The sequence below is a fragment of the Macaca thibetana genome, chromosome 20 (assembly GCF_024542745.1).
Source record: "Macaca thibetana thibetana isolate TM-01 chromosome 20, ASM2454274v1, whole genome shotgun sequence".
NCBI lineage: Eukaryota > Metazoa > Chordata > Mammalia > Primates > Cercopithecidae > Macaca > Macaca thibetana.
The window spans coordinates 31598418-31731511 of record NC_065597.1 but is presented as its reverse complement, the minus strand read 5'-3'; the positions used below and the strand labels follow the sequence as shown (position 1 = coordinate 31731511).

General features: G+C 54.4%; 4 protein-coding genes and 1 long non-coding RNA gene across 10 annotated transcripts; 3 read left to right on the top strand and 2 right to left on the bottom strand.

The window, feature by feature from the left end:
• Positions 1-14953: 14953 nt before the first annotated feature.
• Positions 14954-26493, top strand: MVD (mevalonate diphosphate decarboxylase). Of its 2 annotated transcripts, XM_050773726.1 has the most exons (10): positions 14954-15103; positions 19534-19604; positions 20237-20351; positions 20683-20829; positions 21968-22167; positions 22536-22610; positions 22849-23067; positions 23461-23576; positions 25070-25181; positions 25871-26493. In XM_050773726.1, exons 1-10 carry the CDS (start codon positions 15034-15036, stop codon positions 25949-25951), a joined length of 1206 nt encoding a protein of 401 aa, XP_050629683.1. In that variant the 5' UTR covers positions 14954-15033; the 3' UTR covers positions 25952-26493. The 2 variants fall into 2 exon arrangements, with proteins under 2 accessions (XP_050629683.1, XP_050629684.1); XM_050773727.1 differs by lacking the exon at positions 22536-22610.
• Positions 26494-27248: 755 nt separating this feature from the next.
• On the top strand, positions 27249-34900 carry LOC126944340 (cytochrome b-245 light chain). 2 transcript variants are annotated; one of them, XM_050773788.1, is made up of 6 exons: positions 27249-27402; positions 30234-30303; positions 31188-31262; positions 31533-31616; positions 32232-32313; positions 34618-34900. In XM_050773788.1, the coding sequence occupies exons 1-6, from the start codon at positions 27345-27347 to the stop codon at positions 34834-34836; spliced, it is 588 nt and encodes a 195-aa protein (XP_050629745.1). In that variant the 5' UTR covers positions 27249-27344; the 3' UTR covers positions 34837-34900. The 2 variants fall into 2 exon arrangements, with proteins under 2 accessions (XP_050629745.1, XP_050629744.1); XM_050773787.1 differs by having other exon boundaries at positions 31182-31262.
• A 2896-nt stretch (positions 34901-37796) lies between these two features.
• Positions 37797-39564, bottom strand: IL17C (interleukin 17C). The gene is made up of 3 exons (XM_050773789.1): positions 39521-39564; positions 38851-39179; positions 37797-38352 (listed from the first exon to the last, which is right to left on the bottom strand). Exons 1-3 carry the CDS (start codon positions 39524-39526, stop codon positions 38094-38096), a joined length of 594 nt encoding a protein of 197 aa, XP_050629746.1. The 5' UTR covers positions 39527-39564; the 3' UTR covers positions 37797-38093.
• An 8225-nt stretch (positions 39565-47789) lies between these two features.
• On the bottom strand, positions 47790-116850 carry ZC3H18 (zinc finger CCCH-type containing 18). Of its 2 annotated transcripts, XM_050773610.1 has the most exons (19): positions 116651-116850; positions 108312-108925; positions 97943-98027; positions 96712-96783; positions 85852-86000; positions 85466-85558; positions 83892-84049; positions 74775-74892; positions 72274-72542; positions 58824-59015; positions 57581-57706; positions 56857-56961; positions 56174-56317; positions 55641-55706; positions 52735-52895; positions 52399-52598; positions 51663-51759; positions 49165-49261; positions 47790-48651 (listed from the first exon to the last, which is right to left on the bottom strand). In XM_050773610.1, exons 2-19 carry the CDS (start codon positions 108909-108911, stop codon positions 48453-48455), a joined length of 2931 nt encoding a protein of 976 aa, XP_050629567.1. In that variant the 5' UTR covers positions 108912-108925; positions 116651-116850; the 3' UTR covers positions 47790-48452. The 2 variants fall into 2 exon arrangements, with proteins under 2 accessions (XP_050629567.1, XP_050629568.1); XM_050773611.1 differs by lacking the exon at positions 96712-96783.
• Positions 116851-126438: 9588 nt separating this feature from the next.
• LOC126944361 (uncharacterized) lies at positions 126439-130154 on the top strand. 3 transcript variants are annotated; one of them, XR_007722021.1, is made up of 6 exons: positions 126439-127857; positions 128680-129039; positions 129130-129309; positions 129490-129566; positions 129878-130006; positions 130084-130154. It is a non-coding gene; the product is annotated as an uncharacterized LOC126944361 (long non-coding RNA). The 3 variants fall into 3 exon arrangements; XR_007722023.1 differs by lacking the exon at positions 129490-129566 and having other exon boundaries at positions 129130-129270; positions 129929-130006; XR_007722022.1 differs by lacking the exon at positions 129490-129566 and having other exon boundaries at positions 129130-129270.
• Positions 130155-133094: the final 2940 nt, after the last annotated feature.

The following is a 133094-nucleotide window of genomic DNA, read 5'->3' as shown; positions in this document are numbered from 1 at the left end:
ATGTTGCCCTGCTCCAGGAGGCCCCCATCTCAACTCATGACATCTGCAAAGCCTCTATTTCCAAATATAGTCACATTCGGAGGGCCTGAGAATTAAGACTTCAACATATGGAAGTGGGGGACACCATTCCACCTAAACAGCCAATGGGAACAGAGGGCTTTGCCAAGAGTTGCCTCGAGAGTCCTTGCACTCAGTGCTGAGGAGAGGGGGGCCTCACCTTCTTCTTTCCCTCAGTCTACAAAAGATCATGAGGGCAGGGCATGGGGGTTCACACCTGTAATCCCAGCCCTGTGGGAGGCCAAGGCAGGTGGATCACTTGAGCCCAGGAGTTTGAGACCAGCCTGGGCAACATGGCAAAACTCTGTCTCTACTAAAAATACAAAAAAAATGAGCTGGGTGTGGTGGCGCACCCCTGTAGTCTGAGCTATTCAGGAGGCTGAGGCAGGAGGACTGCTTGTGCCCAAGAGGCGGAGGTTGCAGTGAGCCAAGATCATACCACTGCACTCAGCCTGGACGACAGACCGAGACCCTGTGCAAAACCAAAAACACACAAAAAGGATCATGGGGGACAGCTGATCTTAACTGATGGGGTTTACTAGAAGCATCTCCTTCAAAGGTTGTATCCAAGTCACCTTCCCCAATGGTCACGGCTGTTTCCTGACCCATCTCCTCTCCCTCATCCCCATCAGGGCAAAGGCAGGGGACAGGCCAGCACCAGGGTCTTGAGGAGGAGTAGGGTTAGAAGCCTGTCCTCCAGGGCCCCCTCCCTCCCGACTGTCTCCCGGAGCTCTTGCCTCCTCTGCTTCACGGTCAGGCTGCCAGGGGTGAGGGTCTCCACCGGCCTGGAAAAAGGCAAGAGCTCCAACCACGATTTCTGTCAAGCTGTTAAGTCTCGGCATCTCATAGGAGGGCTTTTTTTTTTTTTTTTTTTTTTTTTTTTTTTAGCATCCAGATCCCTAAAGGAAGCTATATTGTAAATTGTGTTCTATTTCTGGGTCCCAATATCTAAATGAGGCGACTGCACCTGTTGGGAATGAAGGACAGGAATTTCACAAGCCGAAAATAAAGCTGAATGTTTTCCCTTCTGTCTCAGCCCATGGAAAATGCTCTTATATTTATATCTGGGCAGGCAGGGGCTGGGAGGGAGAGAACGGGCTGGCAGAGAGAGGGGCAGAGGAAAGGCAGGGCACCTGCCGGGGGCCTGGGGTGTAAAGAATGGAGGAGCCACTCCACTTAGGGCAGGTCCGGCCCAAGTCAGAGGCAGCAAGGGCGGCCAGCCCCACCAGGACACCCCCAGCCACTGCCCACCAGCCCCGCCCTTCACTGCTGGCCTCTCCTCCTTGTTCTGCCTGACTATGCCCAGGTTAACCTGGGGTGGTCACTTAAAATCCGGGCTTCTAGAGCCCTCTCCAACACCTGCAGCTTGAGCACCAGGAAGGGGGCGTCTCGGCCTTGCTCATAGTCTCCGGGGGCTCGGAGCCTGGCAAGTTATTCCTCCCAGGACTCAGGCCTTCCTTTCCCCTCCCAAATCTTCACTTGTCACATCCACTCTCCTCCCTCTTCCAGGGGTACTGTCAGAGTCTTTCTCCTGGGCGGGAGGCGGGGCAAGGATGGACAGGAGGCTGCAGGACCTGAGCACACAGGAAGCAGGTGTTTCAGTTATGGCCCAGTGATGTCTGGGTGAGAGTGCAAGCCTAGGAAATCCCTGAGGATCCTGGACAAGAGGAAGAGGGTGTCCCAGGCTTTGAAAGGTGGGGGCTGCACCCTCCTCACAGCAGGAAAAGTCCCCTGATGACGTCTCCCCTGACAGCACAACGGCAGGCCTCAGACAGGACCCACACCAGGGTGTGCAGGAAGGAAAATTAGTGGCCCTGCGTGCCTCTCGCTGTTCTCTGACTCATAGTGTAAAAGCAAAGCGGACGCCTGGCCTCCTAGAAACAGGTGTTGAGGGACAGCGGGCCTCTGGGTGACCGGGTCCCTCTCCCCACTCCCTGTTGAAAGAAACTTATCCCGAACGCCAAAAGGCGCTAAGGTTATTGCCTTCGTGTCCAAGAGCCCAGAGCATCCTATAAATATCATTTTGGCCCAAAATAATCGGGGGGGTTCTCTAGGTGTTTGAAAATAGCCTGCTTGTTACTATGTATATTCAGAGAACCCACTCCCGGCCTCCACTCGCGTGGCTAAGTATAGCTCCCTGGCAGAGTTCAATGGAACAAAAGCTTCCAGGCCTACCCGACCTCGTGGATGGTAGAACATTCCCGGAGGAGCACCTCAGCTGCCACGACTCGGAGGCGCTCAGAGAGAGGTTGGCACTGACCTGGTCACGTCCCATCTCCCACTCTTGAGCCAGATCAATCTGTGGGCCTCTCAGCAAGCAAGAGGCATTCTTGCCAGACCCAGGAGCAAGGTGCTCTGATGCCAGTTTGGTCCTCCTTGCAGGGTTGAGTTAGTCACAAAGCCTTGGTTTCTTCATCTATGAAAGCGGGATCGTTGGCCGGGCGCGGTGGCTCAAGCCTGTAATCCCAGCACTTTGGGAGGCCGAGACGGGCGGATCATGAAGTCAGGAGATCGAGACCATCCTGGCTAACACAGTGAAACCCCATCTCTACTAAAAAAATACAAAAAAAAAACTAGCCGGGCGAGGTGGCGGGCGTCTGTAGTCCCAGCTACTCGGGAGGCTGAGGCAGGAGAATGGTGTGAACCCAGGAGGCAGAGCTTGCAGTGAGCTGAGATCCGGCCACTGCACTCCAGCCGGGGCGACAGAGCGAGACTCCGTCTCAAAAAAAAAAAAAAAAGAAAGAGGGATGGTGCGAACTTCTATGTCAGAATTAAAGAGAACTCCAAGTAAACCATAAAAAACCAAAGGCTGGCCAGGTGTGGTGGCTCATATCTGTAATCCCAGCATTTTGGGAGGCTGAGGTGGGCGGGTCATCTGAGGCCAGGAGTTTGAGACCAGCCTGGCCAACATGGTAAAACCCTGTCTCTACTACAAATACAGAAATTAGCCAGGCGTGGTGGGCGCCTACAATCCCAGCTACTCAGGAGGCTGAGGCAGGAGGATCACTTGAACCTGGGAGGCGGAGGTTGCAGTGAGCTGAGATCGCCCCACTGCATACCAGCCTGGGTGACAGAGCGAGACCCTGCCTAAAAAAAAAAAAAAAAAAAGGCCGGGCGCGGTGGCTCAAGCCTGTAATCCCAGCACTTTGGGAGGCCGAGACGGGCGGATCACGAGGTCGGGAGATCGAGACCATCCTGGCTAACACGGTGAAACCCCGTCTCTACTAAAAAGTACAAAAAACTAGCCGGGCGAGGTGGCGGGCGCCTGTAGTCCCAGCTACTCGGGAGGCTGAGCCAGGAGAATGGCGTAAACCCGGGAGGCGGAGCTTGCAGTGAGCAGAGATCCGGCCACCGCACTCCAGCCTGGGTGACAGAGCGAGACTCTGTCTCAAAAAAAAAAAAAAAAAAAGGGAAGAAAAACCAAAGACATTTAGGACATCCAAAATAAAACTGCCAACCTAAGGAACACCCTCAGCTTTGACTCCTCTCAGGATCTCTATTTCTGGATGCCAGGTTCTGGCTGCAGTGAGTCTGTCTTCGCAGCCATCCCTGGCCCAGCCCACGGCACTGCCTGAGAGCTGCTCAGCACCTGCCCCGGGGTTGGGTAGAGCTGTATCACGCGAATGGGCAAAGGTGGCAGAGTTTCAGACCCAGGGCCCAGCCTAACAGGGTAGATAGACGCTCCCATCTTGCCAGGAGTCATGTGCCATCTCTGGGAATCCCAAGGAAATGCGGGGCCACCTTCCCACAGGATGTCAATCAGCACTGCCACCCCCAGCTCCTTCCCAGAAACCCTGCCCTCAAGGCCAAATCTGGGAATCTTAAAGCAGGCCCCTTCTCTTCAGCAGCTCCCCTGCTTCTCCCTCCCTCCCTTTCCCTCCCGTTCTCTGCGCTTGTTCTCTGCGTGAGGGTGAGCCTGTGAGACATCCGTAGGAAGATGCAGATCACTGCAGTGTTGCTTACCCAGCCCCAAATACCAGCTCCTTTTCCCTTCCCCTGGGAACAGGCAGCAGGGAGGTCCAGGAAACTTCAGAAACGAAGCTGAAAGGCGAGAGAAGGTGGGCAGTGAGGTCACAGGGACTTCTCATCTGCACAAGGCCCTTGTGAAACTCAGCTGTTTTGCATTGGTCAAAAGAGGGGCTGGAATGGAGACACAGCCCAGCCAGCGGGTCCTGGTCCTGCTGCCGTCCCGTCCACCGAGCATCATTTCTGCGCTGTCGTGGACATGGTGCCCCCTCCACCCACCGCACCCCAGCTGGGCTCTGCTCAGCACGGTGGGGTCTCCTCGTCGCAGAACAAGTTGTTCTGACAGGCGGTCTGCAGACCCCTTGAGACCCTCTAGGTGGCTTCTGCTGGGCAGAGCTGCTCTCCTGTTTGGCACAGGCACCAATGGTGCAGAAGCAGCCATAGCCATGTGAGTGCTGGCACATCCCCCACACCTCAGGAAACAATCACAGTTCTGGGATGGCCCTGGGTCCACGGCGGCTTGTGTGGAGGGACCCAATGGCAGCGCACACAGCCCCACACACGCCGAGGTCCACTCTCCACAGAGCACACAGAGGAAAGATGGCAGCACTGTGAGAACATGGCCCTGGGTCTTGGCAGGAATGAGGTGAGCCCGCCACTTCAAAGGGAACAACGGACAGAACTTACCGCCAATGGTAAAACTTACACAGTCTAATGAAAAAGAAAATTTGGAAACTTTCATCTTCCACTAAAAGCCTGACAGCTTCCCATGCTTACTTTCTCAGGGGAAAGTGATTTTCTGATATTGTCAAATGAACCAAGTCAACATCTGGAAGCCCCGTGTAAGGCAGTGAACCAAAACCAAAGCCGTCCGAACGACCAATGTGGATGTCAGGATCCCCTGCCTGGGTCAAAGGCCAAAGTGAGACAGACCAGTAGATTCTATGGATACCAGGAGGAAACCCACTAATGGGTGGGCCTCAGATTCCACCTTGCAGCTCACCTTGAAGAAAGACCAGTGCTGGAGTTTCGGCGCAGCACCCAAGAAAAGCCACCCTGATCTGAAGAGGCCAGGAAAGCACATTGCCCCTGCAGGTCTGGAGAGCAGATTCTCTCCAAATGCATCAACAAAACGACATCACGCAGAGGCACCCAGGAGGGCCCAGCTATCCACACCTGCCACACCAGATGTGAAAAAGATTCAGACAAACTTTTTTGTTTTTGCTTTTTTGAGACGGGGTCTTTCTCTGTCACCCCGGCTGGAGTGCAGTGGCACAACCTTGACTCACTGTAACCTCGATCTCCCTGGCTCAAGGGATCCTCCCACAGCCTCCCGAGTAGCTGGGACTACAGGTACACGCCACCAGGCCCAGTTAATATTTTGTATTTTTTGTAGATACTGGGTCTCATCTTGTTGCCCAGGCTGGTCTCAAACTCCTGAGCTCAAGGATTCTGCTGGCCTCGGCCTCCCAAAGTGCAAGGATTATAGGTGTGAGCAACACCATGCCCCTAGTCTAATTTCATTTCTTGTATTTTCTTCTCTTCTTTTGAAACAGGATTATGCTCTGTTGCCCAGGCTGCAGAGCAGTGGTGCAATCAGGGCTCACTGAAGCCTCAACCTCCTGGGCTCAAGCAATCCTCCTGCCTTAGCCTCATGAGTAGCTGGGTGCATGCCACACGCCTAGATAATTTTTTATAGAGACAAGGTCTCACTATGTTGTCCAGGCTGGTCTTGAACTCCTGAGTTCAAGCAATCCTTCTGCCTTGGCCTTCCCAAGTGCTGGGATCACAGATGTGTGCCCCTGCCCCTGGCTGATACTATTTTTTAATTTTTTTTTTTTTTTTTGAGACAGAGTCTCTCTCTGTCGCCCAGGCTGGAGGGCAGTGGTGCGATCCCAGCTCAATGCAATCTCCGACTCCTGGGTTAAAGCGATTCTCCTGCCTCAGCTTCCCGAGTAGCTGGGACTACAGGCACCCACCACCATGCCCAGCTAATTTTTGTATTTTTAGTAGAGACAGGGTTTCACCATGTTGGCCAGGCTGGTCTCGAACTCCTGACCTCGTGATCTGCCCGCCTCGGCCTCCCAAGTACTGGGACTGGGATTACAGGCATGAGCACCCAGCCAATACTAATTTCTATTTCTTTCTTTTTTTTTTTTTTTTTTTTGAGACGGAGTCTCGCTCTGCCGCCCAGGCTGGAGTGCAGTGGCCGGATCTCAGCTCACTGCAAGCTCCGCCTCCCGGGTTTACGCCATTCTCCTGCCTCAGCCTCCCGAGTAGCTGGGACTACAGGCGCCCGCCACCTCGCCCAGCTAGTTTTTTGTATTTTTTAGTAGAGACAGGGTTTCACCATGTTAGCCAGGATGGTCTCGATCTCCCGACCTCGTGATCCGCCCGTCTCGGCCTCCCAAAGTGCTGGGATTACAGGCTTGAGCCACCGCGCCCGGCCTATTTATTTCTTTATATATGTTTTCTGAGATGGAGTCTTGCTCTGTTGCCCAGGCTGGAGTGCAGTGGCATGATCTCGGCTCACTGCAAGCTCCGCCTCCCGGGTTCATGCCATTCTCCTGCCTCAGCCTCCCGAGTAGCTGGGACCACAGGTGCCTGCCACCTCGCCTGGCTGATTTTTGGCCAATACTAATTTCCAAGGAGGGTCAATACTGATCTGTTCCCCTGCCCTGGAAATGGATCTGCTTGTTCTTTGGCAACTAATTTAATCCCATTATCAGCCTCGGGAGGCTTGGGTGATGCTGCCTCTCTGTCCACCCAGACAGCACAAATCAAGCCCCAGATACTCCCACCCAGGATCACCATGGTGCGGGAAAGCAAGCTGGAAAACGGGTGAGCTGGATGTGTGTGTCCCTGAAGGGAAATACTTTCCGAGGTGAGTGGCTCGGGCACAAGGATGGCAGGGCCATTTGAGCCGCCAGCCCAGTTGGCCAGGTTTCTGGCCACGTGCATACAGTAAACGAGGGTGTATGTGCAGCTCCTGGTTTGGAAAACTGGAAGCTACAGAAGAATCTGTATTTACTCACTGATTTAACCAAATACACATTCTGTTTCTTCTGAAAGATGACCACACTCACCCAACAGCTTCTCTGGGGGGTCAGTAACACTACTCCCTGCAGATAAACACAGGTGGGCTCCTTCAAAGGGCTTTATCATCTACAAGAAACCATCCTTATCCCCACAGGTAAGGAAACGGGCACAGAGAGGTTAAGTAGCTTGCCTGAACTCACACAGTGAATCCGTAGCAGAGCTGTTCTTTTTTTTTTTTTTTTTGAGACTGAGTCTGGCTCTGTCGCCCAGGCTGGAGTGCAGTGGCCGGATCTCAGCTCACTGCAAGCTCTGCCTCCCGGGTTTACGCCATTCTCCTGCCTCAGCCTCCCGAGTAGCAGGGACCACAGGCGCCCACCACCTCGCCCGGCTAGTTTTTTGTATTTTTTAGTAGAGATGGGGTTTCACCGTGTTAGCCAGGATGGTTTCGATCTCCTGACCTCGTGATCCGCCCGTCTCGGCCTCCCAAAGTGCTGGGATTACAGGCTTCAGCCACCGCGCCCGGCCAGCAGAGCTGTTCTTTAAACTCAGGCAATTTAGACCCAGAGTCTGTAATTTTATTATTTATTTATTTAAAGATGGAGTCTCATTCTGTTGCCCAGGTTGGAGTGCAGTAGTGTGATCTCGGCTCACCGCAACCTCCACCTTCCAGGTTCAACCGACTATCCTGCCTCAGTCTCCCAAGTAGCTGAGACTACAGGCATGTACCACCATACGTGGCTAATTTTCGCATTTTTAGTAGAGATGGGGTTTTGCCATGTTGGCCAGGCTGGTCTCGAACTCCTGACCTCAAGTGATCTGTGCTCCTCGGCCTCCCAAAGTGCTGGGATTACAGACATGAGCCACCGCACCCAGCCAGAGTCTGTCGTTTTTGTCTCTACATTGTCACTCAGTAAGATATTCTGAGATTTCCTTTCACTTTTTTTTTGTTTTATGAGACAGAGTCTTGCTCTGTTGCCCCGGCTGGAGTGCGGTGGTGCGATCTCGGCTCACTGCAACCTCCACCTCTGGGTTCAAGCGATTCTCCTGCCTCAGCCTCCCAAGTAGCTGGGATTACAGATGCGTGCCACCACACCCAGCTAATTTTTGTATTTTTTAGTAGAGATGGGGTTTTGCCATGTTGGCCAGGCTGGTCTTGAACTCCTGACCTCAGGTGATTTGCACGCTTCAGCCTCCCAAAGTGCTGGGATTATAAGTGTGAGCCACCGCAATTGGCTTTTTTTTTTTTTTTTTTTTTTTTTGAGATGGAGTCTCCCTCTGTCACCCAGGCTGGAGTACAGTGGAGCAATCTCAGCTCATTGCAGCCTCTGTCTCCCAGGTTCAGGCCATTCTCCTGCCTCAGCCTCCCGAGTAGCTGGGACTACAGGCGCCCGCCACCTCGCCCGGCTAGTTTTTTTTTTGTATTTTTTAGTAGAGATGGGGTTTCACCGTGTTAGCCAGGATGGTCTTGATCTCCTGACCTCGTGATCCGCCCGTCTCGGCCTCCCAAAGTGCTGGGATTACAGGCTTGAGCCACCGCGCCCGGCCCCACCCAGCTAATTTTTGTACTTTTAGTTGAGACAGGGTTTCATCATGTTGGCCAGGCTGGTTTTGAACTCCTGACCTCAACTGATTCGCCCGCCTCAGCCTCCCAAAGTGCTGAGATTACAGGCGTGAGCCAACGCGACCAGCCCCTTTGACTTTGAAGTCAGAGTAGGGTATCTGATCAGGACAGCAAACATGGTGCTGCTTTTTATATTGGGGCCCGTGTGTGGGGTGATATGGCGGGAGGAGCTGCAGGAAGATAGTGGACTGAGATCTGGACTCAAGCAGTCCTGTGGGGAAGCCAGGTTTCTCTAATGACTCCTGTTTAGAGGAGAAGAGAAGGCTCGGCGTGGTGGCTCATGCCTGAAATCCCAGCACTTTGGGAGGCTGAGGTGGGAGGATGACTTGAGCCCAGGAGTTTAAGACAAGCCTGGGCCACATGGCAAGACCCTGTTTCTACAAAAAACAAAAAATTAAACAATTAGTTGGGTGTGGTGGCTAAGTCTATAGTCCCAGTACTTTAGTAGGCAAAGGCAGGAGGATGGCTTGAGCGCAGGAGGTCAAGTTTGCAGTGAGCCGTGATCTTGCCACTGCATTCTAGTCTGGGCAACAGAGTGAGACCCTGTCTCAAAACAAATAAATGAGAAATAAAAATAAGTATCTAACACAGGAATAGAAAATCAAATACTGCATCTTCTCACTTGTAAGTGGGAGCTAAATGATAAGAACTTATGAACACAAGGAAACAACAGACACAGGGGTCCACTTGAGGGGCGAGGGCAGGGGAGGGAGAGGAGCAGAAAAGACAACTATTGGGTACTGGGCTTTGTACCTGCGTGATGAAATAATCTTTACAACCATCCCCTGTGACATGTGTTTGTTTATGTAGCAAACCTTCAAATGTAACCCAAACCTAAAATAAAAGTTAAAAAAAAAAAAGTATCGTATTGTAAACCCCTCTGGAATAAACATTTCCTTATTTTTTTAATTAAAATTTTTATTTTTAAAATGCCCTTATTCCCTGAGTCCTCACTTCTTTTTACCTCTCCAATTGCCTGGCTTGATGGTGTTTCACATTTGCTGACTGCTTCCAGAAAAACGTTTCCACTGAAGACCTCCCAAATGCAAGGCAGATATAGAGCAAGCTAGACACACGCCTTCCTTTCCAGTCACTTTCTGACTTTTTAAAGTCCCAGATGCCTGGGCTCAGGGAAAGGACACGAAGCGCCAGGAAGCAGGAAGCCCCGGGGATCAGCAGTAGGACGCTGTGCAGGCTGCGCTCGGGGCCCCTCTGCTGGCCTGTCTAGGCCAAACCCCCAGGGCTGCAGGCCTGGAGACAGGCAGGACATGCTCAGGCTTGGCTGGGCTTCCCCTCCAGCTGCGTGGCTTCTCATTCATCTCCCAGACCCTCTCTCCTTATGAATCAGGGTCACACACAGCCTACTCATACCATACTTAGCAGAGCACCCATGCCTGTGGCTGAAATGCAGTGGTGTGATCAGAGCTCACTGAAGCTTTGAACTCCTGGGCTCAAGTGATCATCCTGCTTTAGCCTCTCTAGTAGCTGGGACTACAGGTGTGCACCACTACGGCCAGCTAATTTTCAAAAAAATTTTTTGTAGGCCAGGCCGGGCATAGTGGCTCACATCTGTAATCCCGGCACTTTGGGAGGCCGAGGCGGGTGGATCATGAGGTCAGGAGATCGAGACCATGACCATCCTGGCTAACACGGTGAAACCCCATCTCTACTAAAAATACAAAAAAAATTAGCCGGGCGTGGTGGTACACACCTGTAGTCCCAGCTACCTGGGAGGCTGAGGCAGGAGAATCACTTGAGCCCGGGAGGCAGAGGTTGCAGTGAGCTGAGATCGTGCCACTGCACTCCAGCCTGGGCAATGGAATGAGAATCTGTCTCAAAAAAAAATTCCTTTTTGTAGAGATGGTGGAGTCTCGCTGTCGCCCAGACTGGGCTTGAGCTCCTGGCCTCAAGCAGTCCTCCCAAATCCCAAAGTGCTGCTGGGCTTACAGGCATGAACCATCATGCCTGGCCTATTTTTGACACACATATAGGTTGAGGTTCAAGAGAGCCTGGATCTCCTGATCCAGGAGTCAGTGTGGGATCTATGTCTGACATCTTTCAGTAAGGTCATTCATCCTAGGTTCTCAACTAAATAAGGGAGTCTGCCCACAAGCACACTGTCGGCACCCATTGCTACATGGCTCAACTGTGAGTATGACTTAGATAATTTTAATAATGAAAACAAGGAATGCTAAGGGAGCGATAGAATAAGAAGGTAATCCCAGCACTTTGGGAGACCAAGGCAGGTGGATCACAAGGTCAGATCGAGACCATCCTGGCTAACATGGTGAAACCCTTCTCTACTAAAAATACAAAAAAAAAAAGTAGCCGGTCGTGGTGGTGGTAGTCCCAGCTACTCGGGAGGCTAAGGCAGGAGAATGGCGTGAACCCTGTAGGTGGAGGTTGCAGTAAGCTGAGATTGCGCTACTGCGCTCCAGCCTGGGTGACTGACAGAGCAAGATTCCGTCTCAAAAAATAAAAAATAATTAAAAAAAAAAAAAACCGCCAGGTGTGGAGGCTGACGCCTGTAATCCCAGTGCTTTGGGAGGCCAAGGCAGGCATATCACTTGAGGCCAGGAGTTTGAGACCAGCCTGAAAAACATGGCAAACACCCGTCTCTACTAAAAATACATAAATTTGCCGGGTCTGCTGGTGCACACTTGTAATCCCAGCTACTCGGGAGGCTGAGGCACAAGAATCACTTGAAATCAGGAGGCAGAAGGAGGAGGGAGCTGTGATTGCCCCACTGCACTCCAGCCTGGGTGACACTGCAAGCTTCTGTCTCAAAAAAAAAAAAAAAAACAAGAGCAGCCTGGGCAATATAGTAAGACCTCCATCTCTACAAAATAAAAAATAAAAATTAGTCAGGAGTAGTGGCATGTGCCTGTATCACAGCTACTCGGGAGGTTCAAGTGGGAGGATCACCTGAGCCCAGGAGGCTGAGGCTGCTGTAAGCTGATGGTGCCACCGCACTCCAGCCTGGACAACAGAGTGAGACCCTGTCTCTAAACAAAAATAAATTGTTTTTTTCTACTAGACTTAAGCAATCTTCCCTCCTTGGCCTCCCAAAGCACCAGGCCTGTGTCTTCTTTTTCATCATAGCTGTGGCAGAAGGAAGGAGGTGACCGGAAGCCCCACTCTCTCTGAGTAGCTGAGTGAGTACACCCTGACCATAGGCCCAGACAGTCCACATCAGCTCTTCAACAGGAAATTTTTTTTTTTTTTTTTTTTTTTTTTTTGAGACGGAGTCTCGCTCTGTTGCGGCCCAGGCTGGAGCACAGTGGCCGGATCTCAGCTCACTGCAAGCTCTGCCTCCCGTGTTTACGCCATTCTCCTGCCTCAGCCTCCTGAGCAGCTGGGACTACAGGCGCCCGCCACCTCGCCCGGCTAGTTTTTTGTATTTTTTTTAGTAGAGACGGGGTTTCACTGTGTTAGCCAGGATGGTCTCGATCTCTTGACCTCGTGATCCGCCCGTCTTGGCCTCCCAAAGTGCTGGGATTACAGGCTTGAGCCACCGCGCCCGGCTCTTCAACAGGATTTAGTGGCTTTGCATAAAACAGAAAAGTGGCTGTGATTGCAAGAGAAATTAAAAATAACCACCATCTGAAATGCAAATTGAAAACAGTGAGACACCATGTCTCACTCTGACAGATGACCCACTGTGCCGGTGAAGGCGTGCAGGCACTCTCAGACTTCCAGAGAGACCTGAGTAATCGATTGACTTCCACAAAGGGCGACTTGCCAACAGCTATCAAAAGTACTCAGGCACATCCTACTTGGCCCAGCAATTCCACTTCCAGGAATTTCTCCTGCAGAAATACATGTGCGCAAACAATGTGGAAAAGCACCGTTTACAGTAACAACCCAACTGTCCATCAGGACAGACCAGGTATATTTATTTATTTATTTATTTATTTTTTTTTTTTTGAGACGGAGTCTCGCTGTGTCACCCAGGCTGGAGTGCAGTGGCGCGATCTCGGCTCAGATCTCGGCTCACTGCAAGCTCCGCCTCCCGGGTTTACGCCATTCTCCTGCCTCAGCCTCCGAGTAGCTGGGACTACAGGCGCCCGCCACCACGCCCGGCTAGTTTTTTGTATTTTTAGTAGAGACGGGGTTTCACCATGTTAGCCAGGATGGTCTCGATCTCCTGACTTCGTGATCCACCCGCCTCGGCCTCCCAAAGTACTGGGATTACAGGCTTGAGCCACCGCGCCCGGCCAGACCAGGTATATTTAGACAACAAACAAGGAAGCTTTTTACTAAATTGGGATGATCTCTAAGAAGCACGTAAGTAGAAAAAGCAAGGTGGGAGAACACGCTATGTGCTTGTACTATGCACGTCAAGGAAAAAATACACCAAGAATTGACAGGCCAGGTGGAGTGGCTCAAACCTAAGCCCAGTACTTTGGGAGACTGAGATGGGAGGATCCCCTGAGGCCAGGAGTTCAAATCAGTCTTGGCCACATAGCAAGACCCCTCCAACATCTCTACAAAAAATTAAGAAAAAAATTAGCCAGGCATGGTGGTGTGTACCCATAGTCCCAACTACTGAGGAAGCTGAGGTGGGAGGATCCCTTACACCAGAAGGTCGAGGCTACATGGAGCTTTGATCGTACCACTGCCCTCCAGCCTGGGCAACAGAGTGAGACCCTATTTCTAGAAAAAAATAAAGAATAAATAAAGAAATAAAGAAGTATGATGGTTCTGGTAATGGAATTAGGTGGCCGGGCAAAGTGGACATTTCACACTGCATAGTCCTGTATTTTCTGAAATCTGTCACCCTGGCTGGAGTACATACAGTAGCACCATCTCGGCTCACTGCAACTTCCACCTCCTGGGTTCAAGCAATTGTCCTGCCTCAGCCTCCCCACTAGCTGGGATTACAGGCCTGCACCACCACGCCCACCTAATTACTGTATTTTTAGTAGAGACGGGGTTTCACCATGTTGGCCAGGCTGGTCTCAAACTCCTGACCTCGTGATCCGCCCAACTCGGCCTCCCAAAGTGCTGGAATTACAGGTGTGAGCCCCCGCGCCTGGCCAATCTGGGCTATTTAAAAACTGAAAGTAAAATTTTAAAAGGGGAAGGGGAAAATGGGAAGTTACTGTTTAAAGGGGACAGAGTTTCAGTTTGCGATGAGAAAATTCTAGAAATAGTGGGGGTGTGGCACATGACTGGACTGAATGGCAGGGAAAACGCACGCTTAAATGTTTCACGTATGTTTTACAAGAGCAGTCAATGCACACACAAGCGCCACAACCCAGTCCAAGGCTTTGCTCCTGCAGGGCCTTAGACGGGGTACTTGAGACGCCCACCTCAATGCAGGCTGGATCCAGCTCTGGGCTGCCGGGCTTTCCCGCCCCGGGGTCTTTCGTGCGAGTCCCATGGGGGGACCCTGGCCCAGGCTACGGCCGCGGAAAAGGCTGTGGGCGGCGGGACAGGGTGCCCTTGGCTGCCGGGTTCAGAGTGGATCTCGGGACACATCTTCCAGCGCCTGACCTCCGGCCTGTGTGCACCCCCATACCCAGCGGGGCCATACGAGAGCTTCATGGAGGGCACAGCGCGACCCGCCCTCCCCTCAGCCCCGCACACCGCCCCACGGCCCCGCACAGCCTCCCACACAGCGCCCCACGGCCCCCGCAGAGCCTCCCACACAGCGCCACGCACAGCGCCCCACGGCCCCCGCACAGCCTCCCGCACAGCGCCCCACGGCCCCCGCAGAGCCTCCCACACAGCGCCGCGCACAGCGCCCCACGGCCCCCGCACAGCCTCCCGCACAGCGCCCCACGGCCCCCGCAGAGCCTCCCACACAGCGCCACGCACAGCGCCCCACGGCCCCCGCACAGCCTCCCACACAGCGCCGCGCACAGCGCCCCACGGCCCCTTGATGGACCCCGCAGAGCCTCTCACACGGCGCCCCAAACAGAGCCTCACGGCCCCCCCACAGCGCCTCACGGCCCCCGCACAGCTGCCGCACACCCCGCATAGCACCAGCAGACAGTCGCGGAGCCCCCAAAGGCAACAGCGCCCACCTCGCAGCGCCCAGACCCTGGAGCCCCGACGCCGACGCCACGCACCTGCGCACACCGCGCCTGCGCAGACACCACCCCCTCAGGCCTGGCGAGCACCCTCAGGAGGTGGGGCGGACCCACGTCAGCGGCCCATCGTCCGATCCCGTCCATTGGCTGAGAGGAAATGCGTGCGTCAGACTCGCCGCTGATTGGTCGGCGCGCGAGCTGCCGGGCTCTCACGGGCCAATCCTGTGGCAGCGCGTGAGGCGGCAGAGCCCTCTGGGGTGGGATCGCCGGCCGTAAGTGGCTGTGGAGCTGGGGGCGCCGCGCGGTGGGACCATGGCCTCGGAGCAGCCGCTGGCGGCAGTCACCTGTACCGCGCCGGTCAACATCGCGGTCATCAAGTACTGTGAGTGTCGCGGGCCGGCCTGGGACGGGGATGGCCGGGAGCGAGGCCGGGTCCATGGGGGTCGCGCGCTGACTCGGCGGCGCGCTCCGTCCTGCTCTCCCAGGGCCTCGACAGACGGGGAAACTGAGGCTCAGGGAGGGGAGCGGCGGTGGTCGGGCGGGGCCGCGCGCTCCTTCTCCGCGTGACGGGCTCGGCGCCACCTGTTCCCCCGCCACGGCTGCCGCCCCTGCAGGGTCGCCCCGCGCCTGCCCATTAGCGATTACCGAACTTTATCGAAATCATCAATCATCGATTCCCACGAGTCGTAAGAATCCGCCGTGGTGGTGCGCGTCTATGGCTCCGGCTACCGGGGCGGCTGGGGCGGGAGGATGGCCTGAGCCCGGGAGGTCGAGGCTGCGGTGAGCCGAGATCGCGCCACTGCCCCCCAGCCCGAGGCCCTGTGCCCCTCCCTCGCCCCGTTTCTGCCAATGGTAACCTCCAAGGAGCGGGAACGGGGGTCCTCAGCCCACATCCCTGCGGGGGAGGCCGGTCCGCACCTGCGCGTTCATAGCCACGCCCCTCCCCTCCCGCCGGGGTTACCTGGCCGCCGCTGACCACTGATTTTTGTAACGTCGTTTCAAAATGTTCCGAAACTGGAATCACAGTATGTGGCCCACCCAGTATCTTTTGAGTTTGGCTTATTTCATTCAGCATAGAATGTGGACGTGCCCCCGATCGTATCAGTGCTTTGCCCCTCTGTTGCTGAGCCAGTCCGTGGACTCCATGGACCACCCTCTTAGCCAAGGCCTCACCCCGTTAAGAGCATCTGAGGTTTTCTTTCTTTGTTTCTTTTCTTTTCTTTTTTTTTTTTTTACAGGCACCGCCACCATGCCTGGCTAATTTTTTTGTATTTCCCTTACCAATAAAGCTGCCATAAAATGTGTACAGGTTTTTGTGTGAACATACATTTTCATTCTTCTGGGATAAATGCCCAGGAGTGCGGTTGCTGGGTCAGATGGTAGATATATATATGCATATACGTATATGCATGTGTGTGTATATATATACTTTAAAAAAAAAAAAACTGTCCAATTGTTTTTCAGAGTAGCTGGGCCATTTTGCATCCCTACCATGACGCAGTTTTTCCAGATCCTCACCAGCATTTGGTGGAGTTGCTGTTTTTCATTTTAGCCGCGTCCTGGTAGGGATGTGCTGACAGGGTGCTGTGCTCCTCATTCGCATTTCCCTGTTGGCCAGTGATGTGGAGCATCTTTCTTTGTGGTTATTTGCCATCTGTGGGTTTTCTCAGTGAAATGTCTGTTCATGTCCTGTGTCCATGCACTCACTGGATCGTTTGCTTTTTTACTATGAGTTTTGAGAATTCATTATACATTATAGGCTGGGTGCGCAGGCTCAAGCCTGTAATCACAGCACTTGGGGAGGCTGAGGTGGGTGGATCACCTGGGGTCAGAAGTTTGAGACCAGCTTGGCCAACATGGTGAAACCCCGTCTCTACTGAAAAAAAATAAAATAGGTGTTCTAGATATTAGTCTCCTGTTGGACACGTGGTTTGCAGATACTGTCTCCCAAACTAGCTAATCTTTTCATCCTCTTAACAAAGAGCCAGTTTTTCATTTTAAAGAAGTTCAGCGTATCAGTTTTGATGTCAAGTCTAAGACCTCTTTGCGTAGCCCTACGTCCTGAAGATTTTCTGCTTTTCTCTGAGTTGTATAGGATTGCCTTTTATATTTGTCTGTGATCCAAGGTTGTCCATTTAGCACAGAAAGGCTACCCTTCCTCCATTGAATTGCTTTTGCACTTTTGTAAAAAAAAAAAAAAAAAAAATCAGCTGGGCTTGTTTGGGTCTGTTTCTGGGTTTTCTCCTTTTTTTTTTTTTTGAGACAGAGTCTTGCTCTGTCACCCAGGCTGGAGTGCAGTGGCACAATCTTGGCTCACTGTAACCTCCGCCTCCCAGGTTCAAGCAATCCTCCTGCCTTAGCCTTCTGAGTAGTTGGGGCTACATGCACGCATCACCACACCCGGCTAATTTTTGTATTTTTAGTAAAGACGGGGTTTCACCATGTTGGCCAGGCTGGTCTCGAGCTCCTGATCTCGTGATCTGCCCACCTTGACCTCCCAAAGTGCTGGGATTACAGGCGTGAGCCACTGCACCTGGCCTTTTATTTATTTTTGTTTTTTTTTTTTTTTTTTTTTGAGACGGAGTCTCGCTCTGTCGCCCAGGCTGGAGTGCAGTGGCCGGATCTCAGCTCACTGCAAGCTCCGCCTCCCGGGTTCACGCCATTCTCCTGCCTCAGCCTCCCGAGTAGCTGGGACTACAGGCGCCCACCACCTCGCCCGGCTATTTTTTTGTATTTTTTTAGTAGAGACGGGGTTTCACCGTGTTCGCCAGGATGGTCTCGATCTCCTGACCTCGTGATCCACCCGTCTCGGCCTCCCAAAGTGCTGGGATTACAGGCGTGAGCCACCGCGCTCGGCCCTTTTATTTATTTTTTTGAGATGGACTCCCACTGCGACACCCAGGCTGGAGTGCAATGGCACGATCTTGGCTCACCACAACGTCCGCTTCCTGGGTTCAACCGATTCTCCTGCCTCAGCCTCCCGAGTAGCTGGGACTATAGGTGTGCACCGCCACACCCAGCTAATTTTTGTATTTTTAGTAGAGACAGGGTTTTGCCATATTGCCAGGCTGGTCTCAAACTCCTGACCTCAAGTGATCGCCGGTTTCAGCCTCCCAAAGTGCTGGGATCATAGGTGTGAGCCACTGCGGCTGGCCGACAGTGATTTTTATGGAAACTTGTCCATTTTCTTGTAACGTTCAGAGACTCTGGTCTTCTTTAAACCTTACATTTGAGCTGGTTTTTGATAGCACGCCGGTGGAGAAGGAGGTGCTGGCTCATGATAAGGAGGCAGAAGTCCAGGTTCCCTCCCCACCACCGCTGCCCCATCCCCACCAGGCCCTCAGGAATTCCTGAGTGTCTACTTGGCCTCTGATAAGAGACTGCAGGTCAGGGGGGTCCAGGCCCCTGTGTGCTCTCCACTGACTCCTGGGGAGGTGAAAGTCCCCACTGCTTCAGGGAGGGAAAGGGGGGGCACCGTTCCAGCCTGGAGTGTGGGAGGAATCCGTTTCTTCTTTAGACAGGGTCTGCCTCTGTCACCAGGCTGGAGTAAGTAAGGCTGGAGTGCAGTGGTGCCACCTCGACTCAGTGCAACCTCCGCCTCCCAGGTTCAAGCGATTTTCCCACCTCAGCCTCCTGAGTTGCTGGGATAACAGGCACGCATCACCACAGCCTGGCTAATTTTTCTATTTTTCGTAGAGACGGGGTTTCACCATATTGGTCAGGTTAGTCTCAAACTCCTGACCTCAGGTGATCCGCCCACCTCGACCTCCCAAAGTGCTGGGATTACAGGTGTGAGCCACCACGCCCGGCCTCCCAGAGTGCTGGGATTACCGGCGCAAGCCACTGCACTGTGCCGGGCCGGGACTCTGTTTCTGTGTTGCTAGGCTGTCCTTCCCGGTCCTGCTAGGGAAGGCTGGCTTTGGTTGGCAGTTCCAGCTTCTGCAGGGCTAGGTCTAGGGCAGGCAGGACAGAAAAGCAAGCCCGGGGGCTCCTCCTGCCCTGTCCCACAGCTGTCCTCTGTCACCCGTGAGAATCTCACCTGTGATGTCCAGGGTCTTAGTTGTCCTCAGTGGGAGACAGACGGAGAAGTCCGCCGGCCCACCTTCCTGAAAGCAGAGGTTTGCCGGCCTCTCAGGGCAGCCGCGTCTGCCTACAAGGGCCACTCAGTGCTGTGTGAGAAAGAGCCTTGCGAACTGCAGAGCGTGGTTCTTTCCCAGGAGTCCGCATTTATCACCCCTGGAGCTGTCCGCCATCCCCAGAGACCTCCCCTCTCACAAAACCGAGCAGATTGTGTGCTTAGCAAAGACGCGGTGAAATAAGACTTCAGCTGAAGCACTGCGCAGCGCTCGCCAGGCAAACGTTTCATTTCAGACTTTCCGGAAGGTTGATTTATCTTGCTGTCCCATGGCCGTGCTGGGCAGAAAGGGGTTTATCCCGGATGTTCCCGGGGAATATGAGCAGTGAGATTTGAGGAGTTCTCAGAGCTGGGCTCCTCTTGTTTGGGAAGGTGGAGGGGAGGCAGGCCGCGGTCAGAGCGCTCTGCACCTGGGCACTCACAGATGATGATGAAGGAGCATGGAGTGGGGAGGGAGGCTGGCTGGCCTCCAGCTCTGTGGTGGGAGCCTGAGCTCAGTGGGGCGGGGAGCAGTTCTTGCAGGCAGGGGTCTAGCAAGAGGATGGCCACACATGTGTGGTGAGAGACAGGACCGAGGCGGGTGGGGGCTGTGGGTGGGGGGTGGGGGCACCTGTGGGGAATACTGGGGGAGGGTGGGCCGGGAAGCCCACCGGCCTGGCCCTGGCTGTTCATTACAGGGGGCAAGCGCGATGAAGAGCTGGTTCTGCCCATCAACTCCTCCCTGAGCGTCACTCTGCACCAGGACCAGGTACGTGTGGACTGACGACAAAACACCACAGTGCCATTTCCAGAACGTTTGTAGAACAGTTGGTACCAGCTGGGTGCAGTGGCTCACATCTGCAATCCCAGCACTTTGGGAGGCTGACGTGGGAGGATCTCTTGAGCCCAGGAGTTGGAGACCACAGTGAACCATGATCACACCACTGCACTCCAGCCTGGGTGACAGTGAGACCCTGTCTCTGAAACCAAAAAAAAATTGGTGCTTTTTTACCTCAAGGCTAGGATGAGATGGCTCAGCGACGACTCCCGGCAGCGCGCAGTGTCTGTTCCATCTCCCAGTGTCAGGAGAGCTCAGCACAGCACACACGTGCCCCCAGGTCTCATCACACATGTGCACACTGTGCCCCAGGGGCTCCCTTGGGAGTCCCTGTCTCTTTATTCAGGACAAGGCCTGGTTGCTCCACAAGGTGTGGCCCACGCTTTCCTCCGCCACAGGCTTCCCCACTGCCCAGCTAAGGCTGGCCTTTTCCCCCCGCCCGCCCTCAGCAGGGGGGCCTCGCTCGAGTGGGCAGCCACGAAGCTCTCTCAGTAGAAGGGGATACCTGGCTGGCATCGGTCCTCAATGCTGGCCTCTGAGGTGGCCCTGGGTTTCCTTTTCAGTTAAAAACCACCACAACAGCTGTCATCAGCAAGGACTTCACCGAGGACCGGATTTGGCTGAATGGCCGGGAGGAGGACGTGGGGCAGCCGCGGCTCCAGGCCTGCCTGCGGGAGAGTGAGTTGGGGTCCCCGCAAGCCCATCCCTCCCTGTTGTCAGCAGGGTCCGAGCATCCAGAAAGCGCTTCTGCCTCTGGGCCCCTCCTGAGGCAGCAGGCGACGTGGCTGGGAACCAGACATGCCCACTGGACCCCCAGCTCCAGGGCAGTGGCCCCACTTCAATTCCCGCTGGGCTTGGGTCAGTCTAGGGTTTTCCTGGGGAAGAAACTCTCCATGAGGAGTCTGGCAGGCAGAGGCCTGGTGTTCAGCTGTGACCCGGGCAGGTGGGCAGGAGCAGGGCGGGCAGGGTGCTGACGGCTGGGCCACACACTGTCTCATCGTGTCTGCAGTCCGCCGCCTGGCCCGGAAGCGGAGGAACGCGTGGGATGGGGACCCACTGTCCTCCAGCCTCAGCTGCAAAGTGCACGTGGCATCGGTGAACAACTTCCCCACGGCTGCAGGCCTGGCCTCCTCGGCGGCGGGCTATGCCTGCCTAGGTGGGTGCCGACAGAGACACGCAGGGGTTCTGGGCTGCGGGCATAGGAGCCGCTTCACGCTCTTCCCGGGTCAGGGGGCCCACTGCCGGGCGTGGCTGAACGAGCATCCCACACCCCAGGCCTCCCTGGCCTCTCTGGAGTTGTTCAGTCTCTTCCCAGAGCATATCTGAACATTTTCATCTTCCAGTTGCAGCTGGCGCGGGGCTCTCGCCTGTGATCCCAGTACTTAGAGGCTTATGGGGGAGAATCACTTTAGTCCAGGAGTTCAAGACCAGCCTTGGCAACATAGTGAGACCCCCCCATCTCTACATAAAATAGAAACATCTTCCAGTTGCTCCTTGTGGAGCCCCTCTAGGTCGTCAGTGATAGAAACCACTTCAGACTGGCTCAGACCTAAAATAGCGATGGTTTGTGGCTCACATAACTGAGGATTCCAATGGGCACAGCTGGTTACAGGCCCCACCAGACCCAGCTCTCTGCTGGCCCCAGGCCACTTTCTGGCGGCTTCTCACCCAGTGGCAGAGCCCGTTCCCATGGTGGTGGCCTCACAGTATCTTCACCCCTCAACTCCAGGGATGATGCTTCCTGGCCCACCTGGGCTCCAGTGCCTTCCCTGAACCACCCTCAGTGACCAGGGCCATGGGTGACCAGACCTGGAGGTGGGGTCGCCCTGCTGGAGCCCTGTGGACCGAGGGGAGAAGGTGGCTCCTGTGCTGGGTGGGCAGGGGCACGTCTTATGGAGCCCAGCTATGTCCTGGCATCAGTCCCTGCCCCACACAACCTTAAAATTCCTTCCCACCCTCCAAGCTCAGCTTCGGTGTCCCCCAGGGGACCCTCTCTCCACATCCCCCAGGGGGCTTCCCGCTCTGCCGCAGGTACCTTTTGTCACCTTTGTCTCAGGCCACAAGCTCTGCAGGCTGTGAACAGAGTGTCCAAGAGCGGAGGGCGCTCTTAGTGGAGGGCGGGGACAGATGGCTGGGTTGGTGAATGCTGCCCTCGAAGGCTGATGGCCCAGAAGCCCTGTCATCTGGAAATCCCCGTTTGCCGTGGGGTGTGTGACAGTCCCGGGGCAGTGAGCTGTCAGGGAGCACAGCCCAGGCAGCTCTGAGGACCCTCCCCGGAATCCCCATGCCTGCAGCCTACACCTTGGCCCGTGTCTACGGCGTGGAGAGTGACCTCTCAGAAGTGGCTCGCCGGGGCTCAGGCAGCGCCTGCCGGAGCCTGTATGGGGGCTTTGTGGAGTGGCAGATGGGAGAGCAGACTGATGGGAAGGACAGCGTCGCCCGGCAAGTGGCCCCCGAGTCACACTGGCCTGAACTCCGCGTCCTCATCCTTGTGGTGAGTGGGGCGGGTGGAGCAGCAGCCGGGTGGCCTCTGTCCCTAGTCAGGGCTGCTGCTGGGAGCAGGGGTGAAGGCACCCCATCCAGGCTTTGCTTGGCTCCTGGGGTCAGTGGATGCTAAAGAAACAGATGTGTGGTCGAGTGCTCAGGAAGTGCTCCCACGTGGCGGGCGCCACCACCCACTGGGATCTAGAAGTTGCCCCATGTCGCCCCTGCTGTGGCCGGGAGGCCTCCGTGGCCAGGCAGGTGGCACTGACTCCCACCCCCGCTGCCCGCATTGGCTGAGGGAGGGCTGAGTGTTTGGGGCTGAGGTCCTGGGGGTGGCCTCCTGCAGGCTGTGGCCCAGGCTGTCTCTCCCCCGTGCAGGTGAGCGCTGAGAAGAAGCTGACGGGCAGTACTGTGGGCATGCGGGCCAGCGTGGAGACCAGCGCCCTGCTGCGGGTGAGGCCAGGAGCAGGTGGCCCCGGGGCCCTGGGAGTCATGCTTGTGCCCGACTCTGCCCTCAGCCTCTGTCTGGGCCCAAACGTTCTCACACCTGCGGCAGCCCCGCCAAGACCAGGTGGAGGAGCCACATGCAGAGATGGGGCTTGAGCCGGGTTTCCAACCCCGGAGACCCTCCTGGAACCCTCTGCCGTCGAGACCCCCGGCGGCTCCATGGGAAACACCCCGTGCCTTGCAGTTCCGGGCCGAGGCTGTGGTGCCGGCGCGCATGGCGGAGATGACCCGCTGCATCCGGGAGCGAGACTTCCCCGGCTTCGCCCAGCTGACCATGAAGGACAGCAACCAGTTCCACGCCACCTGCCTCGACACCTTCCCGCCCATCTCGTACCTCAATGCCGTCTCCTGGCGCATCATCCACCTGGTGCACCGCTTCAACGCCCACCACGGGGACACCAAGGTGACGCGGGCTGGGAGGGCAGAGGCTGCGCTCTCGCACTGTGTCGCGTGTCTAGGCTTATGCTGCCGTGGAGACGGTCCTGGGAGCCGCGTGCAGGGTGATCTGTGTCTGAAAGCTCGGCCCTGCTGTGTGCGGAGCTCACTGACCATCCGGGTTCTTCTGTTTTGTTTTGTTTCTTGACTTGCTCGGGTCACAGCCCCACCACCTTTTTCCTGGGTTCACAGGCAGAGGTGTCAAGTACCAGGCACTTGGGGTCACAGCTCCACTCCAGTGTGGCCCTGAGGGCCTAGACTGAGCTCTTGGAGAGCCTAGGGCCCCCTGGCAGACCAGAGGGTTGAGGGGACAAGGGCCAGGCACCACGTGAACAGCCGGGGTGACTGCTGTGGGTTCCAGGTGGCGTACACCTTTGACGCGGGCCCCAATGCCGTGATCTTCACCCTGGACGACACTGTGGCTGAGTTTGTGGCTGCTGTGAGGCACAGCTTTCCCCCGGGCTCGAATGGAGACACGTGAGTGTGGACCCTTCCCCGCCTCCTCTTTGGGAGACGGTGCCAGGAACCCTGGTCGGAAGAGACGGAGGCACCTGAAGGCTGTGACACTGAGACGGGGAGTCCCAGGGCAGGTGGCAATTCCCCGAGTGTGGGAGCCACGGATAGGGTGTTCCCACAGAGCCATCCCACAGCCCACGTCCACAGGGAAAAAAGAGTGGCCGTGCAGGCGTGTGTGAGACGCACCCACCTCCTGAGAGACGGCATCCCCTGCAGCTCAGAAGCCCACAGGCCCTTATCCTATAGAACAGTGGCTTCTGAGGAAACACATGTGCATTCCCAGGAGCGCGTACAAGTGTGTGACATTTTGAAGGAAAGGAGTCAAAGCCCCCGACTGCCTTCTTACCGAAGTGAGTTAGAGGCGGTCAGGGCGGCTGGGTGTTGACCCCGCCCCTGCAGTTGGGTGTCTTTTCTGGGGTGGGGTCGTCTGGCAGCTGCATCCTGGCGCCACAGAGCCCCCACGTACACCCTCCTTGGTGCACAGCGTGGCCCAGCCTCCTTTCGCTCCTGGGCTGTTGATTTCTTCCCTCCCGTTGTTTTAATGGAGCCTGATTCTCAATGTGAGGGGCGCCTCCTGTTTAAGGGTGTGTGGAAGCGTGTGGGGATGGGCATCTGTCCTGGGTGGGAGCAGTAATACCTTCTACTGGTCAGGGGCCTGCCCTGTGGGATGGACTCGGACCCACACCCCAGGACTGCCCTCCTGGGAAGCACCAGGCTCGTGGCTTCTGCTCCGGGTGGGGCTTGCAGGCTTCCGTTGTTCTGCAGAACACAGTGACGAACGCACCAGCTTGAACTGGGCACTTCCCTAAGCTGTTACCCCATGGGGCGTGGCAGCAGCCTTGGCCAGACGTGGGTCCAGCCTGGGCATAGCTATTTACCGCATAACCTAAAATTCACTGTCTCAGCCATTCCAGAGCATACAATCCTGTCGTGTTGAGGACACTCACAGGGTTGTGCAGCCACCACCTCGAGCCACCTCCTTAACTTTTTCATCACCCCTAAAAGAAACCTGTCACCACAGCGGCCACCTGCCATCTCCCACTCCCTGAGCCCTGACAGCCAGCAATGCATTTCCCATCTCTGGACTTGCCTGTTCTAGACGCTTAGAGAAATGGAGGTTGGCTGGGCGCGGTGGCTCACGCCTGTAATCCCAGCACTTTGGGAGTCTGAGGCAGGAGGATCACGAGGTCAGGAGATCTAGACCATCCTGGCTAACACGGTGAAACCCCGTCTCTACTAAAAATACAAAAAAATTAGCTGGGCGAGGTGGCAGGTGTCTGTAGTCCCAGCTACTCAGGAGGCTGAGGCAGGAGAATGGCGTGAACCCAGGAGGCGGAGCTTGCAGTGAGCCGAGATCGCGCCACTGCACTCCAGCCTGGGCAACAGAACGAGACTCCATCTCAAAAAAAAAAAAAAATGGATGTGTTCACCATGCCCCTGCCCTGCTTTTCCAGGTTTCTGAAGGGGCTGCAGGTGAGGCCGGCCCCTCTCTCAGCTGAGCTTCAGGCTGCGCTGGCCATGGAGCCGACGACCCCCGGTGGGGTCAAGTACATCATTGCCACTCAGGTGAGGCCTGGGGCTCGGCTGGTACTCTCGGGGTTTCCTTTCTTGCCAGAGGGGCCTGCCCAGCCCCCAGGGCCCTTGCAGGCTCAGCCCGGCTCCCTGTCCCTATCCCTACTGTGTCTCAGGCAGGAAGCCAGAAAGCCTTTGTTCATTCATTTGCTCTCAAAGTGGACATTACAGGCCACTGGCGATACTCAGAGCAGCAGGGCTGGGCTGGGGGTGGAAGGGCGAGTCTGACACAAGCTCCCAGGGAGACAGGTGGGGAGCATCAGGCCCCTGAATAGGGAGCGCTTGGGGTGGGTGCTTCTGGGGTCCCTGGGCCCTGCACCCCAACAGACCAGGGTTCCTGCTCTCCGACCTGCCCCGAGAGCCAAGCCTGCATCCAGCGATCACGGCCGCCCGAGCTGTTGCCTCCACCTTCCTCTCAGGGGCCACATGCACAGGCTGCCTGTTTCCAGGCTCTGTGGTTCTCTGTCCACCCTATGACGGAGGCAGTGCCCTGGGCGGGGGCTGGCAGCTGGCGGGGCGGCTGTGCCTGAGGGAGCTGCGTGTGGGTGGTTTAGCTTCTGACCAGGACCCACCAGAAGGGCGGGGGCACACCGCTCCCCTCCTGTGTCCGGCCCCCTACAGATGCTGGGCACAGGATGAGGTGCTGCCATTCCTGGTGACCTGACATGGATCTCTACCCCCAGGTGGGGCCAGGACCCCAAATCCTGGACGACCCCAGCGCCCACCTCCTGGGTCCTGATGGCCTGCCGAAGCCAGCTGCCTGACCGCCTCAGCAGGACCGCACGCCACGTGGAGAAGGGGTGGCCTCGCCAGAGCTAGGGAGCGGGTGTGGTGGGCTCCGGACTACTGGGACATGTGGGTGGTGGCTTGTCCCAGGGCCCATGGACAGCTTGCTGTGGGGCCGTGCAGGGAGCCCTGCAGCTGCCCAGGTGTCAGGAGAGCTCCCTGCCGAGTGCTTCAGCTGCCCCAGGGCTTTGCCAAGATGGGATGGGGTGGGTATGAGAGCTGGCAGAGCCTCGGTGCAGCAGGGCTGCAGGGCTCTCTCACCCCAGCTCCAGCTGCTCCCAGTTCTCTGAGACGGGAGCTCAGCGGGGAGGTGGTGTCCCTCCATCGGACTAGGGAAGGGGTCACTGTGCTGGGAGCAGCCTCCTCGGGCCTCAGGAAACCACCAAGTGCCTTAGATGGTGGCTGCCCACAGCACTTCTGCTGAGACCCTGCCCCAGGCCTAGGTGTGGCTGGAATGGTGGTAGGAGTGGGCACCAGTGTGGCCCTGGTGGCCGTGGGGGAATAAACCAGCATTGCTGCCTCCTGCCTTCCGCTGTTTTTGTTTCATAAACCAGCATTCCGGTGTTCCTGCTCTGAGTGACCCTGGGACCTGCCAGGGAGTCCCGGTGTGCCCCATGAGGGCCTAGGAGAGGGGCAGGCTAGACAGAGCCAGAGGGGCTCCCCTCACACCCCACATTGGCTCAGGTGGGACCCTCAGAGCAGCCCCCGGTCTAAAGTCTTCCCATGGGCGCTGGGCTCACCACCCCCACGCCAACCCCTGCTTCCTGTCTCCAGGCCAGAAATGATGGGGCCGTCCCTGCATTCTGTGCTTTCCCAGTTGTGCACATCCTGTCCCCTCCCTCGAGTATCAGTCACAGTCCAGTGGCATGGTGTGGGGAGGCCCCCCGCAGTGTCTGACCCAGGCCACGCCTGTGCCAGCCCGGAGCCGGGGGAGGAAATGGGGGCTGGGCCTTTGGTCCCCATGGGGAGGCCACCCTCGTCCTTGGTAGCATCAGGGTGCAGAGGTGTTCCCGGGCTGTAGGGGTGACCCCTCTGCTATTAATAGAAGCCTTGTTGACACGGGACCCTTGGGTCCCGGGCGTCGGGCAGGGGAATTTGTCAGTGCTTGAGAGCTGAAGCTGGGAAGCCCTGGGGAAGCGCGCTCCCCGCCTGGGCTGCGGCTGCCGAGCAGGGCCCCTCCTATGCCTCGGCGGGGTAGAGAGGGCGGGGACAGAAGGCTCCGGGGCAGCCCTGCACCCTACAGACGCAGGTCTCCGCCCAGCCGCGGTCACCTGGGGGTTTGGGGGCAGGGCCTGGGCGGAACGGGATTCGGCCGGGACCGCAGGGGCGGCAGTACGCGCCTACCAGTGTCCCGGCAGGGTCCGTGCCGCCATGGGGCAGATCGAGTGGGCCATGTGGGCCAACGAGCAGGCGCTGGCGTCCGGCCTGAGTGAGTGCGCGGCAGGGACGGTGGAGGCTGCAGCCTGGAGGGGTATCCCAAGACCCCAGCCGGGACCTCGGGCCACTTACAGGGCGGGGAAGTGGGGCGCCAGGCGGGCCAGGGTCAGGCCAGGAGGGTGCGGGGAACAGGGGCGGGACCCTCAGGGCGCGGGCTGGAAGGCGTTCTGAGAACCCCAGCAGTCCCCTTGCAGACCCTGCGGAGCGCGGCGCCCCTCCCCCATTCCCTCCCTCGGTCCCCCGACTCCGCGGAGGAGGAAGTTGCAGCGCAGGGGAAGAGGCGGTTCAGCCCTGGTGGTTTCCGGGGTCGCCGCCCCAAGCCCCCAAATGGGGGCTCTGGCCTGGGCGTCGGGAGAAGCTCCCCTGTCCCTCGGTAGCCAGCTGGGCTGCGAGTCGCCCTCCCTGGGCTTGGGGTGGGGAGTGGGATCTTCATGCCCCGGGGCTCAGCCCTCCCCATCTGGAGTCTGCGCTGGAGGCGGCCTGGGATCACACGAGGCGCTGAAACCACCCAGTGACGGCCCTGCCCAGCCCAGCTGCTCAGGCGCTTTGCTCTTGGGGTGGGATGGCACAGACCCCAGTCACCCTGCTGCGCATTTGCTCAGAGGTTCTGGTGAGGGCAGCAGACTCCATTTGGAAATGGACCCTGTCAGGACCAGAGCCGGAGAGTGTCGGGCCCAGGCCGGGTGAGGCTGGGTTCAGGCGGGGTCTGAGGGCAGAGGCACCAGTGCGGCAGCTCCAGGAAGGACCTGCACCCCGTGGGGAGGAGTGCCTGGGAAGGGCCTGGAGGCTGAGGGTGAGGAGGAGGGGCCCGCTGCCACCACTGCCCTGGGGCTCTGAGCGCCCTACTGGTTGTCTGGAGTGCGTGGCAGAGACCTCAGGGTGGGAGGCCTGGAGCGTGGGGCCCTGCAGCCCGTCCCACCGCCTGCTTCGAGTCAGCGGCCAAGAACTCGGTAGGTCAGTTCAGACAGCTCTCCCCAGAGCCGCCCCTTGAGACTGTCACCCTGCCTGCCCTGCACTCCCTACAGGAAATAGAGGGTCTGAGGGCACCCAGCTGGGAGCCAGGAGAGCTGGGCTCTAGTCTGGCCTCCTGCTGAAACCCTCCAGGGGCTCCTGGCCCAAATAATTAGAGCGGGACTGGACGCCCTGCGCTGCCTGCCCTGGCCTCCCAGCTCTCTGGCCCCCTCCTCCAGCTGCCGGTCTTCCTTTCTGTTCCGAGATCTCCTGAGCTTGCCCCAGGGCCTCTGCACAAGCTGCTTCTGCAGCGCCTCATGGCTGTCTCCTTTCTCAATTCAAATGTCACCTGCTCGGGGAGGTCTTCCCAGAGCGTGCAGCCCCGGGAGGCAGCTGACCCAGACAGAGTGGGGCCTTGACAAAGAGTCCCCCCGCCCCCCGTACACAGCAGGTGCTCTGTAACTGTGGCTTAACGTCCTCAGCCCTCCCTGGTGGCACCAGCGGCAGCTTTGCAGCCTCTTTCAGATGGCAGGCTTGGGACCAGGACGGTCCCCCAAAGATGCACGGACAATAGGCTGAGTAGACCCAAGGACACTGCCCTCTCCTCCTCCAACACAGACAGGCAAACCCAGAGAGTTAATGTGTAGCTGGGCTCAAACCAAGGATAGGAAATCTTCAAACAATACCATGTGGAGACAAAAACAGAATGGCTGGCAGGGCAAGGTGGCTTATGCCTGTAATCCCAGCACTTTGGGAGGCCGAGGCAGGCAGATCACGAGGTCAGGAGATCGAGACCATCCTGGTTAACATGGTGAAACCCCGTCTCTACTAAACATAAAAAAAATTAGCCACGTATGGTGGCGTGCACTTGTAGTCCCAGCTACTTGGGAGGCTGAGGCAGGAGAATCGCTTGAACTCGGGAGGCGGAGTTTGTAGTGAGCCGAGATCCCACCACGGAATTCTAGCCTGGGCAACAGGGCAAGACTTCATCTCCAAAAAAAAAAGAAAGAAAGAAAAATAAATAAAATAGTAGTAAGGACCAGGCGCCGTGGCTCACGCCTGCAATCCTAATACTTTGGGAGGCCAAGGCGGGTGCGTTCCCTGAGGTCAGGAGTTCGAGACCAGCCTGGCCAATGTGGTGAAACTCTGTCTCTAATAAAAATATAAAAATCAGCTGGGTGTGGTGGCGAGCGCCAGTAATCCCAGCTACTCGGGAGAATGAGGCAAGAGAATTGCTTGAATCCGGGAGGCAGGGGTTGCAGTGAGTCAAGATTGCGCCACTGCACTCCAGCCTGGGTGACAGAGCGAGACTCCATCTCAAAAACAAGAAAAAAAAAAATAGTAAGGGGGAATATTGGACAATACCCCCCCCCCGAAAAAAAAGGTGCAGAAATAGCCACATCAGACGAAACCGAAATTAAGGCGAAATAGCTGACGGGTTAAGAGGAACTCCGTATCAGGAGGAAGGAGACACCCCCAAGATGCAGAAACCACACTCGGCCTATTGGCTTTCAGTGCATCAAAGACTCATGGTGACAAGGGGTCCATCGGGGGTCCCAGAGCCCAGGGGCACAGGCCCACTGGGGCCTGCAGGTGGGGCCGTCCCTGGCTGCTCCTGGGACCTAGAGCCTGGGCATGTCCAGCACCCCCTCCGCCAGCCCGTGCACCATAGGCTCTGCTCTTCACCAGCGCAGAGGGTGCCTCCTGGGGGTGTCCCTGACCCTGTCACTGTGCTATGGGGATGGGGATGGGGATGGGGATGGGGATGGGGAAGCTCTGGGTGGCCTGATGGCCCACAGGAGGTAGAGAAGGGGAGTGGCCCAGGCCCCCAGGATGGGAGTCCCACAGTACCTGACCCACTTCTCCCCACAGTCCTCATCACCGGGGGCATCGTGGCCACAGCTGGCCGCTTCACCCAGTGGTACTTTGGCGCCTACTCCATGTATCCTTCCACCTGAGGCTGGGGAGGGTGGGGAACGCCCAGGGCAGAGCCAGGGAACCACTTCACAGTGAGCTGTTCGCCTCCGCTCCCCACCACCGCAGCCAGGCTAGGACACTGGGTGGGCTGTCCACGGGTTGGGCAGCCTAGGCCCCAGCAGCCAGGCTCCTCGCCTGGGCCATGTGGTGGTCCGCGGCAGACCCCCAGTCTGAGTCCTGGTGAGGGGTGGGCAGGGGGTGTCACCAGAGGGCCAGGGCCAGCACTGAGGCCTCCCGGTTGGACTGCTGGGATCCTGTCCGCCCCCTCCTGTCAGTCAGCCCCCTTTGCCCGGCCCCTCCACCTCCTTTGCCCCATCTCAGCCCAGCCGTACCTTGCGACAAGCAGCATTGGGCAGGGTGGTGGGAGGGCGGGCGTGGGCAACCCCGAGTGCCTGACCTATTGGAACCTCCCGTGGCTGCCTCCTGGCTCTGTGACCTCAGGCAGTGGCTGCCCCTTTTTTTTTTTTTTTTTTTTTTTTTTGAGACAAGGTCTCGATCTGTCCCCCAGGCTGGAGTGCAGTGATGCAGTCATGACTCATGGCAGCCTCCACCTGGGCTCAGGCCACCCTCTTACCTCAGCCTCTGGAGTAGCTGGGACCACACACGCACACACCACCACACCTGGCTGACTCTTAAATTTTTTGTAGAGATGAGGGTGTCACTGTGTTGCCCTGGCTGGTCTCAAACTCCTGGGGGCTCCAGTGATCCTCCTGCCTCAGCCTCCCAAAGTGCTGGGATTCCAGACGTGAGCCACTGTGCTCGGGCCCCTCTCTGTGTTGTCTTCAGTAAAGAGGGTTCCCTGTGGCCCCCCAGGCTGAGCTGGGCTGTTCCTTAACCACATGGCTTCAGCGTGGCGGGCGTGTTTGTCTGCCTGCTGGAGTATCCCCGGGGGAAGAGGAAGAAGGGCTCCACCATGGAGCGCTGGTGAGTCTCCCCCTCCTGCTCTGGGGTCTCTCCCGGGGCTGCGGGGCCAGGCAGGGCTCACAGGGTCGGTACGTGGAGCCTAGTTCCTCACTCAGAGGCTCCGGAACCAATTCTTTGGTGCTTGTGGGCAAACCAAGGCCAGTGCCTGCCCTGTGTGTTTTCTGGGAGGGAAGAGGCCTGGGTGCCCTGGGGTCGTCGGCAGGGCAGCAGGGGAGTCCCGAGTGCTCGGAGAGGCCCAGCCGCGCTGTCTCCCCTTCCTCCCTCCCCCAGGGGACAGAAGTACATGACCTCCGTGGTGAAGCTGTTCGGGCCCCTCACCAGGAATTACTACGTTCGGGCCGTCCTGCACCTCCTGTGAGTCCCCACCCTTCACCCCCTCTCGGGCTCAGGGGGGCTTGGAGCCGACCCTCCCCCACTGTCCCACTGGCCGGGCTGCCTGGACAGAAGCCACCCCCCACTTACCTCGATGTTTTTCCAAACAAAAATTTGGGTTCCCGGCTCTGGCGGGGTCCCCGGAGCCCATGTCCGCTGTCTAGTGTGCAGGATTTGTAAGGATCCTCCCCAAACCTGAGTAGCTGCGATCCTGTCTGGAGTCAGCAGGCCCTGCTGGGGGGTCTTGCCTGGGCTTCCTGGTAGGGTGGAGGATTCCGCACTGTGTGTCTGGTGGCTGCTGCCGGCCGAGGCCAGGACACCAGCACGGGGCTGCCCTGCAGCTGCTGGGGGTTCCTCTGAGCAAGTGCCCCCGAGTCGCTCGCATCCACATCAAGGCCAAGAATACCCAGGACCGAAACAAGCCCTGGGCCGCACACATCCCCTGGGTCTGTGGTCTGCCTTGTCCTGAGACTTTGCAGCCCTGGGCCGTGCACGCCTTGTCCTGAGACTTTGTGGCCTTGGCCCCCAGACCTGGGGCTCCATTCCCCTTTCTGAGTGCCCATCTGTGTCCCTGCCTCCCACCCCCTACTCCCCCAGGCTCTCGGTGCCCGCCGGCTTCCTGCTGGCCACCATCCTCGGGACTGCCTGCCTGGCCATCGCGAGCGGCATCTACCTGTTGGTGAGTGGCGCCCTCTGAGGTTAGCCCCAGCCACCCCCACCCCCTGCCCTGACACCCTCGGACATACGTGGCCCTTGAAGCCAGTATGTAGGCTGAGGCTGAGCCGAGGCTGGGAGCAAGAGCGAGCCCGGGCGTGTGCTCACAACACCGCGGGGACGCAGCAGTTGCCGCTGCCGTTTTTGGCGCGTCTCGTGTGTTGGGTCATTTCCCTGCATTTCTTCATCAGCCCGCACCACGGCCCTGGGAGGGGTACTGGTGTCCCCACTTTGCAGACAAAGAGGCGGAAGCGAGGCGCAGGGAGGTGCTGTGGCTGGCCTGGGGTCATGCAGCCGGCGGAAGGCTGTGCCTGGGCTTGGGTCCATTTATCAGGCTTTTCTCACCTAAACCCTATTTGCGCTGATTCGTGGGCGGTGCTAGGATGCACGCAGTCACGCAGATATTTTCTTAAACTGCCGACACCTGGGTTTGGTTTAGGACCACAGCACCCTGTTAGAGGGCTGCCCATCCCATGGGATACAGTGATCGTTCTGAGAGGCCAGGGATGGGTGGGGGGACAGGGCGTAGCCTGGCCGGGCCTTGGGTGAGATGCCCTCTGCCTACCCTGGGCTCCGGAACAGACGGCTGCAGGCCACCTTGTACTGCAGGGGTCTCTGAGTGGACAGAGCCCTCAGACTTTGTTTATTTAAATCCTTTTGTCCCTAGAGGCGAGTCCCTCCTGCCCACAGAGGCAAACGCACACTAAACCAAACCCAGGTGCCGGCAGTTTAAGAAAATGTCTGCGTGACTGCGTGCATCCTGGCACCGCCCACGAATCAGCGCAAAGTGTGTGTGCGGTGTTAAATGTGCATTACGTTCTGTGTGTGCCTTCCATGTATGTAAGTGGAGTTCTGTTTCAAGGCTCATTGACCTGCCACCGGCCTCTCAGGGCTCTCCTTTAGAATCCCTTCCTCTTGCCAAGCGCTCATCTGGGCTGTTGCTTTGTTCTCCAGGGGCCACCCACATGCCCCCTGGCTCCTGCTACCACATACAGCTAGCGCGCTCCTGGAGACCTCAGTAGGAATTCCTTGTGCTAAACCCAGAGAGGAATTGCTGGGTCAGGCATCAGCCTCTGTACCGTTGACCCTGCTGGGCTCAGCTGCTCCCCAGCAGACAACCTACCACCAGCCGTGCCGGCCCCATCGCCCCCACCTGGCGCACAGGGCTTTCTCCCACGCTTGGCAGTTCCACAGTACGAGGCTGGCCGTGTGGAGCTTGGACTCGCTCTTCTCTGACTGTGGATTTGCGCTGCTGGAGTTTCTTCTCCCTTGAGTTGCCTGTTCATATCCTTTGTCCATTTTTCTATTGTGGTTTTTGTCTTTTTCTTAAGTTGCAGGAATTTCACGTGTTATTTTAGCTACTGAGCCTTTGTAACCTTTAGACACTGTGAATGCCTTCCTGCTTTCTGGTAAGGGTCTGTTAACTCGGCCCGTGAAGTCCTTCGCTGCACTGAAGAACAGAAGTTTCCCTGTTTACTTGCTCTATGGTCTGTGCTTTGTAAAAACACCTTTCCCTGGCCCTGGGTGCTGTGTTCACGCTCCTGCATTTTCCTCTATCAGCCTTAGAGTTTTGCCCTTCAGGACGGAATATTTCCGTTTTGGGGTTAGGTAGGATCACAGATGTCCCGTTTCTCTTTCTGCCTCATGACGTATATGATGTGACATATTTTTCTACCGGATATTGTGGAATAGAAGATGAAAAGCACACACTCCCGGGTCCACTTGGCCTGTTGCAGTGGAACCTCTGGGCATGGGCCCAGGCGTCTGTATTTTTAGTAAGCCAGTGGACTCCTGCGTTCTTCAAGCTCTGCCCCTGACCCCCATGTGCAGAAATGCCTGGGCACCCTTGGAGGGCTGCCGGCCAGGGTGGGTGAATGGCACCCACCAGACGGAGCCGGGCCTGCGACTCTCCTGGGCCACCCCTCCTGCCGGACCTCAGGCGTGCCTCCCTGCCCTTGGCTCCCTGCCTTGGCGCCTTGGGAGGAGAATTTAGGTGCTGGAATTTGCATCTGGGAGTGTCCACCAGGGGATCTTCCAGAAGCCCAGGGGTTCCTGCCCTACTCCTGGCATGAAGAAATAGCTTGGGTTGGTGTCAGGCTGACCCAGGTCCTGGCTGTGTGGCCTCCTGCCATCACTTCTCTGAGCGACAGTCACGCCATCCCGCATGGGATTCAGACTTGAGCCCATGTCCCGGGGCCCCTGGCGGGGTGGGCCTCCAGGGAGGGAGGGCCGGCTTTGGGGCGCAGCCCAACCCCTCAGTGCCCCGCAGGCGGCCGTGCGCGGTGAGCAGTGGACACCCATCGAGCCCAAGCCCCGGGAGCGGCCGCAGATCGGAGGCACCATCAAGCAGCCGCCCAGCAACCCCCCACCGCGGCCCCCGGCCGAGGCCCGCAAGAAGCCCAGTGAGGAGGAGGCGGCGACGGCGGCGGGGGGATCCCCAGGAGGTCCCCAGGCCAACCCCATTCCGGTGACCGATGAGGTCGTGTGACTTCACCCCAGACCTGCCCTCCCGCCAGGGGCGCCCGCCCGCAATAAACGCAGCAAAGCCCGGAGCGTTTGCCTGAGCCTCTGCCTGGGGCCGGTGGGCGGGGCTGGGGTAGCGAGGGTTCCCGAGGCCCGGGCAGGCACCCCGTTTCCTGCCGGCCGGGCCGCATTCCAGTTTCATTAGCATCAGCATCGCCTGCCTTGTCAGCAGCACATGAAATCCCGGGTACTGTATATTCCACGAAATATAGTGGAATATGGGAATTCCAGGTGTGTGCCTCCCTAGAAAGGTCCTCCCCGGCCTGGAGGAGGTAATGGAGTCCTCCCTTGCTAGCTCTCCCAGGCCCTGCAGGCCCTCCACACCTAGTGCCTCCCTAAGGGGCTTGGATTCCAGAGGAGACCGCTGGCATTAAGTGAAAAGGGAACAGGGCGGGAGCCACGTGGTGAGCCTCTACCCAGCGCCTCTTTTCTGTAGAAACGGGTGAGGCTGGTGGCGGATGCACCCTTGTTTTCCCCCCACACTGATGCTGGAGGGCTCTCCAGCTGCCCAGGACACTCAGGCCAAGTTGTAGGGGGCTTCTGGCCACCCCTGCTCCTCACTTGTGCGGAGGCTGTGGCTGGTTGCACATGCACCTGCCCACAGGTCCTCACCGCCACCCCAGCCAGGTGCCCTCAAAGCTTTGCCGTGCATCAGCCACATCCCCCACCGCTGGGCTCTCCCCAAGGCACCCACTCTCCTGAGGCTGGAGAAGCCCTTGCCTGCCGCTTGCCCACCTGCTCTCCCAGCAACTCACACTGCAGAGCCAGGGCCTCTGTTCCCGGGGCTTTCAGAAGCCGCCCCCCACCAGCCAACACTCAGCACCATGCAGATATCTCAGTCCAGCCTCGTCTCAGCTGTCCGCCCAGATCACCAAGCTTCAGGTCACCCTTGAAACCCCCACATCCCCACGTCCAATCCTGGCCCAAATCCAGACCCCAGCTATGTGGGCCATCCCCACCCAGGCCACCTGCCATCTCCCGCTCTTCCCTCACCCGCTGAAACCATCCAGACACTGCCATTGAAACCCAAAGCCCCACCCCAGTGCCTCCAGCTCAGAGCCCACAGGCTCAGCTCCCTTCCGTGACAGCCACAAGCTTCTGATGGCCCCATGGCAGACCCAATCTGCACCCAGCGCCCTGCCCTGCCCCGCCCCCGCCGTGCCCCTCTCACCTGGCGTCAGCCACGCAGGGCACTCCCTGACCCTCGGACACACCCAGCACGTGTCTTCTCAGGGTCTCTGCATGGGCTCTTCCTGCTGCCTGGAGCTATTCCCCGAATGGCTGCCTGGCCCCTTCCTCCTCCCCTTCAGGTCTTCGAGGCCTCCCTGACCCTCTGCTTAGAACCGCAGCCCCTCCCCCGGAGCCTCTGTCCTGGACCATTCCCAGACTAAACACCACTTGTTCCATCAGTCACCATGAGGGCAGGAGGGATTTTGACCATTTTGTTCTCAGCCTGTTCCCAGTGCCAGGCGCCTAGTAGAAACTCAATATGGCTGGGTGCGGTGGCTCATGCCTATAATCTCAGCAGTCTGGGAGGCCGAGGTGGGAGGATCACTTGAGCTCAGGAGTTCGACATCAACCTGGCCAACATGGCGAAACCCCGCCTCTACTAAAAATACAAATACTAGTTGGGTGTGGTGGCGCACGCCTGTACTGGGAGGCTGAGCTGGGAGAATTGCTTGAACCTAGAAGGTGGGGGTTGCAGTGAGCTCAAGTCACGCCACGGCCCTCCAGCCTGGGCAACAGAGCGAGACCCTTTCTCAAAAAAGAAAAGAAATGTGTTGAATGAAAATTCTACCGCCTGGACAAAGGCCACCACCTCCAGGAAGTCTTCCCTGAGGCCTCCTCCTCTGGGGGTCTGAGTAGAGTCCCCCACCCCCATTTCCAGGCACCTGGACACGGTAGGTGGGTGAGCCAGGGGGCCAGGCAGGGGAGGGGCTAACAACTGCCCAGCAGCCCCACGGCAATGTCGGCCCTCAGGGCTGGGGGCCGAGAGACTGAGACCCTGAGACTGTCACAGGCCTGGGCCCCCTTTCCACGACTGAGGCTGCTCACCCCAGGGTCCTTTAACTAAAATCTCCAGCAGAGCCTGGGCCCCAGAGCCTGGCTAGTTCACCTTTAGGGAGGGCGCCTTGGTCTTGGTTGTTGATCTGACCCACAGAGGCTTGGGGCCCTGCCTTGAGCCGACAGCCCTGCAGTTCATCCTCAGAGACTCTTGCCTGGGGGCCGAGATGGTGCCCCTAGGCGCTCACATCATTACAAAGCATAGGGCTCAAGGCTCTGCCTGGGGAAGGAGGCTCATTCCTGTTCCCAGGGGTATCCTCCGGGGAGACACTGTGGGCAGAGCAGGGACACCTGTGCTCCCCCATGCTAGAGCTCAGTCCCACCTGCATGCACTGCTCGCTGCTGCATAGACCTTTCTGAAAGGATGCCCCAGAACTGGGTCCGTGGCTGGCCTGGGCCAGGGCTGAGCAGGAGAATGTCGCATTGAATGTTGGCCTCTGGGGATGTGTTCATCAGTTTAATAACAAACGTACACTAAAATAGTTGTTTAAGAAACAGGGGTACGGCCGGGCGCGGTGGCTCAAGCCTGTAATCCCAGCACTTTGGGAGGCCGAGACGGGCGGATCACGAGGTCAGGAGATCGAAACCATCCTGGCTAACACGGTGAAACCCCGTCTCTATTAAGAAATACAAAAAACTAGCCGGGCGAGGTGGCGGGCGCCTGTAGTCCCAGCTACTCGGGAGGCTGAGGGCCGGAGATGGCGTGAACCCGGGAGGCGGAGCTTGCAGTGAGCTGAGATCCGGCCACTGCACTCCAGCCTGGGCGACAGAGAGAGACTCCGTCTCAAAAAAAAAAAAAAAAAAAAAAAAGAAACAGGGGTACTTCCAAGGAGGTTGGGAAGAGGGAGCCTGGGGGGCCTGAGGTCAGTGATAGGGTGAGGGAAGCCGGGAGTGGGGCTGGAAGCCAAGGTACAGGTGGCCGTGTGACAACTTTTCTGTGGCTTTAAGGGCTGGAAGAGGGGCTGAGCTCCTTCTACCCCCAACTGCTGAGGCTGGAGATGGGGAGAACAGTGGGGGGCCGTCCTCCAGATACGGGGGATGCCTGGACCCCAAGGGTAGTGTTGGGGTAGGCATATAAATAACAATAAATACACATAAATAGGGGGTGCCCTCTGGGGAGCCCATGTGTCCAGTCTAGGGGCTCCACAGCCTCGGCGGTCACACTGACCGGGGCAGCACGCAGGTACAGCCGACAGGCACGCGAATGAACTCGGTGTGGAAGGCGAAGGCCCCGGGCGTGGGGAGCCCCGAGCCGTCGCGGGAGCAGGGCCGGCGGCGCAACACCAGCAGACTCTGGAGCAGCCGCACGGAGTTGAGCGCAGCTGTCTCGCGGCCGGTCCGTGGGTCGATGCAGCCTCTGCACAGGCACTCGGCGAAGGCCAGCTTTTGTGGATAGCGGTCCTCGTCTGTGTCCACACTGCGGGACGGGGCGCACAGTGAGTCTCTGGCCCTACCCTTGCCTCCCTGAGGCTCCTCTCCCCTCAGGGCCCCTCCCCGAGTGCTCAGGATGGGACCTGAGGCAGTGAGGGCCGAGCCACACAGCCTTGGCGTGCAGTTGGGCTCGTAAGTGGTGGTAATCCACGTCTCCCCAGGGCGCTCCAAGAGCACAGAGCAGGGGCCGGAGGCCTCTAAAGCCTCCCTCCCACTTCACCACCCAACCCCACTTCTGCAGGAGCTCAGGTGAGGGGCCCAGAATTTCCCCAGGGGACCCTGGCCACCAAGGACAGTGGCAGGCAGGGCATGGCCGCAAGAAGCAGCTCAGCCACCCAGGTCAGCAGGGCCGGAGGCACGGAGCTCAGGTGGCCATGCCCACTTGACAGGGGAGAACCACCAAGGCCCAGAGAGCTCTCCAGGCAGTCAAGGCCCTGCCAGGGGAGGGGCAGCCCACGCCACAGCAGGATCCCCAGGTCCTCACCGGTATCTCCAGGGTGAGATGGAGCGCTGGTGGGTATCTGCCTCCAACACCTCCTCTGGCCGCAGCACCGGGCACTGGGTCGCAGCTGAGGGCCTATCATGCCTCCTTCTGTGGCCTGCTGCCTCCAGGCTGGACACCAGGGCTACAGGCAAAGCCTGCCCCCACTTCGCACCTCGAGCCAGCAGGTGTGGGGGGGCCTGGCCGAGGGGCAGTTCCTCAGCTGAGTAGCAGCGTGGGGTCCCATGAGTGTGGGGGTGCCCCCTGAGGAAGGGGTCCTGGTGGGCCAGGCAGGCATGCAACCAGGTCAGAAACAGGAGGCCAGGGAGGAGCTGGTGAAACAGGCAGGTGGGTGGTTAGGGGGTGCCCAGGGCAGGGGGCACCTCACTTCCACCTCAGCTTTCCTTGTTCCCAGGGGAAAGATGGAGTACAGCCCTCCCTCTATAGATGGGGAAACTGAAGCCCAGAGAGGCTAGCCCTTCAGCCCAAGGCACCCAGCATGCCAGGGCTCCGAGGATCTGTAACTGCCTCCCCCTACCCCCAGACTGAGGGGTTTCCCAGAGCCCATCCCAACACCCTCATCCCAGGGTTCAGAGAACCCCACCCCAGCCCTTCCAGGCCAGGCTGTGCCATCCAAGTGGCAACCATCCAAGTGGCATGTGGAGAGGCTCACTGTCATGGTGGTGGCAGCAGGGCAGGCCGGGCTTGGAGCAGCCTGCACACTTGGCGGCAATCCCACAGGTGCACCTGGCCATGCACCTGGCAGCAGCCGCTCTTATACCTGAGGCCACACCTGGGGGAAATTCCGGCACCACTTCCTTCTCGGGAAGTGCCCAGCTGGGGCACTTCCTTCTCTGGTCCCCGCAGCCCCCACCTGCTGTGCATCAGGACACAGACATGCAAGGAGCCCTTGGGGAGCTCCGTCCTGTTACTCCCCTCCTCCGAGAGACTCTGCCCAACCTGAGCACCTGCCCAGGGTGCTGCCTTGTCTGACATTCTCAAACTGTTTTTTTTTTTTGAGACAGGGTCTCGCTGTCACCCAAGCTGGAGTGCAATGGCGCTATCTCAGCTTACTGGAACCTCCACCTTCCAGGTTCAAGCAATTCTCCTGTCTCAGTCTCCCGAGTAGCTGGGACTATAGGCACCCACCACCATGCACGGCTAATTTTTGTACTTTTAGTACAGACGGGGTTTTGCCATATTGGCCAGGCTGGTCTGTGGCTCCTGACCTCAAGTGATCTGCTTGACTTGGCCTCCCAAAGTGCTGGATTATAGGAGTGAGCCACCGTGACCAGCCTTGAACCTCTATAAGAGGGTTTCTGCTTGCATATCCATCCGCACCTTGCTGATTCAACTTGTAGGTTTTCATCTGGACCTGATGGTGGCGTGGCGCTTTGGTACCCTATACAGTTCTCCTCCGTCCCCTGCTGGTGGGCGCTGAGGGTGGTTCAGTGTTTTAGCTGAGATGATCAAGATCAGCTGAGGCTCACGTGCCCCCTTCACCCAGGTGGGAGAGGTCCCGGAGGAGATGGGGAAGCAGGTCTTCAGGTCTCTGTTGGGCTTCTGTGTTGTTGTTGTTGTTGTTGTTTTCTGAGGTAGTGTCTCGCCCTGTTGCCCAGTCTGGAGTTCAGTGGTGTGATCTCGGCTCACTACAAGCTCGGCTTCTCGGGTTCACACCATTCTCCTGCCTCAGCCTCTTGAGTAGCTGGGACTACAGGTGCCCACCTGGCTAATTTTTTGTATTTTTAGTAGAGACAGGGTTTCACCGTATTAGCCGAGATGGTCTCAATCTCCTGACCTCGTGATCTGCCCACCTTGGCCTCCCAAAATGCTGGGATTACAGGCGTGAGTCACTGTGCCTGGCCCAAGCTTCTGTGGTTTTATTGAGAAAAAGTTCAAGCTAAAAAGTCTGAGTTGGAGGTGTGAGGAGGTGTGAGGTGTGAGGAGTGAGGTGTGAGGTCTGAGGACTGAGGTGTGAGGAGATGTGAGGTGTGAGGAGTGAGGCGTGAGGTGTCAGGAGTGAGATATGAGATGTGAGGAGGTGTGAGGAGTGAGGTGTGAGGTCTGAGGAGTGAGGTGTGAGGAGGTGTGAGGAGTGAGGTGTAAGGTCTGAGGTGTGAGGTCTGAGGAGTGAGGTGTGAGGAGGTGGGAGGTGTGAGGAGTGAGGAGTGAGGTGTGAGGAGTGTGGTGTGAGGTGAGAGGAGGAGTGAGGTGTGAGGAGGTGTGAGGTGTGAGGAGGAGTGAAGTGTGAGGAGTGAGGAGTGAGGTGTGAGGAGTGAGGTGTGAGGAGCGAGGAATGAGGTGTGAGGAGTGAGTGAGGTGTGAGGTGTGAGGAGTGAGGTGTGAGGAGTGAGGAGTGAGGTGTGAGGAGCGAGGGGTGAGGTGTGAGGAGGTGTGAGGTGTGAGGAGGAGTGAAGTGTGAGGAGTGAGGAGTGAGGTGTGAGGAGTGAGGAGTGAGGTGTGAGGAGTGAGGTGTGAGGAGCGAGGAATGAGGTGTGAGGAGTGAGTGAGGTGTGAGGTGTGAGGAGTGAGGTGTGAGGAGTGAGGAGTGAGGTGTGAGGAGCGAGGGGTGAGGTGTGAGGAGGTGTGAGGTGTGAGGAGACGTGAGGAGTGAGGTGTGAGGTGTGAGGGGTGAGGTGTGAGGAGTGAGGAGTGAGGTGTGAGGTGTGAGGTGTGAGGAGCGAGGTGTGAGGAATGAGGAGGTGTGAGAAGTGAGGTGTGAGGAGTGCGGTGTGAGGTGTCAGGAGTGACATATGAGGTGTGAGGAGGTGTGAGGTGTGAGGAGTGAGGTGTGAGGTCTGAGGAGTGAGGTGTGAGGAGGTGTGAGGAGTGAGGAGTGAGGTGTGAGGAGAGAGAGTGAGATGTGAGGTGTGAGGAGTGAGGAGTGAGGTGTGAGGTGTGAGGAGTGAGGTGTGAGCAGCGAGGGGTGAGGTGTGAGGAGTGAGTGAGGTGTGAGGAGGTGTGAGGTGTGAGATGTGTGGAGTGAGGTGTGAGGTGTGAGGGGTGAGGTGTGAAGTGTGAGGAGTGAGGAGTGAGGTGTGAGGTGTGAGAAGTGAGGTGTGAGGAATGAGGAGTGAGGTGTGAGGAGTGAGGTGTGAGGAGTGAGGTGTGAGGTGTCAGGAGTGAGATATGAGGTGTGAGGAGGTGTGAGGTGTGAGGAGTGAGGTGTGAGGTGTGAGGTGTGAGGAGTGAGGTGTAAGGTCTGAGGTGTGAGGTCTGAGTGAGGTGTGAGGAGGTGGGAGGTGTGAGGAGTGAGGAGTGAGGTGTGAGGAGTGAGGAGTGAGGTGTGAAGAGTGAGGTGTGAGGTGTGAGGAGATGTGAGGAGTGAGGTGTGAGGTGGGAGGTGTGAGGAGTGAGGAGTGAGGTGTGAGGAGTGAGGTGTGAAGAGTGAGGAGGAGTGAGGTGTGAGGAGTGAGATGTGAGGAGTGAGGCGTGAGGAGTGAGGTAGGAGGTGGGAGGTGTGAGGAGGTGTGAAGAGTGAGGTGTGAGGAGTGAGGTGTGAGGAGTGAGGTGTGAGGAGTGAAGAGGTGTGAGGTGTGAGGTGTGAGGAGTGAGGTGTGAAGTGTGAGGTGTGAGGTGTGAGATGTGAGGTGTGAGGAGGTGTGAGGTGTGAGCAGTGAGGTGTGAGAAGTGAGGTGTGAGGTGTGAAGTGTGAACAGCACACATAGGAATGTAAGTGGGGCCAGGAGCTGCCTTTGGCCTCCCTGCTTGGTGAGGCTGGCTGGGGTGGGGGTGCTGGAGGTGCCTTTGTTTCCCTGGAAAGGGGACAGCTGGGTCCAGAGCTCGGGAAGTTTTGAATACCGGGGGTTTGATGTCATCCTGAGGAGGGTTCCCCTGGGGTCCCCAGGGCCCCTGGCCACACCAAAGGTGGGGGAATCTGTCCGCCCTGGTCCCCTCAGCTTTGGGGTGAGGGCGGGAGGGAGGGTGCTTCTGTGTCCTCAGCCTTTCCTCCCCTGCCGCAGTGCAGATGTGTTCCACAGAGGCGTCCTCTAAGCTTAAAACCTCAGTCTCTCTGAACACAAAAGCCCCCAAGTGGGGTGGGGCTGAGGCAGCACTGGGACCCCTGGGCCCTCCAGTACCTCCTCTTGGCCACTGTGTGGCTCTCGGCTTATCTGCCATAGGCCTCTGGGGGTGAAGGAGGCCGTGCTCCAGGGTTAACAGTCTGGGAAGAATCAAAGACAGATTGCTGGAGTCCCGGGGGCTGCTCCTCCCTATAGTGCCTCTGCCCACCCACCCTCTGCTTGCATACCTCCTATGATGGGGAGCTCACTATCTGTGCTGGTTTCCTAGGGCTGTGCTAACCATGCACCACAAACTGGGGGGTGTGAAATGGCAGAAGTTTATTCCATGAGGCCATGGAGCTGGGAGTCTGATATCAAGGTGTGTTCAAGGTTGGGTCCTCCTGGAGGCTCTTCGAGCCCTCGGTTTCCCGGGCTTGCAGCTCCTCCCGTGGCCTCTCTGCTGCATCCGTCTTATCCTCTTCTGGGGTTTATAAGGACATGGGTTGTTGGATTTAGGGTCCAGTCTAAATGATAATCCCTCCCACCTTCTCAGGATGTGGGACCTGTCTTAACCCAAGACAGGGCATCTCAAGATCCTTTCCCTAATTACATCAAAGCAAAAGCCCCTTTTCCAAATGAGCGCACGTTCACAGGTCGCATCAGGCTGCGGGAGAGCCTTTTCCAGGACATAGCAGGAGCCACCGCATCCCCAGCAGGACAGGTGCTCCTGTGTGGGTTGTCTCTGCCTTAGGCTGGGCTGATGATACAGGCCTCTCTGCAGGGTGCTTGCCTGTTTCAGAAAAATTGCAGCCCCTCGTAGCCCTCCCCTAAAGGTGGCCTGAGCGCCTTGAGGGCCACGTCTGTGGCAGCCCCCTCTGTGTACTCAGGGCTGAGAGTGGTGCGGGGCACACAGGAGGGTGATTTGTAAATAACACAGATTGGAAAAAGGAGGGAGGAGAGTGGCTCTCCCCGTGTGTAAAGTGGGATGACAGCAGCTCCAGTGCCAAGGCTGCCCTGAGGCGCATTAGTGTCACTGCCTGGCTCAGGTGGTCGCAGTCCGCAGCACCTGCCACCAGGAGGCTGACGGGCACTCTTACTGGTGTGAGACAGGGCAGCGGCAGTGGGGCGGGGTTTGTCTTCTCCAGAGTCTACTCAGCCATTCTGGGAACAAAAACTCAAGATCCCCCGCAACCTCTGCATGCCAAGCACAGCCCGGGGGAGAGGGCTGGGCCCCTCCCTGGCTTGGGCATCTCTGGGGGCCTCCCCTAGGCTGAGACCTACAAAGCAGCCCTGGGGCCCCTTCTTCTGCCACAGAGAGGGGCCCGGGGAAGCCTCATCGGAAACATCCCGAGGGGCCTGCAGGTGGGTGCCCAAGATGTTTTGTGCAAACCCTGACGAGTCACCACACTCAGCATGGCCAGGCCTGGCCTCCCCAGTGCTTCTGCCCAACCTGCCCAGCTGTGGCTTGGGGCTGGGGCTGCAGGCCATGCTGGGTGGGGAATCTTGAGGAGGGGAGTAGGGTGCCTTCGTGCAGGGTTAGGGAACGCAGAGTGTTGGGAGGGAAGGACAAGCTGATGTCGGTCCTCATCCTCTGCTGGGAGTCCTTGTGCAGTGCACGACCTGCTCAGCCATGCCCAAGAAAGAGGAAGGGGGAGGGGACGATAGGAGCCAGAGGGAATGGAGGAAAAGGCCAGGAAAAGAGGGGGAGAGTGAGAAGCCCTCCACCTCGGCCTGGTGCTCTCGCCCCCATCCCCCATCCCCAGGTAGAGCCAGTGACCCTCCCTCCTGGCATGGGGAACAGGTCTGTCCACACGTGGGCCACACGCGGTTCTCTGGGGCAGGACCTGGTCAGCCGATGGCGGCAGCCAGTGCCTGAGGAGGTAAATGGCTGAGTGGGAAAGTTCGGCAGGAGGGAGCGAGCAGAGGGAGCCGGAGCCCCCAGGCACAGGAGTGTTCTCCCTGGCCCCCGACCGTCGTCTGCTCCCTCCCGCTCCCCCTTGTATCCGGTGTCCCGCCCAGGGGAGGATGGAAGGAGGCAGCCCCACCGTGGACTCCACTCCGCCCCCGCCTCCTTCCTCCCCGACCCGGGGCTGCCTTCTTCCCAGTGGCCCTCGGTTCTGAGGTGTGACGGCCGGACCCCCAGGCACAGGCTGCACCACGAGAACGGAGCCAGGGACCCGGCCAGGGCCGCGCGTCTCCCCACCTTCCGCGCGCTCCCAGCGCTGTCCCGGGGGTCGCAGGGCCAGGAAGACACGCCCGGGGGGACCTGCGGGACCTGCGGACTGGGTGGGGTCCGGGGTCCCGTGGGCGCAGAGGACGGGAGGAGGCAGGGCGGCCTGCGCTCCTGCGGGTGGCTGAGGCAAGCGCAGAAATACCGGGTTGGGCAAGACTGGAAAGGCGGCGGCAGGAAGGCTGGAGGGCGGCCCGGAGGCGGAGGTCCGGACAGGCCGGCTCTCAAACCACAACCCGGGCCCGCGCCCAGCAGACCACGTCCCCGGACCCTGGTGGGGAACGCGGACCCTGGTGCGGAACGAGGGGTCTCAGACAAACGCAGAGCCGGGCGGGTCACAGGCAGCGCGGGGGACGTCCCTCAGACGCAGGGAAGGACGGACCCACAGCCAGGAGCCCTTTAGCGCCCTGAGCGGGCCTGTGGGAGGAGGGGTGAGGCAGGGAGGGCACTGGGCAGGGCGGAAGGGGACCCTCTCTGCAGGGTCTCCCCCACATCAAGGCGCAGGTGCACAGCGGGTCACACGCAGCTGCTCACAACAGGTGTGTCCAGCCGGGTGGGCGGGGGGGGCACTGCTGGCGGGGGTGCAAAATCGTCATGAGACGTTGGCTGGGACAGCAGAGGGCCCCTCCCTGAGGTGCCACCACGCCACACCCCCCATGGGTTTTCCCCATCAGGAGTGGTCTCGTGTGTCTCGGCCTTTTCCCCTTCTGTGGATCCCCCTAGGGCCACCGCCTCCAAGCGGGGTCTACATCCGCCTGCCCACCCAAAGCCCAAAGGGGTGGGTAGGAGTGTGGCTGTGGGGGAGGGGCTGCAGGCAGAGGGCAGAGGCCCTGGGGCACGCCCTGGGAGGGGCTGGCAGGCGGGTGCCATTGCCAGAACCCCACACAGGCTTTCCAGTCACTGCATGGGGAGCAAGGAGGACGTGAGCGCTAACCGCCTGGAGCAGGACGTCCCTGGAGGGCGTGGACACCCGTGGATGCCCGTCACACAGCAAGGCCACCCTTCCCAGCTGCCTGACTGAACATCCTCTCCACTCGACCACATGGGGGCAGTCACCCTCCTAGGACAGGCCCCTCTACACCAATGTCCAAGAGCCAGAGGGATGGGTAGCCACACCTGGGGTCCACTGCCACCTGGTGCGAGTTCAAACCCAGCTCCAGACTGCGGTGCTCAGGGCTGTGGCTGGGGGCTGACCAGCTGCAGAGGGGGCCTCGCCTGGTCCCAGTCCACATGTGAGCTGCGGTGGGCTCACCTGTCCGCTCCTGGCCGGAGACAGACAGTCACTGTAGGCGCCAGTTTGAGGTGCCCCACACTGGAGGCACAAGGCACCATTTCCTGGCCTCCAGCCCTCATGGTACAGCCCACAAATGACAGGCTGCAGGCTGGCACCCAGAGTGGCCTGGACTCCAGCTCCGTGGCCTTGAAGGCCACCCTTTCCAGAGAATGGGAATTTCCTTTGCACCTGGCTTTGACCTGATGGCAAATCTGATAAGCCTCAAAAAATGGTGGCCGGGCGCGGCGGCTCACGCCTGTCATCCCAGCACTTTGGGAGGCCGAGGCGGGCGGATCACGAGGTCAGGAGATCGAGACCATCCTGGCTAACACAATGAAACCGTCTCTACTCAAAATACAAAAAACTAGCCGGGTGTGGTGGCGGCGCCTGTAGTCCCAGCTACTCAGAAGGCTGAGGCAGGAGAATGGCGTGAACCCAGGAGGCAGAGGTTGCAGTGAGCCGAGGTCGCGCCACTGCACTCCAGCCTGGGTGACAGAGCGAGACTCCGTCTCAAAAAAAAAAAAAAAAAGCCATTGCTGAGACACATGATCCAGCTGCTGGGTCACAAGATGAACTGTGTGGCCTGTGCTGTAGGAGGGACATGGACATAAAATGGGAAACAGTTCCCTCAGGAGTGCACAGGCGGTCCAGCTGCAGTGCTCACTCACGCCCAGCTCCTCTGCCCACACTCTTTAATCCAGAGAAGAGTGGCACGGACGCAGGTCATGCGGGGAGCAGAAGTGCGCGTTGCTGCCTCCCTGGGGCTCCACTCGCAGCCCCAGGGGAGGGAGCTCTCTCTTGGGGGTCTCATCCCAAACCTCGTGTCAGGAAGCAGATGAGGGACACGGGTGGGCCACAGGCGTGGGCACCACACTGCCGCTCCTTGCATCTGATTAAAGGAGGTGCTGGAGGCCCTGGAGCGTGTACCTGGGAGGCCTCTGCCCAGGTGCAGGCCTGTGGCTTTCAAGGTGGAGAGCAGAGAGCGACAGCGGGGGCTCCTGGGGGGCTCTGCTGGTGGCCCCTGCTGTGGAATGTGGCATCACACATGGGGCCTGGCTCAGCAGGTCTGGGGCCTGCACACGGAGCCGGTGGTGGTCACTGCAGAGGTGGCAGCTGGGCTCAGGGCTGGGAGTCAGGCCCGGACCTCTTCCCCTCCAGCAGCTCCATAGCCCCTGCAGGGAAGGTACCTCCATCTCATGAACCAAGGAACGCCCAACCCAGCCCCACAAATGGAGAAACTGAGGTGCAGTGCTTCCCTGGGCTGGCGTCTGAAGGCAGGAGCTGCTCCATGGCCGGTCCTCCCAGGGGGAGTGAGCGCGCAGCCACACCCTCGCCCCCCAGCAGCTCCCGAGTGCTGGGCCAAGTGCAGTGCACGACACAGAGGCAGACGGGGCTGTGCTTGGGCAGACGGCGCACACACCACAAGGGCAAGAACAGCTGCTTATCAAAATATTTTATTTTAGGAGACCCCTCAAAAAAGACCCTCCACATTAGACAGACGCCCCAACAATACCCTTGGCCTTTTTTTTTTGGTCTTTTCTGTATTTTTTCCTGTTTAAATCAACTAAAACAATTTGATGCTTAAAATAAAAGACAGGAAGTATTTCCTGATGAGACTTTAGTCGAGAATATAGATATATTTCTGATCCGGGGGCGGGTGATCGGGGGCGGGGAGGAGAAGGAGGTGCCACCAGTGGTTCTCGAGGTTCCATTTCTCAGCTCAGGAGGGAGCCTGGCTGCCTGGACCCGGGCTGGGGACGCAGAGCTGGGGCTCCACAGGCCCAGGCCTGACCAGGGCCAGGAAAGAAGACGGTGGAGGAGGAAGAGAAGGCGGGGCTGGCGGCTGGGGCTTGTAATTTACATGAGAACTGTGCTGGTCACTCGCTCTGTGTGTCCTGTGGGACTTCTGCTCTGGGGAGGGAGGCTGGGACTCAGCGTCGTCGTCATCTCCTGTGTGGCTTCTTTTCCAGCTGAGAAACTTTTTTTTCTTTTTTACTTTTTAAAAAGAATCACAGCCAAAATAAGACATTAACTGCAAAATCCAAAATGGCTGCGCTTACCCTATGTATAAAAATGCGTCCAGTCCGGTCAGGGGCACGGCCTATGCTTTCCCGGGGATCTTGGCCCGCTTGCGCGCAATAGCGTCCTCCACGGCCTTCAGCTGTTTCAGCAGCTCCTCCCGCCGCGACAGCGTGCTGGCCTTCCCTGATTTGGTGCTGGCGGCGCCGGGATCCGAGGCTTTGCCGGGCACGCTCGTGACCTTGCTGGAGCTCTTGGACTGTGGTGACAGCTGGCGCTTCCTACAAGGGGGTGGGGAAGACCTTGAGCCCCCAGAAGCCACGTCTGAGGTGGAAGCAGCAGTGCGGTGCCCTCCCTGAAGGGGAACTTCCACTGAGTGCTCAGTGGCCACCAGGAGAGGCAAGGGGCTCCCGGGATGGCCAGGCTCCCATTGCCACAAGCAGGCCTGGTCCTAGCCACTGGCTGCCGGGCTTTGTGGAGTAGAGACTGGGAGGGTCCTGGGCTGGCCCCACACAACCTGCTCTTCTTCCCACCTCCGTGCCCAGAGCTCTTTGCCCAAGGACATGGGGAGCAGAGGGCAGCCTCCAGCCTCGACCAGGGCAGGAGTGTGTGTGCGGGAGTGGGGTTGCCCTTCCCTGTCCCTGTCCCTCACCACATCAGCCCAGCAGGAGCTACAGGAGCTGGAGCACCTCCAACCTGGCCCAGTGCTAGCCCTGCTGCTGCTGGCCTCCCTGGGAAAGAGGCTCAGGCTAGCCACCCTCGGTGTGCCCAGGGCACATGCTGGGTCCACTCACCTGTCAGCCGGGGCTGCAGGGGCTTTGGAGTTCTGGCCTCTCTGTCGCTCTGGCTTCGGGGAGCCCAGTCTCCCACCTGACTTCCGGTCCCGAGAACCTGGGTGATAGGTGCAGAGTGAGACCACCCTCCTGGCTTACAGGGGATGGCAGTGTGGGTGGCCTCACCAACACCAGGGACTCACTTCTAAAGCCTGAGGCTGCTTAGTTCACCTCCTTCATTTTTATAAAGAAATAAAAAGGGAAGAGCCAAGTAGAAGAGAAGAGACATGTGGACACCAAGGCATCCGGAAATGAGGCTGAGGCCAAACCTGGGCTCCAGGTTCCACCAAGCAGCCAGTATCTTGCGCAGAGACACAAAACTCCTTCCTAGCTTTGAAGAAATTTATCACATGGGGCTTCAAATACAGAACAACAAAAAAGACATGGCAGTAAAGACATACAAGCAAAGCCGAGAGACCACGAGTGTCACTCTGGCAATGTTAGGAGGGAGGCGCGGCAGCCTAGGCAGGGTCCACTGCCCGGCGCAGGCCCAAGGCTCATGCGTGAACAAAGGTCTGCAGGACCCCAGTGGCCCTGGTTCCAACCCCAGGCAAGGACAGCGAGGCTGTTCCAGACCAACCACACAGGACACTGCCCTGGGCTTAGGGACAAAGGTGAGCAGCTTCCTCTTCCTACGCCCGACAAACTCAGAGAACTACTCGGGAAGGGGTCTGAAGCCCCCTGCCTGTTCTCTGTGTCTGGGAGTGGCTGTGCGGGTGGCCAGGCCCCCTTGTCCTCTGGTTTAAGTTCCACCCATCAAAGCCAGCCAGGACAACCTCCCTGTCTTTCCATCTGGGCCCCAGCTCTTGGGGTGTGGTCAGGACGGCTGGGGGTCCCCGAGGCCCTTTCAGGTCTATGTGGCTCAGCAGTAACACAGACACTGTCTGCCCTGTCACTCAGTTCACAAGAACCCAGGAGGGTCTCCAGAGGGCACGAGGCACGTGGGTCCAGCTGTCTTCTGTCAGTCAGACTGAAGAGATTTGCAAAAATGGAAAAACCAATGCCATTCCTGCTCATTTGTTTTGGAAAATATAATTATATTTTGCAAAAATGACACGTGTAAGAAAAATACAGGCCGGGCGCGGTGGCTCAAGCCTGTAATCCCAGCACTTTGGGAGGCCGAGACGGGCGGATCACGAGGTCAGGAGATCGAGACCATCTTGGCTAACATGGTGAAACCCCGTCTCTACTAAAAATACAAAAAACTAGCCGGGCGAGGTGGCGGGCGCCTGTAGTCCCAGCTACTCGGGAGGCTGAGGCAGGAGGATGGCGTGAACCCAGGAGGCGGAGCTTGCAGTGAGCCGAGATCCGGCCACTGCACTCCAGCCTGGACGACAGAGCAAGACTCCGTCTCAAAAAAAAAAAAAGAAAAATACAGTTGCTCTTGTTGCCCAAGCTGGAGTGCAATGGCGCAATCTCAGCTCACTACAACCTCCGCCTCCCGGGTTCAAGCGATTCTCCTGCCTCAGCCTCCTGAGTAGCTGGGACTACAGATGCGTGCCACTATGCCCAACTAATTTTTTGTAGTTTTAGTAGCAACGTGGTTTCACCATGTTAGCCAGGCTGGTCTCGAACTCCTGACCTCAGATGATCTGCACACCTTGGCCTCCCAAAGTGCTGAGATTACAGGTGTGAGCCACCATGCCCGGCCTATTACTGTTATATTTATTTATTTATTTATTTTTGAGACAGAGTCTTGCTCTGTGGCCAGACTGGAGTGCAGTAGTGTGGTATTAGCTCACTGTAACCTCCGCCTCCCGGTTCAAGTGATTCTCCTGCCTCAGCCTCCTGAGTAGCTGGGATTACAGGTGCCAGCCACCATGCCCGGCTAATTTTTTTTTTTTTTTGGGATGACGGAGTCTCTGTCACCCAGGCTGGAGTGCAGTGGCGCTATTTCGGCTCACTGCAAGCTCCGCCTCCCGGGTTCACACCATTCTCCTGCCTCAGCCTGCCGAGTAGCTGGGACTATAGGCACCCGCCACCTCGCCTGGCTAGTTTTTTGTATTTTTAGTAGAGACGGGGTTTCACCGTGTTAGCCAGGACGGTCTCAATCTCCTGACCTTGTGATCTACCTGCCCCGGCCTCCCAAAGTGCTGGGATTACAGGCGTGAGCCACTGCGCCCGGCCTAATTTTTGTATTTTTAGTAGAGACAGGGTTTTACCAGGTTGGCCAGGCTGGTCTCGAACTCCTGACCTCAAGTGATCTGCCCGCCTCAGCCTCCCAAAGTGCTGGGATTACAGGCGTGAGCCACCGCGCCTGCTCCTGTTACTTTTAAACAAACATTTAAAAATTTTTTTTAGTTTTAGTTTTCAATATCGTAATACTGACAGGCATAATCTGCAAGTCAGATGTTTTCTGGGCCCTCCTGCTTGTTAAGAGCGATGGGGTCTGAGTCCAGCTGCTCCGCATCCCCAGGCTCCCGCCCCCTGCCCTGCCCCCTAGGGGCTGGGAGGCTCACCTCGGTCTGGGGATGTGTTGGCCCGCTTGGCTGGAGGAGGGCTCTGCCTGTCCTTGTCTGATGGTTCATAGCGCTTCCTGCTTCCTTTATCAGCCGCCTGGGACAACCGAGAGGCTGGTGAGGATGGCAGGGCCAGGAGACAGCAGCTGTGTCCTCACCCCAGACAACATTTCCTTGCCAGCAAACTGCTCTGCTCCCAAAGGTCCCACCACATGCCCATGAGACCCTGTAGCCCCAAGTGAGGCCTCCATGACCCGGACCAAGGGCACCCCCACTGTGCACTTGGGGCCCTTCATGTTCCATGGGAAGCACCCTGAAGGCCTTCCTGCTCCCCATGGGGGCCACTCTAGGAGGACTTGGGACCCCTGAAACCAGGCCTCTTAACCTTCCAGCAGAGGACAGCGATGTGTCCTGCTGAGGGCAGAGGACAGGGACCGAGGCTTGCTTCCTGTATTATGTTGAGACTGGCTGGCAGGGAATGGCGGCCACAGGCACAGAGAGAACACGCTCTCTGTCCAGAGCGAGGCCGGCAGCACCCGAACCTCCCCAGATGCTCACACTTCCTGGCCCAGGCCGGGAAGATGGAGTCTCGCTCTGTCACCCAGGCTCTGCCGACACCTGCAAGGCCCCACTGGCCCTCACTCAGGTTCTGTCCCCCAGGAGGAAGCTGTCTCAGGAAGCAAATGGACCCAGGCCCAGACGCTGGGGGAGCCACCAGCAGGGCCCTTGCCCTCACCTTATTCAACAGTGTCAACTTGATCTCCTTGTGGGCCACAAACGTGCCCTGCTGGGGCTGCCCGGGGGGTGCCTGCTGGGGGGTCGAGGGCTGCTGGGAGGACTTCCCCCCTGCTGGAGGTTTTGCAGATTTAGGTGGTTGCGTGGACGAATCCCTTTTCCGCTTTTCCTCTTTAACACCGTCTTCTTTCTTAGATTTTCCTACCAACGATAAATCTGCAGTCATGGGGGTACTGGTGATTTTCCCGGGGCCACACCGACAGCCAGGCAAAGTCTGTGCTGATGCCACCCTCCTCCCCTGGAGCTACTCCTTAAAGGTACCAGGGCCCCCGAATACCTTTCTCCTTCCTGGTCTGGGCTGGGGCTGGGGACCGAGAGCTGGCTGAGGACACGGGGCTAGCCAGGTCTGCGTACATGTCTTCTGAGTCCACGCTGTGTGCAGAGCTGCTGCTCGACGTAGCACTGGACACTGAGGAGACACTGCTCACGCTCAGGGACCTGGACACATGAGAACATCTCACCACAGTCCAACCACAGACTGGAGGGAGGGGCCGGCGGGGGGTGCTCCATGGTCCACGTTTACCCAGTGTCCATTTATGGATCATGTACCCATGGAATGTGTGATTTTGGGGGGACACTGGGCAGTTCCAGGGTTACACAGTAACGGACATCTCTATGGCTGGGCCAGGGCCCCATTTCACTAACGAATGTCAGGTTGCGGCTGGGCGCGGTGGCTCGCGCCTGTCATCCCAGCACTCTGGGAGACTGAGACGGGCAGATCACCTGAGGTCAGGAGTTCGGGACCAGCCTGGCCAACATGGTGAAACCCTGTCTCTACTAAAAATGCAGAAATTAGCCGGGCATGGTCGCGGGCACCAGTAATCCCAGCTACTGGAGAGGCTGAGGCAAAATAATTGCTTGAACCCGGGAGGTGGAGGTTGCAGTGTGCCAAGACTGTGCCACTGCACTCTAGCCTGGGCAACAAGAGCGAAACTCCGTCTCAAAACAAACACAAATGAAACGAATGTCAGGTTGCTTGTTGGGAAGGGAAACAGGACTGAGCTGAGCCAAGAGTGGCAAGGATGGAATTTAAGCAGAGTCCCTGGCTTAGACACCCGCAACAAAAGGGTGACAGCCTCAGCCCACAGGGAAATTAAAACACAACGAGCTGTTCCGCACAGTCTCAGGGAATGCCTGAGGAACACGCAGCAGACAGACTGGAAACAGCAGGTCTGCAGCTCCACTGGCTTGCACTCAACACGGACACAGAGCACAGGACTGGCATCTGAGTCCGCCCTGCCCATGTGCTACTCGGGAAAACACCAATCACATCCCCCAAGCACGTTGGGTACCGCAGCAGGGAACCGGGGAAGGTAAGAGAACCATTTTTTTTTTCAAAAGTCAGGTCTTTTAAAACATTTCAGACCTATCAAGAAACATTTTAGGCCAGGTGCGGTGGCTCACGCCTATAATCCCAGGAGTTTGGGAGACCACGGTGGGAGGATCACTTGAGCCCAGGGGTTTTGAGACCAGCCTGGGCAACATAGCAAGACCATGTCTCTCCAGAAACAAAACAAACAACAGAAAAAAAAAGTTTGATGGCCGGGCGCGGTGGCTCAAGCCTGTAATCCCAGCACTTTGGGAGGCCAAGACGGGCGGATCACGAGATCAGGAGATCGAGACCATCCTGGCTAACACGGTGAAACCCCGTCTCTACTAAAAAATACAAAAAACTAGCCGGGCGAGGTGGTGGGCACCTGTAGTCCCAGCTACTCGGGAGGCTGAGGCAGGAGAATGGCGTGAACCCGGGAGGCGGAGCTTGCAGTGAGCTGAGATCTGGCCACTGCACTCCAGTCTGGGTGACAGAGCGAGACTCTGTCTCAAAAAAAAAAAAAAAAAAAAAAGTTTGACAAACATATAAACCACCTGCTGCCTGGAAATGAAAGAGTTCTATGTGAGGAATCTAAGGACTGATTTAATACTTTCTTTCAAAACAACTAAACAGCAGAAATCTTTTTTTCTGAGACAGGATCTCTGTTGTCCAGGCTGGAATGCAGTGGCATGATCACAGCTCACTCAACCTTGACCTCCCAAGTAGCTGGGACCACAGGCACACACCACTATACCCAGCTCATTAAAAAAAATTTCTGGGCTGGACGTGGTGGCTCATACCTGTAATCCCAGCACTTTAGGAGGCCAAGGTGGATGGATCACCTGAGGTCAGTTCAAGATCAGCCTGACCAACATGGTGAAACCCAGTCTCTACTAAAAATACAAAATTAGGCTGGGTGCAGTGGCTCACACCTGTAATCCCAGTACTTTGGGAGGCCAAGGTGGATGGATCACCTGGGGTCAGGAGTTCAAGATCAGCCTGACCAACCTGGTGAAAGCTAGTCTCTACTAAAAATACAAAATTAGGCTGGGCGTGGTGGCTCATGCCTGTAATCCCAGCACTTTGGGAGGCTGAGGTGGGTGGATTGCCTGAGCTCAGGAGTTTTGAGACCAACCTGGGCAACACGGTGAAACCCTGTCTCTACTAAAATACAAAAAATTAGCTGGGTGTGACAGCATGCGCCTGTAGTCCCAGCTACCCGGGAGGCGGAAGTTGCGAGACTGCGCCATTGCACTCCAACCTGGGCAACAAGAATGAAACTGTCTCAAAAAAAAAATATATATATATATATTTTTTTTCTGTGGAGATGGGGTCTGTGTTGCTCAGGCTGGTCTCAAGTCCTGGGCTCAAGCAATCCTCCTGCCTTGGCCTCCCACAGTGCTGGGATCACAGGTGTGAGCCCCCGCGCCTGGCCCACAAAGCTTTTCCATGTATTCTCTTCTAAGATGTTTTTTATCGGCTTCCCCACCCCTCTGGCTGGTTCCCTTGATAGCTGTGACAGGCTGTGCAGGCCCGGCCTCTGTGGCTCCTCCCCAGGTGCAGGTGCTCTCCTAGGTGCTGTGGCATCAAGTCAGCAGGGCAGAGGCACCTCCTCCTGACCTGAGTGCCCTCGAGTTTGTGAAGCTGTTTTTGTGGGGGAAGGGGGGGTCTCCCTATCACATGAATCCTGGCCCATTTTCTCCCGTGTCAAAATTTCGACCACAGCCTTCCACAGCCCCAAGGTGACTCAGACCCAGAAGGGCCCCAAGCCTGCCTGTGGGAGACAGCCCAACCCACAAGCTGGCTTTTTCGGGGGACTTCCTGGCCCCAAAGGGGAGGGAGAAACAGAGGCAAAGGGTGATGGGGACGACCTGGATCGGGAGCTGGAACCACTATAGCTGCTGCCACTGCCGCTGCCGCTGCCGCTGAGCGTCCGCCTGTAATACAAGCAACAGCTGGGCTCAGGGGGCGTGGCCTCCGCAGCCCCTCATGGCCTCCCCTCCCCACCAGCAGCCCAGCAGCCCTGTGAGGCGAGGCTCCAGACTGGCCTTGCCACCGCCTTGGAACAGGGCCTGGGCCTGTCTTCCTCTAGGCACAGTGTTTTGTCAGGATAAAAAGTGCAGTCTCTCAGGGCAGCACCTCCCAGTGTAGACAGGGGTGGTGAGGGGAAGGCCTGTGCTCCCTGCCAAGCTGTCCTTTCTCCTTCACGCTCCAGAAACACAGACTCAGGGAGGGGACAGGACAGGTTCCCGGGTAAGGGCTCACTGGGTGCTGCTGCTCGGCTGGGGGTGCCTCCCACCACCTGGCTCTGGACCCTGGCACTCTGGATTTCCAGCAGTGCCAGCATCACAGTGGCACCAAGAACATGGAAAGCCCAAAGGCCCATGGACACCGAAATGCTCACCTCCTGGGGGGGGTCCTGGCTGGCCGCTCCTTCCTCCTGGCTTCCCGAGGGTCTCCTGGCTTGGTGGGCTCGGGGACAGGAGCCGTGGTTTTGGTGGCCTGTGGTGGGGCTGGAGGCAGGGCCGGCTTCTTCACTGACTTCTCTCTGTGAGACAGGGAGGCTCGAGCAGGGCAGGGCTGGTGGATGAGGCCCCGCTGGCCTACGTCCTCTTTAAATGTACCCACACCTCGGGGAACGACACCGCATGCTTGTGACGCTAAGTGAGCACACTCATGCCTGGACACAGTTCCCACCCGTCAGCGTCAGAGCGCTTGGGAATGGCTTCAAAGCCCCCAGCAGCCCTTCAGGGCTCCCCTCTAACAGACAAGAGCTACAGGCACCGCCAGACAGTGGGGAGAGCAGGCTAACATGAAGAGCCCTGAGAACACCCGGCTGCTGCCATGTCCCCAGGGCTGTGCTTCATCCCCAGGGCTCCTGGGGGAGCGCTGCAGTGTAAGGGCGGCCCGGGAGAACAGGGGCTGTGCCCAGTGGCCCCCCAGCCCAGTCACCCTCTGGGAACAGCCCCCCCGAGGCATCCTCACCTCTTTGGTCCCAAACACAAATGAGAGACAGAGACGGAGGGAGGAGGCTGCAGCCTCTGGAGGCCTGGCCGGCCAGGACTTGTCCACAGGCTGGGCACTCACCCTGCTTTCCCGGGCGGCGGGGCCGGCTCTCCCTTGGTTCTGATGGAAGGTCTATGTGGGGAAGGTGTTGGGGATGGGGACGGGGATGAAGAGAAGGACCGGGACCTGGGGGAGTGAACAAAGGTGTGAGAAGAGGCCTGGGGGTGTTTCTTCACCAGCCCAAGCCCACTGAGGACCGACCCACCCAGACCCATGGAGAAGGCCATGAATTTCCATGTATGTGCCTCAGGTTTAACTTCAGTTCTGCACTGTTCTGGCATCTGCTAAACACACAGGCCCAGAGTAGACCGTGGAGTGTGGAAGGTGTCAGCAGACCCTAGCGGGCCCTCCAGGAGGCAGGTGCCACGTTCACGTGTGTGCAGGACGGGAGGGGACAGGTCCCTTGGCAGTGGGGCAGCAGAGCAGCTCCCACAGAAACACCCGCAGGACAGGGCTGAGTCTGGCCCCTTCCTGGAGGACTGTCCCTGGAGGACTGGAATGCCTCAACTCGAGGATCTCAGGCTGTGGCCCTCAGTGACAGCACACATCTACACAAGGACGAGGGCCCGGAAGGCTGGTGTTTGGCAGGGGACACAGGACATGAGCCCCTGGCCATCCTAGTTCAGCTGCCAGCAGGGACTTTCAATACCACAAGGGGCTATTGGTGCCACAACTAAAGCCACATCTGCAGGTGCCCATGCTCCCTGCACCAGCGGAGGGCCCTGCATGGGTCCCGGGCACGTACCTGGACCGGCTTCCTGAGAACGAGCTGTGTCTGGAAGAGCGGCTGGAGTAGGAGCTGTAGGATGAAGACCGGGATCGTGACCGGGAGGAGCCGGAGCCGGAGTAGGACGATGACCGTGAAGATGACCTGGGGTGGGCGGGAGGGAGAGTGGTGAGAAGTGAGAAGGGCCCTCCCTGCCCCGCACGCCCTCTGCTGACCTGCTGCTCTTTGGCACAGACCTGAACGCACAGCTACACACACATGCACAGACGCACACATGCGCACAGATGTACACATGCGCAGCTACACACCCACAGATACACAGCTACATATGCGCACAGACGCACACAGACGTATACATGCACAGCTACACACCCACAGAATCACAGCTACACACATGCACAGACGCACAGCTATACATGTGCAAGTTGCACATGCGCGCACACACAGCGCTACGCAGGCGCAGATGCACAGCTACACACATGCGTATAGCTGCACACGCACAGACACACAGACGCACAGCTACACACGTGCACAGACGCACAGCCATACACGCGCAGACACACAGCTACCCACATGCGCACAGATGCATACAGCCTCCCCCAGACACACCCACCCCTCCTCAGTGGAGAACAGCATTTAGAAATCAAGACCTGGGCATGGGGTGTGCCTGCTGTTACTGGGTGTCGCTGCCTGAGTGGACAGAGCCAGGATGTGTGCGCTGACCCAGCTCACGTGCGTCTGTGTGTCTATCTGTCCCTCTGCACCCACTGTGAAGCCTGGCCTCCCACCCACACCTCCTGTTCCTGTGGAGCACCATGGGGTCCACCCTAGTCCCCTGCTTTCCGTCATCCCTCCCTCGGGAGCCAGGCTCCTGTGTGCTGAGACCAGGACTGTACGTGGAGGAGCACAGCTTCAGGTCCAGTCTGGAGGAACAGATGGACTCACTGGGCCCCAGGTCTGTGCATCCTCCCGCATCCAGATGCCCCTCCCTCCAGTGTAGCCCGGGACTCCCTGGGAGCAGTCGGGCTCAGTCGCCGGTGTCTCTGCCCCATTTGGGGTCACTGCATCAGTGCTACTTGGCATTGATGCTCTTTGCTGAATGTATAAATGCCGGGTTAGTCCCACTGACTGGCCTTCAGGCAATGACCCCACAGCAAACAGTGGGGCTGTGGTGTTCCCCACCTGACCCAGTGAGGTACACGGTGTTCAGCTGACGGCTCCGAGGTGCTGACACCCCAGCCGTCCCAGAAGCCCTCGTTACCTGGAGGAATTAGAGGCAGAGGCCGACGAGGCTGATGTTTTCCGACGCCTTCGAGCCCGGCTCGGGGAGACCGACACCCCGAGTTTCTTCTTGGGAGACTTGGATCGGCGCCAAGGGTCCTTCCACTCATCTGCTCGCTTCACCTGCGGCCCCGCAGTGGCGGCCTCCTTCTTTGGTGGCTCAGCTTGGCGGCTGAAATCACAGAGATATTAGCAACTCTCGGGCCACCTTCCGCTTCACAGCAATGCCATGTGGGTGACAGCAGTGGGGGAGACTACTGATCTCGTACCTGGCTCAGGATCACCTGAGAAACAAAGAGTCCTATAGGGGAAAACAGACCACTCACAAAACCCATCATCGCAGGGATGAGCAGAGCTCTCTCCACAGTCTTGGCGCCAGAGTCTGTTACTCAGGGACACCCAGGCTTCTCCTGAACCAGAATGGCAGTTACTTTTTGTGGGTGTCATTACTTACTTAATTTCCATCTTCCCAACTACGCTGTCAGCTCTGGGAGGGACAGGGATGGTGTCTAATACTATCTGTAGTGCCGACATACTAGTAGGTTCATAATAAATATTTATGAAATAAGCCCGGGCACGGTGGCTTACGCCTGCAATCTCAGCACTTTGTGAGGTCGAGGCAGGCGGAGAAGTTGAGGTCGGGAGTTCCAGACCAGCCTGGCCAACATGGTGAAACCCCGTCTCTATTAAAAATATAAAAATTAGGCTGGGCACAATGGCTCATGCCTATAATCCCAGCACTTTGGGAGGCTGAGGTGGGCAGATCATGAGGTCAGGAGTTCAAGACCAGCCTGGCCAACACGGTGAAACTCCATGTCTACTAAAAATACAAAAATTAGGCTGGTATGGTGGCTCACGGCTGTAATCCCAGCACTTTGGGAGGCCGAGGAGGGCGAATCACGAGGTCAAGAGATCCAGACTATTCTGACTAACACAGTGAAACCCCATCTCTACTAAAAATATAAAAAGTTAGCCGGGCGTGGTGGCGGGTGCTTGTAGTCAAAGCTACTTGGGAGGCTGAGGCAGGAGAATGGCGTGAACCCGGGAGGTGGAGCTTGCACTGAGCCGAGATCACGTCACTGCACTCCAGCCTGGGCCACAGAGTGAGACTCCATCTCAAGAAAAAAAAAAATTAGTTGGGCGTGGTGGCGGGCACCCATAATCCCAGCTACTTGGGAAGCTGAGGCAGGAGAATTGCTTGAACCTGGGAGGCAGAGGTTGTTGTGAGCTGAGATCGTGCCACTGCACTCCAATCTGGGTGACAGAGCAAGACTCCGTCTCAAACAAAACAAAACAAAATAAAACACAAAACAAAACAAAAATTAGCTGGGCGTGGAATATGTGCCTATAATCCCAGCTACTCGGGAGCCTGAGGCAGGAAAATCGTTTGAACCCAGGAGGCACAGGTTGCAGTGAGCTGAGACTGCACTACTGCACTCTAGTCTGGGCAACAGAGTGAGACTCCATCTTAGAAAACAAACAAAAAACCCAACAGAAATGATATTAAAGTGACCCCTTATATATAAATCTTTATCTGACTCCTTAAAGGGCAAACTCCTGAGAAATGGAATTAATGGGTCAAAGGAGACACACATTTTACAGGTTATTGGTAGGTTATCAAATATTTTTTCCTCATTTAGCCAGCAGTGTGCGGTGCCAAACCTGAGCTTGGTGTCACCATTAACAACCACAACCACCACCCAGACACAAACCAACCCAAAATCCTGGCAATTGTATAAGCAGAAAAGGGTTTTTTTTTTTTTTTTTTTTTTTTTTTTTTTAAAGAGACAGGGTCTCGCTCTGTTGCCCACTCTGGAATGTGGTGGCATGATCACTGCAGCCTTGAGCTTCCAGGCTGAAGGGATCCTCCCACCTCAGCCTCTTTGAGTAGCCAGGACTGCGGGTGTGCACCACCACACCCAAGTCATCAAACACTGCTTTAAGGTCTCCCTGTGTTGCCCAGGCTGGTCTCGAATTCCAGGCCTCAAGCAATCCTCCCACCCTGGCCTCCGAAAGTGCTGGGGTTATAAGCTTGAGCCGCCATGCCTGGCCTGCAAACATATCTTAAAAGGCTGTCGTAGCTCCTGTGTTACTGTGAGTGGGATTCTCTGCCCTATGTCTTGCTCACCTCCGGCTCTGCTGTGGTAGCATCTGCTTATGTCACATGACAACACATGAAACCATCAAAACCATCAGTGTTTATGTTTTCAGAGCTTGTTTAATCAACCAGATGGCCGGCAAACACGCCTGCTATCTGCTGAGAATGCAGGATGGGGGCAGCTCCCCACTTAACACTGACCTAAGGACACGGACACACGACATCACAGCTTCAGCTCCTGTAATCAGCCCAAAACCCCAAGAGCTATTGCCACATCTGGGAGTCTCCCGGAGAAGTACTCCAGGAAGAGGCCAACGCCTGTCTTATGATCCTCCTTGTCCCAAGCTACTGGAGAGCTACTTTCACCTTTATACTTCCTGTATACTCTCATCCTAAAAACCCAAGAGGAAACAGAGCACCGGTGAGCCACAGGGACGGGGGCCCTTCCAACACAGGGAGAGGCAATGGCAGAAGTCAAGGCATGGTCGAGACCACCTCCTCTTCGGGTGAAGCTGTAACAGCACGTGGAGTCCTTGCTGTGGTGAGGGGGAAGCAAAACAGCGTCTGCTTGTCCCCTGACATGGCATGGAAATAAAACCAGCTGACATCCAGAGAGGTGGGCGGTGCAGACCTCCACAATCTCAGGGCAGCTCGTGCTTGCCCCCCAGGAAGAACTGCTCATTCCCTCTGGGGACAATGAAACCGAATTTCCAAATGAAGATGGCCAGAGGCAGGCCCCACAGGGGTCAGTGAGGTCTCTCTTCTCTGGGCCAGGGCTGTGGATGGGCCTGCACTGTCTCGTCACTGCACAGTGTGCCCTCCGCTACTGCCGGCCGTACCACTTTCCTTCTGAAGTAGCTGCTTCCAGGCCCATGGAGCAAGGAGGTTCTATCTAGCAAGTCCATGTTCCCATGTGTGGGACATGGTGGTACTGATTTTAAACAGGATGCAGATAACCAGTTTTTTTCTTTCTTCTCTTTTTTTTTTTTTTTTTTTTTTGAGACAGAGTCTTGCTCTGTTGCCCAGGCTGGAGTGCAGTGGCGCGATCTCGGCTCACTGCAAGCTCCGCCTCCCAGGTTCACGCCATTCTCCTGTCTCAGCCTCTCGAGTAGCTGGGACTACAGGCACCCACCACCACACCTGGCTGATTTTTGTATTTTTAGTAGAGACTGGGTTTCACCGTGTTAGCCAGGATGGTCTCGAACTCCTGACCTCGTGATCCGCCCGCCTTGGCCTCCCAAAGTGCTGGGATTACAGGTATGAGCCACCGTGCCCGGCCCATTTTTGTTTTTGTTTTTGAGACAGAGTCTCTCTGTCACCCATGCTAGAGTGCAATGGCGCAATCTCAGCTCACTGCAACCTCCGCCTCCCGGGTTCAATTGATTCTTCCACCTCAGCCTCCTGAGTAGCTGAGATTACAGGCGCCCGCCACCATGATCAGCTAGTTTTTGTATTTTTCATAGAGAGGAGGTTTTACCAAGTTGGCCAGGCTGGTCTCAAACTCCTGACCTCGAGTGATCCACCCACCTCAGCCCAGATAACCATTTTTACTTTTGACTTTATTACTACAGTAATAATGACAAAGATTTGGGATCAGCTTTACGGTAATGATGCAAAATTTCCTTTTAAAAGGTGTTTTAGTTTAAAAAGTGGACGAGATGCACTGGCTCACGCCTGTAATCCCAGCACTGTGAGAGGCTGAGGTGGGAGGGTCGCTTGAGGCCAGGGGTTTGAGACCAGCCTGGGCAACATGGCAAAACCCTGTCTCTACAAAAAATACAAGAATTATCCAGGCACGGTGTTGTGCACCTGTGGTCAGTCAGGGCTGAGGCAGGAGAATCACCTGAGCCTGGGAGGTCAAGACTGCAGTGAGCTGTGATTGTGCCCCTGTACTCCCGCCTAGGCGAAAGGGCAAGAAGACCCTGTCTCCAAAAGAAAAAAATACCAGTAAAAGTATTTAAAATATGCAAATACATAACAAGCAGTATCTGGATACAGAAAATTATGCAAGTGGGGGCTGGGCACGGTGGCTCACGCCCGTGATCCCAACACTTTGGGAGGCTGAGGCAGGCAGATCACTCGAGGCCAGGAGTTTGAGACCAACCTGGACAACATGGTAAAACCCCGTCTCTACTAAAAATACAAAAATTAGCCAGGCCTGGTGCTGTGTGCCTGTAATTCCAGCTGCTTGAGAGGCTGAGGCATAAGAACTGCTTCAACTTTGAGGCCAGGTGCAGTGGCTCACCCCTGTAATCCCAGCACTTTGGGAGGCCGAGGCAGACAGATCACGAGGTCAGGAGATCGAGACCATCCTGGCTAACACGGTGAAACCCTGTCTCTACTAAATATATATTAAAAAAAAACTCGCCGGGCGAGGTGGCAGGTGCCTGTAGTCCCAGCCACTCGGGAGGCTGAGGCAGGAGAATGGCGTGAACCTGGGAGGTGGAGTTTGTAGTAAGCCCAAGATCGCACCACTGCACTCCAGCCTGGGCAACAGAGCGAGAGAGACTCCGTCCCCCCCCAAAAAAAAAAAAAAAAAAAAAAGAAAAGAAAAGAAAAATTATGCAAGTGGCACAAGAATTGGGTGAGTCTGGGAATTGATCTGTGTTAAGTCACATCTATGGATTCCAAGAACCAAATATAAATGAACTGCACCCCAGCTGGTGTCTTTCCTCAGACCTGGGGAAACCAAACCATGAAGATGGCTTCCGTCGGGTGTGCACAGCTCCGGCGGTCAGTTCCAGCGGCAGGTGTCTTGGGAGGCTGAGCCAGTGCTCATTAAGAAAGCACCACGTGCGAAATGGTCACGTGACGCTGTGGGGGAGGCAGGGCCAGGCCTGGCCGGTCCGAGGCACAGAGCCGGTGCCAGGAAGCTGCTCCAGCCTGGCCATCTTCCTCATGCTCCCTCTACTGCTTACAGTTTCCCAAACTTTACAGAATCATTGTATCTCACATTTATTTATTACAGAAAACATCTCAAATGTTATTTAAGGATTTTTCTATTTCTGTAAAGAAAACCATTTAACGCTGTTAACTCCTACACGCTCTCAGGAATCTTCTAATAGTTTTTTTTGTTTTTCTTTGAGACAGAGTCTGGCTCTGTCACCCAGGCTGGAGCACAGGGTCAGCTCCCTGCAACCTCCGCCTCCTGCGTTCAAATGATTCTCCTGCTTCAGCCTCCTGAGTAGCTGGGACGACAGGCACATGCCACCACACTCAGCTGTTTTGTATTTTAAGTATAGACCAGGTTTCACTGTGTTGGCCAGGCTGGTCTTGAACTCCCAACCTCAGGTGATCCACCCACCTCAGCCTACCAAAGTGCTGGGATGCAAGCATGAGCAACAGCGCCCAGTCTTGTAATTGTTTTTATGGTACATTCTCATCTCCTAGGAAAGGCCTGGCTGATCCCAGGTTGGAGGGAAGAGCTTGTGGTGTCAAGACCATGCTGGGAGGTGCAAGGAACAGCCCTGTGTGCACCAGGAAGCCACAGGACACGGCTGGGATGGGAACCACAACGAGAGAGCTGGGCTCAGGCCATGGTGCCCTGGAGTCCTACTGCAGGCCAGTGCCTCTGACCACGGTGCTTGTAACCTTGGTCCTACGGTGGCTAACAGGTGGTACCTGGGGCAATGGGGCTGGGACCATTGGGCATTGTCTCCACTGCGCTTTGATGTGAATCTCCAGGCCCCAAGGCTGCGGCAGAAAGCAAGGCTGAGCACTGGGACCCGAGGCATGTGCCCTTCTCTCAGCAAAGGATGTCACCCCAGGGGACATCCTGATTAGACTTGGAAAAACCAGGCAGATACAAAACAAACAAAAGCAAAACACACAACATGGGTGCCCCAGGACAGCCCACCACCAGCGGCTCAGCTCCTTCACAAGTGGGGGCCTGCTGGGGGGGGAGCCAGTGCGGGCTGCGAACGCTTGCAAGGGACGGCCCAGCCAGGAAGGTCCGCCTCCAGCTGGGCCAGAACAGATCCGGAATTTGCATGAACACTTCCCACCGGAGGGAAAAACCCTCCAGACGACCCCTGACTGAGGAAGCGACCATTCCCGCAGCACGGCCTGTGCTGTCATCTGGCCCCCATTCCCCGTTCAAGGCCACGGAAGACTCTCTAAGGGGCAAAGGTCAGCTCTACCACCAATGCAAACACGCCAGAGACAAAACCAAGGGCCCGAGGCTGGCACACTCACAGCTCATGCCTCACCGACGCCAGCGGGAACGTGAGGCAACATGGACGCCAGGCCGCTACAGGCCCCGTGTCCAGAAACTCCAACCCAAGCAGCTGCCAAGTTTGGGGTCAAAGGTAAAAAAGGATAAAAACGCATGAAGGTTCTTTCCTCAATCAAAAGAGCTAAGCATCTGAATCAACACGGGAAAAGGGAGATGGGAGCCTACAGGCCTCCCCCGGCTGAGCCGGCTCAGAGGCAGCTCCGGGGGCACCTCCACAGCGAAGCTTCTCTCCCGGCTCGTTCCTGTGTCTGCTCTGCGGAGCCTTCAGCTACAGGCCACGTGCTCTGCCCACCTCCCTTAAAACGTAACAGAAAAAGCCCAAAGCAGATCTGGAGTGCCAGCCCCATGTCTTTACTTTTTGAAAAAAAAAAAAAAAAGTGGAGTCCAATGGACAGGCCAGAACAGGCCTGAGTGGCCGTCACCTTCTCTAACTTGCGCAGAAGGCCATGTGGCCTCATGCACACCTGCGAGAGCCAGTCTCAGCGCAGAGCAGATACAAACACCACCAACTGCGCCTTCTGTGCGTTAAACTGCACATGAAAATCCCTGACCCCACTAGTCCCTTACCCAGAAGGTTGGTCTAAAACAGGGTTTCTTAACCTTTTCGGGGAAGTCACAAATCCCTCTGAAGAAGACTGTGTAGACTGGTCCACTCCCAGCAGAGATCTTGAGACTCCTGGGTGCCTTAAACTGGCAGATGAGAGGGCTCAGCCCAAATAACTCAGGATGAAGCGGCGGCCCGGGAAGTAGGCGCTCACCGGATGGGCCACAAAAGGGGTGTGGACACTGTGGTGTCCGGAACTCACCAGGGAAGTGTGAGAATGGAGAGCCCCGGGTGACTAGGTGCTGGGGGCAAGTGCTTCCCGTCTCAGGGGTCCACCCCACAATCCCACTGCAGGAGCCTGCCTAGCTCTAGCCCTGAAGGGGCACCCAAAGCCACAAAGGTACACCTGGAAGTTGACCAGCCTGGAGACAGCAGGCAGCCCAGACAGCTCCCGCTGGAAGGTTCCCAATCAGTGTTTACATTTCTAATGACAATGACTGGTCAAAGAGCATCATAATGACGTAATGAGGTGCCTTGGCTGTGAGCACACCCACTGGCCTAGCTACAAAGATTAGAAGTAGGTGTCACAAAAGGGATCGCCCCCGCCCCCCAGCTCTACAGATGCATTTGATAGAACTGATTGAAAGGTTCTGCTCTAATCATTTTAAAATAGCCCAGATGGAGGAGCAGGTGAGCCTCAAAAGGCAAACCAGGTCGAAGACAGCGGCACAACTCCACCTCCAGCCACAGGTCCAGGGGGAGCTGGTCAGGAAGTCCTGCCAGAGATCCCGATGGGGATGAGATCCCAACGGGGACAAGCTAGCCAGTCCCAGAGTCAAACAGCTTAGGCAGTAAGAGAGAACCTCAGGAAAGAGGGGTATTAGGCTAGAGATAAGGAAAAGAAAGGGCTCCCCCATGGACAGAGTGCTGGCCCTCAGACGGCTCAGGGCAGCGTCTCCTATCGAGGCTCAGCATTCTCCTTCCTGGGGGAGGCCCTCAACTCTACTCAGGACACCCACGGCACCCGACGGTGGCCAACTCTCGTTCCTCCTGCTGCACGCCCACGCCCCTTGTGAAGCTTGGGGTGGTGAAGTGCCTGCTATAATGAGCTTGGGCTGCGCTGGAGACGAAACAAAAAGTGACTGCGCTTCATTAGGGTGTAGCCTCCTGAAGGCCTAGTCCCAGCGCAGACAAGCCGGACCCTGCAGAGCCCCTCATTCGTGTTCTGCTCGGTAGCTGAAGGCAGAATCTTCCCAAATGGATCTCCCTGGGCAAAATCGTGTCATCTTCCTCCAGTTTAGGTGAGAAAAATTCTTTCTATTCATCTGATGATTAAAAACTCCCAACCTGCCAAAGGCCCACCCATTCAATAAGTCTCACTGCAAGGGGAATTCAGCTGCTCCTGAAAAGGCAGCCAGGCTAGTTCTGGCTGATAAGTGAGAAGGAAGCCGGAGCACTGGCTGGAAATTCTGCGCTGGGGAAACCCTTGTCCTCCAGGCAGGTAGCGGGCCTGGCAGGGTTCCCGCGAAGGTGAGTGAAGCCAAGACTGGGGACTCCCCAGCACCCGGAAGCTGGCTGAATCCAGACAAGCGACGCAGAGAACGTCAGCCCTGCTGCTGGCAGCTTGGGGAAGGGGCTGAGGGCAGCCCCAGGAGCACAAGCAAGTGCTTCAGGAAGGACAGAAACGGACGTGAGCCTCACAGAAAGGAAATAAACCAGCTCAGAAATAAGTGGGAAGAGCGGCTTGGCCCAGTTTGGTGAGAGAAGCTGTGTCTGATTTTAAGAAAAACTCATTTAGTACAGAATTTCCTGAACCCTAGCTGTGAGCCCAGATCAGGCTAGAGAACGTCTGAGCACCTCCCAGTTCCTTCCCGAATGTGAGACTCCATGAAGCTGAGGGCTCGGGGGCTGGCGACGGCAACCTGCTGCCTGGTGGCCATGCTGGCAGAGTTACCCTCTCCAAGCCTCCTGGGATCCATCACCCGCTTTCCTCTGGGGAGGCTGAGCACACTGGACAGAGGGGCTCGGCAGTTGGGAATCTATCCTCCTATCCCACGAGTCACTAACTTGCGAGGGCCACAGCAGAGGAACACAGAGACCTTAGGCACAACCGCCCTCTCATACGTACCCCAAAAGTACACTCTCGCACACAGAAACATCCCTGAGTTGGAAGTACAGACTCCTGACTGGGAAGAGCCCCCGGCTTCTTGGAAACAGGCAGAATACATGACTAGGGGCTGGGGAAGGGGGTCTGTGGCCAGGAACGTGTGCCCATAAGCCACCGAAGTGGACATGCTGATGGACTCACAAACCCAGAACCACACAGCACAGTGACCTTCCACGTGGATATCACTGCCTTTCTATGTCTCTGCTTCTAAAACCAAGGATCTGGGCTGCATGAAAACCCCCATTTTATGAATCTGGAAAGCAGACTGAGCTGGTTGTTTGTAGAAATCAATCTGCAATTTTATCAACTTGTAACAATCAATTATGACATGCAGGTAAAAATGCAGGCTGCTACCAAATCCAAAACTCACAGCACCCCCAAATATGAGTGAGCACCCCCAAATGCGGATGAGCACCAACCTGTGCGGGACTCTGGGAGAGGCATGGAGGCTGCAGCGGGGAGCAGGGCAGAGGGTGATGCCCCAGGACCACCTGCTGTGAGGGCTCCAGATAGGTGGGCACTGAGGGCCATGAGGAACAAGAAAGTAGGCTGGCAAGCAGGAGGGGATGGGGAGACCTCCCTGTGCAGAGGAATCTGAGCAAAACCCTGGAGGAGGTGGAGGCAGCCCGTCCATCCAGGCAGAGGGAACAGAGGAGGTGAGGGCAGCCCGTCCATCCAGGCAGAAGGAATAGAGGAGGTAGGGGCAGCCCGTTAAAGGCAGAGTGAGCGGCTGGGGGTGGGTGCATGGGGTGCTGGATCTCACCTTTGCAGTGGGGTTCCAGTGGAAAACGCAGCCTTAGGCTGAGTCCACACTGCAAATGCTGTGTGCTGTAGGGGAAAGGGCTTCTATCCAAAAAGGGCTTGAAAGGCTGAAGAAGACAGCACAATATCAAGGTCAATGCCAGTTTCTCTGTTTGGATGACCATATAAACTTCAAAATAACTGTAACATAAAAGGATTAAAAACATCTGAAGTATGTCACTTATTCTGAATGTTCTTTTTTTTTTTTTTGAGACGGAGTCTTGCTCTGTCACCCAGGTTGGAGTGCAGTGGCGCGCTCTCAGCTCACTGCAAGCTCCGTCTCTCAGGTTCAAGTGATTCTCCTGCCTCAGCCTCCCGAGTAGCTGGGACTATAGGTGCCCGCCACCACGCCTGGCTAATTTTTTGTATTTTTAGTAAAGACGGGGTTTCACCATGTTAACCAGGATGGTCTTGATCTCCTGACCTTGTGATCTGCCCACCTCGGCCTCTCAAAGTGCTGGGATTACAGGCGTGAGCCACCGCGCCCGGCCCTGAATGTTCTTTGAAAAGATTACTTTGCCTCATGTTAGGAGAGTATGATAAAATACAGCACATTTAGGGAAGTCCATTCATTGTGAGTTGGAGAATGAAAACAGTCAAAACTGGGCCACCAGCTAAGCAGCAGCTACAGCCATGAGTGACCCTGAAACAAAGGCCTGCGAAGTCCTGCCTGAAAGCTGACTTTCAGAAAAGAGTAAGACGACTTGTGTTCCACTGTACATAAGAGCGGGTGTCGTCCAGCCACACGGACAAGATGATGTGGACGACGGGCTTGTTTCTGTCCCGTGGGTGAATGCAAATGCTTCCAGATCCACAGTCGCAGGTCCTGATGGCTGCCAGCTCTCTGAGGGGAGCGTGAGAACTGTGGCCCCTCCAAGTGTGGCCACTGTGTGGCTCCAGCCATGAAGCTGCCCACGCCTGCAGGTCTAGCAGAGTCCAGCGTTATTGGAAGGTGTAGGTCCAAATGTGGATTTTGATGAGAGCCAAGTCAAACAACATCCCTGAGTTGCAAGTACAGACTCCTGACTGGGAAGTCCTGCAGGCCATGACCCTGGAAGAGTCTTGGGCTGTTTCCCAATAAGGAAATGCCTTGATCTCTCCTTGCATTTCACTGCCACAGGGACGCTGACACAAACCAACCCTGAGACGGAGCAATGTTCATGATCTCATCGAACCCCTCCTTTTTGAGACAGGGTCACCCAGGCTGGATCAAAAAGACCTATGTGTAAGAGCTAAAACCATGAAACTCTTAGAAGAGAACACGGCAGTAAATCTTTATGACCCTGTATTAGGCAACAATATCCTACATGACACCAAAACCATAAGCAACAAAAAGAAAACATTAATTGGAATTGCACATCATATACCTGATAAGGGACTTGTATCTGGAATACATAAAGGACTGTTACCACTCAACAATAAAAACAAATTAAGAAACGAGCAAAGGATCTGAATAAGCATTTCTCCAAAGAAGATATACAAATGGTCGATAAGCACAGAAAAAATGCTCTCGTTATCATCTGCCATCAGAGAAATACAAATCTCAACAGCGGGGAGACACCACACCCACCGAGACAGCTGTCATCAACAAGACGGACAACAGCAAGTGGAGACAAGGATGTGGAGAGATGGCGCCCTCCTACGCGGCCAGCGGGAATGTAAAAGGTGCAGCTGCTGTGCACAACAGTCTGGGGGTTTCTCAAATCGCTAAACATAGAGTGACCACATGATCTAGCAATTCCACACTGAGGTACACGCCCAAGAAAAATGAAAACCTACGTCCACACAAAAACCTGCACACAAATTCACATTCACAACAGCCAAGAGGTGGAAACAACTCAATGTCCATCAACAGAGGAAGGGAGAAACGCGACGCAGTGTGTCCACGGAGGAGTAAGGCACTGACCCACGCCACAGTGTGGACAAATGTTAAAAACGCTCGAAGTGAAAGAGGCCGGTTACAAAAGGCCATGTATATCACACACTTGTTCCTACAAAATGTTCTGAACGGGCAGATCCCTAGAGACACAAAGCTGCTAAGAGACTGGGAAGTGTGGGCAAAGTGGAGAGTGACTGCTGATGGGTACAAGGTTTCTTCTTCTTCTTTTTTTTTTGACAGAGTCTTACTCTGTTACCCAGGCTAGAGTGCCATGGCACAATCTCGGCTCACTGCAACCTCAACTCAACCTTCTGGGCTTAAGCAATCCTCCTGCATTAGCCTCCTGAGTAGCTGGGACCACAGTGGCGCACTACCATGCCCTAACTTTCTGTATTTTTTTGTAGAGACGGGATTTTGCCATGTTGCCCAGGCTGATCTCCAACTCCTGAGCTCAAGCAATCTGTCCACCTTGGCCGCCCAAAGTGTTGGGATTACAAGCGTGAGCCACCGTGCCCAGCCTAAATTTTTTTAAAACAAATTTTTTTTTAAGATACAGGGTCTCGCTCTGTCACCCAGGCTGGAGTGCAGCTGTGCAAGGGTAGCTCATGGCAGCCTCCAACACCTAGGCGATCCCATAATCTTCCTGCCTTGGCCTCCTGAGTAGCTGGGACCACAGGCTCATGCCAACTCACCCGGCTAATTTTTCTTTTTTTTTTTTTAATAGAGATGGGGTCTTGCTTTGCTACCCAGGCTGATCTCAAACTCCCGGCTTCAAGCAATCCACTTGCCTCAACCTCCTTAAAGTGCAGGGATACAAGTGTAAGCCACCGCAAGGTTTCACTCTGGGAGACAAAAGTGTTCCCATATTGATTGTGATGATGGCTGCACAACTCTGAATATTCTAGAAACCACTGAATTGTACACTTTAAATGGGTATGTTGCATGGTACATGAATTATATTTCAATAAAGTTGTAAGAAACACCCACAAAAAACATCATCCAGCACTCTAATGTCCAGAGGCCCATCCATTCTGCTCTTAATAGTCAAGTATATTTGAAGGAAAAAAACGGCTGTCCCGAGCCCCAGCGCCTGCCTGTCTCATGGGTCTTCGCTGTTCCCCCAGCAGCTGGCAGCAAGGATCATTCTGCACCCACTCCACAAAGGAAACGGCAGGACCCCAGCCCTCCCCTGCATGCTGGCTGCTGGAGCGCCTCCCCCTGGCCAGCAACACGGACGCCCCACAGCACCTGAGCCCAGTCCCAAGCTCCGGGGGCCAGGCGTGCTTTGGAATTCAGAACTCTGCTGAGAACAGTAACATGGCGCCCAGGGTGTGAGTTACACACCATGCGTGGTATACAAGGGCAGTGTCTGTTAAAGCACACTGATGTTTGCATGTGGACTGTAAGCACTTTCACATCAGTGAGATCCCCTAGAACAAGAACAGCCTCCCAGGAGCTCAGGGCAGATGTCACCACCTTGGGAGTTTTACAGAAAGGCCCTGCGTCGGAGAGCTTTGGGTTTGGAACCACAGGTTCGGGCCGTGGGCCTGCACTCGTCCCCTGGGCTCCAGAGCTGTGGGCAGCAGAGTGGAAGCGCAGGTCGGGGGGCTAGGTACAGACTGCGTGCCGGACCTGCAGGTCGAGGGGCTAGGTACAGACTGCGTGCCGGACTCCCCACACCCCTGGGCTTCGGGAACCACGGTCTACCTTGGTGGCTGCGGGGAGCGGGGCTTGGGTTTCCCCTTCTCCTTCTCCCGCTCCTTCTCCCGGTCGCGGTCACGGTGCTGCCGGTCCTTCTCGTCCCGCTTGGCTCGCTCACGCTCCCACTCCTCCTTCCTCCGCTGCCGCTCCTTGTCGCGCTCACGCTCCCGCTCTCGCTCACGCTCCCTCTGCCGGCGCTCCCGCTCTCGGTCCCGCTCCCGCTCCCGCTCGCGCTCGCGCTGTCTGTTCTCTCTCTCTCGCTCCCGCTCCCTTTCCTTTGTTAAAAAGCCAAACACATGGGGACACAGTGCGTTATTTGGGTGACTGAGGCACTGAAAGCCCTGGCTCCAACACCACGCGATCTGTGTCACAAAATCACACCTAAACCCCACAAACCTACACACAAAACGCCAAGTGCACACGACTATGGCCGAACTCTGCGGTGGAGTACAGAGGACATGGCAAGAGAGAGGCAGGATCAGGGAGCACCCTCCAGTGGGGATCTAATTCCCAACTCTCTCCTTAAAACACAATGTTAAAAACCGGGTCAGATGCCAAATTAGAGCAAACACGAACTAGGAGTGAAATCATCCCAACCGCCAATTCTAGACTAACTCAAGGCAGCAGTTCTGCAGTCACAGCCCAATGCCGCTGGGACAGATGGCCTTCTGCCATGTGGCCTGGGCAAATCCATTCGTCCATCCAGAGACGGGAGTTCCAGGCTTGTCCCAGGTGGGTGCAGCCACAGCAGTGCACATGCCCTGCCTCTGGAGCAGAGCGGGCATCCAAAAGGCTGCTCCTGTTCTTCTAGTACAATCCTCAGATGCCCTTTCCAACTTTCTCTTTGCTCATTCATTTGCTCTAATATTCAATGTTAAAACTGAATAAAGTCCAATTACAGTGCACCTGACGAGTTTCAGGCTCGAGGCCTCTGCTGGGGAGATGTGGGGTGCACCCCCAGCCTCCCTGCTGCGCCTCCCTCAGACACAGCAGAGAAGAACGCAGTGGAAAGGGATTCCTGGGGTTTTCTCCCACATTCCAGGGTGCCATGCCCAGGGGTAGGGAGCAGGACCCTGCAGCCCACCTGCAATGAGGAAGCTGCTCTATGGAGAGACGGGGCACGAGAGGATCGAGCAGGGGGACTTCTCCGGCACAATAGGGCCCTCTCCTCTCGGTGAGCTCACCCTGATGGGCTCCTGAGGAGACAGCCGCACCTGGTCCTCAAAGCTCATGACTGTCCCCGCAGTCACAGAGCAGGAACTACACAGCAGCTTCTAACGGACCCTTCCCTGGAGCACTTCGTCAAATCACCCTAACAGTTAAGATGAGGAACTCACAGTATGAAGCACTTAATTCATCAATACGCTAAACTGAGGCTCAGACCAGGGAGATTTCCAGGGAGGAAATCTCAGTATAGACCAGTCTTCCATGAGAGCAGTGAGGTGCAGCAGGCCCGCAGGAACACACTTAACAAGCTGGCTGAAGTAGATGAAAACAGCCGCCACATCCTAAACGGGATCACTGAGGGGCAGGGAAGAGTGACACACCCGATCAGGGAGACACAGGCATCATTAAGTATACTGGCAAATCTCATTTTCAAAACCAGGCCGAGCTGGGTTCCGTTCCGGGGCTCACACCTGTAATCCCAGCACTTTGGGAGGCCGAGGCAGGCAGATCACCTGAGGTCGGGAGTTTGAGACCGGCCTGACCAACATGGCAAAACACCGTCTCTATTAAAAATACAAAAAATTAGCCAGGTGTAGTGGTGGGCACCTGTAATCCCAGCAACTCTGGAGCCTGAGGCAGGAGAATCACTTGAACCTGGGAGGTGGAGGTTGCAGTGAGCTGAGATCATGCCATTGGACTCCAGCCTGGGCAAGAGTTAACTCCATCTCCAAAAAAAAAAAAAAAAAGAAAAAAGAAAGAAAGAAAGAAAAAGAAAAAACCAGGACAGGCGCAGTGGCTCACATCTGTAATCCCAGCACTCTGGGAGGCCGAGACAAGTGGATTGCTTGAGCTCAGGAGTTCAAAACCATCCTGGGAAACATGGTAAAACCCCGTCTTTACAAAAAAAATACAAAAAATTAGCTGGGCATGGTGGTGCATGCGTGTGGTTCCAGCTACTCAGGAGGCTGAGGCAGGAGAATCGCTTGAACCCAGAAGGTAGAGGTTGCAGTGAGCCGAGATTACGTCAGTGCACTCCAGCCTGGGTGACAGAGTGAGACCCCATCTCAAAAAACAAAAAACAAAAAACAAAAACCAAAAAAAAAAACTCCCAAAACTATAGCAAGAACCAGTTTTCAGGCAAGTCCTTGTTCAAATGACCACTGATTTAATCGCTGGCTCTGAATTAGTTCTCCATAACAATCAATTTGGTTTTGAAATTGGTACACTGTGCTGACTCTATAAGCTCATATAAAGCCCTATATTTTCTACTATAAATAAAAAGGGATGACTTTAATGAACAGATCATGAAGTTCATATCTGGATATTTAAGTCATACTTACTCGGTAATTATGGTACGGCTCTGTTTCTGTATACTGCACCCTGAAATTCTCATACTGTCCGCCACGCCAAAACCGCTCAATTTCATAGTCATAATAAGGGTCCGCATAAGGCTCGAGTCTGAAAAGGGCCAATGAAAAAGAACTCTCATCACTTAGGAACACTGGTATAAAAAGACCACATGAAACATTAGGGACAGAAAGTAACAGACCGTGACTCAGTGGGGTTTACTCCAGGAGTGCAAGGTTAGCTCAAGGTTAGGAAATCTATCCACAAACTACATGTAAGAGCAGGCCAAAAGTCAAGGGGTTCTTTTCACAGATGACAAAAATGTCTGACAAAAATTCAATAGCCTTTTTGATAAAAATACTCAAGAAAATAGGAAGTGAGGGCCGGGTGCGGTGGCTCATGCCTATAATCCCAGCACTTTGGGAGGCCAAGGCGGGTGGATCACCTGAGGTCGGGAGTTTGAGACCAGCCCGACCAACATGGAGAAACCCCGTTTCTACTAAAAATACAAAATTAGCTGGATGTGGTGGTGCATGCCTGTAATCCCAGCTACTCAAGAGGCTGAGGCCGGAGAATCACTTGAACCCGGGAGGCGGAGGTTGCCGTGAGCCGAGATCGTGCCATTGCATTCCGGCCTGGGCAACAAGAGTGAAACTCCGTCTCAAAAATTAAACAAACAAACAAACAAACAAACAAGGAAGTGATACTTTAGCATGATAAAAATATACTGACACACTTTGGAACTAAAGCCAGCACCTTACTCACTGGAGAACAGGAGGAGCTCCCCCAGGAGACTCCGCAACCACCTGTCCCTGTGTGGAGGCACCACCTGACTGGACAAGGGGAGCCCACAGACGCACAAGAACACACAAAAAAGGAGCAAAGCGAGCTCAGATTCGCACAACGATACGATGCTACACACGAAAACCCAGAGACCTGATAAAGCCAATTCAAATACACAAAAAAGAAATTTGGAAAGGCAGAGGATTAAAAAAATTAACATAGAAATCAGTGTCTTCATAGACACAGATTATAACCAGTTAGGAGGCAGAGTGGAGAAAACCACATTTACAAATGCAACAAAGAAGAAAAAAATACTGAGGAATAAAATATTAACATATTTCACCAGAAACGTGCAGAGCTCATTCCTGAGAGATATGAAGCGCGCGTGAATAAATGGGGAGACGCCTGAGAGACACGAACAGTGTGTGAATAAGTGGAGAGACGCCTTTGTGAATAAATGGAGAGACACCTGACATGAAGTGTGTGTGAATAAATGAGGAGATGCGGCCGGGCGCTGTGGCTCAAGCCTGTAATCCCAGCACTTTGGGAGGCCGAGACGGGCGGATCCCGAGGTCAGGAGATCGAGACCATCCTGGCTAACACGGTGAAACCCCGTCTCTACTAAAAAGTACAAAAAACTAGCCGGGCAAGGTGGCGGGCGCCTGTAGTCCCAGCTACTCGGGAGGCTGAGGCAGGAGAACGGCGTGAACCCGGGAGGCGGAGCTTGCAGTGAGCTGAGATCCGGCCACTGCACTCCAGCCTGGGGGACAGAGCGAGACTCCGTCTCAAAAATAAAAAAAAAAAAAAAAAATAAATAAATAGATAAATAAGGAGACGCCTCTGACACAAAGTGTGCGTGAATAAATGGGGAGACGCCTGACATGAAGCGTGCATGAACAAATGGGGAGACGCCTCTGAGAGACACGAAGCGTGCATGAATAAATGCGGAGACGCCTCTTGCACTGGGACAGGACAGCTCGGAATCGCCCACAAGTCAGTCCTTCCTATGCTGACTTATAAATGTAACACAATCCCAGCAAAAACACCAATGAGCCTCTTTACGGAGCCAGACAAGCTGACACCCAAGTTCATGTGAAAAATCAGACCCCAAGACCAGACAAGAAAACCCTGGAAATGAAGACATGCCAGACACGACCTCTGAGATATTAAACATCCTAAAAAGCCTGTATAATTAAGCCAGTGCCATCGCAGCACATGAAAACCGGCGGCCGGAAGAAGCAGGCAGGAGGTCCAGACACAGACCAGGCACGCCCAGAGAGGTGGCGTCTCAGGGACAGAGGGGATTCTTCCTCGAACAGGGAGGGGTCAACTGTCCCGCTGCTGGGAAGGTCAGGCTGTCTTCCCCACTGCGCACAGGGTGGTGGGGTCTGCTCTAAGCTCCTGCCGGGGCCCACAACTCTGCACCTCCTTTCCTGCAGAGCAGAGGAAACAAGGTGCACACCAGCAACAGGAGGTCCCTGGACACCCCTCCAGGGTAGTCTCAGCCCCAGGCCAACCCACTGCTTTGCGTAGACTGGGTGGGAACCTGATGCATCATGGTTTGCGGTGGCTCCAGCTATGGGTGGCCACTAACACCCTCGAGGTCATCTCCTCAACTCTCCACATGGCCTAGCACTGGCTCTCCCAAAGGACACAGCTTCAGTTCGTTCCAATCAGTCCGACCTCATTCAATCGAATGTGCACACTACTCAAATCACACTGAATTATGATACTCAGTAAACATCTGTAGAGACCTGTGGTGACATGACATCATGCTACATAAAAACGAAGAGGAAGCCTGGACAGCATGCGAGACCCCGTCTCTACAAAAATACAAAATTAGCCAGGTCTGGAGGCGCACGGCTGTGGCCCCAACTACTTGGCGGGCTGAGGCAGGAGGATGGCATGAGCCCAGCAGGGCAGAAAAGCCTTTCCCAAAATGAGTGTGAGGGTGTGTGTTCTCTGACAAGAGGGCTGTGCTGGCAAATTTGTTTTTGGGAAACTGCACTGAAGCAAAATGAAAAGGCCTCTTTCCTGCAGGCTTTCTGGCAGTCATGGGTGAGTGGATAGGAATGCGGCACACAGCATTTCCTCAGCAGGGCTGCCTCGGAACCATCTGCTCCGCAGCATGCGCGCTAGAGAACGTGCCACCACGGCACGCCACCGGGAACCGCAACCGCGCGCTAGAGAACGTGCCACCACGGCACGCCACCGGGAACCGTAATCGCGCGCTAGAGAATGTGCCACCACGGCACGCCACCGGGAACCGCAACCGTGTGCTGGAGAACGTGCCACCACGGCACGCCACCGGGAACCGCAACCGCGCGCTAGAGAACGTGCCACCACGGCACGTCACCGGGAACCGCAACCGTGTGCTGGAGAATGTGTCAACACGGCACGTCACCGGGAACCGCAACCGCGCGCTAGAGAACGTGTCAACACAGCACGTCACCGGGAACCGCAACCGCGCGCTAGAGAACGTGTCAACACAGCACGCCACCAGGAATTGCAACCATGCCAACAACGGACTCCTCAGCACTATCGTGAAAAATTCTGAAACACTCTTGAAATGAATTTGGAAGGGTATTTAATTCAATTTAAAAATAAATGCTACTGGGCAGTATCATGGTCTGCACAAACACTTCCCAAACTGTTTTAGGGAACCCAAAATGTTAATGGGCCTTTTGAGAAAAGGATTCTGTGATCAAGCAAGCTTGGGCAAAGCTGGCTCGCAGCAAACGGGAGGCTCGCACCTCATTCTGCAGTCACCACTTAACCAGCCAGCACGAACAGCGTCCTGTGCACACACATGCATTTTGCACTCCACAGGCCCCACGTCCCCAGAGGTCTGGGCAGTGTCAGACTCAGCACTGGCACGTGGAGTGCACTACTCCTCGCTGGTGGGGAGAACCCGAGGTCCTGGCCAAGAGGAACTATTGGACACGCCCACCAGAGGCAGGTGGTTTCTGCCCATAGCCCTGCCCAGGGAGAGGCATGGCAGGTGAAAAGTTGAGCAATTAGAGAACGTGTAAGAATCAGACGTTTGGAGCTTGGAGATCACTTTGTTTAACCATTTCATTTCAATGACAAGGAAACTGGAGCTCAAAAAGTACTAGAAAAAGTTCTAAAATGTCGAACATGACCCACTTTTAATCTAAGGGTTATGCAATATTACACAATGAAATTGTGCATTTGCACAATTCAGGTTGAAATCGTGCTGACCTCAACCCAGGTGGAGGGAGGCTGTGCTCTGCAAAGGGTGGGAGTCAGGTGCTCACATGCCCCTGCCTGCTGCAGAGACCCAAGGTGAAAAGGAGGGTCCCAGGCAGTTCACTAAGGGAGCAGTGATGCAGCCCCCTGCTGCCTCTTGTCCCTCACCCCACCCAGCATGGTCTGGGTGGTGCCCACCTGCCTGTTGCCCACCTTCCTGTTGCAATGTTGGCTACTGAAAGTGAAGGCAGGGGATGAGGTCCCCAAAGGCATGAAGAGGCCACAGCAATGCCTGGGCACCCATACACCCATCTGCCCTCAGAGTCTGTGGGACTGTGGGCTTGCCCATGTGGAGCAGGCCCTGTCTCACTCTCCAGGTATCCCAACCCTCCCTCCCTGCTCACTCAGGGGGCTTCCCTACAGAGCACCAGCAAATCCCAGGGAAATCCACTTGTACTCTCTCAGGTAAGCCTCTGGGACAAAGGAGGTGCTCGACGAGCATCTGGCAGACCTGTTACCTGAGGAAAGGGAGTGTGCTTTTTGAAAATTACTGTTCTGGTTTCTCTGTATCCCAGCCTGACATCCTACTCCAAAGAATAGCAGCCTGCACTCCCGCCTCTAATACACTGGCACGGCACCACTTCCTGTGCTGGGGGCGTATGGGAAGTTGGCAGGGCCCAGTCCGTGGCCCTGGCCATGGCCTGACAGCCTGAGGCTGATTTAATCAGAAACTCTGTTCACGGTGGAGCTACTCCTGATGACCGCATTTCTCACAAGCGACATCCTGTGCACACCAGAGGCCCCTCGTGTCTTTGGGTCACATGTCCCTATTGGACATGTAGAACATTCTGGGTACAGTAGCCCTATGCAAAGATGACATTTCTCTTTTTTTTTTTTTTAAGACAGAGTCTCACTCAGTTGCCCAGGCTGGAGTGCAGTGGCGCCATCTTGGCTCACTGCAAGTTCCGTCTCCCGGGTTCAAGCCATTCTCATGCCTCAGTCTCTCGAGTAGCTGGGACTACAGGTGCCCACCACCACGCCCGGCTAATTTTTTTGTATTTTTTTCTTAGTAGAGATGGGGTTTCACGGTGTTAGCCAGGATGGTCTCAATCTCCTGACCTTGTGATCTGCCCGCCTCGGCCTCCCAAAGTGCTGGGATTACAGGTGTGAGCCACCGCGCCTGGCCGTCATTTCTTAAAGTCTTACATATGTGAGAGTTTTTTGTTCTGTTTTTTGAGAGTCTCGCTCTGTCGCCCAGGCTGGAGTGCAGTGGCACCATCTCAGTTGCTGCAACCTCCACTTCTCGGGTTCAAGAGATTCTCCCACCTCAGCCTCTTGAGTAGCTGGGATTACAGGCACACATTGCCACGTCTCAAAAAAAAAATAAACAAACAAATAAATAAAATAAAATAAAATAAAAAAGATATGGAGTCTCACTCTGCCGCCCAGGCTGGAGTGCAGTGGCACAATCTTGGCTCACTGCAACCTCCGCCTGCCAGGTTCAAGCAATTCTCCTGCCTTAGCCTCCCGAGTAACTGGGATTACAGGAGCACACTACCATGCCCTGCTAATTTCTTCTGTATTTTAGTAGAGACAGGGTTTTACCATGTTGCCCAGACTGGTCTCGAACTCCTGAGCTCAGGCAATCCGCCCGCCTCGGCCTCCCAGAGTGCTGGGATTACAGGTGTGAGCCACCGTGCCCGGTGCAAAGTATTATTTTTACTAAGTGATCCTGCTAGGAGAATTTTTAATTCCAAAAGAGATATAAAGAAAAAACAGGCTGGGTGTGGTGGCTCATGCCTGTAATCCCAGCACTTTGGGAGGCCGAGGTGGGCAGATTACGAGGTCAGGAGATCGAGACCATCCTGGCTAACACGGTGAAACCCCATCTCTACTAAAAAAAAAATACAAAAAATTAGCTGGGTGTGGTGGCGGGTGCCTGTAGTCCCAGCTACTCAGGAGACTAGGGCAGGAGAATGGCGTGAACCCGGGAGCCTACAGTGAGCCAAGATGGCACCACTGCACTCCAGCCTGGGCGACACAGCGAGACTCTGTCTCAAAAAAAAAAAAAAAAAAAAAGGAAAACAACAACAAAAGGAAAAACGATTTTCTTGTCCTTTACACAGTGTCAGACTATTCCCTGAAGACTTCTCGAACAGGCACCATATTCCACTGGTTCTACAACGACGTGTTTACTCCATCCCGCAGTAAGCAAAGCCTGCCTGCATGAAGGTGCTGCTACGTGACAATTATTTGCAAAACTCAACATCAGTTGGCTAACGTCTATATTCCCAGCAACTTAGAAGGCTCAGGCACGAGGACTGCTTGAGTTCAAGAGTTGGAGACCAGCCTGAGCAACATAGCAAGATCTCATCTCAAAAAGCCAATAGAAAACCCTCAACATTAGGGAATAAAATGACGTGGTATCTTTAGAGGGTTTATGTCCCTGGAATTACTTAAAATCAATGATTCTCAGAATTACCTGGAGGGCTTGTTTTTAACAAACCACTGGCTGGGCTCTCCCTGGAGTTTCAGACTCAGACTGTCTGGGGTGGGGCTGAGAACCTGACCTCTCACATACTGCCGGGACAGCCGTGGCTGAGGGTGAGGCGCCACGCCAGGAGGTCACAGCTATCAATCCAGGCTGCACTCTCCTCACCTGTGCAGCAGGGACATGGCCCTGACCTCGGCCTGCTGTGACCCAAAACAGGTCAGGGGCACCGGATGCAAAGCCTGTCACGCAGCAGGATTCCAGCATGCGAGTGTTGCTGGCTTGGCCTCTTCTGTGCCATGAAGGCCCTGGAGCCTGACGGCCAACTGGGCTGCCAGCCACCCTCCTGCACACCCTACAAGCTGTGGCCTGCTTTGCCAGCTGTTCCAGGTGAGGCCCAGCCTGCAGCGGGCACGGGTAGGACCGAGAAGGCTGGGTGACATGGGGAGCCACTCCTGCTAACAGCACGCACCAAGACGCCTGAGCTTGCAGCGCAGCTCCCTCCCTCCCTCTGGGTCTCAGCAGCCCAGCCACACTGGCTCCCTCCACTCACTGTTTTCCTCTGCAGCCATCTGGTGGACCCAACTTTCCCCTAGATGCTCTTTGTGACAATCATAGGGTGGTCTCCACCCTCCTGGCAGGACGCTGACTGACAGTTCTTCCCACTGTGTCTATCAGAAACAGCCAGGGCACCTCGCCACTGTGACACATGCACCCTGACCCTGTTCCCAGAGGTCCTGACTCACCAGGTCTCAGGGGAGGCCTGGCACAAAAGGCCTCAGGTTAACTGTAACATGCAGAGGCCGCACTATAAAAACAAACAAAACACAAACATACAGAAAAATCTGGCTCTCAGACACCAGTGAAAACCTTTCAGCCCTGACTGCCGAGGCTTTAGCATTTGGGGGTCCTCCTACAGTGTAGATACTCGCTCCTGGGAGAGAAGCTAGAGAGCCAGGAGTCAGCTTCTGTCACCTGGTGCCAGGACGGGAGACACCTGTTTCTGTAACCAACACTGATATACAACACACACACAGAGGGCACTCCAAAAAACCTGAGAGACCTGCCGAACCACTTCCAAGCAGGCAGTTTTCAGGTCCCTGCTCCAGTCAGGGAAACTGGAAATAGAGGTCAAGGATCATGCCCAGGTTCTAAGATCCATCATTCCATCATTCCTCACACATATTTATAGAGTCCTCTGTGCGCACGAGCTCTGGGGCAGGAAACACGACACGTACATCTAACAACAACAACAACAAAACACAAAGGCCTCCAGGGCTTCAGGAGACACCCCTGGGGATCCTGCAGAGTTTTGACTCGAATGCATCTTTCTGTGATCTGACATTCCACACGAAATTTAATTAGAAAATGTACACTTTTTAGCCAAGTCTTTAAATACCTATCCCTTCAACCTCTAAGTTGTCACCTTCAGGGGCAGGTGTGGGCCACTGGGGCTTCCTCCCCCAACTCCCGCAGGCAGAAAGCCCAGGGGAGCCTGCTCGCAGCAAGAAGGCCTTGAGAAGGGCCTTGCAGGGCCAAGTCAACAGGACCGAATCCTGGAGTGCACGCACTGCACGCCTGCCTTTTCTGTGCGCCGTTTATTATCACTCCAGACAGAAATCATAGTGATTATGATTCCCTAATAGCTACCAGAAATGTACAGGGCTGCTAAGGCCTCAGCATAATGGAGCGCCAATTCAGATCTGAGCGAATTACAATCCAGTTCCCCGCCCTGAACCTCACCGGGCCGCCCACAGGCAGAGTTTTGTAAACAGCACTTTGTATGCCACGCAATCCCCCCAAGGTCTGACTTCCACCCTTCAACCTAGGCACCACTTCTGTAAGACAGGATTTTTAAACACCAGGCATAAATGGGCCGGGCGCAATGGTTCATGCCTGTGATCCCAGCACTCTGGGAGGCCGAGGTGGGCGGATCACTTGAGGTCAGGAGTCCGAGAACATCCTGGCCAACATGGCGAAATCCCATCTCTACTAAAAATACAAAAATTAGCTGGGTGTGGTGGTGTACGCCTGTAGTCCCAGCTACTTGGGAGGCTGAAGCAGGAGAACCGCTTGAACCCATGGAGGCGAAGGCTGCAGTGAGCCGAGATTGTGCCACTGCACTCCAGCCTGGGTGACAGAGTGAGAATCCGTCCCAGAAAAAACAAAACAAAACAAAACAAAAACACCAGCCATCAATGCCCTGAAGGAGCCAAGCAGTGAAGACAAAACAGCACTGACAGCGAAGAGGCTGTAGCTGTTATGCTCCTGGCTTGTGGCAACCTCCACACATTTCCTGGCTCCCGGCTAATGTGGGGAGGGTAAGGAGCCAGAAACACAGACTTGGGAGGCTCTAGAGGCCTCGAGGACAGCGGCAAAAACTCTCAGAGCTCAGGAACCACAGCGGTGTGAGTGCTGCCAGTCAAGGCCCGCAGTACAGAGCCGCAACGCTTCCTTCCTAGAAGCAAAAAGCTGAGATGAGCTGTGAGAACCAAGCCTGAACGCTCTCAGGCATGTCACTGCGACTCCAGCAAGCGAGGCTGGGCCCCAGCCGAGTGCACCCTGGGGCCCCGGACATGGCCGCAGGCAGGGAGGAACCGGAGGGGCAGGCGGGGCCATTCCTTACACTGTGTCTCTGACATCTCTCGGGAGCCGAGAATTCCAATCTCGAAAAGCTTCATTTTCTTTGTCAAATTCCCGTTCGTCTTCGCCAATGGTCACCGTAAACCTTTTCTCTTCAAAGTCAGGCTCCTGTTCTTTTCGGATAGTTGCTTTTTTTAAAACCTACCATTGTAAGAAGAAAGAAGTCAACACGGAGTGGAATACTGGGCGTCGCTGTTAGGAAACACAAAAGCGGCCACCCCACCCGACCGCAGCAGCCCCCCAGGAGCAGGAGCTGCCGGCTGCAAGTGCTCGAGGGTGAGGGGCGGGCACAGCACAGGCGTCTTTCTGGGCAGGGCAGTCTGTGCCCGTCTCTGCATGAACAGCTGCCCCCAGCCTCCGTGTGCCCACGTGAGGTACTCATCACTTCCTTCAACCACCCTTGGAACTGAACTCATGGTTCAGTTACTCAGTGACAAGCAGCACGTGGAGTGGCTGGAGTCTCAGAGGGAAGGAGGTGACATGCCGAGGGAGTGAGGAGGAACATCTTGTCCATCATTTCCCAGCAGAGAGGCTGACCAGGAATATGAGGAAGCGGGGCTGGGTGCCGGCAGAGTGGTTCCCAGAGCTTAAGTTCATACACTGGGGCCAACATGGGCCTAGAGGGAGGGAGTGTGCAGTGACGGGGCCAGAAAGCCCCAAGCTCTCTCCAGAAGAACAGTCTCAGGAGCATGGGGCGCAGATCCCGGGGTGCGGCGAGGGCAGCCTCACCAGGCTTTCTGTGAGTGGCTGGAGACTGCACCCTGTGCTCCTGGGCAGCGCCAGTCGGGGGCCCAGTGCTGATCCAGCCCCATGAAAACAGTGGGTATGCCCTGGACTGAACTTCCTGGCCTACTGGGTTGCTGCCTGAGACAGTTAGATTTAATCCTCCGGCCGGGCGCGGTGGCTCAAGCCTGTAATCCCAGCACTTTGGGAGGCCGAGACGGGCGGATCACGAGGTCAGGAGATCGAGACCATCCTGGCTAACACAATGAAACCCCGTCTCCACTAAAAATACAAAAAAATTAGCCGGGCGTGGTGGCGGCGCCTGTAGTCCCAGCTACTCGGGAGGCTGAGGCAGGAGAATGGCGGGAACCCGGGAGGCGGAGCTTGCAGTGAGCCGAGATCGCGCCACTGCACTCCAGCCTGGGCGACAGAGCGAGACTCCGCCAAAAAAAAAAAAAAAAAAAAAAAAAAAAAAAAAAAAAAAAAAAAAAAAAAGCTTTAATCCTCCATCTTTCTGGGCCTGGTGGCGCATGCCTGTAATCCCAGCTACTTGGGAGGCCGAGGCAGGAGAATCACATGAACCTGGGACGTGGAGGCTCCGATGAGTCAAGATTGGGCTATTGCACTCCAGCCTGGGCGACAAGAGCGAAACACCCGTCTCACAAAAAAAAAAAATAATAATAATAAAGACACCACAGAAACCGACCCCTAACTTCGGAGCTTTTTTTCTGGGGCTTTCTATGGCTGTCTCTGGACTGAGGAAATCCCAGTTTTGTCAAGAACCACTCCTGTAATAGCATCTTTCTTGTCAGGATTTCTGCCGAATTCTATTACCTCTTTTGCATGCCGGAGTCCTCGTTCCCAGGCACTCTCTGTTGGGGGCTCTGGAGGGGGTGGAGGCAAAATTTCATCAACTACCGGCCCACCCTGTTGAAAAATGAGAAGGGAGAAGGTGAGAAAGTAAAACTTTCAAGTGTACAGAGAAACCAGACAGTAAAAACATCAACTACAACACCAGCTGGCCGCGTGTGGCCGCTCTCCTTCCACCAAGCCTCACTCCGTCCCCAGAAAGCCGAGGCCTGCTTCCACTCGGGACAACAGAAGCAGCTGAAACGGGGCACTGAGCCTGCGCTAAGGCACAGCGACTTGTCTTAAGCTTGAGATTCAGACAGAGCTCAGCTGGCTGATGTGCTAACAATGAAAGAAGAGGCATCACGCACCCAAGGGTTGGCGGGCATCAGCGGGTGAGGTCCGAGAGGCGGGGCGCCATTAGGCGGGAAGGGGTCGGCTTTGGTGATTAGGGAGTAGTTCCCCTTGTCGTTCACTCCAGGGTGTATAAACCTACAATTCATTCCCCAGGTACAGTTCCCTATGGAAACAAAAGTGAGATCAGAAAGGGTCCACAAGAGCCTAACTGCACAAGGGCAGCTGCCGGGGTTGGGGGTGGGAGAGGGCAGAGGCCATGTTTACCCAGGCCTGATGGTGAGCCACACAGCAGCGGGGACTGAACGGGGAGGTGGGTGGGATAAGCCTGGAGAGGCTGAGCCAGGCAGCTGCACCTGCCCAGGCACAGCAGTTCCCCAGAGGCTGCCAGGAACCCATGGCGCCTTGGTCAGAGGAAACAGCCCGTTTCAGAGTCACTTTGTGGAGAGTTCATGCATACCAACTGTCTGAGTATTAATTTTCCCCTTAAACCAGAAAAGCCCCAGAGCCTTGCTTCCAGCCCTGGCCCAGGCTCATCTAGGTACACCTGGATGTTAACTGTATTTGTGCTGACACAGACATCAATGAGAAGCATTAACAATGATCAGAAGCCTGCAGGTGTGCTCAGGGTGCCCTTGGCCACCTCTGTACATCTGCATTTCTCTTATGAAAATTCTCACAGAGCATTTCAAGATATTTCTGGAATTTAAACAGGGCTTTTACACTTTGCTCATAAATAACAATCACAAACCTTCATCTTCAACAGAACATCAGAGTTAGTAAAGGAAACCTCGACTTTTCAGTGCAGAATATAAGACATCTAAGTGTTTAATTACTGAATCACTTTTTAAAAATGTACTTTTTTGAATAGATAATATGTATACATTGTTTAAAACCAAATATGGCATATAGTATCTAAGTGATTTTAGAAATTTTTTCAATGGGTTAACTGCAGTTAGATTTTAAATCATTTAAAATTTTAATCTTAAACATCATTAACACTTAAGCTTGCATTAAAACCAACTCAACACAACATAATAACAATATCAATCCAAATTAAACATGAAAGAAAGTAAACTTAAAATTGCTTATCTGGAAATGCAAAAATGACAAACTAATTTTTAAAATTTCTAAAAGCATTTCAGAGATCACACATAAGTCAAAAGAGGTTGGGAGGCCAGGCACAGTGGTTCACGCCTGTAATCCCAGCATTTTGGGAGGCCGAGGCGGGAGGATCGCGAGGTCAGGAGATCGAGACCATCCTGGCTAACAGTGAAATCCCATCTCTACTAAAAAAAAAAAAATACAAAAAATCAGCCTGGCATGGTGGCAGGCGCCTGTAGTCCCAGCTACTCGGGAGGCTGAAGTAGGATAATGGCGTGAACCCGGGAGGTGGAGCTTGCAGTGAGCCAAGATTGCGCCACTGCACTCCAGCCTGAGTGACAGAGTGAGACTCCATCTCAAAAAAACAAAACAAAACAAACAAAAGAGGTTGGGAAATGTTATTCTATAGGGGGTTCAAAAATCCAGAGCCTCAGAGAGATTTAAAGAAAAACCGACAATGCAGTCATACATCTAAGAGACTCAACATACCACAGAGCTCTTCATGGTTTGCCTCTGAAAATACCCATGCAGTATTCAAAATCAGGTGTGTAACTAAACAAGTAACAAAAGCTCATTGTAAAAAATGTCCAAGTACAGAGAAGTGCTGACAACAGAAACCACAGCTTTTCTGTACTCCTTTTTCCTGTTTTTCAGACGGAGTCTCGCTCTGTCACCCAGGCTGGAGAGAAATGACGCAATCCTGGCTCACTGCAACCTGCACCTCCTGGGTTTCAGCGATTCTCCTGCCTCAGCCTCCTGAGTAGCTGGGATTACAGGTGGACACCACCACGCCCAGCTAATTTTTATATTTTTAGTAGAGACAGGGCTTCACCATGTTGGCCAGGCTGGTCTTGAACTCCTGACCTTGTGATCTGCCCGCCTCAGCCTCCCAAAGTGTTGGGATTACAGGCATGAGCCACCGCACTCGGCCTCTGTACTACTTTTTCATCTAGAATATGTATCTGGGTGGTGGCTAAATGTTATTGTTCTTCTATTTACAAAAATATTTAGGACATCACCTACGAACCTGCTGTCAAAAAAGATCCTTTCTCACTGATATTGGCAGGGGGAGAAAAGAGGAATAAGGCAGAAGAGAACAAACCAGCAAGCACCGAAGAGCAAGCCGAGAAGGTGAGCGTGGGGCTGCCACCAGACGCTGATGGATGACAGTGTTCAGCTCTCGGGGGCCACCTGCCCGGGGGGGCTGAGCGCTGCCCTGCCCCTGGCCAGAGTAAAGGGGAAGATGGCTCTGGAAAGCAGCACAGTTGGCCTGCACATCTAGCTGGGACACACCTAAAGCAGATGTCAGGCAAAAAGAACACTGCTGTCCCATCCACCTTTTTAAAATGTGAACTTTTATCTGTGTAGGAACACACCCAACTGTTGGGAATGTGGGAAGAGGCTTTAGATTTTATTTTCTCGACTTCTGCCAGTCCATTTTTCCTTCTTTTTTTTTTTTTGAGACAGAGTCTTGCTCTGTTGCCCAGGCTGGAGTGCAGTGGAGTGATCTAGGCTCATTGCAACTTCTGCCTCGTGGGTTCGAGCAATTCTCCTGCCTCAGCCTCCTGAGTAGCTGGGATTACAGGTGGACACCCCCACGCCCAGCTAATTTTTGTATTTTTAGTAGAGATGGGGTTTTGCCATGCTAGCCAGGCTGGTCTCAAACTCCTGACCTCAGGTGATCCACCCGCCTCGGCCTCCCAAAGAGCTGGGATTGCAGGTGTCAGCCACCGTCCCCAGCCTTACTTTCATAGTTTAAAAAGCAATTTGTTTAAAAAAAAAAAAATTATCCGAAAATGGAAGCAAAAATAAAGATCTTCTGGTATACAAACTGTATACTCTTCTGTTTCTAACTGGGACTTCAAACCCAGAATTTATGTGGATTGTGATTCTAACAGTATAAAGACAGTCCTGCAGATATTGCGTACAAAGACACGGCCTTAGGCCAGAAGAGGACAAGGACAGAGGCCGCTGGAGCGGGGCAGAGGCAGCTCCTTCACTGCTGAAATGTCTAATACTATTTCTGGCTTCAAGGCAGGATGATGGTCTTTTTCTTCACTGGAATGTCAGCACAGTAGCAACTGTTTGTTTTTGTTTTTTCTGAGACGGAGTTTTGCTCTTGTTGCCCAGGCTGGAGTGCAATGGCACGATTTCAGCTCACTGCAACCTCCACCTCCCAGGTTCAAGTGATTCTCCTGCCTCAGCCTCCCAAATAGCTGGAATTACAGGCATGCACCACCAGTCTGGCTAATTTTGCATTTTTAGTAGAGATGAGGTTTCTCCGTGTTGGTCAGGCTGGTGTTGAGCTTGCGACCTCAGGTGATCCACCCACCTCGGCCTCCCAAAGTGCTGGGATTACAGGCATGAGTCACCACGCCCGGCCAACTATTTTATTCTCTTATTAATCTTCACGTCTGTGTAAACATTGTGTTACTTTACATATATGAAATATTTCATAATAAAATGAAATACTTGTAAATAAAAAATATCCACCCACTCTAAAAGGTACACTGTGAAGTCGACCTCCTACCCCACGGCCATTGCCAGAGGCAGTTATGAATATACTGGGGCTCCATCCACCAATCATTCCCCCTTTTACCTGAGAATATAAATCATGCTCTGTGTTGAGCCTCGTTTTTTTTTACTGAACAATGTAACTACAGAAAGGGAACCTGCATGCTCAGCAGCAACAAACCCAAACTGGATCAGGGAAACAGACAGGAAACGTGGAAAATCCAGAAACTAAACAGAGACGGCAGGAAGTGAGGCTCAGCTCCCGCTCCAGCACAGCCCACATGAAATATCTTTAAATGTCTCTTCTGATTTTGAATACGGTAAATATCCATTCCGTTTCCTTGGTTCACATGGGTCATTTCTATTGACGTGTATAATGGTATTAGAAATTGAGAAAGGCCTTTAAAGATAACTCATTATTGAACAACAACAAGGTATCCGATAGATAGTAACCAATATTTATGAAACTAGTTTAAAATACTTGGTGAGAGGAGTGGCATTCTTTGCCTTTTTGCGACTCCCTTGAATGCTGACCCCGGAAAACCCCCGGCCTCCCATCTGTGTGTGATCGGCCATGAAGGGCTGCTGTGGCTGAAGCAGGAGAGGACATTACAGACCCACTTAGAGACTCAGCTAGAAAGGGAGGGGCATCTAAAAGCCTTTTCAGATGTGCTGAGAGCTTCTTCCTGACACCACACTCAGCATGGGAAGGCTCCTTACAGTGAGCTGCAATCGAATCCTATCACCACCCTTTCCCAGCTTGGCTTCTCTGAAATCCATTGGTCTATCTTGAACTTTGAATGGGTCTTTTACAAAGGCATGATTCTGTGACATCCTGCAATGGTCACCTGAGAAAGTCCTGACTCACCGAGAAGCTGGTGAGCACACAAACCAATTTTCAACTGAAAGCTTCAATTTTAATACTGCTAACACTGTCCGTTGTTCCCCTTGAAGCCGCGGGCTCACTTTGTTCCTGCCAGGACCCGGACCTGCATGCCCCGGCATGTCTGCCAGTCTTCGTCATGAATGTGTGCTCCACGGAGAGCGCACAGGGTCAGCCGCAGCTCAAGCCTTGCACGTGCTGCCCTTTGAGGCCGCTGGACTTGAGTGCTGGCAGGGGCTCTACCGGCGCTGCCACTCCGCCATGCTGAGTACTGAGAGACATGCACAGTAGGACCCCTCCTCTGCTTTCTGGCTTTCCACAATTTCAGTTACCTGTGGTCTGAAAATATTAGACAATTCCAAAAATAATTCCTAAATTTTAAATGATGTCTGTGTTGAGTAGCAAGATGAAATCTTGTGCCGACCTCCTCTGTCCCACCTGGGACACGAATCCTCCCTTTGTCCAGCAGATCCACGCTGTCAACGATGCTAACTGCCCACTAGTCATCTAGCAGCCCTCTTGGCCACCAACAACCGTTGGGAGCACGGTGGTGCTGTGCTCACTGTGGCTGTGACCCACGATCACTGGGGGCAGATGACCTTCCTCCTGACGCATCGGCAGGAGATCACGAGGAGCCCAATGCCACATGGCAAGGCCTCCGTGTCATCATGCGAGCGTTTCATCTCACGTCATCAGATGGCTGAGTGCAGTAAAGTGAGCTCTTCTGAGAGACCATGATCACATTTTTATTGCAACTGCTCTATTTTATGATTGGCTATTGCTGTTAATCTCTTACTGTGCCTAATTTATAAATTATATTTTATCATAGGGATGTACTTATAAAATCATGGAACTGTATACTTAAAATGGGTCAATTTCATGGCACATAAATATTACTTTAGTAAAGTTTTTTTAAAAGACCTTATAAATAATAATAAATAAAACATCTGTACTCAAGTGTAAGATTTAATTAAATTACAATTCTTACTACTACAGCACAGACATGAAGTAAAGTGGCATGGGAGGCCGAGGTGGGCGGATCATTTGAGGTCAGGAGTTCGAGACCAGCCTGACCAACTGAAACACAAAATTTAGCCACTACCAAATTACAAAAATTAGCCAGGCATGGTGGCCTGTGCCTATAATCTCAGCTACTCAGGAGGTTGAGGCAGGAGAATAGCTTGAACCCGGGAGGCGGAGGTCGCAGTGAGCTGAGATCATACCACTGCACTCCAGCCTGGGCAACAGAGGCAGACTGTCTCAAAAAAGTAAAATAAAATAAAATAAAATAAAAATAAATAAATATAGTTTTGACCTCAGGGTCCCCTGAAAGGGTCTCAAGGACTCCCAGGGGTTCACAGACAACACTCAGACCTGCTGCTTTAAACACAGTTTTGCAAGGATTCAAAACTGAGCAAAAGACGTTTCTTCAAGGCAGACCCAGGACAAATGAGCTACCGAGCACATGAAAACAGACAGCTCGGCACAAACCTTCAGGGAAGGCAGATCAAAAGCCAGGAAGGTGTTACCTCCCACCACTGGAATGGCTACTACCAAAAAAACAGAACAGAGTACTGGTGAGGACGTGGAGAAACTGGACACCTCCACGCTGCTGCTGGGAAAGTCCAACGGCAGAGCCACTGTGGAAAACAGCCTGGCGGCTCCTCGAAAGATGAAACACACAACCACCACGTCGTCCACAACTCCACTGCCAGGCTGCTCGCGAACGAACTGAAAGCAGGGTCTGGAGAGAGACTTTTACGCCCATGTTCACAGCAGCTCTACTCACAATTGCCTGGAGGTGGAAGCCACCCAAGTGTCCATCCACAGATGAGGATACACCCCACGCCGCTTCTCCACACTAAGAAATAGAGGTCAGATTTTTTTTTTTTTGTGAAACCAAGTCTCATTCCGACACCCAGGCTGAAGTGCAGTGGTGTGATCTCGGCTCACTGCAACCTCTGCCTCCTGGGTTCAAGTGATTCTCCTGCCTTGGCCTCCTGAGCAGCTGGAATTACAGGCATGCTCTACCACGTCCAGCTAATTTTGTATTTTTAGTATAGACAGCGTTTCGCCATGCTGAGCAGGCTGGTCTCCAACTCCTCGAGTGATCCACCCGCCTCGGCCTCCCAAAGTGCTGTGATTACAGGCATCAGCTACTGCACTTATTATCCAATCTTAAAAAGGAAGAAGGCCAGGCATGGTGGCTCACACCTCTAATCCCAGCACTTTGGGAGGCAGGGAGGCAGGGGCAGAAGGATCCCTTAAGCCCAGGAGTTTAAGATCAGCTTGCATAACACAGTGGGACCCTGTCTCTACAAATAATAAAGTTAGCTGGGCAAAGTGGCATGCCTGTAGTCCCAGTCATGTGGAAAGCTGAGGCAGGAGGACGGCTTGAGCCCAGGAAGTCAAGGCTGCAGTAAGCCATGATCATGTCACTGTACTCCAGCCTGGGTGACAGTGAGATCCTGTCCAAAAAAAAAAAAAAAAAAATCCTGATGACCGATGAACCTTGACGACATTATGCTAAGTAAAATAAACCAGTCACAAAAGGACAAATACTGTATGATTCCACTTGTACGTGGTACTTAGAAGAGTCAGCATTCAGAGACAAAACCACCGCAGGTGCTAGGAGGCTGGTGGGAGGAATGAGAAGTCGTTTCACAGGTACAGAGTTTGAGTTCTGTAAGCTGAAAAAGTCCTGGAGATGGATGGTGGTGATGGTTATGACACAGCAACATGAATGTATTAACACTGAACCGTACACTTAAAAAATGGTATTCCAGCCAGGTGTGGTGGCTCACGCCTGTAATCCCAGCACTTTGGGAGGCTGAGGCAGGTGGATCACAAGGTCAGGAGATTGAGACCATCCTGGCTAACACGGTGAAACCCCATCTCTACCAAAACTACAAAAAAATTAGCTGGGCGTGGTGGCAGGTGCCTGTAGTCCCAATTACTCAGGAGGCTGAGGCAGGAGAATCACTTGAACCCTGGAGGTGGAGGTTGCAGAGAGCCGAGATGGCGCCACTGCACTCCAGCCTGGGCGACAGCGAGATTCTGTCTCAAAAAAAAAAAAAAAAAAAAACGAAAAGGTATTCCACCACAATTTAAAAAAACTGGGGGGAGCAGAGCCAAGGAGATCAGACCCAAAAAATGGACTGGGATGCTTGTTCACTGAGGGATAAATCAGAAACCCAAAGTAGGGGCCGGGTGCGGTGGCTCACACCTGCAATCCCAGCACTTTCGGAGGCTGAGGCGAGGGGATCACCTGAGGTCAGGGTTGAAGTTCAAGACCAGCCTGGCCAACATGATGAAACCCCATGTCTGCTAAAAATACAAAAATTGGTTGGGGGTGGTGGCAGATGCCTGTAATCGCAGTTATTTGGGAGGCTGAGATGAGAGAATCGTCTGAACCCTGGAGGTGGAGGTTCCAATGAGCCGAGATCTCACCATTGCACTCCATCCAGCCTGGGTGACAGAGTGAGACTCCGTCCCAAAAAAAAAAAAAAAAGAAAGAAACCCAAAGTGGGACACAGATTAAAGAAGGTGCTACTTACTCCCCTGTGGACACAACTTTGTGTCCAATGATCCAACTCAGGCCCATGAGAGGTAAAAACAGTCCATGAAGAATTACAGCTCCAGTTGTTGTGTACGTGCCGTGGAGCTGGGCAGGCGCAAACAAAGCCCCGATCTCTAAAATGTGAGCGAGTTGTGTTCCCAGTGCATTCTGTTGTCAGTTGGTCACAAATCTCAACGTGTCCACTAAGCGATTATATCACAACGTGTCACAGAGATAAAGCTAGGAGAGGCCGGGGTAGTGGCTCCTGCCTGTCATCCCCATACCTTGGGAGGCTGAGGTGGAAGGACTGCTTGAGCCTAGTATTTGAGACCAGGCTGAGCAATATACTGAGACCCCATCTCTGCAAGTAATCTAAAAAAGAAAGATGGGCTCTTGTTATGTTGCCCAGGCTGGTCTTGAACTCCTGGGCTCAAGTGATCTTCCCAACTCAGCTTCCCAAAGTGCTAGGATTACAGGTACGAGCTACCACACCCAGCCACCAACTTTTTTCTAAGAAAATAATTTTCTAATTTTGATACAATTCACATAACATAAAATACTCCCATTTAACGTGTACGATTCACTGGTTTGCAGTATATTCACAAAGTTGTGTAAGCATCACCATTAGCTAGTTCTAGAACATTCCATCACCCTAAAGAGGAAATTCTGTACTCACTAGCTATTACTCTCCACACCTAGCTCAGGCAATGATGAATCAATCTGCTTTCTGTCTCTGTGGATTTGCTGGCTTCTATGCTCCCTTCTGTCACTCAGCATGTGTCTTCAAAGCTTGTCCACATTGTGGCATGAGTCACAATCTGCTTTCTGTCTGTGTGGACCTGTGGCCTTCTGTGCTCCCTTTTGTCACTCAGCACGTCTTCAAGGTTTGTCCACATTGTGGCGTGAGCCAGTGCTTCATTCCCTTTATGGCCAAGCAGCATTCCAGTGCATGGACAGGCCACACTTGTTCATCCATTCCTCAGTTGTCGGGTACCTGGGTGGTTTCTTCTCTTTGGTTACTGCATGTCATGCTGCTGTGAACATTCGCACACAAGCTTTCACATAAATGCACGTGTCCATTTCTCTTGGATGCATACCTGGAGTTGAACTGCTGGGTCATACAGTGAGTAGCCAGCAGCTTCTGAGGAACTATCTTCTGAAGCAGCTGCACCGTTTTACCCTCTCACCAGCAGTGAATGAGGGCTCCAACATCTCCATATCCTTGCCAACACAACAAACTTCATTTTGTTTTTAAAATAACTTCTTGTTATTGGAGGGATCATAAACTGATGAATTTCAATTTCATAAAAACTGCAGGTAGGCAGAAACATTTAAGTCCAAATTTCTCACAACAAAGCAGCAGCAGGAGACATGATCTAGAAAACGGTAAGAATCAGCCACTTCCTCTGCATCGTATTACCTCGCTCTACAGAATAAAAATGCTTCTGAAACGAGTTATTGATAACGCCTGATTAAGCCGCAAAAATGCTGCCTTATCTAGCTTCTGCTTTCTTTTTTTTTTTTAAGAGACAGTCTCATTGTTGCCCAGCCTGGAGAACAGTGGCACGATCATGTCGCAACTGCAGCCTCAACCTCCCAGACTCAAGTGATCTGCCCCCCTCAGCACCCACCCCCTACTCCCCACGTAGCTGGACTACACGTGCGTGCCACCAGGCCCTGTTAATTTTTCATTTTTTGTAGAGACAAGGTCTCACTATGTTGCCCAGGCTGGTCTCAAACTGATTTCTTGACTGTAGAAACCTTCCACATGGTCTCACTCACTGAAACCCAAACTCAGTACTTAGTCTAACTTTGGGGGCACCACCTTCCAATTCTGACCAACCCACGTGATGTGCAGGGAGACAGGATCCTGTCTGTGTTCATCCAGGCATCTCTCAGTGAAGGGAATGAAGAGTTCCAGTAACGATCTTTCTTCATCTGTTTTGTGCTTCTGTTGTTAAATTCTGGAACTAGCTCAGCAGTGAGCCCCGAGCTCCTGGTCCAGAGTCTCCCTGCCCTGGTGGATGCTGCAGCCTCCTGCTGTCGGAACCTAAGGCCAATGCCGACTGGCTGGCCAAGCTTCTGAGTCACACTGCCACCCAGAGACCAGAGCACTGCACTGTGATGGGTGCTGATTCAAAATGACTGCAAATGTGTACACATACATGTGTACAGATTTTTCTCCATCACTTTCATACAGAAATTTGCAACACTGATGTCATTAATTCCCACACTATTATAAAAAAGAGGTCTGTTTAAATTTAAATTTTCTGAAATACCGACACTGCAAATACCAAAGCTTTTAAAAAATTGTAAGTTTACTTTCCAAAATCTACTGCACATTTCTCTGCATTCTTAGCAGTGTCTGTGACAATCTACGGCTCTAAAGTCTACTGCCCACACAGGCTTTCCCCAGTGGGGGCCCCTCACATGCATGTGTGACTTGGGCGAGTCAACTGTTTTTGCTTGGCAAAACCAAGCAAGCACACACCCATAGGAGCGAGCCTGACCCGGGGTTCCCATGAGCCCCACATCATCAGGTCATCTCTTGCACAGGGGCGTTCTCGGCTGCTCTAAGAGCACAGCCTGCCTCTGAATGATGGGGCTCTGCCACACCTCAAGGGTGTGTCCTGTCTGTCCCCGATGCTCGATTGGCTCACGTGCCTCTAAGGAGGTTGCGAACAGCTCTCTGCCCCTCAAAGACCCCCTTTCCTTCTGGCTTCACAGCTGTGTTCTGGATCCAGGAGAAGGAAGTCTGGCCTCTGGAGTAGGGGGACTTTAAGGTACTGAAGAGAGTGAATATAGCGTATTTTGTACCTTTAACCTGGCCTCTGAATGGTATGGAATTGGATATTGGTGGAAGAAGAGTGGATAATGGTGTCACAACATCTGGAAAAGAAGTACAGGAAGCTCTTGTGAGCTTTAGACGGCACACACAGGCTGGCAGTGACAAAGTCATCTATGGGCTTACAGCAAAATTGAGAGAGAGAAAAACATCTTCCCACCTCTCCAAGGGGAACGCTCAATTACAAGAAATACACCAAAACTACTGCTGCACATCAAAGATACCCTTACAAGCTGGAAATTCTCATTTCCATTTCCGAATCCCCCAAGACATTAAGCAGCGAAACAAAAAGCCCTAACATCATCAGGCTAAAGAGTTCCGCCACATTTTAAAATGGGTTAGCCCAGATTTTTCTTTTTTTTTTGAGATGGAGTCTGGCTCTGTCGCCCGGGCTGGAGTGCAGTGGCCGGATCTCAGCTCACTGCAAGCTCCGCCCCCCGGGTTTACGCCATTCTCCTGCCTCAGCCTCCCGAGTAGCTGGGACTACAGGCGCCCGCCGCCTCGCCCGGCTAGTTTTTTGTATTTTTTAGTAGAGACGGGGTTTCACCGTGTTCGCCAGGATGGTCTCGATCTCCTGACCTAGTGATCCGCCCGTCTCGGCCTCCCAAAGTGCTGGGATTACAGGCTTGAGCCACCGCGCCCGGCCTAGCCCAGATTTTTCTGACAAGATTTTCTTACACCGCCCCCTGCTGCAGCTCCTGAACTCACACCATTACTTCTACAGGAGAGAGCCCTGCTGCCTTCAGCGGCCATCTCTGGCCATTTCGAAATCCATTCCACACCAACAAACGCTTCGGACACATCTTACAGGAAAAGGGGCCATCTCTACAGAGGTGGGGAAAATGCTAATTCTGGTGTCTAGAACATTCGGCCTTATGAAAAGGACCACTTTGAAAAATGACTGATGCCATCTGCATTGTAGTTATGGGTCTGCTGCGATCGGAAGGGTCTGGGGCCACCAGTGTGAGAATGAGAATGACCAGGCTGCTCCCACCAAGGCAGTCATTAAAGTGATGAAAGCACCAATACAAGGGCCTATGGTTTACCATCAATATTGCCACTGCCACCACTACCACCACCTAGCCAGTCTTGCCCAGAGAACTGCCTTGAGCAGCGCAGGGCCCGCCAAGGTGAGCCAGCACCACAGCCCCAGAAGCTGGGGCCCCAGCTGACTGCGAGAAGGCCCCACACGCAGACAGTTACCTTTCATGAAGAACCGGCAGGTGGGACGAGGTCTCACCTTCCTGTCACTGGGGTCCTTCACTTCACCTTCTTCCAGGTCATCATCCTGAAACAGAGAACACCATCTGAACGTGGGGGAGGCATCTATCAATCAGCACTGCTTTCTCCAAACCAGAAGGGGCAGGAAGCCTGGTGTGGGACCTGGATATTGTGACAGGAAATGAATTCACGTCAATTTTCCAAACCTTAGGTCCCAGATCTGCACAGCAGGAAAGATCAGAGCGCGCCCAGCAGCTCCAAGCGTCCCGCCGCAACACCAAGGAGGAACGCCGTGCAGCACACGGGCACTCTACAGAGCAGCTCTCATGACGTTTCTCTTAACTATCAACTCTGGGCAGGAAATAGTAACACCTCAGGGTTTTAAAACTGTTAACATTTAAATAAAATTTGGAGAACAAAATATTTTATGTCCCTTAAACACAAACTTCCTCTTACAATTCTTGGGGAGGGGAGGAGTTGGGTGCCTCGGGGCAGTGATGCCAGCAGCCAAGAGTGGCCCGCCTGGAGGCTCATCCTCAGCCAGCTCCTCACCCTGGCTGTCAAGTCTTAGAACAACCCAGGAGCTCTAAGCTGGGCCTCACCCGCAGGGACCCGGATGCACAGCCAAACCTGACCCTTGCTTGGTGCTCTCCCCAAGCCACCTACTGTCCCAGGGCCTGTTCCCACAGACGTGCAGCTGAGACCCCTCCTGACACCACCCCAGCCCACGTGGGCACCAGCTGCCCACCTGACATCCCTGACACAAGACCACTCAGGATGGAAGTACTCATCACCCCCACCCGGGCCTCTTTCAGCCAGCCCTAGCGTAACCAATCTCCCTGGTCCCATGCGGCCCCTCTTGATCCCCTCCCCGTCTTCTGCACTCTGCACCCCTGCCCATCACACCCAGCCTGGTAAAAACTACTTTCTTTTTTTTTTTTTTTTTTTTTTTTGAGACGGAGTCTCGCTCTGTCACCCAGGCTGGAGTGCGGTGGCCGGATCTCTGCTCACTGCAAGCTCCGCCTCCTGGGTTTGCGCCATTCTCCTGCCTCAGCCTCCCGAGTAGCTGGGACTACAGGCGCCCGCCACCTCGCCCAGCTAGTTTTTTGTATTTTTTTTAGTAGAGACGGGGTTTCACCGTGTTAGCCAGGATGGTCTCGATCTCCTGACCTCGTGATCCGCCCGTCTCGGCCTCCCAAAGTGCTGGGATTACAGGCTTGAGCCACCGCGCCCGGCCAAAAACTACTTTCTAATGGGCTTCTCTCATTCCCTCCGCAACTCCTCCGGTCTCGCTTCACAGTGCGAAGTGCCCATTCCCAATTCCAGGTCTGACCGTGTTCTTCCCTCTCCTCTTCCTGATTATTTAACTCACTTTCAGACGGAAGCTTGAGCCCCCTTCCTTGGGGTGGTCTTCCCTGAGATCCCCCCACGACAGGTCCTCGCAGCCCCAGGCCCTACAGGTGTTGCAGCCACACCTGAGCATCCTTTTGTTAATGACACCACCACTCGCCTGGCCGAACCCTGTGCCCCACCAGAGCAGGCCCATGTCTGACAGGGCAGGCCCACCACCAAGTTGCTGGGTCCAGGCAGCATCTGGCTCACAATAAACAGTCCATAATTATCTGTTGAATGAAAAAATGCTGAAACCAAGCCCTGGATTTATGATAACCCAAACTTTTACAGCTGAAATATTTGTAACATTTTTTGGCTCAAAGATACTTGGTTATTAAAAAGTATTTTATAAGGAAAAGAACAGATTCCTGAGGGTTATATCCCTTAAGTGATCCAGCAGAATCACTTTTTAAAGAAATGATCAAATATAACCAATTAAAAAAAAAGAAATGATCAGAAAAGGCATGTTTAATTTATGCCAACTGACAGCATGCCTCTCTTCTGTGGTCTTTTAGTTTGTGTCTTTTTTTTTTTTTTGAGACGGAGTCTCACTCTGCCGCCCAGGCTGGAGTGCAGCGGCCAGATCTCGGCTCACTGCAAGCTCCGCCTCCCAGGTTCACGCCATTCTCCTGCCTCAGCCTCCCGAGTAGCTGGGACTACAGGCACCCGCCACCTCGCCCGGCTAGTTTTTCGTATTTTTTAGTAGAGACGGGGTTTCACCGTGTTAGCCAGGATGGTCTCGATCTCCTGACCTCGTGATCCACCCGCCTCGGCCTCCCAAAGTGCTGGGATTACAGGCTTGAGCCACTGAGCCCGGCCTGTGTCTTCTTCTTACTACTATTCTTACAGTAACGAGCACTGCCCTAAAATCTTAACATGGTATTCTACGTAAGATCAAATCTAAGTTAAGAACACATTCTTTGTTCCCATGAGAAAAACAAAACTCATTTGGAAAGTTCAAATCCATTCCAATCTGCCTGCCTCACTTGGAAGTGAGTGTGCAGGAGTGGAGGTGGTGAGAAGGGCTTTTCTGCATCAGGATGAACAGCAAACAAACTAGACCAGACAGAGCACTGTTTCTGCAAAGATGTAACCATTAACATTCATAGAAGCAAAAAAGAACAATGTAAGCACCTTAAGATTGGAGGAAGGACCCTGTAGCTACTACAAGTGATCAGGAAACAGACTACAGTTGCATAGTGAAGGCGCAAGACATCATTTCAACCCAAGGAACACAGACTAGGGTCTACACACTGACCCCAGTCATCCAGCCTCTACATCTGCAAGGACCAGGGGCTGTACATACTGGTGTGCTGGGCTTATGGCCCCTCTTTTAGTTAAACAAACAAACAAATAAAAATAATCCATCAATCACTCAGCAATATAATATTGTGAATTTTCAAGTAACCACCATTAACACAATGGTCTTTTAAATAATGGATGGTGGCCGGGCGCGGTGTCTCAAGCCTGTAATCCCAGCACTTTGGGAGGCCGAGGCGGGTGGATCACGAGGTCAGGAGATCGAGACTATCCTGGCTAACATGGTGAAACCCCGTCTCTACTAAAAATACAAAAAAAAAACTAGCCGGGCGTGGTGGCGGGCGCCTGTAGTCTCAGCTACTTGGGAGGCTGAGGCGGGAGAATGGCGTGAACCTGGGAGGCGGAGCTTGCAGTGAGCCGAGATCACGCCACTGCACTCCAACCTGGGAGACACAGCGAGACTCCGTCTCAAAAAAAAAAAAAAAAAAAAAAATAAATAAATAAATAAATAAATAAATAATGGATGGTTACCATGCCTTTTTTTTTTTTTTTGGAGACAGAGTCCTGCTCTGTCGCCCAGGCTGGAGTGCAGTGCAGTGGCACGATCTTGGCTCACTGCAACCTCTACATCCCAGGTTCAAGCGATTCTCCTGCCTCAGCCTCCTGAGTAGCTGGGATTACAGGTGCCCGATATCACGCCTGGCTATTTTTGTTATTTTTAGTAGAGATGGGGTTTTGCCACGTTGGCCAGGATGGTCTTGAACTCCTGACCTCAGGTGATCTGCCCACCTTGGCCTCCCAAAGTGCTGGGATTAAAGGTGTGAGCCACCACATCTGGCCTCCGTGCTCAATTTTTATTCTTACTCTACATGTGTAAATAACAAAATACTCAACCTCCCAAAATAAATAAAAAAATCACTAAACAATGGATAATTAAAACAAGTTATAAGTATCATGCAAAGAAAACTCAAGACAGGGACCCAGAGCTGAAGTTATCTGAGACTGTCATACTGGGTGTGTGGTACGCAGGAACTCCGGGCCTCCTGGTTTCCCTCATGCTGATGGCCTTCTGCTCATGTGACCCGAGCCACAGAGAGTAGGAAGCAGAGGACAAGGGGGGCCTGAGTGGACCAGCTAGCTGCAAACTGGCTTAAAAATGGATGGTGCCTGTGGGGCTCTCAGCACATACCACCTGGGACAGGCCAAGTTGACGTGGATGCTGAGGGTGAGACTAAGGAGGCACACAGGCCTCAGTGCACCCATCTGAGGTTGGGTTTCCATACTGGCACACTCCTGCTGGTGCTTCCTCACCGCAGGGGAAATACACATGTGCATAAAGGACACCAGGCTGAGTGCATTATCTACTCCAATTTTAAAAGCCTTTATAAAATTTACATGCAGTGGGGGAGAAGGCCCAGATTCAAATCCTAGGTCCAGGCTGTCGTGACTGTGAGTGTGGACAGGTCACCCGATCTGCAAAGCTCACATTCCCCTCTACACAACGGGGCAGGTGCCCCAGAGCAGGCTGCTGTGGGCTGAAGGAAAATGCTGCACCGAGAGGCCACGCGCACTGCGCTGAAAGCATGAGCAGCAAGCACTCTGCGAGTGTGCATGAGTCCTCTATTTCAAAGGAAACACCTCACTGGTAATGTGCTCAACAGGATTAACTCGGAGCAATGACACCGGTGATTTTTGCTTTCTTCTTTGTGCAGCCTTTTCCTTTCTTAGATAGAAAGAAAAGAACCCTGTGAACATGTATTACTTACACAACAAGAAAACAGTTATTTCACACTGGAGCTTCTGTACAAAGGCAGAAAAGGAAAGGGGGCCACTGCGTGCAGCTGCTGTGCCAGAGGAAGCCGAGCAGCCAGCCCGGGCACAACCTGGCACGGCCACTCAGGCCAACTATAACCTCCTGAGTCCTGGGCGTCTTGTCTATCGGATGGGGGTGAAAACACAGGCCTATCATTCCTTATCTGAAGCCTGTGGGGTCAGTGTCTTCTGAGAATTCAGAAACACTCTATTTCTGGGTCTGAAACAGTAGCCTGCGAGGTACACAGCAATTCTGGGCAGAAGTCTCGGGACCCCTCCCACAACAGGGGAGGCACGAAGCTATGAGCAGCCTCACGTCAGCTTGGGCCAGGTCTGCTACCAGGTGAGGAAAAGGTTTCAGTTCTCAGAGTTTCTGAGGCCTCAGCGCTGTAAGAACGGTGGCCTGCGCGTTTTCACGTTTCTATGCGGAACACTAACCACGCTAAGAGGCACAGAAGGCCTCTGAGCCTACTACTGATGCTATGGGGCCCTTTTCCCAAGTGTGGTACAGGCCGCTGCTTCCTGGGCTTTGGCAATAGAATGGGTGAGCTTGGCACCTTATCAGTGACACAGAAGAGAACCCCACTTGGAGAGGAAACCCACAGCCACGAGGCTCGCTGGAGAAGCTCTTCTGTAGAAAAGCTCATGGATCCAGACATAAAAGGCAGGTGGATCACAAGGGTCAGGTCGTCGAGACCAGCCTGGCCAAGACAGTGAAACCCTGTCTCTACTAAAAATACAAAAATCAGCCGGGTGGCCAGGTGCGGTGGCTCAAGCCTGTAATCCCAGCACTTTGGGAGGCTGAGACGGGCGGATCACAAGGTCAGGAGATCGAGACCATCCTGGCTAACACGGTGAAACCCTGTCTCTACTAAGAAATACAAAAAACTAGCCAGGCGAGGTGGTGGGCGCCTGTAGTCCCAGCTACTCGGGAGGCTGACGCAGGAGAATGGCATGAACCCGGGAGGCGGAGCTTGCAGTGAGCTGAGATCCGGCCACTGCACTCCAGCCTGGGCTACAGAGCGAGACTCCGTCTCAAAAAAAAAAAAAAAAAAATCAGCCGGGTGCGGTGGCAGGTGCCTGTGATCCCAGCTACCTGGGAGGCTGAGGCAGGTGAATGCTTGAACCCGGGAGGCAGAGGTTGCAGTGAGCCAATATTGCACCACTGCACTCTAGCCTGGGCAACAGAGCAAGACTCTGTCTGGGGGAAAAAAAAAAAAGGAAAGCTGGATTATTTGAACAGGATAAAATACTAAAGACCATGTGCAAAGAAAATGCTCCAAAAGGTGGACTGAGAGCTACCAATGATGACAGGAGTCATGTGGCCCACCCACGCGGGACGCAGTCCACTGTGCTGCTGGCTGGCTGGGAGGCCACTCTACAAATGTAGGGGGTCCTCAATAAGAGGAGAATGGAATAAAATGGGCACCCTACCCTTTCCAAGGGCCAGTGTGCTCCAGGTGACGGAAAGTCTGCTAACCAAATGATAAGTCAGACATAAACACAGAGCACGGAGTGAGCACAAGAGCGGGTGGACAGACCCAGGCCAGGCCTCTAAACTGTAACGGCAAATCAGAGCCCCCCAGGCTGGAAGGAGCTTGTCATCTCCCAGCAGGAAAGGTGGCTCTGGGGAGGGACTAGACGTGTAGGAGAAAGAAAAGAGAGGCTGCCACATGGCATGAGTGGGTCAGGGTGGGCTCCACACACTCTTCAGGGGGATGGCAGGAGCAGAAACACAAGGCCTGCTGCACCCGGCTGGTCTGCCATGCCGCTTCCTGAACAGGTAAGAGATCAGTGACTGAAGGTAAGCTGGCGTCAGGGACACCCTCACCCACACCACAAATGAGTCAGGTGCTGCAAGCAGCTGGTCCTGGAAACTTTCCTCCGCACCACGTGGGCCAGTGGCACTTCTAGAAGATACTTGTATCTGAGGGTGTTCTGGCAGCACACCACACACAGATTCAAGGCCTTAGGCACAAGCTATGTGGTTTAGACAATGAATTTCAAGGGCTTATTGTACAAATTGATGTCCCAATCAAGGAAAGTGTACCCCAGAATCAGTTCACCTGTACCAGTGACCCAAAATCTAAAAGGGACATGTGCCAAGAGAAGAGAAAGCGCTTCTGAAGAAGAATGACAAATCAGGCCAGGGCAGTGGCTTGGCACTTTGGGAGGCCCAGGTGGGCGGATCACTCGAGGTCAAGAGTTCAAGACCAGCCTGGGCAACATAGTGAGATCCCATCTCTATTTTTTAAATTAAAAGCAATAAAATTAAATTACAAAATTAAGAAAAAAAGAAGAGAGTGCTAAATCAAATGGGTCTCTAGACTTTGCCACTCAGTTGTTCCTGGCATCCAGTAAACCAGGGTGCCAAGGGGCAGGCCACGAGAGCCTCTGGGCGGAGCAGCCCCTCTCCCAACTGGGCCGGTAAGATCCTGCTGGGATGTGGAATGCTATAAGGCCTCCGAAACATCCATTTGCGAAGGTACAGGCCAAAGAGCACACCTCTTCCACAGAGAAACATCCGGGTAGTTGACCTGACACCAGGGCTCTGCCTGAAGGCAACGAGAAAAAAGGCCTTCTAGAAAGGACACTTTCCAACACACGCAGAGGCTGCTTTCCAGGGACTGAAAGGAAAGGGGACTTAGCCAAAGGCCTGGTGGGAAGCCGACTGCTCATGGACCCAGCGCACCCCAGGGCTCCCAGTCCATCAGAGAAACGCAGCCAGAGACAGAGAAGGGAGCAGGGTGCGGTGCAGGAATGCAGCAGGGCCTCCGAGAAAGAGAGGCAGGCACAGGAGGTATGCTTGGTGGAGATGCAACAGAGATACAAGAGTGGACGACAGGCTTGGAACTGGGCCCAAGAGGAGGAAAAAGCTGGAAGGAGCCGGACTGGCAGCCCTTCATGCTGCCAGTGGCGCGTACCTCTGCTGGGTCCTTCCCGCAGGATGGAGGGCTGATGCTGCTCACGTGAACTCACCTCCATCTGTGACGGGCTCCTGAGTGTGACTTTCCACTCACTGCCGCTTCACGTTACAAAGGCTCTCACCTTCAGTGTGCCCCGGGCAAGTGGGATTCCTCCACTGACTAGCTGCTCACCATGTGCCAGGCCCCAGGGAGATAGGGGAACCAGCCAGGTAGCCCCCAGTCTTAGGAAACATGTTCTTGGGAGTAGGGGAAGCAGCAGGTGCACACACACACACACACACACACACACACACACACACACACGAACCTGTGCCACGACGGACAGGCAGGGGCAACAGAGAAACAGCCTACTCAAATGCTGAGGCTGACACATAAAGGATGGAGGAGCCTGAGATACCGCTGGGTGTGGGAACAAGAGGAGGCTACGGGAGCCCCTGGGGCAAGCAACCCAGGGGCCTGAAGTCAAATGTGCTCTCACGGGGGCTGAACGCAGCATTCACAGCACTGCCCGTGTTGGGCAGAGGCCTGCTGCCCCCACAACAGGAGTGCACTCTGCTCTGCCCAGTCACACTCAGCATGTGGCACAGCAAGGTCCACCTGTGCTGGTGTCCAGGAGCACAGACCTGTGGGGAATGCGGGGCACTGGAGGCCGTCTGTGCTGTGGGAGGGAACCTGCCTCCCCGGTTGCTGAGGGAGCTGTGCTGGGGTTTCCGCAGCAGCACCTTGCCCTCACAAGATGCTGCCAAGCAGGGCAGGCAGGGTCTAGGTGGGCAAAAATGGCAAACAGCGTTTTCTTCCATGCGCTGTGTCTAGGGAAAACCAGCACATCCAGGCCTTTGGCAGCCAGGGCCCTTCTCTAGGCCCGCTGGGCTCAGCCCATCTACCGCACCGTCCGCACACATGGTGCACCATCGAGAACTCACAGTATGCCCCGCAGACATGGCGTTTCAGGACCACTATGGGGACCCTTGACCTGTCTGATGAATCTCCCCCAAGACTTAAGGGTCCACAGCCAGTCCTCTTAAGAGGAACTGGAGCATGCCAGAGCCCTGGGTGCAGGGCCTGCTGCACTCCCAGTGGTGGTGTGCAGACAGGGCTATTATCCCAGGACACCAAAAACTCAAACTCATGGGCATCCTCAACCCAACCAGTTCACCCAAATTGATGAACTTGAATCTCACTGTGTCTCCTCTTTCCCTCTGCCAGCCCTGGGGTAGCTCTCTTCTTGCAAAAAAAAAAAAAAAAAAAAGAAAAAGAAAAAAAAAGCACTAGCTGAGTAGACCACCTCCTACGTTTAGTTGTGAAAAAATGAAACATCTAAAACTCTAAGCTTGTAGGCACACACACGTCCCATAAAGTTAGATGAGCAATACTTCAAACCCTATAAATTACTGAGCACTGTCACAGCTATCAGCTATAGCCAAAAAGTCACATCCAAACGTGGACTGAGAGCACGCACACCAACATGCTACTGGAGAAGCATGGCACTTGCCGGGCGTGGTACCTCACACCTGTGATCCCAGCACTGTGGGAGGCTGGGATGGCCGGATCACCTGAGGTCAGGAGTTTGAAACAAGCCTAGCTAACATGGCGACACCCCATCTCTACCAAAAATACAAAAATTAGCCAGTGGTGGCAGGTGCCTGCAATCCCAGCTACTCAGCAGAGTGAGGCAGGACAACTGCCTGAACCTCAGGGGCAGAGGCTATATACGGAGCTGAGATGGCGTCACTGCACTGCAGCCTGGGTTAGAGTAGACTCTGTCTCAAAAAAAAAAAAAAAAAAAAAAAGCGGCATTGCACTCAAGGCAAACCGGTGGTTACACATCTAACTGGCAACCTTTACCTGCCTCAACCCAGACCATGAGATCAAACAAATACTCTCTCTTTTCACTGTAATGACTCCCAATAAGCAGAACCCCCTTCCCTGGGATCCTTCAAAAACAAAAGCGCTGCCACCGCCCCCCACCACCACCGCCCCCGCCGCCACCCCCACCGCCGCCCCCGCCGCCGCCCCCGCCGCCCCGCCCCCCCCCCCCCCCACCGCCGCCCCCTCCGCCCCCCGCCGCCCCCACCGCCACCGCCTCTCCGCCACCACCACCGCCACCTCCACCACCACCGCCACCGCCACCACCACCACCCAATTCAGTTCAACTGCTCTGCCCCTTGCTCAGCTCCTTTGAGTTCAATAGCTCTGGAAAGTATCACTCAGGAGGACTTTGGGCTGTTTCTCTGGAAACACTCATAATTTTTCCAATGGCATCAACTGCCAAGAAAAGCCCACCTACCCAGATCTAGGATCACAGATAGTACTACCTTCCCCTCAACCTGAAGGCCGCATTAATTTAACGTACAAAAAAGTGTGCTGACTTTGTCAAGCTGAGGTGCCCACAACGGTCTTTTCAGGGATCCCTCCAAAGAGGCCTGGCCCAGCTGGTGCCCTCTCCAGAGGTCAGGCTCTAGGGCCAGTGTAAGAATGCCTAGAAGAACATCCACAACCAGATGGAAACTTTCCTCATTCTTTTCAGTCCAAAAACCTGACAAGAGTGGAAACCCACGCAGTTTCTGGTTGAGTGCTAACTCGAGTATCACTTGAAGACGGCAAAGACAAGGGAAGACATTAACCCTTCACTCCTAGAACCTAAAAAAACTGGGTGCTAGGTCGGTCTTTTACTACAACCCAAACAATCCCACCAGCTGGCCGGCCGAGGGCCATGGAAACTCTGCTGGCAGCTTCTGGAGCTGCCTATTCTCATTCTTGATTTCCAATTCTTTCTCGATTTTCATTCTTCCTTTCCAATCACTATGGGACTGACCCCAAAACAAGCCTCTCATTCTCCTGCACCATCCCTAGTAACAAAATCACTAAATCAGTCCCACACAGAGTCCCTCCTTCCCGGCACTGGCCTGTGTCAGGAGCTGGGGAGGATGCCCTGCGACGCTCTGCCCCATCATACTCACGTCTATTTCCCCGTCATCGATCTCTCCATCATCGTCCTCTTTCTTTTTCTCCTTGGCAGCCTCTGGGGATTCCTTTTCTCCCACGCTCTGAACACCAGCCTTCCCCTCCTCCCTGGGAGCGCCTTCGCCCTTCTCCTCCTCATCCTCAGCCCCCGCTTTCTCGGCCTCGTCCTCCTGGACGGCGGGAGCCGGCTCCTCGGGGACCTCCTCATCGTAGTCTAGCTCATGCTCGTCCAGCTCCCTGGTGACTGAGGAGGCCTCGTCCCTAAGGTCGCTTGTCCTGTCTTCCTCCCCGTCGTCCCCCTCCTCCTCGCAGGGGGGGCTGGTCGGGCCCCGGCTCAGCTCATTCACCTCCGAGTCCTGCTCTTGGGATTTAGGCTCACTGGCCCGGTCCTCGTCGGAGTGGTTATCTTCCTCCTCCTGGCTCAGCCCCCTGGCTGCACTCTCCTCATCCTCCAGATCAGAAGCCCTCACCCCCGCCCCGTCCAAATCCTGATCGGACCCGCTGTCCCTCAGAATGTCGTCGTCCGAGAGCCCCTGTGGCTGCTCTTCATCCTCTGGAGAGCGAGGATCCCGTTCAGGGCTCTCGGCCACATCCATCGGTACCCACGGTTCTGCAAAAGAGAGAATACAGATTGGCAGCCTTTACCAAAATGGAAAACAAACCTTGTCCCCACTTTCCTGGCCTGAAGAAGCAGGACTTCCACATTGCTTGGCCCCACACGGCTCTGCCCCAAATCCCACACTCCACTCTGCAGAGAAAGACAAGCCATAACTCCACTCCACAAGGCTAGACTCTGCTCAGCTAACCTGGGTGTTAAGTGCCTCCCGTTTTTAGCAATTGGGCAAAATGAGATGTGGCAGAATGAGACACAGCCCGGCCTAGTCCTCCCCCATTCAAGGGCAGCCCACACAAGTTAACAGAAAGTGAGCAACAAGATACAGACTGCAAAGGACAGCGGTTTGAATTCTTAAGAGTATTAACTTTTGAAATTCAAGATAAACTGTATCATAGAACGAGGCAGCAAAACTGCAGGCCCAGGTCTCACCATTTTTCTGGAGTCATCCTGAAGCAGGAACCTGGGCTACCCTTTGGCAGTTTCTAAGTCTGGAGCCTTTTCTGTTACTGAACACAATTCTCAAAGGCCAGCCTCTGATGGACTCCCAGAATCCCTTGGCTGCCCTTAGCAATGCAGGCTCAGAGCCCTGCCTATGTGTTCACTGGCACCCTCCAGCACGTGTTGAGAGGGCCGTGTTCACCTGCTCAGCAACTCACACACCTAAGGTGAGAACCCCTCTTCCCACACGGGTAGCTGTTGTAGAAATGAACTCTGCCAGGAAGCTTTACACATTTACATACTGTGTATATGCAAAAGACGAGGCTGGTCAGGTATGGTGGCTCGCATCTATAATCCCAGCACTTTGGGAGGTTGCAACGGGAAAATCATGTGAGCCCAGGAGTTCGAGACCAGCCTGGGCAACATGGTGAGACCCTGTCTCTATAAAAAAAATGCTAAAATTCACAGGGTGTGGTGGCACGTGCCTGTATTTCCAGCTACTTGGGAGTCTGACGCAGGAGGATCGCTTAAGCCCAGGAGGTGGAGGCTGCAGTGAGCTAAGACTGCGCCACTGCGCTTCAGCCTGGGCAGCAGAGTGAGACCAATCTCCAAAAAAACTCAAAAAACAAAAAAAAGGGCCGGGCACGGTGGCTCACACCTGTAATTCCAGCACTTTGGGAGGCCGAGACGGGCGGATCGAGGTCAGGAGATCGAGACCATCCTAGCTAACATGGTGAAACCCCATCTCTACTAAAAATACAAAAAAATCAGCCAGGCGTGGTGGCAGGCGCCTGTAGTTCCAGCTACTCAGGAGGCTGAGGCAGGAGAATGGCGTGAACCCGGGAGGTGGAGCCTGCAGTGAGCCAAGATCACGCCACTGCACTCTAGCCTGGGCAATAGAGCGAGACTCTGTATCAAAAAAAAAAAAAAAAAAAGACAGGGTAATTTCAGATTTCATTCCTATTTTTACTAATCCAGATTTAATTACAAAGTGAATATTTTCTAGTTTCCCACCTTAAAAACTTGTAGAAAGTACACTGCTACCAATGCTTAAAAGTGGACAGTGTAAGACAGGCAGGAAGGTGTCGAACAGCAACACTAACCTGGCAAACACTTGCCACACCACCACCCCCAGGGCAGCCGGTCACCACCGAGTGAGTGTGGAGCGGCAGGGACAGTGCCAGGTCAGTGGCCACCCAACTTTTCAGTCCATGAGGCTGTTAAAAAAACGCATGTCACAGTCACACTGCTTGGCATCTCAGTAAGGGCTGGAAACAGATTACTCATCTCAAGATAACCACGGAAGCAGCAAGTCATACACATACACATTTATATGTCTTGGGTCTCAAAGAACCGTATACACTAAAGATAAAAATATGCATCTTTTAAATTTTATACTTTTAATACGACAACCTGTTTAAAGATGCACAGTATCAAGAGTTGGTATCTAAACCCACAGTTAAACTTTTTTTTTTTTTTTTTTTTTTTGCTGTTAGTGGAAATCATTAAGATTAAGTTGGCCGGGCGCGGTGGCTCAAGCCTGTAATCCCAGCACTTTGGGAGGCCAAGACGGGCGGATCATGAGGTCAGGAGATCGAGACCATCCTGGCTAACATGGTGAAACCCCGTCTCTACTAAGAAATACAAAAAACTAGCCGGGCGTGGTGGCGGGCGCCTGTAGTCCCAGCTACTCGGGAGGCTGAGGCAGGAGAATGGCGTGAACCCGGAAGGCGGAGCTTCCTGTGAGCTGAGATCCGGCCACTGCACTCCAGCCTGGGCGACAGAGCGAGACTCCGTCTCAAAAAAAAAAAAAAAAAAAAAAGGCCGGGCGCGGTGGCTCACGCCTGTAATCCCAGCACTTTGGGAGGCCGAGGCGGGCGGATCACAAGGTCAGGAGATCGAGACCACGGTGAAACCCCGTCTCTACTAAAAATACAAAAAATTAGCCGGGCGCGGTTGTGGGCGCCTGTAGTCCCAGCTACTGGGGAGGCTGAGGCAGGAGAATGGCGTGAACCCGGGAGGCGGAGCTTGCAGTGAGCCGAGATCGCGCCACTGCACTCCAGCCTGGGCTGGGCGACAGAGCGAGACTCCGTCTCAAAAAAAAAAAAAAAGATTAAGTACACATTAGATGCTGGGCGCGGTGGCTCATGCCTATAATTCCAGCACTTTGCGGGGCTGATGTGGGCAGATTACGAGATCAGGAGACTAAGACCATCCTGGCTAACACAGTGAAACCCCGTCTCTACTAAAAATACAAAAACAAAATTAGCCAGGCATGGTGGTGGGTGCCTGTAGTCCCAGCTACTTGGGAGGTTGAGGCGGGAGAATGGCGTGAACCCGGGAGGTGGAGCTTGCAGTGAGCCGAGATTGTGCCACTGAACTCCAGCCTGGGTGACAGAGCGAGATTCTGCCAAAAAAAAAAAAAAAAAAAAGAGAGAGAGAGACACATTAGAACAAATTGGCCAGGTGCGGTAGCTCATGCCTGTAATCCCAGCACTTTGGGAAGCTGAGGTGGGCGGATTACTTGAGTCCAGGTGTTCTAGACCAGCTTGGGCAACATAACAAAACCCGGTCTCTACAAAAAATACAAAAATTAGCTGGGTTGGCCGGGCGCGGTGGCTCAAGACTGTAATCCCAGCACTTTGGGAGGCCGAGACGGGCGGATCACGAGGTCAGGAGATCGAGACCATCCTGGCTAACACACTGAAACCCCGTCTCTACTAAAAAATACAAAAAACTTAGCTGGGCGAGGTGGCGGGCGCCTGTAGTCCCAGCTACTCGGGAGGCTGAGGCAGGAGAATGGCGTAAACCCGGGAGGTGGAGCTTGCAGTGAGCTGAGATCCGGACACTGCACTCCAGCCTGGGTGGCAGAGCGAGACTCCGTCTCAAAAAAAAAAAAAAAAAAAAAAAAAAAAAAAAAAAATTAATTAGCTGGGCGTGATAGGGCACCTGTCATCCCAGCTACTTAGAAGGCTGAGGAGGATCACTTGAGCCTAGGAGGTTGAGGCTGCACTTCAGCCTGGGTGACACAAGACCCTGTCTCAAACAAAAACCAAAACGCCAAAAAAACCCCCACATCTGGCCAGGTGTGGTGGCTCACGCCTGTAATACTAGCACTTTGGGAGGCCAAGGCAGGTGGATCACCTGAGGTCAGGAGTTCAACACCAGCCTGGCCAACATGGTGAAACCCGGTCTCTACTAAAATACAAAAATTAGCCGGTTATGACGGTAGGTACCTGTAATTCAAGCTACTTGGGAGGCTGAGACGGCAGAATCGCCTGAACTTGGGAGACAGTGGTTGCAGTGAGCCGAGATCACACCACTGCACTCTAGCCTAGGTGGTGCTAAGCGAGACTCCGTCCCAAAAGAAAACCTAAATCATTCATCACTTCCTAAAAACTAAATGGGCCAGGGGTGGTGGCTCACGGCTGTAATTCCAGCACTTTGGAAGGCTGAGGCGGGTGGATCACCTGAGGTCAGGAGTTCAGGACAAGCCTGGTCAACATGGTGAAACCTTGTCTCTACTAAAAATACAAAACAACAGCTGGGCGTGGTGGCGGGCACCTGTAATCCCAGCTACTCGGGAGGTTGAGGCAGAATTGTTTGAATTCCGGGGGCGGAGGCTGCAGTGAGCCGAGACCACACCATTGCACTCCAGCCTGGGCGACAGAGCGAGACTTCGTCTCAAAAAAAAAACCCTAAATGATTAGCAATAACATAAATTCACAAACCAACCAATCCATTCTAAGTCACTTGAAAGCAGACAGTTCTGAAAATGATTCACTTTTCGGTTTTCTAACTACACTATCCAGTTACTACACAGAGGCAGGACTACTGGGAGGAATTATTAAAAAGTCAGTCCTAAGCCAGGAGTGGTGGCAAGTGTCTGCAATCCCAGCTGCTTGGGTGGCTGAGGTGGGAGGATCAGTTGAACCCAAGAGTTCAAGTCCAGCCTGGATAACAGGGTGAGACCGTCTTTCTCTTAATCAAAGGTAGTCCTAAACTGGTATACACTGCCAAAAACGGAAAAGCCAAGGAGTCGCTCCCCAAACAGCATCACAGGGGCGCTTGCTGCACAGAGCATTTCTGCAGCCCAAGGCAACAAAGGCAAGGATGAAAAGCACCAGGGTCGCTAAGGCCTCTACGCTCTCACTGTTCAAGAATCAGAGTGCATGTGGGGTTGTAGCAGTAAGTCACCAGTGGCAAACTGGCAATTCTCTCTCTTGCCTAGCTAATGACGTTAGTAACATCCTATACTATCTTTGTACAATTTTTTTTTTTTGAGACAGAGTCTCACTCTGTTGCCCAGGCTGGAGTGCAGTGGCTGGATCTCAGCTCACTACAAGTTCCACCTTCCGGGTTTACGCCATTCTCCTGCCTCAGCCTCCCGAGTAGCTGGGACTACAGGCGCCCGCCACCTCGCCTGGCTAGTTTTTTGTATTTTTTAGTAGAGACGGGCTTTCACCGTGTTAGGCAGGATGGTCTTGGCCTCCCAAAGTGCTGGGATTACAGGCTTGAGCCACCGCGCCCGGCCTCTTTGTACAATTTTTATGACAATGTATAAACATCTTCCTCATAGAAGGGCAGGTAGTTTACATCTCCCCAGCTGCCGAAGTGGAGCACCTGGTACCCAGCAGGATGTCCCAAGCTGAACCCAGACCTGAAATGTGACAAATTCTGATTCTCATGTTTTATAGTCTAATGTCAACCTTGCAAACAAAGTGATCTCTTAAATAAACTGACTTTTATGCAAAACTAAACGTCCCCTCAAACTAGTTTTAAAAAATCACACAATTGGCTGGGTGTGGTGGCTCATGCCTGTAATCCCAGCACTTTGGGAGGCTGAGGCGGGTGGATCACGAGGTCGGAAGTTCGAGACCAACTTGGCCAAAACACAGTGAAACCCCGTCTCTACTAAAAATACAAAAATTAGCTGGGCGTGGTGGCACGTGCCTGTAGTCCCAGCTACTCAGGAGGCTGAGGCAAGAGAATCACTCAAACCCAGGAGGAGGAGGTTACAGTGAGCCCAGATCGTGCCACTGCACTCCAGCCTGGGCAACAGAGTGACACTCCATTTCAAAAAATAATAATAAGGTGCCAGGAAAAGAAACGTAGCCTCGTAAGTGTAGACAATGAAATGAAAAGCGTAGACACGGGTGTCAGCAGACAAGTCTCAACTGACACCTATGTTTGCAATTCGTGCTCAGTTTGGTCTTCGTACACTATCACTCTATAACTGAAGATTCTCAGCATGATTTAGAACTAAATCCTTAGCCCTCCGATTCACCAGATGGGTAAGCTTGCCTAAGGAATGAAGTAACAAGTACCCGTCATCCCAACTCTGTTGCTTTCTGCATTTGGCAGATGATACTTGATAAATATTTGTTGATACATGACAAAAGTCTCATTACTTGAGGAACTACCTGTTGCCTACCAGAAAGGAATTGAAAATAAGTGCCCAGGAGGAGGAGGTTGCAGTGAGCCAAGATCGTGCCACTGCACTCCAGCCTGGGCAACAGAGTGAGACTCCGTCTCAAAAAATAATAGTAATAATAAAGACTAGGTGCTACCTCCCTTCCAAGCAGTCCCTCTGGGAGGATGCACAGACTCCAATGGCACTGCTGAAATGCAGAGCATTTGGGAACCTTCTCATTTCGAATGACCTTCCAAGCCTGAAGAAGTCTTCTGGTGTTCTCCGTGGTGGCAAATCTTCCTCCTCTCAAGCTAGTCTCTGATAAGTGCTGCAAGTCAGAGTCTCACCTGATAAGGTAAGTTACCAACCACATAAGACAACTTTTGGTCAAACCTGGAGGGTGACTACTGAATAAAACTGATTTTCCCATATGACTACATTTTTACTACCAAAACAGGAGTTCTAAAGAGGTTTTGGCAAAGAAGCACCAATGAAATACAAGCACAACATTTTGGGACAGTTACTTTCAACAGAGCAGTCCCTATTTGAATGCCTGAGTTCTGGAACATCTGGTTAAAATTCTGACTCATAACCTCACGGGCTTACAATATCTAAATGAAAGTTATCAAGGTTGGTGACAGACCCCACTCGCAAACTGACCAAGCTTGACCACTAAACTGCTTGATAAGGAGGTACTCACCTTGAGATGCTCTGTAGCCGTGACAAAATACAAATCTCTTGAAACACGATCTAGGCCACAGGTTAACTTACCTGTTTGCTTTCTGGAGTGACTCCACAAAGCTTTCTTACAACATTTCAGCATGTCCCACCTAAAATGGGAGAGGAGTTTCCGGCTTTGGGACACATTTGACCGGTTCCAGGGCTGGCTGGGTTCCATACTGCCCTTAGATAGTAAAATTATCAGGCAAAGACTCTCCTCCCAAGGCTGGGAAGCGGGATTCAGCCGAGGTCAAGGCTCACCAGGAGAATCTCAACAACTGAACGGGAAAGGACCACTCTACAGACAACAAGCTGGAAGTGAGTCTCAGGAGAAATGACGAGCGCCTTGCTACACCCCAAACGGTACTGCAGATGCCAAACACTCTCTTCTTCCATTTTCCCAAACGGGTCTGAAGAATGACCTACCCTTGCAAATGAGTTAGCGGAACAAAGCTCATTTAAAACGGCCACTCTAACCGGCAAACTCAGCTGTCACAAAGTAGTCAGGAAAACTTAATTTTTGGCAGGAGCAAGGCTGTAAGTTTCGGTTCTTCCAGCATTATATCTGCAGTTAGTTTATATAAAGGACCCAGCACCTCTGATCTCCTGATCCAAGGGGCAAGGAAGTTACATACTCCTAAGAGACCGGCGCGCGTCTTGGGGCAACCACCACGTCCAACCTGTGCACACTCCGAAGCTGCGGCGCAAGTTCCAGGAGGCTCATGAAGAGCTCAAAGTTCTCCGAAGAGCCCAGAAACAGCAAGGGCTGACCTATTCCGGAGGTTAACCTGGGCGCCTCTCACCGCCCCTTAGCGGGCGGCACACATGTGCCACGCGAGTGGCCCGGAAGAGAAATGACAGCTTCAGGAAAATAAACTCCGCCGCGGGGCGCGGAGGCAGCGCGCGAGGAGCTCAGGCGCTGAGGGCGCCCCAGGACCGCGGGGCCGCTTACGGACGGAACGCGGGGTGGTGCCTGTCTCAAGGTCCCCCTCCCTTGGCCCAAGGGCCAGTCTTCGGTCGGCGGGTCCGCACGGCCGGAGGCGCGCCAGGGTCCCGGGCCTCACTCCCGCCGCCGCCGCCGCCTCGGCGGCCTCCTCCTCCCGCCGCCGCCGGCCCGGCCTCCCGCCGCCCGCCCGGCCCCCGCTAACCTCAGCGCTAGGACGGAGAGGGGGCCACGGCTCTGCTGGAGTCGGAGCGGCGTGGAGAAGACGTCCCTTGGCCCTTCCGTTCCTCACAGGCTCTGGCTCCAGGCTCGACGCGGGCGGAACAAACGGGCTCCACTACCCGCGGGGGCCGGCCATTGTGCGACGTCATCAGGCCGCGACGGTCGTCCTACGGCCGGCGGGCTTCCCTCCCTCGCCCCGCCCCCTCCAGTTTCCTTCCGGCCTCCGCGCGGCTCCGCCCCCGCGGCGCGCGCCCGGACGCGCGCGCGCCCGCCGAGCCCCCGCTACAGCGCAGGCGCCACAGGGAATTCGCTCCTCGGGAGCGGGAGTCCGGCTCCGCGCCTGCGCACAGGGCTCCCCGTGGCCGCCGGGTCACGTGACGGGGCTCTGGCTCGGCTGGTGGGTTCTTCATCCCTGGGGGATGATCGAGTTCATCAACGCGGAAAACTTAAAGCGGTTTTCGTCGGGCTGATATCTCCTGCTTTATTGAATGTTGATATTAAATGCTTAGCTCCGGAATTATTTTTTCAGGTATCGACTTTAGATTAAAAGCCTAACAATTCTTACCTTTCCCATGGGCCGCCCGGCTCCCCGCGCGGTTCAACGCGAGCAGCGCCAGCAAGGGGACCTGTCCCGTGTCCTGCTCATCGCGGCGTCCCCCGGGCGCGTCCACAGCCTGGGACGTCCAGGGGCTGCAGCGGTGCGAGCTGCTCTAGAGACGGAGGGCCCGGCCCAAGACCAGGGGCCCACGGTTTCATCCTGCACTGTCCCCTGCCAACGATGTGGCTGGTCCTGGGGGTCACAGGACTTCGCCCACCCCATCTTCCTCCATATCCCCAGGGTGGAAACAAGGGAGCGAGATGTGGAGGAACTGATGAACAGACAAAATGCGGCCTGTCCATGCAGTGGAATGTGAGTCAGCCATCCAGAAGAGTGAAGTTCAGACCCGTGCCACAACGTGGGTGAACCTTGGAAACATATTAAGTAAAGCAAGCCAATCACAAAAGGACAAATACTGTGCGACTCCATGCTATGGACCGAGTTCTGTCCCCCTAACATTTGTATGTGAAGCCGTAATCCCCAATGTGACTGTGTTTGCAGAAAGGGCCTTTAGAGAATTAAGGTTAAATGAGATTATAAGGGTGGGATCCTGATCTGATAGGATTCGTGTCCTTGGAAGACGTACCACAGACGTGGCCCTGTGGCTCACGCCTGTAATCCTAGCACTTTGGGAGGCCAAGCTTGGAGTACCACCTCCTCCAGGAGTTTGAGGCCAGCCTGGGCAACAAAGCAAGACCCCTGCCTCTACAAAAAAATTAACAGGACATGGTGGTACATGCCTGTGATCCCAGCAACTTGTTATGGTTATGTAAGAGGAGTGTGAATTCCACCCTGGTGATTTTGGTCGTGTCAGGAGCAGCCCTGTAACGCGAGTTGGCGCCTTCTGTAGGCTTTATGTGTCGGTAAGACAGTCCCACCCAGCAACGGCCAGTTGACAAACATAAACCTGCATGGACATTACCATCCATGCAAAGGAGCAGCCGGCACCGGCTGTGACCGACACGTGCCTGGCTGCGATCTGAGTTTCATGAACAGTAAACTCTGTTGATCACAGCCTCTTTGGAAAACAATGTCAGTTTAAAAGAAGAAGTGCCCTGTGACCAGCCGTGCCACCCTCAACAGGGTTCTTCAAGTGGGGCCCAGGCAAGCAGCCTCAGTATCACTAGGGGTTGTTAGGAATGTGCTTTCCTGGGCCCTGCCCCAGAATGGCTGCACCAGCGACTGGGGTCCGTGAAGAGCTCTCAGGGGATTCTGATGCCTGATGGCACAGGTGGGCCACCGGACTGCGGTGTCATCTGCCCATGGGCATGAGATATGAAGAAGGACATAGCAGGTCTGTTAGTCATAACTAAAAGAACAAAGGGAAAAACCGGAAAACCACCCAGATGTCGATCAACAGATGATTGTAAGTTTTTGTTTTTTTTTTTTGAGACGGAGTCTCGCTCTGTCGTCCAGGCCAGAGTGCAGTGGCGCGATCTCTGCTCACTGCAAGCTCCGCCTCCCGGGTTCACGCCGTTCTCCTGCCTCAGCCTCCCGAGTAGCTGGGACTACAGGCGCCCGCTACCTCGCCCGGCTAATTTTTTGTATTTTTAGTAGGGACGGGGTTTCACCATGTTAGCCAGGATGGTCTCGATCTCCTGACCTCGTGATCCGCCCGTCTCGGCCTCCCAAAGTGCTGGGATTACAGGCGTGAGCCACCACTCACCATGCCTGGCGATTGTAATATTGTAATAGTAATCTGGTACAACATTGGCAACCTTGTGGTTGTTAAAAATGCTAATACATGAACCTCCAGTGTGTATACACATATATAAATAAAAGGGTGAAGACCATCTGTAATGTTGAATGACAAAGGCAAGTGCAGAAGCAGATAGGGTGGGCACATTTCTTTTCTTTTTTTTTGAGACAAAGTCTCGCTGTGTTGCCCAGGCTGGAGTGCAGTGGCGTGATCTCAGCTCGCTGCAACCTCTGCCTCCTGGGTTCAAGTGATTCTCCTGCCTCAGCCTCCTGAGGAGCTGGGACTACAGGTGCCCGCCAGCAAGCCTGGCTAATTTTTTGTATTTTTAGTAGAGACAGGGTTTCACTGTGTTAGCCAGGGTGGTCTGGATCTTCTGACCTCATGATCCTCCTGCCTCGGCCTCCCATAGTGTTGGGATTACAGGTGTGAGCTACTGCGCCTGGCCCACGTTTCTATAAGATTAAAATCATGAGCGGTTTTGTTGAGGGTGTAGGGCACCCAGAGCCTGTGGGCTGTGCTGGGAGTGAAAGTGGTGGCCGCTCCAGAAGCCTGCCATAGCGCTCACCGAACCGCAGCCTGTGTGCGGCCGGAACTGGGTTGTGCTACTCCTCCGTGACTTCCGGAAGAGATGAGCTTCAATGTCCAGCAAAAGGCACATCCAAGATCGTTCACCCCAGTGTGACTTGTTAAACTCCGGACTAGAAGGAACCCTGAGGTGCTTCAATGATAGAACGATGAACCAGCTGTAGTGTGACCCCCACGCAATGGAATATTCTACAGGAACAAAAAGGACACGCTACCCCTACATGCAACATGGATCTCAGAGGCAGGATGTTGCGCAAAAGAAGCCAGACACAAATGCTTCGGCTCATGTTGGTATGACTCGGAATCTGCAGTGATGGGGATCCCAGGAGCAGTGACCAGGAGGCAGTGCCAGGGAGCCTGCGGTGGGGGCTGATAGTCAGTAGCTTGACCTGGTTGGAACGTTCTATCTTTAAGTTGGAGTCCATTATGTTTGTTTATTTGTTTATCTCGTAGAGGTGGAGGTCTCACTGTGTTGCCCAGGCTGGTCTCAAACTCCGGGCCTCAAGCGATCCTCCCACCTTAGCCTCCCAAAGTGCTGGGATTACAGGCCTGAGCCACTGTATGGGGCCATTATTGTTATTAGTGCTTAAAAGTATTTAGTAAGCATTTTATTTAGCCTAAAAGCACTTCATTTGGAGAACAGAGGCTGGACGGAACATGGCGTGCCGGGCGTGAGAGAACTGACTGTCCTCTTCCAGAGCAGAAAGTGGAGAAATGACTTTTAAGCTTAATTTCTGGGGTGGTAAAACTCTTCTGTATGAAGAAGTACAAATATGTAATGTCCCATGATGGCAGCTATGGGACATTACATATTTGCCAAAACCCACATAACGTACAACGCCAAGAGTGAACTGTAATGTAAACTGTGGACTTCAGTAAATGATCATGTCCCGGTATGGGCTGGTTGGTTGTGATGCAGGGCAGGTGAGGCCCAAAGCGGAGCTTAGCCTGTGAGCGTTCTTGGCTTTGCCTGAGAAAGAATTCAAGGACAAGCCGGAGGTAGAAGAGAACAACTTGATTGAAGAGGCAGCGTGACAGCTCCAATGGCTCCTGCAGAGCTGGGCTCCCCCGGAAGGCAGAGAGCAGCAGCTCAGGGCACTTCTGCAGTCCCATGATACCCACTTCTAATTGCATGCAGATTATATGCAGAAATTTCTAGGGAAGGAGTAGTCACTTCTGGGTCACTGAGTCACTGCCTTGGAAAGGGGGTGGGAGTGTTGCCATGACGACGGTAAACTGACACAGAACACTGGTGGGTGTGTCTTTTTTTCTTTTTTTTTCCTGAGACGGAGTCTCCCTCTGTCACCCACATTGGAGTGCAGTGGCCTGATCTCGGCTCGCCGCAACCTCTGTCTCCTGGGCTCAAACAGTTTTCCTGCTTCAATCTCCCGAGTAGCTGGGGTTGCAGGCATGGGACATCAAGCCCGGCTAATTTTTGTATTTTTAGTAGAGACAGGGTTTCACCATGTTGGCCAGGCTGGTCTCAAACTCCTGACCTCTGGTGATCTGCCTGCCTCAGCCTCCCAAAGTGCTGGGATTACAGGCGTGAGGCAGGGTGCCCGGCCTGGTGTGTCTTATAAAAAGCTGCTTCTGGCCAGGCGTGGTGGCTCACGTCTGTAATCCCAGCACTTTGGGAGACCGAGGCGGGCAGATCACGAGGTCAGGAGATCGAGACCATCCTGGCTAACACGGTGAAACCCCGTCTCTACTAAAAATACAAAAAATTAACTGGGCGTGGTGGCGGGCGCCTGTAGTCCCAGCTACCCGGGAGGCTGAGGCAGGAGAATGGTGTGAACCCAGGATGTGGAGCTTGCAGTGAGCGGAGATCGCACCACTGCACTCCAGCCTGGGTGACAAAGCGAGACTCCGTCTCAAAAAAAAAAAAAAAAAAAAAAAAAAAAAAAAAAGTTGCTTCTGCCCCTCCCTGCTTTAGCCAGTCCTGTTTGGTCCCAGCTCCAAGCCCCGCCTCTGGAGTTGAGTCCTGCCTCCTACCTCAATTATAACAAATGTGCTGCACCAGTGCAGGGTGTTAATAAGAGGGGAGATGGGCGGGGGTGCTGGGGGTACAGGGGAACTCTGCTCATTTTTCTTTTCTTTTCTTTTTTTTTTTTTGAGACAGAGTCTTGCTCTGTCACCCAGGCTGGAGTGCAGTGGCATGATGTCGGCTCACAGAAGCTCCGCCTCCCGGGTTCATGCCATTCTCCTCCCTTAGCCTCCTGAGTAGCTGGGACTACAGGCGCCCACCACCACGCCTGGCTAATTTTTTTGTATTTTTTTTAGTGGAGAGGGGATTTCACTGTGTTAGCCAGGATGGTCTCGATCTCCTGATCTCGTGATCCGCCCGCCTTGGCCTCCCAAAGTGCTGGGATTACAGGCGTGAGCCATCGCGCCTGGCCTCCCATTTTTCTTTAAACCTAAAACTGGTCTAAAAAATTAATTTCATATTTTTTTTCACAAGAATGTGGAACAACTGGAACCACATACTCTGCTGCTGGGAGTGTAAATAGTGCCCCTATTAAGAAAAAGTCGCCGGGCGCGGTGGCTGAAGCCTGTAATCCCAGCACTTTGGGAGGCCGAGGCAGGTGGATCACCTGAGGTCAGGAGTTCGAGACCAGCCTAGTCAACATGGTGAAACCTCGTCTCTACTAAAAATACAAAAATTAGCCGAGTGCGGTGGTGGGCATCTGTAATCCTAGCTACTCAGGAAGCTGAAGCAGGGGAATCACTTGAACCCGAAGGCAGAGGTTGCCGTGAACCAAGATTGCACCACTGCCCTCCAGCCTGAGCAACAAGAGCAAAACTCTCTCTCAAAACAACAACCACCAACAAAAAACCCCAACTTTATTGAGATCTAGTTTACATTTGCCAAAACGAACACTTTTTAAATTTTTTTTTGAGATGGAGTCTTGCACTGTCGCCCAGGCTGGAGTGCAGTGGTGCAATCTCGGCTCACTGCAACCTCTGCCTCCTGGGTTCCATCGATTCTCCTGCCTCAGCCTCCCAGTAACTGGGACTACAGGTGTGCACCACCACGCCTGGCTAATTTTTGTATTTTTTAGTAGAGATGGGGTTTCACCATATCGGCCAGGCTGGTCTCAAACTCCTGACCTTGTGATCCGCCTGCCTCGGCCTCCCAAAGTGCTGGGATTACAGGCGTGAGCCACCACGCCCAGCCCAAAATGCACACTTGTAAGTGTGCAGTTTGATGAGTTTTCACAGTGTGTGCATCCACACAGGCCCACCTCACTAGCAGAACCCTGTGACAGAGACTCAGCCCTTAGGGCACCTGCCGGGAGAGAAGAGTTAGAGGCAGGAACTTCTTCCAGTTGCCTTATTTGCAGAGGAGGAGGCTGAGGCCCAGAGATCACTCGTCCAAGACCACCCCTGGCTTAGCCAGAGTCCACACTGAAACCCAGGGTTCTCAGCTGTTTCCTTGTCATTGTGCAAAGCCACTTACTTGCCAAGAAGGTAGTGACTGCCCCATTGAAGAGCAAGGGGAAGCAGTGCAGGTTTTTGAGCGGGGGAGCTACATGAAGAAAGTAGCATGTTATCATTCTGAAGGCCTCCTATATCTGAACCACCTCCGATTCTGTTGCTATTAAGTGCTTTTTCTCTTGGTTTTCAGTGATCTAGTCCCTCCATCTTTTTTTTTTTTTTTTTTGGAGACCGAGTCTTACTCTATCCCCCAGGCGGGAGTGCAGTGGCACGATCTTGGCTCACTGCAACCTCCGCCTCCCGGGTTCAGGCGATTCTCCTGTCTCAGCCTCCCGAGTAGCGGAGACTACAGGCATGTGCCACCATGCCTGGCTAATTTTTGTAGTTTTAGTAAAAACAGGGTTTCATCATGTTGGCTAGGTTGGTCTCCAACTCCCATCCTCAGGTGATCCACCAGACTTGGCCTCCGAATGTGCTGCGATTACAGGTGTGGGCCGCCGCGCCCTGCCCTTCCCACATTTTTGAGACGGGGTCTTGCATGTATTGTCCAGGCTGGAGTGCAGTGGTGTGATCGTGGTTCACTGAGCCTCAAACTCTTGGCCTCAAACACTCCTCCCACCTCAGCCTTCAGAGCAGTGGGAGTACAGGTGTGCACCACCATGCCCAGCTATTGTTTTCATTCTTTGTAGAGATGGGTTCCCACTGTGTTACCCAAGCTGGTCTCGAACTCCTGCCCTCAAATGATTTTCCCACCTTGGCCTCCTAAAGTGCTGGGATTATGGGCATTAGCCACCATGTCTGGTGATCTGGTCCCTTCTTCTTTTTTATTTTTTTCTTTTTTGAGACAAGGTCTCGCTCTGTTGCCCAAGCTGGAGTGCAGTGGCATGAACAGGGTTCACTGCAGCCTCGACCCCCTGAGCTCAAGTGATCCTCCCACCTCAGCCTCCCTCGTACCTGGGACTACAGGTGTGCACCAGCACTCCTGGCTTCTGATCCCTTTTAAGAGCATGCCTTGGCCGGGCACGGTGGCTCACGCCAGTAATCCCAGCACTTTGGGAGGCCGAGGTGGGCGGATCACGAGGTCAAGAGATCGAGACCATTCTGGCCAACATGGTGAAACCCCGTCTCTACTAAAAAAAAAAAAAAAAAAAAAAAAGAGAAAATACAAAAATTAGCTGGGTGTGGTGGCGGGTGCCTGTAGTCCCAGCTACTCGGGAGGCTGAGGGCAGGAGAATCGGTTGAACACGGGAGGCAGAGCTTGCAGTGAGCCAAGATCACGCCACTGCACTCCAGCCTGAGCAACAGAGCAAGACTCCACCTCTCCCCCCTTAGCCCCCAAAAAATCAAATAATAGAGCATGCCTTGTGCTATGGTTTGAATGTTTCTCCCAGACTTTATGTGTTGGGAACTTAACCTCCACAATTATATGCTTTTGGAGGTAATTAGGATTGGATGAGGTCATCAGAGTGGGCCCCCATGATGGGAGTAGTGGCCTCATAACAAGAGGGACAGGCCAGGTGCGGTGGCTCACGCCTGTAATCCCAGCACTTTGGGAGGCTGAGGTGGGCGGATCATGAGGTCAGGAGTTTGAGACCAGCCTGGCCAATATGACAAAACCCCGTCTGTACTAAAAATACAAAAATTAACTGGGTGTGGTGGCAGGTGCCTGTAATCCCAGCTACTTGGGAGGCTGAAGCAGGAAAATCACTTGAACCTGGGAGGCAGAGGTTGCAGTGACCCGAGATGGCATCACTGCACTCCAATCTGGGTGACAGAGCGAGACTCTGTCTCAAAAAAAAAAAAAAAGAAAAAGAGAAAGAGAGACTTGAGCTGGTGTGTTCTTGCCTTGTCACCACGTGATGCCCTCTGTTGTGTTATGATGCGAGGAGAAGCTCTCCAGATGCCAGCACTATGCTCTTGGACTTCCAGCCTCCGGAACTGTAAGAAACGAACTTCTCTTCTCTATAAATTACCCACTCTTAGATATAGCCACAGAAAACAGACTAAGACACCTTGCAACTTTGTGTGTGTGTGTGCTGCGATTACAGGCATGAGCCATCGCGCCCAGGTTGGCCCTGTCCAGACTTGATTTGGGGATTACAGCCCTTGTTCCCAGGGAGTGGAATGTCGGTGCTCCCAAGGGAAAGCCTGTGAGGGTCACCAGCCCCCGCCCCCCACAGGGTTTGGTCTCCAGCCCGCGGCAGCTGCCGACACCTCTGCTCGGCTCTCCATCCTCCCGGGATCCTTTTCTGTCGGGTTTCTTGCAGTTTCTTAGGGCATATGCAGCTTAGGGGGTGGCCATGGCCTGAAGGGGATTTGCACTCAGGGCTTTGGGCTCTTTCTCCAAGTTCCCTCAGGCCCCAGCAGGTTTGGAGCCTCAAACTCTAATCCCTGTTTCTCAGCTCGGCAAGGCTGTGCTTTCTGCTTTCGGACCTCGATGCCAATGTGGGAAGATGCTCCACGAGAAAAACCAGGGTGAACGTGGGCTCACTTTCTTGTTTACGTTCGCTCGAGGGTCATAGCTCCGGGCCCTGCCAGCTCTGGTTACTCCCCACAGGCCCCGTTACATGCGTGTATCATAGCCTGTGTGTCCAGCCTGTGTCCATGTCTTCAGCGGGAGGGCAAGCGTGGGGCTAGCCGTTCTGTCTGAAAGCGTTTTACGGATAGCCCTTGCTATTTCCTCAAAGGGCCACCAGAGGGCACTCCCACTCAGCCCGGCCGCTGTTCGTCGGGGGGAAGAGGGGATGGAGGGTGTGGGAGGTGTGGGGTGGAGGTGGGGGTGGTCCTGGGCCCTGGACGGCAAGTGAAACCTGCAGGAAGCCCTGCCTGTTCTGTGTGGGACCCCCACTTCCATCGTGGCCCCCACCACAGATGCTGCGAGTCCACTCCAGTCCCCGTCCCAGCCTCTGGAGGGGTGCTGGCTCTGACCCCTTCTGGCCCCCGCCTTTCCCTCGAGATGTCCATGGGCCCCCAACTCTTTGACGAGGTCTCAGACACCCCAGGGAGGCCGGGGAAAGGATTCCCGGGGCAGCTGAGCCTGAGGCTGGGGGCTTTTCTGTTGTTTCCACAGCCCCAGGGCCTGACACCGTGGGACCTCTGCAGGCTGGTTGGGGTGAATGAATGATTGATTGATTGATGAATGAATGAATGAATGTCAGTTCAGCTCCTATTTCACCACCTGGAATTTACTAGGGGCCTGGAATTTCTTTCCACCTCTCTCTCTCTCTCTCTCTCTCTCTCTCTGTGTGTGTGTGTGTATATATATATGTATGTATATATATATATAATTTTTTTTTTAAACGGTCTTGCTCTGTTGCCCAGGCTGCAGTGCAGTGGTGCAATCTCTGCTCACTGCAGCCTTCAACTCCCAGGCTCAGGTGATCCTCCTGCCTTAGCTTCCTGAGTAGCTGGGCTACAGGTGTGCACCACCATACCTGGCTAATTTTATTTTAATTTTAATTTTTTGTACAGACAGTCTTTGGCCTCCCAAAGTGCTCGGATTACAGGCATGAGCCACATGCCCGGTCCCATGGCCACAATTTTTTTTTTTCTTTTTTGAGATGTAGTCTTGCTCTGACGCCTAGGCTGGAGTGCAGTAGTACAATCTTGGTTCATTGCAACTTCTGCCTCCCAGGTTCAAGTGATTCTTGTGCCTCTGTCTCCGGAGTAGCTGGGATTACAGGTGTGTGCCACCATGCCCAGCTAATTTTTGTATTTTTAGTACAGACAGGGTTTCACCGTGTTGGCCAGGCTGGTCTCAAACTCCTGACCTCAAGTGACTGCCCACCTCAGCCTCCCACAGTGCTGAGATTACAGGCATGAACCTGCCCCATGGTCACAATTTAAGTACCCTTCTGCACCCTGAAGCTCTGCCCTGGTCACCCACAGAGCCCACATGGACCAGAGTGCCACACTGTGGTTCAGCCAGTGGCCTCTCCCGGCTGGCCACTGGCGAAGCCCCCCTGTAAAACCAGGAAATGGTGGCAGCCCATCCCTGAGCTGGCCCCAGTGAGCTGGCTGGCAGGGATTCATGCCGCTTCAATGGGGGCCGGCCCTGTGATCGCTGGAGCTAACAGAATGCTGGGGAAATGCAACCACACCTTAATGAGGCATTTGCATGTTGCTTCTGCTCCTGGGAGGTTCTCTCTGCCATGTGAAAGTCTGGCCACAGTGCTGGAGAGACCAAGGCCCTGAGGTCCCGAGGCTGCATGGAGAGCAAGAGACCCAGGCATCCAGGACCTCATCCTATGGAGAAGAACCATCCAGCTGAGCCCAGCCAGAAACGTGAGAGAAGAGAGAACTGCAGCTGTTTTGAGCCACTGCATTTTGAGGGGGTTGGAAACGTAGCAGCAAAACCACAGCCAACAGTGGTGCCTTTGGCCCCAGAGCTCCTCACTCACACCCTGACCCAAGCTCTGCTAATGAGTTACTCCCTAAATACAGCTCTATGCAAACCAGCCTGTCCCTGCATCTCCACACTGACAACTTCAGACCTCTGCCCCCGTCTTCTTTCAGGAAATGATCGCCTGTGCTTCCAGGAGGACGTCCCATCCCATCTAGCTAGAATTAAGCAGGCAGAGGAACTCGGAAGGACTGGACTGGCTGAGTCTTCCAGACTCCATCTTTCTCCCGTGCTGGGCGCTTCCTGCCCTCAAACATCAAACTCAAAGCGCTTCAGCTTTTGGGCTCTGGGACCTACACCAGTGGTTTCCCAGGGGCTCTAGGGCCTACACCAGTGGTTTCTCAAGGGCTGTTTGGCCACAGACTGAAGGCTGCACTGTTGCTTCCCTACTTTTGAGGTTTTGGGACTCGGACCAGCTTCCAGGCTCCTCAGCTTGCAGACGGCCTGTTGTGGGACTTCACCTCGTGATTGGTGAGTCAATACTCCCAATAAACTCCCCTCCATGTATACATCTATCCTATTAGTGCTGTCCCTCTAGAGAACCCTGACTCATACACTGGGGTGATGTCAATGCTGCTGTGACTGTCATTTTCTTGTTCTAGAGAAACAATGAACCCACTGAGACAAAGGGTGGGGGAGGAAAGGCCCGGAGTGGGGCTGAAGACACAGGTTCCAGGCCCGGCTCTGCTGCTCTCAGATGAGGCTTCTTCTCTGTTGAGCGGGTACAATCTTAGGGCCCTACTCTTGAGCTTGCCATGTGCGTTGACTGTGGCAGTCCACATACAAACACTCAGCATGGTGCCTGGCATGCAGACAGGATTCCATAAATCTTGGTCGTCATAGAAGTTTCCATTTCTTACCACCGAGCACTTCATGACCCCTTTGGGCAAATGACTTCCCTCTCTGGACCCCTGTGTCCACTTCCACGTGGTGGCGGGCTCAGGACAGATGGCTTTGTAGCTCCATCCCATGCCATTTCATTAGCTCCACCCGTGCCATTTCATTAGCTCCACCCCTGCCATTTCATTCCATTCTCTTCTTTAGCTTCTCCGTGCCTTGGCTTCCCTGTTGGGGTGATTTCAGCACCACAGGGAGGACAGCAGTCTGGGAGCTGTCCATGGAGCTGAAGTCACCGGAGGGCACCTGGTGGAGAAGGCGGGGTGGGGCTGGAGGTGGGGGTGCGAGGGAAGCAGCAGGGGATGGCCAGAAATGGAGGGAGGTTGCATCCACTGGGCACAACTGGGTCTTCCATGCCATGAGAGCTCATGGAGTCATCCTTTCCTGTCTTTCCAGGTGGCCCCAGTTGGGAACTGAGGTATATTGATTGGGGCACTAGGAACAACAGCCTGCCAGCTATGGCTTGGCCATCCCCTCTGCCACCGCTTTCCTGCCCATCAGCCCTTTTCCCTAGAGTCCCTCCTTCAGCCAGGTCCTGAAAAGTCACACCTTTTGGCCAAGCTGCTGAAAATACCACTCAGCTAGAACTCGTGCTCATGCCAGCCTCATTCCAGACACCCCCAAACCAGAAACAGCCCAGGAGCCCATTAACAGATTCATGGGAAAATGTATTGCAGTCTATTCCATCACTGGACTCTTATGCAGCAGTGAAGACAGGTGTCCCATCACTGGACTCTTACGCAGCAGTGAAGACAGGTATGCCATCACTGGACTCTTATGCAGCAGTGAAGACAGGTGAATTGCAAGCTATTCCATCACTGGACTCTTACGCAGCAGTGAAGACAGGTGAATTGCAAGCTATTCCATCACTGGACTCTTACGCAGCAGTGAAGACAGGTGAATTGCAAGCTATTCCATCACTGGACTCTTACGCAGCAGTGAAGACAGGTGTCCCATCACTGGACTCTTACGCAGCAGTGAAGACAGGTGTCCCATCACTGGACTCTTATGCAGCAGTGAAGACAGGTGTCCCATCACTGGACTCTTATGCAGCAGTGAAGACAGTGTCCCATCACTGGACTCTTATGCAGCAGTGAAGACAGGTGAATTGCAAGCCCATCACTGGACTCTTATGCAGCAGTGAAGACAGGTGAATTGCAAGCAGCAGTATTCCATCACTGGACTCTTACGCAGCAGTGAAGACAGGTGTCCCATCACTGGACTCTTACGCAGCAGTGAAGACAGTGTCCCATCACTGGACTCTTACGCAGCAGTGAAGACAGGTATCCCATCACTGGACTCTTATGCAGCAGTGAAGACAGGTGAATTGCAAGCTATTCCATCACTGGACTCTTACAGCAGTGAAGACAGTGAAGACAGGCTATTCCATCAATTGCAAGCTATTCCATCACTGGACTCTTACGCAGCAGTGAAGACAGGTGTGAATTGCAAGCTATTCCATCACTGGACTCTTACGCAGCAGTGAAGACAGGTGAATTGCAAGCTATTCCATCACTGGACTCTTACGCAGCAGTGAAGACAGGTGAATTGCAAGCTATTCCATCACTGGACTCTTACGCAGCAGTGAAGACAGGTGAATTGCAAGCTATTCCATCACTGGACTCTTACGCAGCAGTGAAGACAGGTGTCCCATCACTGGACTCTTACGCAGCAGTGAAGACAGGTGTCCCATCACTGGACTCTTACGCAGCAGTGAAGACAGGTATCCCATCACTGGACTCTTATGCAGCAGTGAAGACAGTGTCCCATCACTGGACTCTTACACAGCAGTGAAGACAGGTGTCCCATCACTGGACTCTTACGCAGCAGTGAAGACAGTGTCCCATCACTGGACTCTTACACAGCAGTGAAGACAGATATCCCATCACTGGACTCTTATGCAGCAGTGAAGACCGGCGAATTGCAGTTATGCATAGCACGGATGCCTCTCTCAAACAATCACGTTGAACAGAAGTGGCCAGGCTCGATTCTGTGTGATCCCGTGTGGATCACAAACAGGCAACATAAAGGATGGTGTTTGGGGGTGGATGTTGAGGGAGAGAAGGGGGTTCTCTTCATCACAATGGTCTCCAGGAAGGGAGGGACAGCGGCTGGGAGGCCAGGGGCCTCTGGGATGCTGAAAAAATTCTTTTTCTTCTTCTTCTTTTTTTGAGATGGAGACTCACTGTGTGGCCCAGGCTGAAGTGCAGTGGTGGGACCTCAGCTCAGTGCAACATCTGCCTCCCGGTTCAAGTGATTGTCCTGCCTCAGCCTCCCGAGTAGCTGGAATTACAGGTGCTGCCACCACGCCCGGCTAATTTTTCGTATTTTTAGTAGAGGCAGGGTTTTCCCATGTTGGCCAGGCTGGTCTTGAACTCCTGACCTTAGGTGATCTGCCCGCCTTGGCCTCCCAAAGGGCTGGGATGACAGGCATAAGCCACCGCACCCAGCCCAGAATGGTTAATTTTATGTTACGTGAATTTCACTCAATAAAAAAAAAACAGGAAAGGGAGAGAAAGAAAGAAAAGGGAGGGAACAGCAGGGGCCCAGGGGAGTCAGGGTGCCTGCCTGTGAGTGTCCCCGGCAGCCTACATCTTCTCCCCACTTCCCCTACCTGGAGGCCCTGGAAGCACAGGGCTGTCCCCTGGAGAAGTCCGGAGTGACTTTTAAAACACAGATATGGGGACCCATCTGATTCTGAGTTTCTGGTCAACAGTGCTCTGTGTGGTTCAGAAGTTGCATTGTCTCAGGACAGAAACAAAGTCCAGCTAATACCTGTCAAGGCCCGGCCTCTTGCCAGGGCCTTGGCCCAACTTTCTCCTTCACTCCTCCCAAAGGCTCTGGGAAGCAGGGTACTTACTGATGGTAAGAAATGAAGCTCAGAGAGTTTCAGCACCAAACTCAGCATCGCACCACCAGAGCACAGGAAGGCTCGGGACTCACAGCACCAGAGCATGAGGGGACAGGGGTCTCACAGCACCGGAGCATGGGAGGACGCAGGACTCACACCCTCAGAAATGGGAAGAAACGGGACTCACGGCACCGGAGCACAGGAGGATGCAGGACTCACAGCCCCGGAGCACGGGGGGACATGGGACTCACACCCCTGGAATATGGGGGGACGTGGGACTCACACCCCCGAAGCATGGGGGACGGGGGACTCACAGCACGTCTTTAACTCCCAATCCCAGCTACTTGGGAGGCTGAGGCAGGAGAATTGTTTGAACCCGGGAGGCAGAGGTTGCAGTGAGCCGAGATCGTTCCCCTGCCCTCCAGCCTGCGGGACAGAGCGAGACTCTTCGATCATTTCCCTTTACTCCACGGCTACTTTGGTTTTTCTTTTTGAGATGGAGGGCTGGAGTGCAGTGGTACAATCTCCGCTCACTTCAACCTCCGCCTTTTTTTGTATTTTTAGTAGAGAGAGGCCTAGAAGGCTCAGCTGCAGCCACCTGCCCCGCAGGGAATTCCTGGCCCAGAAAGGGTAAAATCAGACTCTCAACTCATTCAGCAGAGTGGCTTGTCCCAGGTCTGCTGTAACAAGTGACCACCAATGGGCAGCTTAAAGCAACAGAAGCTGGCTGGGCCCAGTGGCTACACCTGCAATCCCAGCGCTTGGGAGGCCGAGGTGGGAGGATCGCTTGAAGCCAGGAGTTCAAGTCCCGGCTGGGCAGCATAGTGATACCGCCATCTCTAAAAAAAGATGGTACACACCTGTAGTTCCAGCTACTCTGGAGGCTGAGGCGGCAGGCTTGCTTCAGTCCAGGAAGTCAAGGCTATAGTGAGCCGTGATTGCGCCACTGCACTCCAACCTGGGCAAGAGAGTGACAGCTTGTCTCAAACAACAATAATGACAACAAAAACACCCAGAAACATATAACCTCACAGTTTCGTAGGCCAGATGTCTGATAGCAGAGTCACCAAGTGGAAGTCAAGGCGTGGGCAGGGCCGCAGGCTGCAGGGGAGGCTCCCACTGCCTCTTCCAGCTTCCCAGGCCCCAGGCATCCATGGCTCTCATGCCTTGAGGCTGCATTGCTCCCGCTCTGCCTCTGTGGTCCCACGCCTCTCCTCTTCCGTCTGTGTCCAATCTCCCTCTGCCTCCCTCTTAGGAGAACTCATGGTCACGTCGGGTCTGTCCAGATGCTCCTTTTCTCTCCATCTTTAATTCAATCATGTCTGCAAAGACCTTTCACACGCAGTCACGTTCACAGGGTTAGGGTTAGGGACGTGGATGTCTTTTAGGGGCCATTTTCAGTGGCCACGGCAAGTGTGAGTGAGGGGACCAGGCCCTGGTTTCTGAGCCCCTGTGGTGTGCTCAGTCCCTATGAGGTTATACGTGAGGTAAGAATAGTGGACCCCAGCGTGGAACCTGTTTCCGTGTCTCTTTTTCTCCCTCTAAGGCAGCACAGGCAGCTCAGCTGTGCCTTCCCAAGCAGGTGAGGCTGGCTGAGCCCTCTGGGTTTCTCCATCCTTGCCTGTAAGTAGGGCTGAAAATAGCTCTTTCGCCCAGGTGCTAGGAAACGAGATGCTGTGTATAAAGTGACTGGCGGCTGCCTGGCCTGGTGGTAAAGCTCCTGGAAATGGGTGACTGCATGAGTCCAGGCTCACACTGCTCTAAAGAACTACTGGAGAATGGGTCATTTATGAAGAAAGAGGTTTAATTGGCTCACAGTTCCACAGGCTGTGTAGGAAGCGTGGCTGGGAGTCCTCAGGAAAGTCACGATCATGGTGGAAGGGGAAGGGGAAGCAGGCACGCCTTCACACGGCAGCCGGAGAGCGAGCGAGCGAGCACGAGGCGGGAGGCGCCATGTACT

Bases quoted from the DNA above. Each gene is read 5' to 3' on its own strand.
- MVD (XM_050773726.1), top strand. From the start codon at position 15,034: ATGGCCTCGGAGCAGCCGCTGGCGGCAGTCACCTGTACCGCGCCGGTC. The intron at 19,605-20,236 runs GTACGTGTGGAC...TTTCCTTTTCAG, and splicing joins TCACTCTGCACCAGGACCAG to TTAAAAACCACCACAACAGC. The intron at 25,182-25,870 runs GTGAGGCCTGGG...CTCTACCCCCAG, and splicing joins AGTACATCATTGCCACTCAG to GTGGGGCCAGGACCCCAAAT.
- LOC126944340 (XM_050773787.1), top strand. From the start codon at position 27,345: ATGGGGCAGATCGAGTGGGCCATGTGGGCCAACGAGCAGGCGCTGGCG. The intron at 31,263-31,532 runs GTGAGTCTCCCC...TCCCTCCCCCAG, and splicing joins GGCTCCACCATGGAGCGCTG to GGGACAGAAGTACATGACCT. The intron at 32,314-34,617 runs GTGAGTGGCGCC...AGTGCCCCGCAG, and splicing joins CGAGCGGCATCTACCTGTTG to GCGGCCGTGCGCGGTGAGCA.
- IL17C (XM_050773789.1), bottom strand. The intron at 38,353-38,850 runs GTGAGGACCTGG...CCCGTCCCGCAG, and splicing joins ATCTCACCCTGGAGATACCG to TGTGGACACAGACGAGGACC.
- ZC3H18 (XM_050773610.1), bottom strand. From the start codon at position 108,911: ATGGATGTGGCCGAGAGCCCTGAACGGGATCCTCGCTCTCCAGAGGAT. The intron at 56,318-56,856 runs GTGAGTGCCCAG...CCTGTCTCACAG, and splicing joins CCGCCGCCCGGGAAAGCAGG to AGAGAAGTCAGTGAAGAAGC. The intron at 55,707-56,173 runs GTGAGCATTTCG...CTTGTATTACAG, and splicing joins GCCAGGACCCCCCCCAGGAG to GCGGACGCTCAGCGGCAGCG.